This window comes from Misgurnus anguillicaudatus, chromosome 21, assembly GCF_027580225.2.
Source record: "Misgurnus anguillicaudatus chromosome 21, ASM2758022v2, whole genome shotgun sequence".
Taxonomy (NCBI): domain Eukaryota; kingdom Metazoa; phylum Chordata; class Actinopteri; order Cypriniformes; family Cobitidae; genus Misgurnus; species Misgurnus anguillicaudatus.
The window spans coordinates 44,692,649-44,836,827 of NC_073357.2; the positions used below are offsets into that span (position 1 = coordinate 44,692,649).

At 38.3% G+C, this 144,179-nt stretch overlaps 2 protein-coding genes across 8 annotated transcripts in view; both read right to left on the minus strand.

Annotated features, from left to right (window-relative positions):
• Window positions 1-44,165: 44,165 nt before the first annotated feature.
• Window positions 44,166-116,283, minus strand: mtss1lb (MTSS I-BAR domain containing 2b). Of its 6 annotated transcripts, none has more exons than XM_055208595.2 (15): window positions 115,778-116,283; window positions 102,600-102,661; window positions 102,413-102,486; window positions 67,352-67,436; window positions 66,491-66,582; window positions 65,519-65,593; window positions 63,203-63,360; window positions 60,692-60,799; window positions 60,522-60,619; window positions 57,660-57,876; window positions 52,219-52,293; window positions 51,808-51,957; window positions 50,458-50,634; window positions 48,848-49,013; window positions 44,166-48,681 (listed from the first exon to the last, which is right to left on the minus strand). In XM_055208595.2, the coding sequence occupies exons 1-15, from the start codon at window positions 115,859-115,861 to the stop codon at window positions 47,897-47,899; spliced, it is 2,406 nt and encodes an 801-aa protein (XP_055064570.2). In that variant the 5' UTR covers window positions 115,862-116,283; the 3' UTR covers window positions 44,166-47,896. The 6 variants fall into 6 exon arrangements, with proteins under 6 accessions (XP_055064570.2, XP_055064588.2, XP_055064563.2 ...); XM_055208613.2 differs by having other exon boundaries at window positions 57,660-57,792; window positions 115,778-116,282; XM_055208588.2 differs by having other exon boundaries at window positions 57,660-57,879; window positions 115,778-116,282.
• Window positions 116,284-139,708: 23,425 nt separating this feature from the next.
• The window catches only part of cpeb1b (cytoplasmic polyadenylation element binding protein 1b), a 12,635-nt gene continuing 8,164 nt past the window's right edge, over window positions 139,709-144,179 (minus strand). For both annotated transcript variants that reach the window (XM_055208655.2, XM_055208647.2), the window contains exons 9-12: window positions 141,424-141,622; window positions 141,227-141,321; window positions 141,058-141,138; window positions 139,709-140,968 (exon numbers count right to left, since the gene is read on the minus strand). In XM_055208655.2, the coding sequence (XP_055064630.2) occupies window positions 140,858-140,968; window positions 141,058-141,138; window positions 141,227-141,321; window positions 141,424-141,622 (486 nt within the window). In that variant the 3' untranslated portion in view covers window positions 139,709-140,857. The remainder of the gene's footprint in view (window positions 140,969-141,057; window positions 141,139-141,226; window positions 141,322-141,423; window positions 141,623-144,179) is intronic.

Here is a 144,179-nt window from a genome sequence, read left to right on the forward strand (position 1 = left end):
CCTTGCCTCTTGCTGCAAGCAGATCGCTCCCGTCTCGTGTGTACAGCCATGCCTTGTTCACAAACAGCTTTACTAAATGATGGCGGGATCACGTGAATTAAGCAGCCAGTACAACAGCGCGACGGGCTTATGTCTCGCGGTGCACTGTCCGTGCAAAGATTAGGCTCATTTCATGTGATTAATGAGTGATGATGAGTTTTGTTTGCGTGACAGAGAGAGAAGAGCCGCGCGCACGCTTTCTGTCTCCCTGCTTTTATTACTCAAAATAAAACTGACACGATGGCGAAAGATCGGAAGACCAAATCATATCCACCGAGGAAATGTTTTTCGTGTTGTTACAGTAACACTTTGTTTACAGTTTTGCGCTGCTCAGCCTGGATTACAACACAGCGCGTCCGATTCGCGAACTGACTCCTTTGAACGGATTTGTTTGAATGAACGGTTGAAACAAAAGATCTGTCCCAACACTAAACTCACAAGAGCAATATTTGTAGTAATATAATTACAACTTATTTGTGTTTCATTTTGTGAAACCCTGCTATGCATATGAAGTAACCGTTTTATAAACGCAATAAACCCCCGCGAAGCAGTGGGGTTACAGTGCATTTTATAACAGCTAAGGGGTGTTGTTAGGCACGACGCGAAGCAGAGATAATTCCATTAGATAATTCCATTTTTGTGAAGAACTTTTGTAAGAGATCAGATTCAGAGCCATCAAAACTCACACGTTATGCTAAATCCACCACAACGCTGTTGTGTTGAGTAAATGCGTCAGTGTTTAAGTTGGATAAGATTGCCATCTAGTGGACAATAGCGGAAATATCCATTTAAGACAAAAACAACCCAGAGAACGTTTTCTCTTTATTGACGAAATGACTCAACAATATCTATGACATTTATCTGGATATCGCCATAATTGTGCAAATGTAAAATTTTTTAAATATGATTAAAGTGTGTTTATTTTCATAAATCAGTACGCAGCAACAGTGGCGCAGTGATACTTGTGATGCGGTCTGAACCGTGATAAATTTTGAGCTTTGTTTTTTATTTCTATTTTGTCATCATACCTAAATATAACAATATTCATTAATTTCTTAATTTTTATGTTCTGACTTTCATTTGTAATGTTTCTACTTGCATCTTTAGTGATTTTGCTACTGTTTACTATGTCTTATTCAAAGGACTGTTTTTTTAGAAGTGGAGGCTTTGCCAAAAAACTTGCAAAAGGGTTTTACAACTAAGGACCAGTATTTTCACACCGCCAACTGCGAGATAGTCAAAAAATGATCTGGCTGCCCTGCCAACAATGCTGTAGACGTATAGTGTAGTGGACGCTCTGACGCTCAAATGCGTTTTCTGGAATCCTCTCAAGCGGAGGTTTCCACTTTCCGATTGGTTGTCGCAGAACGTTTCCCGCTTCTGATTGGTTGCCGCAGAACCGCGTTATAGCTCATTACCATGAAGTAATGCCAGCTCGCTGCCAGCTCTCATTGAAAATGTATGACTTCCGGTCACTTCGACGCTCTCACCAGTAAAAATAAGGCATTTGAATTACTGACCAACAGCCTGTCCTATTCAAAGCATTAAAGTCAAATTTACTTAGATAGTTTTGCATTTGAACTCCTCATACAGTATATTTAAAATCTATACACATTTAAGTCAGCTTTGTTGTTGTTTTATTCATGAAAACAGCCAAAATCCCTGGTTGACAATTATACTTCACCCCACATTGCAATTAAAACAAAGTAGACCAAACATGAAAACAACAGACTTGAATGATACCCTCTCTGAATATCATTTTTTCCCTTAACACTATAACCTTGTGTTTTCTGCAGAATTAATCTTTATGTTGACAAACTGCTAAAACAAACACTTATTTCTCAGCTTGTGTTTCACAGCCACTGACACAGGTGAAAAGTCTCAAGTCTAATTTACAAACCAAATGATATGGTGCAACACCTGAACTTCACTGAAATGTCAAGCTAAACATTTGCATTTTTGCACAGGCCACTCCAATAGGCACTAATGCTATTTTCATCTAATCCTGTTCTCACAGATTTTCACAAAATCACCAGCTTACATTTATCCTATTACACCTGTGAAGACAGGTCCTGCTGTTCCTTACAAGTTTCCACCTTGTATCATGTTAATTAAACACATTTGCGATCTTAACAGATGCAGCACAATGCAATCACTCCTAAAATGGCTGCCAGGGCCAGTCAGTCAATCATGCTGCGGAGACAGACGAAAACTGGAAAGTTAAACATATCAAGCAATAAAGGCACCACACAGAGGCCTATTATGCCTGCTACTTCTCAGTCTCTCCACAAGCATCTTCAGGGTATCGCCGGTAGCGAATGCTGTCACAAGCTCAAACAACAACTCTTTAACTTCCACTAATGACCAAAGTCAAGGGAAACACTTTGCTCTTCTTTAGCTACTTGTATTGTCTGGATTTTTATCTCTGTCACTGTGGTTGTGTAAGGAAAGAGTGATTTGGCTAGTGTGTTTGCAGCGGATAAGCATGTGATAAATCTGACATGGCGGGCCAATAAGACAAAGGCATACATTTCTCATTTGATTGTAATTCAGGAGAATGGGTAACATTTATCACTACGTACCCATAATTCTGTTGGAGGCGGAATATAGATCTTGAACATGTCAGTGTTGCTTTAAACATCCCCAGGTTTAAAATTAAGCAAAAGCTATTTGTGAAAGTTTGAAGGCTTTGGATTCAGAAATCTTTAAGATATTGGTATTCCTTCAATGAGTTGAGACAGGAAATCTGTGTGTAAACTGAGGGATCATTCCAAGACATTATTTAAGGGTTATAATATTCTGGATCTTTATTTTACCATGTCTCTAAATAAAATCTGAACCCAACTGTGGAGAAAAGACAGAGGTGCCCGTCGGTTCACCGCACATATATTAAACCTATAGTGAGTGACCATAAGGTATAGTGGGACTTTTATTCAAGTTGATCTTTGCTGAGATTTCTAGCAGACATGGCTGTCAGACAAGCTTTAAAAGTGAAATACTGAGATGAATAATGATTGTGACTAGTATTTCAAAGCTATTACATGACTCAGACTTGGAGTATAACCTATGTGTTGGTTGTAAAAATAGTTACGATGGTGCCCCAACCACATCCACTTTTATTGTACGAAAGAGAACAGTGTGAACAGTCTTCAGATATTTCGTGTTTCACGGTCATTCAGGATTGCGATGACAAGAAGGTGAGAAAATGATGCCATAATGTTCATTTTGAAGTTGATCTCTCGCTTTTATAGACTGAAAAGCAATAAATGATGTAGCAGATGTCTCTCCAATTTCCTAAATGACATTGAACCATGATGAGAGGGTACAGCAAAGCCCTCATCATGTCACATGCACTACAACTACTTGTTGGAGGTGAAATGAAGGTTTTGCACGACAGCGGCATTAGAATAGGACATAAAATGCTTGGTTTCAGACAGTTTTGGACACAAAATATCTGAGGGTGACTTTCTCTGGTGAATATGTATTGTGAGTTATTAGCCAATTAGCCAAGCACTGAGACTATTAGCATTCTGAAGCTTTCTCTCCTGTCAGATCCCTGGGCTACCTCACCCTCTCCTCGCTGCCACCCTGCTGTAACTCGGAGCCTGAGGCCATCATTACCCATGCCACCCCAAAACATCTACTGACAAGCCTGTTTAAGGTTGTGCGTTTACCATCGCTGTACCGCTGTATTCTGAATGGATTCCTTTCTTTCATGTCTCTCCATTAAAACTTGCTGTCAGTCACTGCTTCTTTAGCAAGTTTGACATCATCAATCACCATTGTGATCTCTCATAATTGTTCCCATGCAGTACTCAATCCACTATATATCTGTCTCCTTGATGAAATATCAACTCATACCAGCATGAATTAGGCTTGCTAGTGCTTGTTTAGCTGATGGACCAGCATAACCTAAACTTTGATGCTGAAGCTGGTCTACCAGTATCTTACTAGTCTGATAATAACCTTGTGATGCGGTGTCTCCTACCTTGGGTATTTGGATGGATTTTTTGTCTCTTTCTCCGGCAAACTTTAGATCTGCAGGTGACACATTAAAGCCCACTTCACTAGCATCCCAGCAAATGATTGAAAATATTGAGGAATTATTTGTGCTATTTATATCTCTCCATTGACAAATCTGTCTGGATCAAACCGGTAGAAGGGTGCATCATCTTGACAGAAGCCTTTATTAATGCACAGCTTGTCTTTCGTTGCTGCTTCGAATAAGCATAATTTGGGGTGGAATAAAAAGAGGTGTGATTTGCATGAAATAGAAAAACAATTTCAGTGCTCACCTACCATTAACAGCACAGCTCATCTGTAGGTAGGGGGTACAATCTACAAGTGATGCGGTGTGAGACAGTCTTTCTTACGCATGCAGGCTTGAAACAAACTCTGCAGTGGAGTGTGTGTGCTTGTGTCAGCAGCATCCCTTATCCAGTGTGATCAAAGTAGGTCCCTACTCTCAATCCCCATGGCCTCTTTAAAAGGATTTTGCACGCAACCTCCCACAGACAATACACATGGTCACATAAGCAGAGTTATACAGTATTAAGGGTGTCACGATTTCAGATTTAAATGGAAATCTATTGAAATTAAGGGGCTGTCCACACGGAGACGCATATCACTGTATACGTATAAATTTGTTATCGTATTGCCGGTTCGTCCACACGGATCCGGCATTTTGAGAGAGTGAAACCGCTATTTTTTGAAACCGGGTCCTAAAGTGGATAAATCTGAAATCGACACCCTTGCGGTTTCGTGTGTACAGCCAATCCGTATATTTTGTGAAGCAAAAACGTCATCACATCACATGTCGGAAGCGTCACACGTAACAGCAACAACAATAACGGCGGACTACGTGATTGTGTTCGTGCTACAGAAGCTACTAAAGCCTACTGGCTTTATTACAGCAAAATCTATTGCTTCTATGCAATTGTGGTGAGCAACAAGCGATAATGGACAACATCATAGGTTGGTTATGCGCATGCTCAAAGTATAGTGTATATCTGTGGCAGAATTACAGCGCCCCATACTGGTCCGGCATATATACTACACCGCTTTCAGTTGGTTTCAGTGGTTTCGTGTTTACGGATTATTTTTTTAGAACAAGGGAAAAAATGATCGGATAGGGAATGCACCGGCTTCGTGTGGACAAAGCCTAAGTCACAACCTCGAACTTCAAATTAAAAAATTAAATCGTTGATGCTGCCACACCCCCCATATAATTTCCGGTCAGCTTGCAAAGAGGGGGAAAAAAACTTGTGTTGAGTGCTGCGAGTCAACCTCCTCTAACTTAGCTTGCTACAGCCAGGGGCGTCGGACTGGGGGTAAAACCAGTACTGATTACCAAGGCCCCAAAGGAAGAGAGGGCCCTTGAAAAGTCTGGGATATATTATGGGGGTGGGGCATGGGGGCCCATCAGGACTGCCTATGCAAAGGGCCCGAGATCTTGTGCAGGTCATCTGAGAAATGTAATCCCATCTGGATGCAAATGTCTGTGTTTGCCCGCAATATCTTTTGAAAACGCGGTTCTTGTCGTGTTTTGGCCAACGTGATCTGCTGTAAGGTCTTACTAACGCGCATATTTTGTACTTCCTGAGTTCTGTTCATTCAAATATGGATGTTTTTTCAATTCAGCTAAATAAAATATTTCAATCAAGACGAGCTGAATATTAAACACTGTTAAGACTGGCCAATATTTGTATAAGGTAAACTCAACCTTTTTGTTTAACTCCGGAATGGAAATGTTAATTAAAAAAGATAAGAAATTGATATTAATCATTATTTCTTAATTTCTTTGGGTTTATTATAAGCAGCCAGTTATTTAAAATACCTAGGCTACTTTAGTAGGATTTGTATAAGTTCTTTTGATTTGTTAAAGTTAAATTGTTTAAAATGTTTAAAGCAAAATATCAAACATTACAAACACACGTATCCAGAGCACGTGATCTTCTGCAACGCCAAAACGCATGAAACAGACACTCCCATCTCTGGAATAGCCTGAAAATTTTAATCCCGTCCTAATCGGTACATAAAATCACAGATGTCGTGGGGGACATGTTGAAACTCAAACGTCATTTGGAAAACTAATCCCGTCCGAATAGTGCTTTATACACAACAAACAAACACACACTCACAATAGGGCTGCTCGATTACAAGAAAATTCAAAATCACGATTATTTTGGTAAAAATCAGAATCCTGGTTATTTAACACGATTACTCAATAACTTTGAAAACTTGAATTTATTTAACCTTTTTTAAAAGAGTTATTAAATGTGGATTTTCTTGAGAATTAATATAAATCACTTAATTTATGAAATTCGGGAAAGACTTTAAGACAAAAAAAATCTCTGTGTTTTTAAGAGGGAGCTATGCACATTGACGTGTTTTTTGTTTGATTTTACAGTGGATATGTAAATTTGCAGTCTATTTCTGTAATTTTACCATTTCAACTCTATTAAAAAACGTAAAATAAAATGGGAAAATTCTGTAAAATTACAGTTTTTTTACTTAATTCATTGCATTTGTATAGTATTTTTTGCAATAGGCTACACGTGTCAACGCTATGGTGCCTTAGAAGTGCTATACAAACACATCAGTCCAGTGTTTTATATCGCAAAATGAAATGACGGAAAACACACACACACACACACACACACACAGCACAAACGGAGCAGTGAGCAGCTATCTCTACAGCACCCGGGGAGCAATGGGGGACAGGTGGCTTGCTCAAGGGCACCTCAGTCGAAACCTGTTGGCCGAAAGACTCAAACCGGCAACTCTCGGGTTACAAGCCTGGCTCTTTAACCATAAGGCTACGTCTGCCCCAACTAGAGTCATTTGAATTACTATAACGATGTATGTATGTTCCTTTTTTGGAGCTCTGCAATGTTGACCCCCAAGAAGATAACATGATGGCATTTTATTATATAAAATTTGTTGTCTATGTTAAAAAAAGAAAACAGAAGTCATATCTATTATAAGGGTGAGTACATTTTATTTTCACATAAGTCACCAAAATGCCATTTGCAAAACCTCAGTAGATCAGCACGTCTCAAAGTCACAGTCTGGTTCTGTTAAGCCTGTGAATAATGGGAATGCAGCTACTTATATGGTGCTGTAATGAGACAATCAGTTTCTAATTTAACTATTTGCATCTCAGCAATTATTACACCAATTAGTCTTCTTGGAAAACACTTCCAGCAAACATTCCACGTCTATACCTACATCCCAGTTTTAATTAAGACCTTGTTGAGTTGTATCAAGCTTTCTGCGCATTAATCTGTCTGCATTACCATGTTTAACAAGAGTTTTGTGTCAGCAAATTACTCTGATTGGATCGGAGGATAACTGCACCAGCATACAATTTGATTCCCCTAAAGCAACGTTCAATGTGTCCCATTTATTTCTTTATTTGTTTCATTGCGGGCTAAATTGCACAAATTGTACTTTTTTGGCAACAATGAGGGGGACTGTATGCAGTAGCGCTGTAATTTGTCACAACAGACACTTAAATAATAAATCAATAAAATACAGTCTAATGTAGTTTGCTTAGTCAGTGTGTTCAAACAGGGTTAGACCGAGCCATTTCATTTTCTGTCTCTGCATTTTCGCTCTGTTTTAATTTCCGCTCTGCTTTCCGATTAGTCACTATTGATGCTTAGTAATTGTTTTCACAAACTGTTTTGAACTTCATAAGCCTATATTTTACGACTCACATCAACAAAATGTTAGCTGTTTGTGTAGCTGTTTTTTGCTGGTCATTAGTTGTATTTAAAGGACAAGTTCGGTATTTTACACTTAAAGCCCTGTTTTCAGATTGTTTATGATGAAATAGAACGGTTTTGACTGAAATTTCGACATATGTGCATGGCTGCCCCAAGAATTTTCGGGTGTTTGTGTTTCACCTCCCACTCCTACAATGGGTTTAAAGGTGCACTGGAACAATCCTTCCTAAAATGCATTAAAGTTTCGTTTACAAAGACGTGAAACTCACCGAGTGGTCAGCGGTGTTCACTGATATGCTCACACAAAAATCGCTGCAAAAGATGCTTTCCAACAGTTGTTTTAGCATTCGTTGTTAACTTGTGGACCCATTTTTCCAAACGCCTTACACCCGTACATTCTTCTGTTGAGAGCTTGAATAATAGACACTCCAGCCCAGGTGGTGGCGATAATCCGCCTTTGCCAATTGCAAGAATACAAACAACGTTCCCGGCGCGGAGTAATACCGTACCTCACAGCACATCAAATACAAGTCAATGGAGTTGGCAAAAACTACGATAAAACCTGTTGGAATGCGTAATTTGCAGCGATAATTTGTGAGCATACCAGTGAACACCCCTGACCACTCGGTGAGTTTAACGTCTTTGTAAACGAAAGTTTAATGCATTTTAGGAAGGATTGTTCCAGTGCACCATTAAACCCATTGTAGGGGTGGGAGGTGAAACACAAACACCCGAAAACCCTCGGGGCAGCCGCATATGTTGAAATTTCAGTCAAAATCCTTCCACTTCATCACAAACAATCTGAAAACAGGGCTTTAAGTGTAAAATACCAATCTTGTCCTTTAACAACTCTAGGCCTGCTTCAATATTGCTGCATAAGAGCATAAGATTTTATGCATTTATAAGCCTCTACTTTTATGACTCAAACAACTGCGTCTCAAAATCAACTTTATTGCTGTCATACGACAGAAAATGAGACATCTTTTGTGTTTGCCAACCATTAGCCTTGGTCAGTTCACTGGCCCTATCATTGATATTTCTGGGCAATGTTGATCAGAACTAGGATGGAGAAACGTACTGTCATGGTGAAAGAATGAAATCGTTCAGGCGATGATTCATGTGCATTATTTTATACGGTAAGAGTCAGAGCTTGCTTGCCCTATTCCCTGATCTTAGGTCAGTGTGCACAGTCCAATAGATCGGTATTGTTTCAGCTCGGTTGCATCTGTACCGGCCAGATTACAACAGTAGCTCTTACAAGGTTCACTGGCGTGTCGACTCTCGTATTATCTTGCCCGGGGCAATGTGCACACATTCACATAGACGCAGGCATGCACACGTGTACAAAAAGAAGTAAACAAATGTTGATTTGGGTACAAAGGCAAACAGAGAGAAAAACAATGGGATGGCTCAAGTTCACATACAGCATTTTACAGGGCTTAAGGAGACGTGCGTAATCCTCATGGGCACAAACAATCTGCAGTGGTTTACTTTTCACAGATGAAGACACACACTCACACTCCCTCTCTTTCTCTCTCGGCCTGACTCCTCTAGTCTTCACTGTCTCATTAGTAAGTACAGTGGCCTCTGTGTTAGCTGCTCTGGCTGGCAGGCCTGGGTCCTTGTCATGTTATCCCTGCATAATCTTTAGCTATAGACATTTGCAGTTCCTTACTGATTAAAGCTGGCCAGCAGGAAACCGCTTCAATCCTCTTACTGCGCTCACTTTCACAAGGCCAAATCAGCAATGTTCTGAGCTAAACGACTCAAACCGGTCTTTCATTTGAAAAATCTTTCTTTCGCTGTCTCTCGCTGCTTTGGTGTTTTAAAGTCAGTTTTAGAAAGAAGGGCTTTGGGTTTGTCACAGAGAATATGAGGAACTGAGATCTCCCCACAGTACCATAAAACACTTTATTAAGTGTTTGGACTGGAACACAAAAACCAGCTGTGCATCCTAATGTCAACTGGATCTGAATCATCACTATATTCCTCAACGTACACAACAGCAGCTACAATTAAAGGGATAGTTCACCCAAAAATGAAAATAATGTCATTAATGACTCACCCTCATGTCGTTCCAAACTCATAAGACCTCTGTTCATCTTCTGAACACAGTTTAAGATGTTTTATATTTAGTCCGAGAGCTTGTTGACCCTTTATTTAAAATCTGCGTACGGTATACTGTCCATGTCCAGAAAGGTAATGAAAACATCATTAAAGTAGCTCATGTGACATCAGTGGGTCAGTTAGAATGTGTTAAAGCATCAAAAACACATTTTGGTCTAAAAATGACAACTTTATTCACCATTGTCTTCTCTTCTGCGTCTGTTGTGAAGCGCATGCACGAGACGAAAGTCATGTGACTGCAGTGGATGACATACGATGTGGCTGACGTGTTATCTGGTGCACCCCAGCTGTTTTTTGTTTTGTGCACCTGGGCTTCTTTTACAGTCTGAGGGAGACGCACGCTGTAAGTTTGAAAAAAAAAAACCTTTGCAAACATGTCTGAGAATAACACGTCATCTGCGTCACTGCAGTCACGTGACTTTAGTCTTACGCGTGTGCTTTACAATAGACGCGGAAGAGAAGACAATGCTGAATGGGGTCGTAATTTTTGTTATTTTTGGACCAAGGTGTATTTTTGATGCTTCAACACATTCTAGCTGGCCCGCTGATGTCACATGGACTACTTTGATGATGGTTTTGTTGCCTTTCTGGACGTGGACAGTGTACCGTGCGTAGATTTTCAATGAAGGGTCAGCAAGCTCTCGGACCAAATATAAAAAATCTTTAACTGTGTTCCTAAGATGAACGGAGGTCTTACGAGTTTGGAATGACATGAGGGTGAGGGATTATTTTCATTTTTGGGCGAACTATCCCTTTAAGAAATGAATGAAGCAATGAGTCTGTTGAACTAGTAGCAGTGTTTTGGTAGCCGCTGTCTTGCTAGTATAGGACGGTCCAAGAGGGTGTCTTTACATTGATCTGTGCCAGCTCAAAATTCAGTGTTAGGACGGGATGCTACAAAATGATGCTTCTCAACCACCTTAGTACCCCGTGTAAAAGGCAGTTCTGATGCAGTTTTGGTTCTTTGTAAACAAAATGAGAACATAAAATTTTGTTCGCGTTAAAGCTTATATGTCATTATTTAGTTTAATATTTCTATCCTGATTATTGAGGGGGTGGTCTGTGGGCGAGTCTCTCTGCTTTTGTTTAAACATGAGCAGGAGAAATGACGGGTTTAAAATGACGCGAACTGCACAGAACTTTCTCTGATAATTTAGAGCAATTAATGAAATAAGCTCTTTATATTTACACACTTGCAAAGTGAAACAAATAAAAGATGCGCAGAGCAGCCACTTTAGTTTTACCAATGAAAGCCCAAAGGTTGCGCTGTACACTGTGTTCATGCTAAAAGTCATGTCTGATGTAAAAATGTTGTGCTCGTACATCACATTAGATCAAAAGGTGGATACTATTAGGTGGTCTTTTGTTGCCTACATTCGACCAAAAAACATTTTACACCACATTTCCACCTGTATTTAGCGTCATCCACTTGTGATCCGATTGACCAAAACGCATCTTAAAGGGCCCATATTTCGTGGCTAAAAGCACATTACTTTGTGTATTTTGTGTAATACAATGTGTTTGTGTGGTTTAGAAGCATTTTATTCCACATATATTTTTGGAGCACCTCCAAGTCCCGCCCATTTGTAACAGGTCGTTTTGTACAAAGCTCATCGTTCTGAGAAAGCGCGGTGTGAACCGATTGGCCAGCTAATACCTCAATTACATAAACGTCAGTAGGAAAACAAAATCGAACATTTGGGCTGTACGGTTCTGAAATAGTGTTGTAAGTAAAACCTAACTCCTGGTTTCTTAATGTTTACTCCATGGGAAGGCCAAACAAAGTAGTTTTGCAACGAAACACAGCGTCTGCTTGATATGGCGGAAACATCAATACTACAGCATGATTGAAAGTTACACCCTCTATCTTTGCGTACATATTAGGGTGGTGAAAATGTTCAAACCAGTATTACTTCTAACTGCATAAGCGTGTTTGAACGAGCCATTTTAGGTAGGGGTGGATGAGGCTTCACTTTTAAAAAGAAGATCTCTTTGGATTTAAAACTTACATTTTGCAACTTTACAGATCTTTTATGAGCGCACAGACATCTTTTAACACTCTAAAAACAAAGGAAAACATGAAATCGGGTCATATGTCTCTTTTAATACCAGGTGTAAAGAGCCTCTTAGATCCACTAGAAACCTCGTTTCAAAACACAGCTACCAGCTTAAGCTGTTCCAGCAGGGAAAACTCCATGGATCTGTTTCTATTAAGATCAGATTAATCTGATTTCTTCATTGTGAATGTTCCTTTAGCTTGACGCCTGGAAGCCAAAACCTCACTTCGAGTAAAGCATTAAGACAAAAATCTCTAAACCTTTTTAATAAAACAGCACAGCTGATGAATCTCTGCACATCAGTGACCCACAAAGGCAGTTGTGTATTCTTTGACGCAGGTTCTCTCCGAGTGTGAAATATTAAACCGTGAAGCATATACAGTCATCTCAAACACAGAAACTGCCGATTCACACGAGAGGCAAACAGAACAAAGAGTCTTTTACTGCAAAGGGACTGCAATTCACAAGCTTCTAACAAGTGTAAAGAGTTGTTGCGAATCAATGGATTATGGATTGCGAGTATATGAGGACTACGGCAGTATATCGATATGAAGTGCTTCATTTTCCTTATGGCTCTACATATATTTGCAACATCAAAGGAAGAAAACAAGCCATCAAGAGTAATGTGGACCAACAGACTGTGAAACAGAGCAAAACATCAAAATCTGAGTAAAGATGAAAGTTTAAGGAAAATATAAAACCATCGTGAAAACACAAACCCAAGATGATGAAAAAAATGCATTACATTTTCCTTCCAATTTTCAAAAAATCTTTTATTGACTTGGAGAGGGACTGACTTGAGAGAGAGAGAGAGAGAGAGAGAATGCTAAAAATGTTCCCAGAAAGCCACTTCTTATTGCACTATTGCATTGTGCTACATTGCAATATTTCCATTAATGGTCCATCTAGTGTCCTATTCGGACAGGACTCGATTTTCCTGAGGTGGTCAGATAAGTGTTTACAGACATACTTGATTGTCATGCATCCCTATACAAATCAAATTTATCTGTGTGTTTTATTATACAAACTCCTAAAAATTTTAGGAAACAAATCACCTTCTGTTTCACATCTAACTCCACTGAGAAATCCTATCCGAGGAAACAATGTCAGAAAATGTTGTGTATTGTAATGTAATATTTTTCACAATAGGGGACTATAACGCTGATATGTAGTACTTCCACTTCCAGGGATCTTTGTGCACGTCCACTTCCGGTGAATTGTAATGCCAGTTCTGCTGGTCCAGATTGAACAGAAAAGTTGTTGAGAAAGATACGTAAAGGAACGATGGTGTTATAGATATGTAGTAAATTAAAAGTACAGATAATTTGTTGTAAAATGTAACAAAGTAAAAGTCAAAAGTATGCACTATAGATTCTACTTAAGTATAAAAACGTGGAAAAGCTGTTACAGTAACAAAGTATTTGTACTAGGGTTGCCGCGGTGACAGAATTTTCTCACCGGTTAATCGGCGCGTCACAACCCCGGTGATCCCGGTTTCACCGGGTGGGAGGGGCTTATAAATGCGCATGCAGACGTGCACATTTTACTTTCACTTTTGAATTACGCAACTGTTTAAATGCAGTGCTTGCGTAATCTGCGTTAAATCGCGTATGAATTTGCGTGCAATGCGAGTGCAACAGCTGGTTTATTTAAGTGCTTACGTTAATGTGCCCAGGTAATTCGCACAGAACCCGCCAGTCCCAAGCAGAGCAACCGGCTACTTCTCCATAAAGCGCTGCTTGAATGATCAATGATGGGTTTATTATTTTTCTTGATGAAAAACACAAGAACAAAACGATCTCGGTTATATTAAGCATCATATATGTATATTATAACAAAAACGAGTAACCACGCGGCTTCTGCCTTCGTCTGGTCAGTCAGCTTGCCTTGCACACTCTGACAGGAATAAATGAAATCTGACACCTGCAGCTGCTCTGTGACGTGACGCGCGTTCAGCTCCGCTAAATTCAGTCTGCAGACACATTCAGTTGTAAGTGTTTGCTCTCTCTAATGAAACTAAATGATTTAATTACACGAAAATATCAAAACGACGGTGAAAGACGGTGTCGCGGTGGGCAAGTGATCTAACCGGTGAGAGGCTAAAGCACCGGTTATCACCGTTTCACCGACCATCGCGGCAAGCCTAATTTGTACTTTGTTAAAGGTAGGGTATCTAATTTTGAAGAATGCTAACGGTAGCCAACTAGCAATGAAATGATCCCACCCTCCATTCAAATCGCCATCCAAAGTAGGGCTGTGCGATTTAGGGAAAATATCTAATTGCGCCTTTTCTGCAAGGAATTGCGACTGCGATTCGATTTGCGATAAAATTTTGAATGTAATGTGCAATGTGCATCTGCCTATTTAGATGGTTAGAACTTACTGATACTGCTTATGGGTCTGGTGATTTAACTGCATTCTTGTATTTTTTTTTTTGTGAAAATAAGGAAACAAAAACAAAGAAATTAAGAATATAATTAAGAATATAATTAACACTTCTTATTGTATGAAATACAATAGTCTTTAGCTTGGACTAACACTGTAACAGTATTTAAATAAGTGGGTTCATTATAGCTGCAACTTTAACAACAAGTTAAAATATTTAAATGGGTGACTGAGTTTTACTGGAAAGATTTGTATGCATGTTTGTTTTTTGTAAACAAAGAACTGTAATACTCAACTTCATAACTTTCAAAAATATTAAATAGAATATAAATGTATAAATGAATATAAAATCCAAATGCATTCAATGTCATGTCATTTCATTTAAAGTGTATGTTGCAGGTTAACCACCACTGTCGATTAATGGGTACATAAATCACTCAAGATATGTGTATAATTTTTAAAATGTCTCAAAAATGGTCTTAAAGACCACTTTTTTTTACGTTTTTGGTATTTGGTTTTTTTAACGCAATTCTGCGATGACGTCACGTTGGGGAGAAGTGGAGAAAGACTCAGCCAGAGCCATAGAGATAGATGAGACATTTATTGCTGTTTAATACTTACGTATATAATTTGGAAATCATATATACATCGTAGGAAATATATAATGTGTTATACTGCAAAGTTACCTTGCTAATTATTATTTATGATATATGTGGAGATAAATAAAACTTCGCAAATCTGCTGATTTGATCCATTCATGTCCTGACCACCAGGCTAGAGATTTTTAAACATCCTTAATCCACACTTACTAGTCTATCAAATAATATCTCAAATATATTGTTTTGTGAAATAAAAGGATGCTTTGTTATATTGTTTATGCGATTATAACGAATCACACGATCATTTTATACGCAGCAGCAGTCAGCAGCTGCAGCACACTCGGATCCGACCGCATACATACTGTAATAAACAGGCGTTCGGCGGCTTTTTACATCACGACAGGCTAAGCCATTTGAGGAGGAACCGCTCATTGATCACCGTATTTTTATAAATCCTGTACATGTTTGGACCTGCCGAACAGGTTGAGCACTTTTATATACTTTATTGAGCAGAGAGGCTGCCTGCACAGTTTGACCAGAGGGCTGCGGGAACCGGCCGCACATCACGCCGCCAGACGGTGTTGCTAATATAACTCGAAATGTATAACTATTATCAGATCGGCCCGGGAAAGTCCCGACTCTCTCGATTGCCATTCCGCTACTGGCTGTAAGAAAGTGAGTGCGTTTGGGTCGCTGGTCCTCGCGAACAGACGTGACGTGCTTCACTCACCTTCCAGGATTAGAGACATGCTGCCAAAACCGTTTGTGCTGAAGATCGCATAAAGTTACACCCATTTCAGGCAGGATCATGGACCCCCTCAAGCCAGCATGCACGAGTATGTTAATTGTTTGTTTACTTTCTACACGAAGATATGCTAACCTTATGCTATCTGGCTGTCTGCCTATCTCTCTATACTAGCCTATCCATCTGTCTGTCTGTCTATCTATCTGTCTATCTATCTTATCTATCTATCTATGTATCTATCTATCTATGTATCTATCTATCTATCTATGTATGTATGTATGTATGTATTATCTGCGCTATCAGAACTGTACTTCACTCGTCTTTCTATAGTCATTCTCAATGCTCTCAAGGCGGCTTTGGTCAATTCTCTCCCCAGCGTGACGTCATACAGTGCGTTGTGAGGGAAAGGAGAATCATTGCAAATTGCTGTACTTTTTCATACTTTTTCGGGTTTTGTGATACCCAACAACATAAAATACAATGGATAACAGTTTAAATGTTTATTATCAACAAGCAAATTGCACAAATTCGTTGAAAAATGTTACCTGCAAAACGCCCTTTAAGTGACATTAGCAACCCAGTTAAATGGTATTGTAGTTTGTTTTAAATAAGGAGCCGGGCTTGTTGTTGGGCGTGTGTGTGTAACGCATCATCCGTTTTGGGAGACGCAGGCGTGAAGTCTTGCGATGCGGACTTGTGGAGACAGGAGTGAGTATTTAATAAGCATAGAGGGACAGGCTGCGCATGTGCGTCAAGTTTAAACACCTTGTCTGTTGTGGATGACGCGCGCGAAAAGTCTTGCGATGCGGAACCAGGCACGAGCAGAGGTGGAAAGTAACGAATTACATTTACTCACGTTACTGTAATTGAGTAGTTTTTTTGTGTATTTTTACTTTTTTGAGTAGTTTTTAAAATCTGTACTTTTACTTTTACTTAAGTATGTTTTATTTAAAGTATTGTACTTCGCTACATTTTAAATCATATCCGTTACGAGTAAAAAAATATTTCAAAAAGCAAGGTGATAAAGACGCGCAACGGATGTAAATGGGCGGGGCACGGGGGAACGCGCAAAAAGAACCCTGGAGACGGACGAGACAGGCGCGCGCTAATGCAGACCCGCCTCAGTTCAAATCTTATGAAAGAAACGCCTGGTCCTATTTAAGCGACCACTTTCAACTGACGCGAAGCGAGTGTTTCATTTCTATGAAAGGTAGGATTCATGCTCTTAAGTACGAAATTGCACGACGCGTTTTTAATACCATGCGCATTATCTTCCGAAGTCTAGCAGCTTCGCGTCAAGTCAAACACAACTTCAAAACATCCTCGAGAATGCGCAGGTCATTAGACATTGCAGAGAGAGAGAGAGAGAGAGGGAGAGAGAGGTCCCCAGGTCAGGGAAGTAAGAAGATAATAAACGTCTCAAATGTATATAGACATGGCACTCATCTCATTATATGCTCATTTAAACTATATATAGTTTAATAAAATAATGTATGTTACCAGCAATACATCAATTACAACCTTACTATAGTGATTGTATTTACAAGCTGCTGACAACCTTCAAAAGTGCATAACTCACATGTAAAAATCATCATTAAACAATTCCATAAATGTTTCTTACTTTAAAAAAGCTTTATTAACTTTTTGTTATTGCACTTTCATTGTAAAGATGTTCCTACAATTAAACACAACTATGAGATGTATATTCCCTTGTCGTTTTTGAACTATACTAGAATCCTCCACCTCTTCCCGCTGTAAAAAAAGTAACTTTTACTCTGAGTAAAGTTAAAATGACTTACTTTTTACTTTTACTTGAGTGGATTTTTAGACAAGTAACTTTACTTTTACTTAAGTAAAAAATGATTAAAGTAACTTTACTTTTACTTGAGTACAATCTTTTATTACTTTTTCCACCTCTGGGCATGAGTATTTAACAAGCATTGAGAGACACAGGATGCGCGTATGCTTTAAATTGAAACCCCTCGTCAGTTTAGGAGAAGCGCTGTTTTGGTTGACGTGCCTCTCACGGAGAAAGCACAGCCATACTTGCGCTCGCTCAATTGGTAAGACTATCACAAAGCCTCTCTGCATATTTCTCAAATTGCATCATATCGCATCCTTTCGCATTTGCTAATCGCAACGTTTCACATCGCGATTGCGGTTCGATTTCGATTAATCGCCCAGCCCTAATCCAAAGTCACGGATCTTTCAAAACACATGAACACAGATCAGATGTCCACATCTCATGTCTCATTCACCGGTGAGAAAATGAATAACATTACCAAAATAACCAACAACAAATGGTTTACATCAGAATAAGTTAAAGCACACTATCATTACACTAATCTGTAAACGAACACAAATTTCATAAGCAACACAATGTTTCATCAAAGTAGAATATCTTGAATCCATCTTAATAAAAAACATATCGCTACCTACCTTACCAAAATAAAGTGCAACAACCCTTTCAGACCCTTTGCCTCCTGCACTTGTTTGCATCTCGTGGTAAAGCAATAAAGTTACAGATGTTTTTGTGTTTTTTTGCTCTTTGCTGATCCAGGCAGTTTTGGCTGTTGTTGATTTAAAAGATGTCTTTCGTTTTGTGGCTCCTGTGTAGGTTGTCAATTCAGCAGGAAAGTTTGCCATTCTCCCTCTGTTTACAGATGGGAGGTGAGCACACGTGAATGCGACAATGACGTATGGTGTTTGAGTGAACAGGCTGCGCGATGGCATTCAAATTATGCTTACGAATGAGGGACAACGTCCCTCGGACCGACATCTATGATTGGTTGAGATTTTTTTGGTCCTACTCCTTTCACAGATTACATAAATTTCTACAAACACATTTAAACAACTTAACATAGTAATTGCTATCAGGATCTGCCTAACAGGATGTTAGATACCTAACCTAACTGCGATGGAAGTGGACATGCACAAAGTTGACAAGTCCCACCCACAAAACCCAGAAACGTGGTAGTCCCCTATGAGACTTTTTGAGGTTGTGATATTCGTTAAACATATTTATGCATTTGTAAAACATGTTAATCTAAACTATCATAGACTGCATTCAAGGTATATAATTTACTATAAGCTACATTTCTATATTATACTGTACATTTGGTCTTTTGCAAACTTCTGGGTGAAATAACAGTTGTTAGTGCAAATGCTGCTTGCATTTTTTTGTAAAAATACCTATAATGCCGGTTTCACCCCGCACGCGTTAGCACCGTGTGAGGAGAGCATTTACCGCTAGTGACCATTGTGCTTTCACACTGGCTGCGTTTGCAGTGCGTACTGTGCAGCTTACCACCAGTGCAAAAATCTCAAGTTCACATTACTTTATTTTACATATATGAGCAACACCTCTTCAAGATGCATTTTAACTGTCAGTGTAATTTATATAACTACTGTGATTTGTTTAATCCATATTGTTTTCGTGCTGTTCTGGTCCGTGTAATCACAGATATTGACATATTTACACAACACAATTATATACATAAAAAGCCAATGGCACATTATCAAATCTGTTTCTCTGCAGTTCACAATAAAAGAAAAGGCTTTACTCAGTGATTGATAGCATGATCATGTTTCCTTTCAACAGTATAAGCATAAGATTTACAGATGTATCTGTTTCTCTGAAGGTTATTAAATAAGACGAGGATTCATTTAATGCTGGGCAGAGAGTGAATGACAGCGCAGTGTTCTTGCAGTGTTTTACATTTTTGATCGCTTTCTTTTAAACACTTTTTTGCACTCCTGCTATGCGAACACGCGCTGCTGACACGCGAAGTGTGCATGCTCTAACTTATTAACATGGGCGCTGTGTCCTAACTACAGCGAAGCCGGGACAAACAATAAAAGGTATGTCAATATGAGTTTTGGACCTAACCAACCATAATGTGTTGCCCGCTGAGCGACTGACATCCCCGCCTACACAGAAATCTCATTTAATGAAAGTTCTGTGCATAATGAATATTAATATTCAAACATGTAAGAGGAGAGACTAATTAGACATTTTAAAGAAATATATAACAAATTCCTCAAGTTGCACAAGGAAAGCCATAAAATGCAGATAAATGTATTCTGTATGTGTGTGTACTCTTCAGCTGCAGTGCAAGAGGGTGCACAAACAGAAAAAAAACTGTTATGATTGGCTCTGATTTGTGATTGATAGTGTCGTGCCACACCCCTTTATCATGTTCAGTATGGACAGACAAATTGCCTATAGCTGGAATCATATGGCAACGTGTCTGGTTAGGACATGATGTAAGTCTTGTTCAGTTAAAAACTGGTTGCATCACACACATGAGGAGAATCTTGACAGATTTTCTTTTTCTCTAAACTCAATGCTTTTTACAAACACCCAGCAGGTAAGTTTAAAAGAGGCAGTTTCCCTTCAGTTCTTGTGTCTGATGAAATGGTCACAATACTTTTTCACAGGCAGTGGTGTTGCTGGTACACTGCTCAAATGTTTAACAAAGTTTTGAAGTTTTACTGAGAAAAATAGTATTGTGCCAACATATTCATTTATTTACTACACAACAAAACTTTTATTCAGAAATGTTGTAAAAGCATTATTTGAACTAAATAATGAAGAAAACAAGCCAATGCCAAAAATCTATTTTAAAGGTTACTTTACAAAATAATAACGAGAAGTTATTGGAAACACAGTTTTAGGGATGGGACGATTACCGCTTTCGTGTTTAACCACGATAAAATGTCCTGACGGTTAGTATTATCGTTTAAAATGTAATCATCATTACAACCGTGTTTGATTACCGTGATTTTGAAAACTCACGGTAAATCCTGTCCAGACAGAATCAGTTTGACACAGAGCGCACATGCAACATAGTTTTTTGCACATGCAAGAAGGCATTTAAGGGATAATGTATTCTATTCAGTCACGGTAAACTTATTAGACAGATTTATTTATTTTTTTACCACAGAAATATTTTCAGGGACATGAAGTATTAAATTGTGATTTTCACAAATAAAACTTTAATGTTTTCAGTGTGTGTGTCAGTTCTTTTTAAACATTTCCATCTCATTTTAACAAAACCATGATAATATTGATAACCGTGATAACTTTGGTCCCTATAATCATGATATGAAATTTCCATACCGTCCCATCCCTACACAGTTTCCAAACTGGAAACAAACAGTTTAAAGAGCGCACACCACACGCGTACCTACAGTAGAGCTTACACGAGCAGTAGAGCTAGAAAAAAACAAATACATCTAGCTCCATTTGACTAATTCTAAACGGCAAGATAAACAAAATACATTATAGGATGGTCTTCCACTTTTTCTCTGTTCAGTGAGCGGCAGGGAAAAACAGCTAATTTAATTCACTGTACCGCATCTGTCAATAAATAACTGCAAATACTGTTTCTTAAACACTGTCATATAACTTTACCATTTTTTACTAGTAAACAGTAGTGCTGCCTCATGATTAGTCGCGACTAATCGTTTGCAGAATAAAAGTTTTTATTAACATAATAAATGTGTGTGTACTGTGTATAATAATTATGTATAAATAAATACACACGCATGTATATAATTAAGAAATATTTGCTTGTGTATATACTAGGGCTGTCAATAGATTAAAAAAATTAATCTAGATTAATCGCATGATTTCATGAGTTAACTGCGATTAATCGCAAATTAATCGCACATTTTTATCCATTCTAAATTTACCCTAATTTAACACTTTTCAGGTTTTTAATATTCTAATCATATATACATATATAGATGCTTTATGCAAATGTATGTTAACAACAGCCTGTTTACATTTTAACAGAATCACCAGCCATTGTTTTGTATATGAATTTTCCTTTCAGAAGATTTTTCTTTCTCCATTTTTGTTTGCTGCTGCATCATTTGTGACCCGTGCTGGCAAGTTGAGTCGGAATTAGCAAATTTTTAAAAAATAGTTGTTCATATTTTGACATTCTCTATTAAAACATAGAACAATGCATGATTTGTTAACAAAATATGACAGAACTACACGTGTTTGAATTTGAAAGAGTCAAATTACCACAAACATTTCCACATCCATACATTATATTACCACATCAATACCTTAAAATCACTGGTAAAACTAATAGATTTAGCACACACAAAGCAAAAACATCATCAATGTATGTTCAACTTTTTTTCCTTTTGTTTGATTGACATTGAGACAGACTGCTTAAAATCTAAGTGATCTAATATAATGTTACACATCAGATAGTTTTACCCAACAGTTAACCAAACATTTACTTAAAACATAACAGATTATAGAGCCTACCTGCGTGAATTCTTATCAAAACAGATATTTGTAAAACTGTAATTTTGTGTAGATGTCTATATATCCAGGTCGCGCACTCGCGCGTCTGTGTGCACGCGCTTCAGATATCAGTCAGTCAGCGTGAGGGGATCGCTTTTGAGTCTTGTCGCTCTTAATAACTCTTTAACATTAATCAGGTACCGAACTTTATCTCTCTTAATGACTCTTTTAACATCAAGCAAGTCCTGCAGTCTATTTTTTAAGTCATGCATAAAAGCGAAACCAAAATGAATTGAGACGCATTTTTGTATTAGATTAAGCATTAGGAGGACGGTAACGTTACACCTCTCAGACGTATAAATAAAGATCATATCAGATGTCCAACGAGCATTTAGAGCATTGGATTTGGTAGACAATTTGCTTAATGTTCTTATTTCTATGAAAACCTTTTACTCATTTAGAGAGAGTCACATTTGTCTGCGTCTCTGTTCATTCAACTATGGGCTGGACCAAGGGTCAAAAAGAAATTGCGCGTTGCGTTAATCTCCGTTAATAAAATTAGTGGCGTTAAAATGAATTTGCGTTAACGCGTTATTAACGCGTTAATTTTGACAGCCCTAGTATATACATGTTTATATTTATATATAATCTATATTATATATAGGGGCGCAACCAGACAATTTAGGGGCACACACCATAAATCAACATACTGACCAAATATTCACATTTCTACTAATTTCAACTGTATTACTAATAAATACTCTAATGATAGATGCAGAAAGTACAATGTGCTGTTTTCAAATTCTGTATCAGATTACAAAAATAAAGGTCAAATTTACTTGTCGCAGACGTGCGACTGGAGGTAAAATTCAGTGGCACACTCTCAAATTTTGGTGGCCCTGGAGCCCTGTAAACATAATTATTATATACAGTACACACACATATATTATGGAAACAAAAACTTTTATTCTGCTATAGTCACGACTAATCGTGAGGCAGCACTAGTAAACAGGACGTAAATGTAAATGAGAATTAGACAGTTCAGACTCAAAGACATGTAGCAAAAACGCCAACATTAGTCTGACTTTGACCGTAAATGCATCACAAAATATGCTAATTAGTACACTGCGAATAGTTCTAATATTGAATCGGGACCCCAAGAATCGACTCTGAATTGAATCATAAGGGTCCAAACGATTCACACCCTAAAATTATGTACAGGGTGTAGTGCATGAATGTTTCTGATAATTTAGTTTACTATTCTGAACTTTTACCAACAGTTGTTGCTTTGAGATAAAACGTGCTTCTATTCCTTTGAAAGCTGACACACTTTTGCACTACAATGTCTGCTGGTCAAACCACTTGAGGACTCTGGCTCCAGGGCAAAGAAGATGGCAAATGCCTTTCATTATGATTGGAAACTAGATTTATAAAGTGGGGCTCCAGATGCCTCTCTGTTATTTTCAGGCCCTCTGGCTCCAGCTTCCAAAGGCTGGAACATATTCAATTATATTCATAAATGTAAGATCATCACACAGTTGACAAATATAGAACAGATTTGTATTATTTAAATGCAACCTGGGAGAAGAAAAAAGACAGCGAGCGAATAAAATTACAGAGAATATATGCAAATTGTGTAAGAAGATTAAGAGGATGAGCAGAGGGCTTATGACGGGAGAGGAGAGAAGATCAGAAAAACCTAAGGAAAGGTGAAGGAGAAAAAAGAGAAATATGGGGAAAAAGACAGGCTTGGAAGTAAATGAGAAGTGATGGGGCCAGGATGCTAAAGAACTAATAAAAAGGGGCATAAATGAACCAAAAAGTAAAATTAACAAACAAAACAAAGTGGTGATAATGGGAGATAAAGAGCCGATGGAAATGAAGACTTAAAAGGTGCTTTGAGATGAAGATAAAAACAATTCCTTTAAAACATATTCTGCAGTTGCTCTCATAATAAAACTCCTCTTCAAATCTTTTTAATTAACTGCAATTAATTATGCTCTCTCAATATGTAGCTTTCTGAGGAAAAATGTAACACAATTTTAACAAAAGCACTTTACTGCTTCCACTTTATCTTTTATATGGAATCACTCCATAAATGATCTGTTTCTCTTATTGTTCAAGTTTGGTTAATAAATAAATACCAGCTTGTAAGGCAATGTCTCATTGAAGAAGCTATCTTCTATGTCAGAACAAAGCATTTGTTTTAGGAATACAATTTTATTACAATTACAATAGCATTTCAGACTTATAACTGTAACAGATCGGATGGGATGATAGCAGTTCAAAGGAGCTGTTGGGAACAAATAAGAAAAGAGGATAATCTGTAATGCACACAGGCTGTACAAATATTTCTGATTTAGACAATTTGGTTAAGTCTTTGTGACTTATTTATTATGCTTAATTTATAAAGAAGTTTTTTTAACAGTTTTCCTACCAAGCAGGAATGCCAGGTAGGCAAAGTATTTTTAAACATTTGGAATAATGCCCAACGCACTCACTGTTAAGTACTAAAATATCAAAATTTTTATTGCTCTTTTAAAGGGGCTGTAAAAGATTTAATGTCATGCGTAAAATTTTTCCACTATAGCTGACAGATATTACCAAATCAGGTGTTCTGAGATCTGACAGCCCATGACAAAATGAGACAGGAGAGCAACTTCACAACCAGAATCACAGAAATAAGAAAAAAGCCAATTAAAAAATGCTCTCTGCTTGTTATTTATTTTGCACATTTGAGTTTGTTGACATAAGGTTTGTTAACATGACCTTAATAAATGTGCTAATATGTCAGGGATTTGGAGAGTGTGTGGTTTTGAAGTTAGCAAAGTCATGAAAGTCAATTATCTCAAAATAAATTAAAAGAGAGCACGAAATTATCTAATTATGTTATATAAAGAAATGTACGCCCTGGACTATTAAAAAATATATATCATTAAGATTGTTGCATTATTTTCATGATAAACTAAACACTCAATTTTATTACTGTATTGCAAGAAAAAAAATATAAATTTAAAATGATATTAACAGTAACACACTGTGTAGCATTAATTACTGTAATAATAGACTATTTTTTAAAAGTCATGTCTAATTAGGATAATCACCATTTATTACTGTATTTTATTGTTACTATTATTTGTAAAACTAACTTTTGAGAATACAGTAAAAACCATCTAAAAGACGACATGTGCAAAGCTTGTGTAAATAAAGAGCATTTTACCCCAGGTGAACATGTTTCCCAGTGTGACCTTAAGCAAAGCAGTGACCTAAGCAAATTAAAAAGTGACAATGTACAAAATCACAATACATGGGCTGTTTGGAAAAACCTTTGATATTACTGTAACAGACTAGAGTTTGTCTCAGCAAAAGTATAATATAATGGAAAGAAACATGCTGCCTCTTGAGTGTATTTTATATTCCAGTTTTATTAGTCTCTGTGGTAATATATTATTGACTATAGCGTAAAACTGGATGCTGCAGGTCATGGCCTGTTGGTTGATCAAAGAGATATCTTTAGACCCAGCAGAGTTTTCACATGTCAGTCATGCATGTGTTTTCTCTTTCTAAATGTCTTCGATAAACATCAATGAAATTAGTTTTAAATGCAAATGAAGAGCTCCCCCATAACTGATTCACTCTAGTCATATAAAGTGGTTACTGTTTTATTAAACGTCATTCTGGCAGCTTTTTTGGCATAGCTTTAGAAGAAGATACAGCAAGTTCAAAGCAAATTTCTTAAAATGATATTACTGTTAGCATCTTATCCAAATTGGATGCTTTACAAAAAAAGTAAGATATTTATCTATATCATTTGCTTTGGTGTTTAATGAGACTCGAACCAGCAAACTTTGAGTTACAAGACCAACTCTCTAAACATTAGGGCTGCACGATGTGAGGAAAAGTTGCGATGTGTGATGACATTGTTTAATGTTGCGATGACGATGTGAGTTGCGATAAATATTTTATTATTTTTTTCATGTTTTATTCACATGTGTGGCGCCTAAAAACGCATGGACGCATGGACGCTAGACACGTAGGTTATTGTCACATGACCTGCATGCTGCGCTTGTGTCCTTCTGAAAAGTAAAAATGTTTTTGAAAAGCCTGGAAAAAACGAGCACGTCGCACCACATGCGAGTCGCGACGGCGGCACTTCCAGAGCACACATACTGCGCGCCTACAGCATCACAACGCATCGATTACCCTTAAAAGGCCTTTATTTATCCACTGGAGCCGTGTGGATTACTTTTGCGAAGGATGGATGCACAATCTTTGCACTTCAAAGAGCAGACTGCATATTCATCTATTATAAAGATTGGAAGAGCTCTGTCTCCATAAGAGATATGTCTTCATATTGAAAATGTTCGACATATGTATTCGAGTGGCTTTAGTGTGAGTAAATCATGGGTTAATTTTCATTTTAGTCCAATTTATCCCTTTAAAAAGCTATGATAAAACAATGACATAGAACCTCACGTAACCTTAAGATATCAGCACTTTTTGTCAGAAAGACAGTATAATGGTTAAAAAGGAGTCTGGTCCTAAAGACAATGGAAAACAGACTTTGCCAGCCTGATGTGCCAAGTTGTAATTTCCACAAGCTGTTCCTAATTTTTCTCTTATAAAATGTTTACTGCTTATTATTGTTTGTTTTATCTTATTATTATTATTATTAGTCACTACATTTACTAATCAAAAAAAGTACTAGTCCTAATCAACTAAGAGCCAAACAATCAGAAGATATGTCTGTAATACCAGGATTTTAATAAAAGATTATGATTAATTAAATTAATGTATTAACTTTGTTTATATGACAAAAACCAACAGTCTACCCCAACACAATCATTCAATAGTTCCTGCATACAAAGTAGTTGCCTCTTTCATTTATGTTTGTTTTCATGGATATGCATCATAAATCTTTGAACTAAGCACTTGCAACTGAGTGGGTTTGCCCTGTGGGCTTGTTGTGACTTTATTTTGCCTTTAAAGAGCTCTTTTAAGTATTATTATTTTTGCAAAACAGTGAATATTTTGTGTATTTATCTCTTACAAATAGCAAATTTTTCATGGCTTATCTTGGAGCTTACAATTAGTATAATAACATGACCTCCTTAAAAATGAAACGACCCCTAAATAAAATGTTGTTTAGTATACAAAATGATACAATTTAATCTTGGATGACTTGTAATTAAAGTAGTCAATTAATTATTTTTATTGTTCACTCTTTTATTGAGCGAGGTGGAAAAACTCAGAATGAGTTGTTAAATATTCTGCCAGATCCATCAAATACACCATCCTTTAAAACATGACAGGGATTCAGTCTTTCAAGATAGCTACTAAGTAAATCCCATGTTGGCATGCCATCCTAGGAATGTTTAAACATAAGTCTTTGATGAATAAATACACTGATGAAAAGGTCATGTCACTCCGAGTGTCATAGGAATGCATTCCTTGTTTTTCTCAGAGCTGTCAAATCCTCTTTTCTGTATTGCCAAGAGTTGAAAAGTATTAGGTTCTGTCTGTTTCAAGTGGCACTTTTGATGTGCACTTGACTGCATAGGCTACTGGACTAAATAAAAAATTGTAACCCAAGTAATCTGAGATAAGAATAACAAGTGGATCATAGTAACTGATTCAAAATTGAGATGGATACAAATTGACGCCTAATATATCAGTTAGGCTTTTAGATACAAATGCAAAACAAACTGAAGAAAACGAATCCGTAAAACACAAGCACATGTGTAGCCTACCTCTAGTGTCAAAATAATAAAATGTGATTATTCTAACAACAGGTCCAAACAACATAATGTATCCTGATGCACATGAACAATACAAGCAAAAACAAAGTTACGCAGAATAAATCTCTCAGGCCAGGTCACTAATCTAATAAAATTCCAATAACGTTACAAAACACAGACACGAAATCATACAATATCGATAAACAACAGCAAGTTGCCATAACAACCACCACACTGTCCACGCGTCAAATACAGTAACGCTAGCAATAACACAAGAAAGATAAAAAAAACACTTACTTGTTCTTGAGCTGCTGTACCTGCGAAATAATGAAGGGCTTCTCTCCCTGGTCAGTGTGAGTTTTTTAATGTCATGTTTTACACGTCAACATCGCTGATGTACGTTACTGGAAAGTACTAGAAAAGTACAACTGACTCGCGCACAGGCTGTAACAGCTAATTGCCTGACACAGATGTCAATCAAACACGCGCATTACCAAATACCAATTTTGTTATTGCTATGTTTGTAATTATAGTAAAATCAGGTATGAATGATGTAAAAAATTATTTAAAATAAAACTATAATAACTCCTGTGCCTATTTATCCTAGTGGGCGGACCTATTTCCGTCATGCGCGCCTATTGGCTACGCTGGTGATGACAATTCTTTCTAAACATCAATCGTTCTGCTGAGGCCGTGAGAACCGACAATCAATTGACCTCAAAGTAGCGCGAGAGCGATTCGAGAATTCATACTCGAGGAGGCTATTTCGAATCGCTCTCGCGCTATTATGATGTCATCGTTTTGTCAATCTGCGCAGGGTCGCCTGAAGGCATTTAGTAACTTGACGTAGTTCATTGGGAGAAGTGGCAACAACCAGGCGTATTTGCAATTCAATTTGGGACACTATAAACCACCCCATTAGCTTTAAATGTTTGATAGAGTATCGGTTTCAAATGATATCTTGGAGGGCATTTATACGCTTGGTCTTTTTTATGATCAGCAAAAATACACGATTGTGACAAAGTAACTGCCCCCTCATTAAATAGAAACAATTAACAAACCTCACATTTAGCAATCCTCCTAACCAAAATTGTGACTCTGGAATAAATCACTGAGCTCCTCTTTGAGAAAGTGTGCCATTGTCGGTGGCATAGTATTGATAATGGGAATCTACAATACAAAACCCACATTGATTTCCATTTTCCATTTAAACAGAGAGAATAGAGTAGAAAAATGCAGCTATGCAGATTCTTTCTGCTATCACGGTTGCATGCCATAAAGAAAAAGAATGTTATTAAAATGAGACAGAGAGACTCTAGATGTGGTTTCAAGAGGGATGATTATTTAATTAGTGATGTTTTCTGTAAGGTATCAACCATATGCTTTTTCTTCTGCTGAAGATGAGACTGTTATGTCCATGCTCAGAAAGAGCAGACATGGAGGGTGTATTGATATGCTAATGTTGCTCCTCATTAGCTGCTATTAATTAGAACTGGCCGACTGAGCACTGGTGTGTTACTGTGCCATGCTGTTTATCTGAAAATAAGATGCGATGCACTGCACCGTAATGTACAAAAGAGCATGAGAATGAGAGCGAGGAGATTATGAGAGCAAAAGAAATACCAGGGCACCAGACTTTGATGAGGTGTCACATTATGACACCATTAGAAAACAAAAGAGGTGAAAGGTTTTGTTTGAAGAGGGAGAGTGAAAGTAGAGTTTTAGAGAGATGGAGGAGAGCTTAGGTTACATTTACATGAGAACATTATCGTAAAAACCAAGTTTGTCCTTTGCGTTTTTGAAAAATTTCACATACACTCCACAAAACCATTCGCATTTATTTTACACGGGTCTGTGAAAAGCGCTGTATTACACCTGCCAAGCCAGTAGATGGCGATGTTACTTAGTAAAGAACACCTGTGCCAATACTCATTCTCCAAAGAGCACTAAATACAATCAAGAAAATTAAAGCATTCAGAAATTTTGTTTACAAGTAGGGAAAAACCGGGGCAAAAGTAACGCGGGATGAAAGTAACAAAGCGATTTTCTCAGAGCCCTGATAACATATGCATCCCAAACTACGACAGAATCTTATGCTGGGTACACACCAAAAGATTTTTTACATCTTTTAAGATTTAAAAAATTTGATAGACCACGAACATGAGGATAAAAAATAGATTTAACTGTTTTGCTCCTATAGTGTGTGGTGGGCCATTATTTGTCAAAGACAGCACACCACACACAAACAGATTTTTAATCAGAGTCTCGACTGTGAACACAGGAAATCCCCAAAAAACTCGCGAGACTTCAGAATAAGCATGCAAAGATATGCAGGAAGACATTTCAATGATAGTGCTTGGAATAATTTTTACAAAACACGTTGTATAAACATTTGTGCTGTTGCCACAAATTAACAAGCTGATCCTTCATCTCTGCTGTCCACATCAACTTCACTTTGGCCGTTTCTCAATCCGAAGGCTGTAGCCTGTGGAAGTTGCATATGCAGGCTGCATACGTCATGAAACCTGGTTTATTCAAGTTAACTGAGCGTTACATTCACAAGTCATAAGTATATTACAACAATATACGATAAACTAGGAATAATAGTCAATCTTATAACTGTTGATATTTTTAAATAAGACAGTCTTGATGACGTATATGCAGCCTGGAAAGCGACCTACGGATTTAGAAGCGGCCTTTATGTTGCGCCATGACTGCTTCCGTCTTCCCTCATCTCGCTTTCTGATTGGATATGGTTTCGTTTCACGTGATAATCTCAATAGCATGCTCGCGTTTGTCCTCAGGATTTACCACACACAGCAGGGCTGCGTTCAGCCACGACAAAAACGTTGCACAACGTTTATAAAAAAGAAACAGTGATTGTAGAAACTAAATGCTAAATATATGGACTTTCCCAAACACCCCTATCGTTTCATCAGAAATGGACTGTTCCAAAAGTTCGCACTGGGGTTGCTAGGTTACGGAGCGGGAGAGAGAACCGTATAGCGGAGTTGGCTGCACGTTGTAGATAGTTTATAGACCGAAACAGGTGGATTAAGTGCCAAATTATTGAAGTGTTTATTGATTATGTATACGTGTGCGTGCATCACGATGTAAGTAATTAGATATATATATATAAGTAACTTTATAGGACGTTTACATATTATAGTTATTATTGGTGTGATAACATGTAGATGTTTACACTCTAACTATGATTCGATGATATCCAATCAACTATTACTTCATCCGGTTAGCATTCTTGTTATGTGTATATGTTTATATTTATTCATTTAAAATCATAAATGCTTCTTTACATGTTAACAACGCACATGCGCTCTAAGTTTTGCGTAATAGCAGCGCCATTGCACGTGCACGGCAGAGACGAGCACGTGAACTGTGCATGCACATAAATAACACACTTTCTACGTGTTTGTGTTTAAGTTTATAATATAAGTTGTTGTAATTATAGTATAAATGCAGAGTTGTAGTGTATTAGTTGTTATTCATTATTAATCTGTTTACTAGTGGATTATTTAACCGTTGTAATATTTACATATTCATGTTTGTACTTTATTAATCTGTTTCAGAACCACACATTTCTTATTCAATAAACAAACCTACATTTCTTGAGATATCGTTGTCTTGACCAGCAACCTGTAGCCTTCAGCAATCCAACCAGTGGTTTTAAAGAGATTTTACATGGTCCTTCGAGCCGGATGCTGACTGGCTACAGAGATGTCTCAACCAAGGAAAGAAGCACCTGTTGTACGTCCACGACGACAAGTTAAACCCCCAGCTCATTTGGTAGATTACGAGCTTGGTGATCCATTACAACATCTACAGTCACTCCCTGTGACAGGGCGAAGCAGAGTACAGCCCCCAAGCAATGCAGATAATTCCAGATCGACTTCGCCTATTAGTCAGGTGGCAGAGTATGAGAAATGGAAATTAGAAGATGAGTGGTATGCGTCTGATGAACAAGGAGAAGATGAGCTTAAAGCTATGTTACGTACAGTGCAGAATGATAGCGCTGATTTACGTCGTCAAACTAGTCAGCTGCCATTGATTATGTCGGCATTACAGGAGATGCGAATGCAGAATGCCATGTTACATCAGGAGCTACAAAGCCTGAAAGCAGAACAGAGAGCTCAGTCAGTAATACCACCACCCGCATCCTTTGTTCCAGTGGCTAGTCCAGAGACCTCATACTCATATCATCCAGTGCCAGCTCCACGGACAAGAGCGCCACCACCTGCTTCCATGAGAGCCCTGCACCCAGTTCAAAAGGACGAGTACACTGACCTAACTGAGGACTTCAGGAATTTAGACATTTCTCCCTTTGCTCACGAAAGAGTACAATCGCGAGTACGACACAGCAGCCCGTTTCAACCCAGATATCCCCCATCTTCTCAGCACATCTCATCTCATCAGTCAAAGTTTGAGACTCCAGTACATGAGCAAATGCCACCTGCTCATCCAAATAAGACTCAAGATGTCAGCCAGCCTTCATTTACACAGGAGAAAACATACAAGGGTCCTGCTCCAACCATACCCTTTCTAACATCTGCTGATCCTAGACAATTCTCTAGACTAAGAATAGCCCTTGAGAACATTCTGCCTGAGGATGCAACCGAGCATTTTAAATTTCAGATACTTACTGACCACCTGAAGTTGGAGGAGGCACTTCTTGTGTCAGATTCATACAGTAATTCAAGGTTTCCTTTTACTAATACCATGAGAGCACTAAACAAAATGTACGGTCAACCCCACCAGTTAGCCTTACAACGCATCGCAGATCTGATGGATGGACCAAACATTCGTAGCGGTGATGTGAAAGCTTTTCGGCTGTTTGGACTCCATGTACGCTCATTGGTTAGTATGTTGGAACAACTTGGCCAGAATGGAATGACTGAGCTGGAGTGTGGATCACATGTTTCCAGACTTATGAGCAAACTACCACATGACCTCAGGTCCAGTTTTAAGAGGTACATACATCCTCTGGGAATTACCATTCCTACATTACTGGACTTTGCCGAATGGCTTGAGTACGAGCTGCAGGTTCAGGAAGACCACACTGATTACAGCCCGCAACTCAAACAAGTGTCATCGGTTCAGAGAAAGGAAATGAGGAAAGAGTATAGGCAAAACCGCAAACCCACTGCCATTTTCCTTGGAACAGAGAAACCAAAGGCTGCTTCAGTATCACCAGCTGATCAACAGAGACCCACTGCTGCTAAGAGAGAACGGGTGAATGCTTACTGTGCATACTGTGATAACAACAGACATTACCTGAATAACTGTGAGAGCTTTAAGTTACTCAGCAAAGAACAGAAAGTGACATGGATTAGGAGCCAGAATAGATGCTGGCGCTGTGGACGCGGTCACCAAGCAGCTTACTGCACTCTGAAAGTTCTCTGTCAAACCTGTAACAGAAAGCACTTGGTTGCACTACATGATGTAAATGAGAAAGGTAGAGAAACAGAAGAATCTGTTCCGACCAGTGCAGTATTATATGTTGATCGTCCCACCTGTGACAACAAGATTCTATTAAAAGTGACCAAAGTTTTGCTCAGAAATGGCAACAAAGCTATGGAGGCTTATGCTGTACTTGATGATGGGTCAGAGCGAACCATTATCCTAAATGATGCAGTACAGAAGCTAAAACTGAAGGGACAGCCAGAGGACTTAGCCCTTCGCACAGTCAGGCAAGAGACACAGACCATTCATGGGGCGGCTGTAACATTCACAGTGTCTTCAATGGATAACCCTCGTAAGGTTTTCAGGATTCGGAGTGCCTTTACAGCTTACAGCCTGGGACTAGCAGAGCACACCCACCCAGTCAAGGTACTTCAGAAAAGATACAAACACCTTGCAGGTCTGCCGCTTCAGCATTTTCACAATGTGAAACCTGTGATTCTTATTGGTTCTGACTGCCCTCACCTCATAACACCCATAGAACCAGTCAGACTAGGCCCACCGGGTGGCCCTGCTGCTGTGAGAACACGCTTGGGATGGACATTACAGGGTCCAGCACAAGATATAACAACCAGATTTTCCCCACAGCATTGTCTCTTCACTAGCCTGCGACCCATTGACAGCCTGTATGCTGATGTGGAGAAACTGTGGAAAATGGACATCCTCCCATTTCAGAGTGAGAAAGTACTAACAAGGTCACGACAAGACCAGGAGTCCATACAGCTACTCCAAGACAAAACAGTGAGAGTAGACGTTGATGGAGTCCAGCGATATGTAACCCCTCTGCTACGTGTTAAGAACATGCCATTCCTTCATGCACCCGAAGAAGCTGTACTGCCACAATTACGGGGAATTGAAAATCGGTTGGAAAGAAAACCTGATCAAGCAGCAGCATACCAGGAAGAGATAGTCAGGTTACAGAAAGCCGGCTACATCATGAAACTCAACCCTGAACAGGTGAAACAGTCCAAGGAAACTTGGTACATACCACACCATATGGTAGAGCATAATGGAAAGAACAGGGTCGTATTCAACTGTTCATTCACATACAAAGGCCAAAATTTAAATGAGTTCTTGCTACCTGGTCCAACACTCAGTCCATCTCTCCTGGCAGTTCTACTACGTTTCAGAGAACATTCCATTGCAGTTAGCAGCGACATTCGTGGTATGTTCCATCAGGTGCGCCTTCTGCCTGAAGACAAGCCGCTGCTGCAATCCCTATGGAGAGATTTACAGAAAGATAAACCGCCAGAGGTATATGAATGGCAAGTGCTTCCCTTTGGAACTACATGCAGTCCCTGCTGTGTTACATTTGCTTTACAGAAGCATGTTCAGGATCACAGTGAGTCCATAGAGACACAGGTTTCCGTAGAGAAATCTTTTTATGTTGACAACTGCCTTCAAAGCTTCGTCTCCAGTGAAATGGCCAAAGACCTAGTAGACAGACTCCGCAGCCTCTTAAGCTCGGGAGGCTTTGATTTAAGGCAGTGGGCGAGCAATGATCCATCAGTCATCAGTCACTTACCAACTGACGTTCAATCCCAAAGCAGCATTCAGTGGCTTAGTGAAGGTCATCAGAACGCACAGGAGTCAACTCTTGGTTTGCACTGGCACTGTTTATCAGACACCTTGTCATATAAACCTCGCAACCTTGACCACTCCCCACCTACAATGCGGAGCATCTACCATGTTCTAGCCAGCCAGTATGACCCCATTGGCTACATTGTGCCATTTACTACACGAGCCAAAGTAATTGTGCAGAGATTATGGGATAAGAAAAGAGAGTGGGATGACCCTAGATTGCCTGAGGAACTGTTAAGCTCATGGAAAGCCTGGGTGAACGAGCTGGACGAATTACAGAACATCAACTGGCCAAGGTGTTACTGTAGCAAAGAGCTCGATCATCATACTAGTGTAAGGCAGATTCATATTTTCTGTGATGCTTCAGAGCAAGCTTACGGCTCCGTAGCATACCTGCGGACGGAAGACCAGGGTAGAGTGGAAGTAGCCTTTGTCACCGCCCGATCCCGTGTAGCTCCTAAGAAACAGCAAACCATTCCTCGCTTGGAGCTATGCGCAGCTCTGACTGGCGCACAACTTGCAAAAGTTTTGAGAACAGAGCTAACTTTGCCTATCCAAAGCATTACTCTGTGGTCTGATTCCACAACTGTGCTTAACTGGCTTCTGTCACAATCTTGCAGATTCAAAGTGTTTGTAGGCACCAGAGTGGCTGAAATACAGGAGCTCACGGAGTCTGATACCTGGAGGTATGTGCCTTCACAGGACAACCCTGCAGATGACATCACGAAAGGTAGATCTATTCGTGACATAGGCCGTGAAAGCAGATGGTACAGTGGTCCCAAATTTCTTAGCCAAACATCTCATAGCTGGCCCAAGATGCTGCCGCTAACCACCACTAATCATGACAACGAACTGAGAAAGTCAGCCTTTTGTGGTTTAACAACTTCCACTGTGCCTACCCCAGACCTGCAGCAGTACTCAACCTATACAGATTTGCTGAAAGCCTATATTCAACATGACAATACACCAACAGCAGATGACTATAAAGGAGCAGAGCTGGCAGCTCTTCGTAAGATTCAAACTGACTCCTTCGCAGAGGAACTGTCATGCTTAAGAGCAAACAAACCCTTGCCAAAACATAGTCGATTGTTATGCTTAGCTCCTGAATTCGATGATGTCATAGAACTTATACGTGTTGGTGGCCGCCTCCGTCAATACAGCCAACTGAAAGAAGATGCTATTCATCCTATCGTCCTTGACTCATCCACCCAATTACCAAACTAATAATCAAAGAATATGACAATCAATTGCATCACCCAGGGCCAGACAGGGTGTTTGCTGAGCTTCGTAGAAAGTACTGGGTGTTACGTGGACGAGCAGCAGTCAAAAGTCACCAACGGCAATGCACAGAGTGTCAAAGATGGCGGGGACAACCACACCCTCCCAAAATGGCAGATCTTCCTCAGGCCAGATTAAGGATCCATCAACCAGTATTTTATTCCACGGGTGTAGACTGTTTCGGACCTTACATATTGAACACCCTGTTGTGATGAAGCAAGAGTTGCAACTACGGTAGCTGAGAGGCCATTCTTTGTGTTCTTTTTTAAATGTTTCTGAAGCCTGATGAAATCGTTATAAATGTGTGTTTAATACTGTAATATACCCTCGATGTTACCGTCACTGACCTTGCAGTCCAGAATGAAAGACAACATTCCAACTTGAACCCATTAAGCGAGCTGTCTCTTTACTACCGCGTGGTTTTATACATCTTGCCGCTGATTGGGCCGATGTTTCTGACACACCCACCAAACAAGAGAAAATGCATCTAAAACCTGTTGCACGCCATTGCACACAGTTTCCAGGAAACATGTTGTTCAACCCGGAAACCTTAGCAAAACGTTGTGCACCGGTGTGAGCTTGAACGTGCCCCAGGATTTCTGATTCGCGATCGGAGCGCTCCGTCGTTCTTCCGAGCAAGTTCGGACACTCTTAATACACCTCACACGAAGGGACAATCTGATAAAGTAATCTGTAGAATCATCGCGATACTTGGGACATAGCTAGGATTCTCGGAAGGCAGGAAATCGGTCCAAAATCAGCCCAATTATCTTTTGGTGTGTACCCAGCATAAGGCACACAACCCCTGACAGAGCTGACAAATATCCCGTTATTTCCTCACCGTTTTTCGCGTGTAGATCCATAAAGATGTTTTCAACCATGATAAGTAAATTCATTTTTTTTTCTTATAACGCGTTGTGTTTTTCACCGTTTTCGCACGCATTTTGACATGACTTATGATGCACATGGTTTACATGACGCAACAAACACATATTTTGACATGACGAGCCACACACGACATTCCAAACACATATTTTGAATTCGCCGCACTCGGAAGAGAAGTCACCGGCCGCCACTGCTTAAGACATTTATTGAATTGCATTTTTGTAGGTTATTTGTAAATGATAATGTCGTCGTTTTCAAAAACTTGCAAACTTTAGAGAATGTTTACAAAAATCTTTTAATCTTCTGTGCACAACACAATTTAGGTTACTTTACATTTTAGCATATAAGATTCCACAATTCCTATCTTTTCTTGATTTTGGAGAACATCTAAGAAAGGAGAGCAGTTTGCCCAAGATACTGTACTATCACATCTTACACTGGACTGACACGGACCTACATTGCATTGAAAAGAACAAAATTAACATAAGTAACCAGAAACTGGTGCAAAAAGACTTTGTTTGTCATTAATCAATATAATATCACTGTCAACAGGTATAGCATTTGTCACAGGAAACAAATTTCCTACAAAATTGTGCGAGATTCATATCTCCGAAAACACTTTGTTGTCTTTTAATTTCACATTTAAACCTGAACCCAAATCAATATTTTATGTCCATTTATTTATTTGCTTATAATGATCGTCTGATTGTGCCTTTCTTGTTATTCCGCATCAGCCGGAGATTGATTTCTATGCCAAGTTTAATTTCTACATATCTTATGTCGAAACCCCAAAGCTGGTGTGTAAAGAGCAAGATTGAGATTGCTGAGTCATGAAGCTGATCTCAGAGCAGAGAGATGCAAGTGATGATGACAGAGGCTGTCAAAGCAACAAATTCCATGACTGCAGACTGGCAGCCACACCCCAAGGGCTTCCTCTGCCGACTATCTGTGCACTCTTCCTCTCTCACGCTTTATCATCTTCACATTCCTCTCTCATTCGATTATTTTCATTCTTCACACTTCTCTACAATGTGCCATCACATCTCTTCCTATCATTGGTGCAGGTTTCTCAAGCACGAAAGGTTGATAGTCACCTGGCATCTTCTGCCATCTTTTTAAATGTCCACATCAAAGGTTGCCTTTGATGTCAATTTTACCCTGTCTGCACAAAATGTATACATTTATTCAAAGCTTATGGTGTGCCTTTTGAATATGTCAAATTCCAGCATATCATGATGATAATCAGACTCTGCAGTCACCCGCGGACCCCTGCATCCCTGTAATTGGAATTTGTGTTATCAAAAATGTCAAATGTCTATAAGAGTACCTGTCTATAAAGCCATATAACAACCTATATAAACTGTCATTCAAAAGTTTAGGGTCACTTAAAGACACATTTGACTGTTTGATTGGGGCAAATTTGAACAGATCCATAGGTTTAAATAGTTTTTTTATAGGTTGGGTTTGCCTTTGTGACACAATCATGTGTTGACCCAACATGTTTTAGAGTGAATGCTTTCATTAATTTCTTTATTAGAAATGAATGACTTGGACCAAATAATAAATAGCAGCCAATAAAAGCATCACAGGATGAGATCTCAGAAAGATAAACTGTAAAAAAAAATCCGTAGAAATTACAGTGTTACTTGCAGCTGGTTAACTTACCATAGATTTAAATTTATGTTATTTACTGGCAATATTTTGTTCAAAGTTAAATGAACATTAAACATTGATAAGTCTTTGTCTTTACAGAGTAAAACTAAAATAACAGCATCAAGCAAAGTATTCTCAAAGAAGCAAAAAATCAGAAAAAAGGTTGATGAGGATTTCTGGTTCCCAGAATGCTTTGCATGAGGCTGTTATTTTATAGTTTTATTCTGTAAAGATAAAGACTTTTTAATATTTAACATTTATTTAACTTTGAACAAATTCTTGTTAGTAAATAACATATATTTAAATCTACGGTAAGTTACCGGCAACCAGCTGCAAGTAACACTAATTTCTACTGATTTTTTTTACAGTATATTTTGTAAATTTTAGGATAAAGATACTATTGAAGATGCATGAATATATAAGTTTAGACTTATTTTTTATTTTATTATTGGCAGAAAATTTGTATTTTTCCATAATTTTGCAAAATGGAAAAAATAAAAGATGTAAGGAATAAGACCATACATTTTTAAAAGACTGATCTCATGGAAAGTCTTGTTATAGTCACACAAAATGTGATTAATTTATTCGTGTCCATGGCATGAAATTCAGCTTTTTTTGTGCCTTGAGCACGCATGTCTTTTTCGTGTCAGTTGCATGAATTTCTACAAATAGTTTTTGTGTCTGTTGTACGACGTTTTGTTTCATTTTATGTATTGTTTTCTCATTGTTTTTTTCCTATTTTCTTACCATTGTCACTTGGGGTTGGGGTTAGAATCACTTTATGTTACATTTTTAGACATCCTAGCCCAAACCCCAACTCTAACCCCAACTCCAGGCAAGAATAGTTTTAAAAGCAGAAGAAACACATGTACATACCAATACATAAAATTACATCCTAACACGAACCCCAAATCTAACCCCAAGCGAAAACGATTTAAAGATACAGTATGTAGGATTGTGGTCAAAACTGGTACTGTACTGCAATCACAAAACTTGTGGCTAAAACTGGTACTGCAATCTCACAACTGGTGGCCAATACACAACATGACAACATAAACATCAGTTGAGGGCTGCAACTCCACTTTTTAAATAACAATATTCTGGCCAGACCACTGTTGTCAGTGATATAAGTATTTGAAATGGAAATTATTTCCTAATGTCTAGTGACATATCAGGGTCATTTCATGATTAATTGATATACATACTGTTCCTTTAAAACTAGGGGAAAATAAAGAGAAAACAATACATAAAATGACACGAAAAAGAAAGTCGTGCCACGGACACGGAAAAACTATTTGTAGAAATTTGTGTGGGTGACACGAAAAAGACATTCGTGCTCAAGGCACATAAAAGCTAAATTTCGTGCCATGGACAAATCAAATTTTTCGTGACTGTAACACGACTTTCCATGAGATCATGTTAATTTTTAAATATAGTACACAGATGTTTGTGACAGACAAATCTTTAGTCTGTTCTTTGTAAAAAGCATTGACACATGCTGAGTCACATATTCAGAAGTTCATTTCTTTTGTTAATTTCCTTCCTGCACCACATTCATTTATTTCTTCACTTTTAGAGAGACATTCAGGGAGTTTTATCAGGAACACATCTTATCCTCTCTTATCTAGTTTAATAATTTTGTATTGCCACCAACTAAATGAATCACTTTAATGAAATAAATAAATGTTAAAGTATCATTCCAGACACACAAAGCAAAATAGGCTGTATGATGTTGACACTCATTTATATAAACTAGGCTATAACTGTAATTCTATGCTATAATGCAAAGATTATTGGGACAATGGATAACAACCATTGGATTGCAATCCTGTTAAAACTGCATTTACAACCTGGAGCAACACTATTGTTACTTAATGGGATTTCACTTATGAAACAACATATTGTACAGTTAAAAATCATGTCTTGTAATATAAACATTTAAATGGCCAGTGGGAGTAATATACAGGAAGGTCACAATGGTCCAGCTGGCCAAGTCATAATTTTGACTTTTCAATAGTCACATTTTAATGTGAAATGTGTTTCTCATTATGTCTAGTTACCCATAAAGGCAATTTACTGATTAACACTCAGCATTAATGGTCAATAAAGAACAAAATGGCAAAGTTAATATAAAAGATAAACCTACAAGTACGTGCTTTGCTAAACGACAAACATGATTGAAATTTACACTTTGTACTTAAAACCTACAGTAGCCTACCATAGGAATTTTAATTGATAAAATACCACCGAAAACGAATAACCTTTCAGTAAATCAAAGAAAAATATTAGAAATAGAAAAATTGCAGTAAACGAATAAAGTTCCAAAGATTTTGAAAAACAAAGGTTCAGGCGCTCTTTACTAGAGGGCAGTTTTTGCAGTTAAACACAGGCAACTTAAACAATCAACAAGGTTAAAGGAAACAAAATTACGTTCCTCATCTTGGTTTCTTCCTTTAAATCGTTCTGGATTGTGTAGGCGGAAGAAGCGTAAAAAATCCCCCCCTCGAGTCCTGCGGCAGCTCACTGAATTTCCTTGATAAGTGGGAGGATAATAAGGCGCCGAGTGGACACGGATTTCATTTCACATTTTATTGAACACGTCTATACACGTGTGGGAGAAGGGTGCAAGGCGATAGGCATAGATTTATTACAGGCAATAAGATCGGTCAAGGGGTGTGAGGGGCAGATTAGTGGTCCTCTTGTCATGGTGGGTGAACTCAAACCTTCAAAGAACTCGGTTATCTGAAGTGATGGGATCAAGTCTGGAAGGTTCCCTCTCAGCCTGGGTTTACTGAAATTTCAGTAGTCCTAAAAGGAATGTGTAAAAAACAGGAATCTTTTCCTTGTATTTTGTAAGACCCATGTTAAAAAAGACAGAAGCAATAAGCTCGGAGGCGGATCCGTACCAGGTCCGCTTCGAAGCCTCCAGCTCCGGTCTGGATCCGTTTGATCGTTGATCCGAGCCTATTGCTATCTGGGAAATTATGTTTCAGTTGCTGCTTAACAAGCAAGACAAGGTAAATTTAAGGGGGTCGCACACCGGACGTGTAGCTCAGCGCCGCGTCGAGTTGCCTCTAGAACAACTCGGAGGTATCGTACAGAGGAAGTGCACATTAAATAGCGCAAGCTTATTCAAATAGCTTCTACTTCAAAATGCTAAATATATGTAGCAGCCAATGTTAATCTTTAATGATTTGGGACAAATATGATGTTATTTAATTGTAAACTATGTGAGTGACGCTCTGTGGCGCGACAGGGATTTGAGCAACTTCCTGATCGTAGCTTGGAAGTCTTTACTTAAACAATCAAACATCACTTAATTTTTTCTGTTTTTAGGCCAAAGCTTAAAAAGTTTAGTTGATTTATCTTTTAAGCTTACAAAATCCATTAAACTAAAACATTCAAGTAAAATGAACTTAAAATTATTAGTTCATGTTATGAGGAATACCCATAATCCTTTGCGCCTCAATATTTTGATTATTTTCTGCTTTTTCACAGAATAAAAACTGCTAAGAACTTTCACTACTCAAATATTTGTTAATAACATGTCATATAGGTTCAATCTCTTATATTATTGATGATGTTTTGTTGTAAATTATAATTTTGTGAAGTCTGCTGGTCTAAAATGCTGTTTTGAACACTGTAAAACAACATTTTTATACAACTTTTTTAGTTAAAGAGTAGCTAAAAACACATTATTTTATGTATCTGGTATAATACAATTTGTTTGAGTGGTTTATGGTAAAAAAAAACATTATTTTCCACATACCATACATTACTTTTGCTCCAGATATCCCGGTTTGAGCAAGACGTAACAGATTGGCAATTTAAAGATACTTACATTAAAACCATGTCTGCATTTGTGATGATCGTACTCAGATAAATCGTGAGTCATGGTTTAGTCAGTAGTAAATTCTTTAAATATAAAAACATACTTACAGGCTGTATTTCAGAAACGGGCAGAATTTATGATAATGACCGTCGTGTTCACGTCAACCGGCCCTGGAAGTAAACTGTTGCCTACAATATGTGTGTTTGTTGTAGTCCAAGAAAAGATTTGTGTTAGAAATGATAACTTGCGTCATCGTTTACTTTGGGATTTGTATTTTGTGCATATCGTTAACATGTACTAATACACATACACCCCAAAGGAAATGTAAAATCATGAATCAAATAATTGGTGTTTAAGTTGAATTACTGTAACTCAAATTTTTGAGGCAGCTTGAACACTTACTGCTTTAAGTTGAACCAACAAATAGTTGTTGTTGTTGTTTTTTTACAGTGAACAGGGATATCGAGACATCTGTTCTTCATACAGGGCTTATAGACACAAATGACCCGATATGATCCTTTAAATACTTGTTGGTTGGTAAATTGAGCATACGGTATTTAAATACCAATTTCTTGTTCTAAACCCCCTAATGCCCGTTATCGTCCCGCTGAATTTCATTGTTAGGATTTCTTAAATTAATCGTGGCCTACTTATTTTTAATTAAAGTTGCATTTGTGTGGTTAAAGAACACACCAGAGACACGAGTCCTAAGAAGACGTGCTAATTAAGTCGTGTGTTTTATATAGATGAAGTGACTTGAATCACATTGAAGACACACACACGAGCTCTGAGCAGTCCAGTGTGCAACTGGGACTGCTTTATACATCTTCAGGGGCTTCCACTGCAAATAACACTAAGCTGATAGTAGCAATGAAGGCTAAATTGCGAAGCGTTGTTGAGTTCTTACAGAGCTGACTGGTGCTTGGAGATTTGCTCACTCGATTTTTGTATTATTTGTTTTTGGGTGTGAAAGACATGAACTGTTTGTTTTGCAACCTTTATACCCTAACTTGAGCTTTAAGAATCAAAAACAAACTTGACGAGTAATAAAACATCTTTGGCGCCCCCTGGCGTTTAAGAGCAACCTTACACAAACACACACTAAATGGGAAGATTCAACATGGATGTGTTTTTCTCTTTCTTTCATGATAGTTTAGCCAGTGTTTTCAATAAAGCTCATTTTATAGCAATTCTAATAAATGTTCTGTTAAAATATATAAACAACAATAGCGTATATTTATTAAATATAAATATATATATTCATCTGGGGCCTGTACCATTTCAAGTTGGCAAAACCAGACCAACGTGATCAGGCCTTGTTGGTACAAGCTATTTTCATAGTACCCAAAACCCAGGATTTGCACAAAATAATCCTAAACTTACCTGGCTAGACAACTAAACTGGCTTTATGGTATAGTCCCCCGGTTGTTGTTTTTGTGGTGTTAAAATGTCTTCATATAATGTTTTAAATAATGTTTCTGTACACTGAAAAAAATGATTCATTGAACTTAATAAATCTTCAAGGTAAGTGGTTGCAATCGGTTTGTTTGAGCTACATTTAAACAAAAGTTTTATATTTTATTTTACTTTACTAATCTTTTTTTGTTTGAATGTGGCTTAGGTGGATTGATTGCAACCACTTGCCTTTAAAAAATGATTAAATTCAATGAATCATTTTTTTCCAGTGTATAATGTTTTATATATGTTCAGTACTGTACATTACCTGAGACAGAAGCAGCTTTTAAATCACGCCAATGAACAAACTTCACCTCACACAGTTTAAGTACAACTTTTATTAATACTGGAATCATCACAGTGTGTTTTGTTACATTAGCTGTGACTAAACTTAACGAAATTAGGATAAATATTACAAAAAAGGAAATTATGTTATCAGCAACAGTGGCAAAATTAGCCTCGGGAAAACAGCACAATAAATTAAAGCGGAAGCTTAAGAGAGGAGGCAAAAACAAAGACAACAACACCTGTAGCGTTACTTAAATCAGTCAGAGGAAGGGCTGGGGTGTACAAAAAACAAATGCACATATATCTTTAACATGTGAATGAAATGAAGAAACATAATAAAGTACACTGGCTAAATGTGTTGAGCTATTATGCTTGCTAATTCGGGTCCGTAATGAATTTAGTGGAAATAAGGGCATGTGCGATGCCACTTGTGTGTGGGGGGAGCAATGAAAAGACTGCGTTCAGCTCAGTATTCATGGTTGCCAAGTCCTCCCTTCGTGAGGGCACGGCTGAGACAGCAGAGGGGGCAGATTGTAGCGTCGTGGCTGAACTGAGCGTGGGAGACAGATGTCTTTTAGGGCATCTTCGAGAATCGGAGCGTGAGCGGGTGAGGAAGTCCAAATTAGCATTGGTGGCACCACATGCCCATGTATTGTCCACAGCCATCTATAGGTGTGGTGCATGATTAAAAATGAAAATGGTGAGGGGGTTGTAGCAACCATCCATCCATTCTCCAAACCCGCTTACCCTCTGCAGGGTCACGGAGGGCTGGAGATGCCAGCATCTCGGAGCAGATACACCCTGGGTAGACAGCCAGTCCATCGCAGGGGGTTACAGAACGTGAATGTCAAAAAAGGCATGAAGTTTCATAAGGCTGACGTTATATTTATTGATTGTACGCTAACTCTATACACGATCGGTTGTTACTTAATGTAAACAACCGGGGGTTGGCCAAATTCAATATTTTGGCATTTGTTTGGCTCAATAAATTAGACGTAAAGGCAAAACTTGCGTGTGTCTATGTGCATGTAGGGGTGGTATTAGGGTCCAAATAACCCTACAAAGCAAGCAGTAAGAACAATATCTGTCATTCTGTAGTACTGTCAAAATATTGCCCTCAAAATGAAATGTACAAACCACCGAAGCACATCTAAACCACATCTTCCACCCAGAGTTACTTTAAATAACCAGGGCTGCTCTAGAGACAATCTGTGAATCCTGAGCTTTAGAAAATTTTAAAATCTAATTTTCACAGCTGAACTGTGAGGTCTAACATACGAACGCCGACTTATAGCTAAACGTGACGTACAGCAGGAGACGCGAGTTAAACGTGACTGCACAAACGCATGTATATCACCTGAGAACCAAAAGACTCAATGCTGCTGCATGGGGCAAGTATGGAGACGAGACGCTGACGGCAGAGCTTAAAAGCAATATTTTTTTCAATCCTCGCTTCCTCCGGGAAGCTTTTAAGTGTCACCTTGCTTCCTGACCTCGGGAACAGAGACTGGTGTTACAATAAAGTGAGCCAACTACCAGTGATCAAACTCTTTTCTATTTTATTTCCCATTCACTTCACTCCTTACTGTATCTCTCACCAATTACTGTACACCGGCCTTGCCTTTCTTCACCTCATACTACTCTTTCATTACTTTCCCATTCAAAACTCCTTCACTTGCGCTGAACTCTGCATTGAAAACCGGTAAAATGAAGTTCTGCATGCAAACTCTGTTGACACGTATTGGATATGTAACTAAAGATATGATACTTCATACCAGTTCACTTTATTGCTGCCATAGCCTGTGCATTTGATTCTTTACCCATCCCTAGACCACCACCATCACCAAACAACATTGTGTGGGAATATATTTATTCATGAATATGTACAAAGTTACGATGACCTGCTCTTTTATTGTTGGCCTCGATTATGTTAACCCTGTTCTTTCATTTCGGCTTGCTCTATGTTGGTCCCAGCGTTCCAGAACAGTGCTATTTTCAGCAGAAGTTCAGACACATCCGTACTTACTGTCGCAAAGCAGAGGTACATTTTTTCCTTTTTTTTTAATGCTACAGGCATTCCTACAACAGAGTGCTCTATTTATGCAAAATAAATAAAAACAAAAGTCGGAAAAGTACGGCGTTAAAGGAATACGTGTCTGGCATTCATTGTGCAACAACACTATTTATGACCGCAGGGGTGATAGGGAATCTTGGGAGAACAGAAAGTCACTCACAGACAGACACTACATGACTAAAACTACGTTTTGACCTACTACATCACCAGCCACATCCAGTATCATCACAGAGCATTGCATTCTTCCCGTCAGGTGATAACAGGGAATCACCATTCCGGTTACAGTATCGTGGTTATAAAGACGCCAGGAACCGGCGTAACCGGCAAGCTTTTTTCTAGGCATTTATTCCTATATTATCTATGACAGGCAGTGGAATGCTTTTATCATAAACAACTGGATGAGTTTTCTTCCTAGAGTTCATTCTCTCCTTTTTTCATCCCTTCTTCCCTCCGCAGATCCGTACTGTAATTCCCCAAAAATGGCAGCCAGGTGTGTGCCTTCATCTAAGCTCTTCTCCCTGTCTACGGATATATTAGGGGTTTGAGGCATCCTAGCAAAAAGTTGAAAAATTAAATGTTCCTGAAACGTACAAACTCGAATTGGAAATTAAATATATCAGTCAGCTTCCCTTCAAAATCATTCTTCTGATTCACATCCTGTCTCTCTCTCTCTTTCTTATCTTCCTACATTATCACATCGCTATACGCACTCATCTCCCTGTGTAGCAGGGAAAGCAACCGCGTCCTCTCACAGCATTTGCCACACACAGTGTGGCCACAGTGACAACTAGTGGTCAAAACTTCACCTTAAAAGTGCTCTTCCTTATTTATTTCAATAAGCCGTAATCAGACTTATTAACAGACTTCAAAAGCGCATGCTTTTGAAGACACCTGAACATCAAAAACGAACAGCTTCGCTAAAAGCTGGTCTTCAAAATCTTCCCCATAAAAGAAATTATTGCTCCACATTATCATGGTGGTTTCTCACCTGTCAAAAATCCATATACCTGACTACTCCTAGTAGATAACTTTTCGGTAAATAAAGCAAACCGGAATAAACAAGACAGAAGTGTACAAACGAAATATAGATCCCGTCCCTCTTCTCCAACCACAAGCTGACCTGCAGCAAAGCCCTGCTCACCTCCATCCCGACTACTAATAGGCCAGACACCAACACACGATAGCATGATACCATTAACGCTTTCAAATTGCAACGTCAAATTTACTGGAGGTGAGAACGGGGGGAGTGTTGCGAAGGGTAGGGATTTGTAAAAAGCCCCTGCATACCCCTGAAATTAAGTTGAGCTTCTCCAGCACTGATTCCTGGGGTCCATAGTTTGGGGAGGCTGTTATTTTAGGGGGACCGTGAAGTAGGAGGACAACACAAAAATCCTCCAACATCCTGGTCCCTGGTTCTTTCAGTAGTTTATTGTCTCACTACAGTTCAACTATCCCGCCGTGGTGATGGGCGTGTTAATAAGACAAACATGCGTTCAGACACGCTAAGAGTTATATTGGCCTCGGCCTGCTGTTACATATCATTAACTTTTTTCATTATTGTTATTCATTATTTCATCACGTATTTTCTCTAATGACTTTAAACATTTAATTTTTTATCCTCTTTATCATAGCTCGTTTTCTAAAGAGTCAATGCAAAGTTTTCTTCTGGGGTTAATTCTGCGAGCCATCACAAAATCCGAGGGGCGGAACGATCATTAGAGACGGTTTTGCGCAGTCGGACCCCTCGACGGATAGACACCAGCATGTCCTGACCCTCCTGTGGCTCATCTGTGTCGAGCTGAGACTCTGGGCCTGGTGGAGGCTGGTTCGGATGTGAGGGGAAAGGGTACTGGCCCTCACCTAAGGCATGAGCGCTGGCCACCAGCTCTCCGATCTTCTCCACCAGACTGTGGCGGTTGGCGGCCAGTAAATGATCTTCTTCCCCCGCTTGGCCGTACACGCTCATCTCTAAACCGCCCACTCCCCCCGCGCCCCAGGCTGTGTTGGGAAGGCTCAAACGCTTCGGAGAGGCCTTCACATATTCCAGCGCCCCCGGGGAGGCATCGTCCGGCACATAAAAGACACATTCTTCGCTGCCCACACGGGCGGGTGGGCCTGCGTATCCTCCGGGTGAGTCAGGCACAGTGGGGGTCTTGACTGGCACAATGGGTGGGCGTATAGGAATAGGGCCAGCGTTGGAGAGGGTGCGTCTCACCCCGGGTTTGGTCGATGGCGTTCGGCGGATGGTGGCGGTGCCAGCCATACCACCCCCACCGCCTCCGCCAGGTGGTCCACCCAGAGCGCCGACTCCGCTGGGCAGGCCTGCTGTGCTGGCAGGACGCTTAGTCTGTATCATGCGCCGGTAGTTCTGGGCGATATTACTGTGACGGGGAATTGTGGAGGATTTATCGAATTCGGCCTGTCCATCAGCCTCTGTGTCTCCATTCACCGAATAGCCATCATAATCAGAGCCTGACAAAAAGCATCACACAACCATATATAAAATTATTAAAGCATCTCCGCCGAACTCCCCATCCATTTGACTTTTAACATATGCTAATAATATTGACTGAAAGCTATTGAATAAATCTGGAAGTATGCGAGTACATGTGGGTGTTTTTAAGTGTGTATGGGTTACCCTGTGAGGGAATAGTATCTTCCGAACAGGATGGTGTGGTGGTTTGTGTGCTGTATCCACTGGAATACTGAAGGGAATCTCGGCTGCTCTTCTGCTGCTCCATGCTGAGGCCTCGTGTCAGCACCATAGCCAGATCACTAGCAGCTGGAGAGACCTCCTCCCCATGCTGACACATAACACAATATACCAGGTTATAATGATAACTATAATGTTTACACTTTAAAATTAGACCCATGAACGTTTGTTTACATCCACTTATAGATTTTCAACATTTTACCTTACTGCTATAATACATACAGAGCATTGCCTCTCTCCCTCTCTCTCAAAATACAATACTGGTCATTGCCTGTTGGTAACCTTGACAATTAAGCAGTATTAAGGACAGAACACCAGTACTGGTGAGCACACAGTTGGCAGTACCAATTGACTTCCATAATATTCGTTTTTCCTACTATGGAACTGTGTGCTTACCATGATTGATCAAAATATGAAGAGTTTGGTTCCAAAACGCAATAAATCCATTTTGAATAGTTTCGGTAAAAATGTGTTTTCTATACCAAGAAAGTGACAAGATGAAAACCACTATTTTCTGTTACAAACTTTTACATGGCATTTTAGGTTATAATAACATTAAAAATTCAAATCCATAATTAGATTTTCAAAGATTTATTATAAAAACTGATTATTTTTTCCACAAAATGCAATAAATCCAATTAATTTTTTAAAAATGCTATAAATCTAATAAATCAATATATAAATGTGCATTTATATTTGCCATGTTATATTCATTTAGTTGACTAGTGGTATACACTGATTAAAAAAAGAAACATTAATGGCATTAATCAAAACACTTACTTTGTCATATTAACAACACTGTCATTGCTGCTGTCGTACTTGGGATGTTGTCGCTGAACTTTTTTGACAGCGATCAGCTGTAAAATATTTTGGTCCTGCTGGATTTTCATTGGCTTCGGGTAAAATAATGGAAAGTTTTTCCTAATATTCCCTGGGGTCAATGTGTTAGCATGACAGAAGCTTTATGCTGTCGGGAGAACCAGCAACAGCCGGCATTTTTCCGTCTCCTGAGAGACTCTCGCGTAAATTATTCGATTTTGATGGCTTGCGTTTCTTTCCTGTCGCAGAAAACCACCACAGGTTTATCAATGCCATCAAAGTATTATAGTGTTTTTGTTTGTTTGTTGATCACGAAGTACAAAGTAGATGAGGAAAACTAGGATTCTGTGTGTATTCAACGTGCCGCCATTGTTGTTTACACTGCGTGGTATGGTGCGCTGTGATTTGTTGAGCAGATTTATTGCATTCTGCAGAAAATGAGAAGTGGCGTTTATTGCGTTTTGGGAAAAATGGAGAAAAGATGACAGAATAACAGGGCGGATATTGGATTTTGTGTAAAATTAAGAATTTACTTTTTAATACTGACCTGATATAATACTGATTTTGGCCGTAATTCTTTTTTTTAAATGGCATTTATCGCGTTTTGGAACCAAACTCTTCATATCTTATTTTGTGATTAACAGAATAAAGAAACTCATACAGGTTTAGAAAATGTTTTTGGTTGAACTATCCCTTTAAGCTTTGATCAAACTTGCCTTGGCAGCTATGCTGGCTGGGGTCATCCTTGGTCTCTGTTGGTCTTCTGAATGCATTCCAGAATAGCCCTGGGATTGGGGAGATGTTTCTGCCTCCCTCAGCCTATCCAGGGGCTCTTTTCTTCTCTGAAGAGTGTTGGCCAATGGTTGTTCATTGGAACTTACCTTGGACCAATCCTGAAGAAGTAAGAGTGGTTAGTTCGGGTCTGTGAAAATCTGCATTGTGGTCTCAGGTGTAAGAGAGATGACCGTCCCACTATCCAGCAGTTTGAGTGTCCTTTAAATGGGGTTTGATGGGGTCGTATGTGTTTTAGAAAAATCCCAATTCATTGTGTTTGCATCACATTGTAAGTGAACTCAAGGGTACCTTCCGTGGCCTGCTCGGTTTAGCAAATCTCACAGGCAGAGATTTGAAACCAGGATCAAATAGCCAACATTAAAGCTGTGTGTCAAAAAGCAAAATGAGGTAATGAATGAGGTTAAGCAGAATGAAACCAAAACAGAAATTTGTCAATAAGCATTATTCAGGAGCCCCTGCTGAAAAGATGAGCTTTCATTCTGGTCCAAGCTGGTTTATGATGTTTGGTGCTGGTTTAGTGCTAGACTGACGGCGCATTCACACGGGGCGTAAGCGTTAATGCTTCCCATTCACTTTTAATGGGTGACATCATGCGTTGCCGAACTGAATTGTGGATCCGTCTGCGCCGCGTCAGTGCTGTTGTTTGCGGCAGAAGTTGAACATTTCTTAACTTTTCAAGCAGCAACGTGTGCGTCAGCCAATCAGATCACCTTATGCAAATAACCTAGGCAGAGCCAGCCAATTAAGTTTATGGAAGACCGGAGCATAGGTTGCGGCCACTGTGATTGGCCGTTGGCCACGCTTCAGACAAGCCTTCCAATAAGCGTTAACGCTTACGCCAGGTGTGAATGTACCGTAAATGGGCCAATATAGGTTTGCAACCTGCAAGGTCTTTCCGGTAACTGACATTTCATTAAAAAATTAAATAGAAATATAACAATTCATATTTAATTTGTCTAATCTTGATATTTTAACAGATGTACTGCGTTATGTAGAGCTAAAAATGTTTTAAACCATGTAAAACCGCACTTTCTCGCTAATCTCAAACTATTGCAGTACCCTTGTTTGCCAGTAGGTGCCCCCCTCAAGCACAAACGTGAAACTGCGCCTATGTCGGGAAGGCCCAACATGCTATGGACCAGCATCCCAAACACAACATATCCTGGTGACCAGCATTGCTAGTCTTTTCGACAGGGAAGCAAATATTCAACATACAAGCATGCACATGGTAAAAAAGAAAACTGCAATGAAAAGTGCCAATGGAGACAAACCTTCCAGCAAGAAACCTTTGATGTGGGAGAGGGTGTGTTGGATCCAGGGGAGTGGTTATAGGGTGGGGACGCAGGAAGTATGACAGAGAAAGGCCTGATGGAGCCAGTGTGAGAGAGAGCAGGGCGGAAGGTAGCGAAGGACGAGCCAAACTGCCAAACGATAGAGATAAGATAGAGACCGTCAGAATAGCAAGAGAATCGGGAGGCGTTGTGTGCGGCCATCGCTTTGCAAATGCATGCTGAGAGTGGAAGATGACATTTGATGAGAGCAAAAGGCTGAAACCAGCATGGGAGTGAAGAACCCAGACTGTTATTCAGCATCACAGCCCACACAGGTCACATATACAGAATATCAACTACAGTTGGAGACTTTTTACTGTATGTGATATGGACAGAGCAATCTGTACTTACTGTAGTTGGAGAGCTACACTCACTAACTGACTGACAAGTCTCAGATGCCTCTGATGATGCTGAACTCGATGATTTCTGTAAGAGAGATGGTTAAAGACAGAAATCATTGTTTTGGAAATCTAAGGATTCCTTTGGCCTGCAAAACTTTTAATAAGACAAGAAAATTAAAAAGGGGATATTAAGTTAATAAGAATGTTGCTTTCAAAAAAGATATGGACATTTTTTATTATTTAATGAGTATGATTAAAAAGAGTTTAAATGGTCTCTGAGTTACCCACGCTACCTTAAAGGGATAGTTCAGCCAAAAAGGATATTAAACCCACAATTTACTCACCCCCAGGATGTCTGAGATGTCCATCATTTTCCAAACAAACACGCCCTCAGCCATTTCAGAAAATGTTTTAGATCTTTCAATTAATCAAATGTAAAGTTACGGGGTCCACTCATTCAAGTCCAAAAAATGTGCATCCATACTTTACAAAATAAATCCAAATGGCTCCAGGATGATAAACAAAGGCCTTCTGAGGGTAATCCGTGCCGTTTTGTTGTAGAAATATTAGGGCTGGGTATTGTTAGGAATTTCACAATTCGATTCTATTTCGATTCTTGAGGCTTCGATTCGATTCGATTCGATATTGATTTACTTGCTTCGGTGTCGATTCAATAATAAGTAAATACACAAGCAATTAAGTACCTGAGTATATTTTTAAATAATGTGTGTAGTATTACTAATGTTTGATCACGTTGATGTGCAGGCTTGAAAGAAGTGCTGCTGTTTGCCATCTTTGATCTTTCTGTTTTGATAAAGCACGTCTTTACGCTGAACGCTCTCACTAGAGTGTTGCCCACAGCGCTGCCACTGGCCGGGGAGCTGAATCGATTCATAGGATTTGATGAATCGATATTGAATTGAGAAACAAATAATTGCAATGCATTGATGAATCGATATTTTACCCAGCCCTAAGAAATATCCACATTTTAAGTCTTATAAATTAAAATAACCAGCTTCCGCATTCACTAAGAAAAGTGCGTACACTTCGCTGATACTCTCTCCTGAATACAAAGGAATCTAAGATGGCGGCGTTACCGGAAGCTAGTTATTTTCGTTTATAAAGTTTTAAATATGGATATTTCTACAACAAAACGGCACAGATTACCCTCAGAAGGCCTTTGTTAATCATCATGGAGCCGTTTGGATTTATTTTGTAAAGGATGGATGCACCTTTTTTGGACTTAAAAGTATGTGGACCCCGTAACTTTACATTTCATTAACTGAAAGACATTTTCTAAAATAACTGAAAATGGGTTCGTCTGAAAAACGGTGGACATCTGCATCTCGGACAGCTTGGGGGTGAGTAAATCATGGGATTAATATAATTTTTGGCCGAACTATCCCTTTAAAAAAGGTGTTAATAAACCAGGAAAAGTGTGACCCAGTCTGTCACAATCCAGCTAAAGTCATTTTATTTGTGATGCATTTCTACATAAAATCATCCTACATAACAAAGAAGATTGTGTGAAAATATGACATTGACACCATTATTATTGACTAAGACCATGTCAAAGATTGAAATCAATGTGAAGTCAAAATTTGAATTTGAGCTTGGATTTCACAGACAGGTTCACATATACAGTAGGTAGTAAACTTTCAGATAAATGGTACAAAAGCTATCACTGGGGTGGTACCCTTTCAAAAAGTACACTTAAATGGTGAATATTGAAACCTCAAACGTATTATGTACCTAAGTTACACCACTTGTACCTTTCTTCTGAGAGTGTAGACTAACAGCCAAACTAAACCTCTTTTCCTCCAGTCAGAACAAAAAAAAAACATTTTGGCTGAGAGACAAATGCATTTCTCCAGAATTACTCCACTGTAAATGCTTTTTTTGTACTATAAGCAAATGTTCTGCATACAATGCCTCACAAGCACATTTCATGCATGCTCTTCTTCCGCAATATTTCATAGTGCAATTTTTCCAATATAATGTAATAAAACGACATAGTGGTGCTTTTATAGCCTTGTCCACAAGAGGGCTTTGTAATACAAATGCACACAGGGATTCTGTCTTTCTTCTTCATGCGATTCCAGCATATGGCTATATTTATGGCAAGAACTGGTTAATCCATATACAAGATGATCCACACAAGTTAATCCATACACATGTTGGGAGAGGGGCAATTTATTTTGGCATCTCCAATTCACCTGAATGTGACATTCAACATGTTTTTGGCCTGTGGGAGAAAACCCCAAGTAAACCCACGTGCTACCTACACAGGAATTCTTGCTGCCTGCTAGACATACTGTAGCAATACAGATGTCTGATAAACTTGTGGCGTCTTCTTTATACTCAGATTGTATCACCTCTTCATTTCTGCAGACTCACTGTAATGCCAGTAGCAGAGGATTTAACTCTAGTAATGAGAGATGAAACCTTACACTTAAAGAGAGAAATCTGAGTAACTCATACTGATAAGTTAGGCCACTACAGCTAATATTTACACATTGTGGAAAAATACAGTATTTATGTGTCGCCATATTTGAATTTAGTGCTTGGATGTGCTTAACTTAAGTTACCCACCAGCATTTTTTGTGAATTTTCTTCTGTAATTATACATTACTGTGCAAAAGTCTTAGCCCACCACCACCAGACTTGTTGTTTTAGAAGTTTTATTTTCAATATATTTTATTAAGATACAAACAGAAAAAAACAGTAAATATGGACAAAAAAAATTAAATGTTCAGGACTAAATGTCTTCTTTAGAAATCGTCAGTGTTCAGTGTGGCCTCTTGGCACTAAACACATCTTAAGCATTTTTGAGCAGAATGAAGTAAAAATACTAATTTCTTTAAAATTAGAAATTAGGATTTAATGAAAACTTGACACATCAGATTACATTTTTATACAGTTTTTAATACAAAATACACATTTCCTGTATTTTCTGGATGTATTCTATTAAAGAGACTCAGAAACAATTATATATGATCAATATAATTGCAAAAACAACAATTGTGGCATGACGGCCTAAGACTTTTGCACAGTACTGTTCACTGTCAAAAATAAAGGTACAAGCCGTCACTGGGGCAGTACCCTTTAAAAAAAGGTCCTAATATGTACCATTTAGGTACAAATATGTATCTTTCAACTGCCAATATTTAACTTGGAAGTACTAATATGCACTCTTTGCGTACAAAGGTACCTTTTTGAAAGGGTACTGTCCCAGCGACAACTTTTGTACCTTTATTTCTGAGAGTATAAACATAAAAATATATCAAATGAAAGAACAGACCCCCTCCTTTCAAACAAACAAACAAAACAGAAACAAGTTTCATCCTATCTTCATTTTTATTATCTCTTAAATATGGGGAGGTGTCTTCAAAAATACCACATTTTGAGCAAAAAGCTTAAATAATTGCATTTTTGTAAAGTCATTTTGTTAGAGATCAGATTTAGAATGATTATTAAAACATACACAGAGTTTAAAATTAATCAAATTAGTTTTTGTTTCAGTTTTTTTATAAATTGGGTACAAGCGCCATCTAGTGGATACTAATGGAATTACAGATTACCGTAAAAACTCTTCAGGAAAGCGTCATTGGCAGTAGGGATGGGACGGTATGAAAATTCCATATCATGATTATCGTGACGACGGTTATCAATATTATCATGGTTTTGTTAAAATGAGATGGAAAACATTTGAACAAGTTTTATTTTTGAAAATCACAATTTAATATTTCATGTCCCTGAAATTATTTCTGTGGTAAAAATAAATAAATAAATCTGTCTAATAAGTTTACTGTGAATAAATACAATAGATTATCCCTTAAATGCCTTCTTGTGCAAAAAACTATGTTGCATGTGCACATCTGCGTGCACGCCTGGACAGGATTTACTGCAAGTTTTCAAAATAACGGTAATCAAACACGGTTGTAATGATAATTAAATTGTAAACGATAATACTAACCATCAGGACATTTTATCCTGGTTAATCGTGAAACCGGTAATCATCCCATCCCTAATTTGCAGGGAAATGTTTTCTCTTAGAGTTAAGTGGTTTGGGACCTAAATATTTGCATTAAGTGATGGATGTTTTTATACAAAAACTTCAACTTCACCTGAAAATCATATATATTTGGGATAGCATCTGGGTAATTATTATTTATCTCTTATCCAAATCAACACTGACACCAAAGACAGTCAGGGCTCGAAATTGCGACCATTTTGGTCGCATATGCGACCGAAATTTAATCTGTGCGACCTTAAAATATATTTGGGAGCATTTGTGCGACTGCCCATTTTGTTGTGACGCGAGTTGATTGTGATCCTGCGTGCTGGCGCTGTCCCAGGTTCAGTGTTCTCTCCAACGATACATAACCAATCAAATTTCACCATTAAGTTCTTGCGTTTAATGAAGACCGCAGATTGGCTAATATGAGCGTCAGTCATTCCTTGTTGCCGTGAAGCGCGGAAATGTGAAAAGACGAACGCGTCGCGAGCATGACGAGAGCGAGCCGATTACAGCCAAGGTTATTACTGTATTTTTTGACGACGATCCGGATTCAAATGTAACTCCACCACCGGAAAATACGAGTTGACGTTAAACCTTTCAGAGAGAGTGGCTTAAAGATTTCGAGTGTCTCCGCTTTGAAAATGTAACTTACTGTGTTTACTGTAAATCCTGTAAAACGGCGTTAATGGCGGAATCAAAACATTTTAAGCGCCAGACGTACCTTGCTTAAACATGGTGAAAGTGCCAAAAACACAAGACGTGCCATGACAAATGTGTTTATTATTGATGGAGACACCGACCTGTCTGTCAAAGTGTGTTTGATGGTGTATGTGCGCATGCGCTGGTGAATGGACATTCGACAAACATCCTTGTGGTCCATGTTGCTGTGAAATACGACAATGCTGATGGTATGTTTTTGTTGTATTTTTTAAAACATTGCCTATTTAGTAGTAATAGCATCTTGGTAATGCAGTTATCAATACCAATATATATTAGCCTTCTATATTAGGGTCACTTTTGTAATGTCACAATTAATCAGTGTTTTACGTGTTTGCTAGATTTTCTATGTAATCTTAATCATTTTACCTGTAATTGTTAAATTATTATTGCTGCTATACTATTTCAACAGCATTTGGGTATTAATTTAGGAATTTATGCAGCAAAAAATAAAATAAAATAGAAGACCAACTTTTAAATGCTGGTCATAGGATGTGTAAAGCCTGGTGTTTTATTTTAAATAAAATAAATCTATTAACATTTACAATGTAGTTGTGGTGCTTTTTAATTTTTGGATGGATGCGCCTAAATTTTTGCTGGTGCTCCTAACTCTTTAAAGTTGGGAGCACCAGTGCTACCAAATAAAAAAGTTAATTTTGAGCCCTGCACCAAAAACAGTACTATACATTGAACAAACCCTCAGAAATACATACCTGGCTGGTTATATCAGAGGGCATGGGTGACGGGGGTTTGGAGTAAACGTTGGCGTCCTGCGAGATGAAGCCGGAGTCATGTGAGGAGACGCTGCTGAGGCGGTGCACGGCCGTCGTCAGCGGCTGGGCCAGGCTGCGATAGCGACAGGACGAACCAGGTGAGTGAGTCTGAGAGCCACCAGAGGACCGAGAGGCGCTACTGTGGGCGCTGTTTACACTGCTGCAGGGGTGAGGGAGGGTGTGACAGGGCAGAGGACCAGGGTATAAGATGTAGTAGTGTTTATGTCAAGTTGGGAGAGGAAGGAAGGGGAAATGCAGGTATGAACCACAAGAGTTACAGGATGACATGATTGACAAATAAGGTACACAATTCGATTGAATAAAAACAGTTGTGTAAATAAAGTGTGTGTAAGATGTCATGATGAATAACAAATTCAAAAATGGTGGAAATAAGAGAGTAAAGATGGAATAAGTGATTCAAGAGTTTTTGTGACAAAATGGTACATGGTAATAGGGGATGGACAGATAAAAGTCTCGAGCAGTGAGGAAGTTGATAGGTGGAGATGAAGGTTAGGGTGAGGGGGGGGCAGAGGGAGAAAACATGTAAGACAAAATTGGTGACAGGTGTGACACAGGGGGCCTTGTATGATGTTATTTGCATCTGATTCCATACAAGGCGATACACACAAACAAACACAGACAGGTACTGCATGACACAACTATAAACCAAAGCTTTAATTGGCCCTGGAGCTAATGGTGTACTCAAAGCCCACATGGGACTGGTTACATAAAACTGACTAAAGTATAATTGTTATATAATTCAAAAGAGTATTCCGGGTTAAAAACAACATATGAATATTAGACAAATGCTGTTGATGGAGTTGAAGCTGTTTTTAACCTGGAATATTTCATTTAGGAGAGCACAGCGCTAAAATATCAGTGAGCCAATTAGATTCCTTATCCAGCCACTCGATTGGTAACAAATTGCTAATGGATAGGAACAACAAAATAAACAAATACATTTAGTCTAGTTGTGTTAATGCTAATCACTACATTTAACTATTGACTTAATCCCGGAGAACCAATGGCTGAACAAAACAAAATATACATTACACCTTGGCTGTTGAAAGCAACATTTTAATGACCACAGTATGTGCTTTGTGACTGTACTGTGGTTTCTGATGTAATCTGGGGGTTACAGATGTGATGTTAACACACGGTGAAGCAGCAGCGGCCATAGTAGACCTCTCTCTTTCTTGCATTCACAATGTTACTTCACAAAATATCAATAGACTGCCACCTTGCGATTTATGATTGCAATAAATAAAGGTACTGTACTTTACAACACAATATGCCTGCTTGGCAGCAAACAGCGACTTTTGTTATTCTAGTAAAATATTGTCAATGTATCAGTGGTGGCCGGTGACTTCTTTTCTCGAGGGCGCACGATGTGAAGCGTCACAACATGTATGATAATTGCCTGCTGTAGACACGTCCAAAGGGTTTATGATAAAAAACATGCTTGTGTTGCCAGATACTCGCATAAACTCATGCGTAATCAAAGTTTAGTGTTAAAGGAATATTCCATTTTCCTAAAAGAAAAATCCAGATAATTTACTCACCACCATGCCACCCAAAATGTTGATGTCTTTCTTTGTTCAGTCGAGAAGAAATTATGTTTTTTGAGGAAAACATTCCAGGATTTTTCTCATTTTAATGGACATTAATAGAGCCCAACATTTTATACTTAACTCAACAGTTTTTTTCAACGGAGTTTCAAAGGTCTATAAACGATCCCAAACGAGGCATAAGGGTCTTGTCTAGCGGAACGATTGTCATTTTTGACAAGAAAAATAAAAAATATGCTCTTTTAAACCACAACTTTTCGTCTAGGTCCGGTCCAGCGCGACCTAACGTAAATGCGTAGTGAGGTCACGTGTTACATATATAAAACGCACATTTGCGGACCGTTGTAAACAATAAACTGACACACAGACATTAATTAGTATCAGTTGACATACAACAACGTCGGAACGGTCCTCTTTCTCAACACTTGTAAACACTGGGACGTAGTTTCGCGTTCGTCCTCTGTGACCTTTTGACGTCATGACGTATTGCGTGGGGTCACGCTGGTGCATCACGACCGGATCTAGACGAGAACCTGTGCTTCAAAAGTGGACATTTGTCATCTTTATTGTCAAAAATGACAATCGCTTCGCCAGACAAGACCCTTATGCCTCGTTTGGGATTGTTCATAGTCCTTTGAAACTCCGTTGAAAAAAACTGTTAAGTGTTGAGTTAAGTATTAAATGTTGGGCTCTATCAAAGTCCATCAAAATGAGAAAAATCCCGAAATGTCCCCCTCAAAAAACACAATCTCCTCTCGACTGAACAAAGAAAGACAATAACATTTTGGATGTCGTGGTGGTGGGTAAATTATCTGGATTTTTCTTTTAGGAAAATGGAATAAACCTTTAAGGGAGTGTCTTGCGTGTATTTTGTGAACGTGAGCGGCTCTTTTATCATAAATGGTTTTGAACGGGTGTGCAGCAGGCACCCATTCTGACAAAACACGTGATGCACATTCACATAATGCAACAAACACACACCTTGAAAACACAAGCAACACCCATGACACACCGCACACATACCCTGTATTTGCGCCCCTCGGAAGAGCAGTCACCAGCCGCCACTGCAATGTATCAAATTGAATTGAATAAAAGCCAAACACAGATTATACAACACAAGCCAAAATAAAACATTTAATAAAAAATATTAATTTGATAAGCATGCCGAAATATAACACCATCAGCTTATAAAGCCTCTTCCCCAATTCTCTGTTTTCCTCTCTCATTCTCTCACCTGCACATGCTGCTTTTCCTAGAGCCAGAGCTACTGGGAGAGGAGGGGGGAGTCTGGTAGGACCAAGAGTAATCAGACCCCTTAAGATCTTTTATTACCTAACAAAGACACAGTGTTAGCTTTAGTCTCAGTTTGTTGTGTGCATGCATGTGATGTGTGTGTCTATGTACCTGCTCACTGGCTGGAGGCAGTTTGTGAGGATCAGAGGTTAAAACAGTGAGGTCATCAATAATAGCCTGGAGGTGAGTGATTTCTCCCAACATGGCAATCTCTCCATTCTAACACAAAAAAAAACATCCCACAGACTCCATCACATCACATTATTTTAATATCAGCTATGTCATGTTAAAGAGTAACTAAACCCCTGGTCAGAGCCTGACTCCATCCACTGGCAATATTTGAAAAATGCAAGAAAAGTGGGCAGACCCCAACAGAGATAGAGGGGATGAACTGATCTCGTACCAAGGGTGTGGTGAGCTTGAACCTGCTTACGTAAGATCGTACCACTTACATCACGTGGTACCGCAACATCCAACACGAAAAATTCAACTGCAGTAGCCACCGTTCAACCTGAAGAGGGCAGCACTCAGACGTTTTACCCCATATATTGTAGCATTGAAAAACACTTTATATCCAAATGTCAAAAAAGTTACTCAAATCAATGAACAGCACTAATAAATCCCATTCTTACAGATCATTAACTAAAAAAAGTTGGTTTGGGGTTTAGTTACTCTTTAATTTAAACCAATATTGCCTACTTAGTATACCGGTGTCTGGGCGATATTGACCAAAATTCATATCTTGGTAATTTCTGGATGGATGTTGATATACAATAAATGGAAAAGTGGAATACATGTATGGAGGGTATGCATTGACGTCACTTTTCCACGTGAACTCGCCCTGTTGAGTGGCAAATGTTCAACAAAATGGCTGGTTTTCATAGCGGCTGCTGCAAAAATGTTAGTAAAACTGACTATTATCAGCTTAAATTCAATTTAGTTGGACTTGATAGGAGAGGTGGACAATACTTACTTACATTTATTACATTTTCCAAGCATCTGTGCTTTATTAGGGTGTTTGTATTGGGTAAAATTTTACTTCACTACATTCTAAAGCATATAATCATAATGTGTATTCTTTAATATTGCATATTACCAATTATTTAATACCTAATTACAAAAAAATGTGTACTTTCACTTGAGTAAAAGTATGTTAATGTTCTTAAATATTAAAAGTAAAACAAAAATTTGTATTTATGAAATGTAATAGAGTAAAAATTATGATAATATGCTTTGGGATCTATGTTTTCCAAAGAAAAACACGGATGAAATACAAATACTTGAAAAATACTTTTAAGTAGAAAGTAAAACCTCTGCTTGATAGTGACCCTAGCAACTTGTCAACCCACCTGTGGTCTGTGGATATTGGCATGAACAATCTATTTACTTCTCCTTTCTGTGTTTTTTGGCAGTCTGTAAAACGATAGCTCCGAATTCTTGTTAAATCTGTTAGTACAGTCTATCGCACAACAGCTTTTTACCATTTAGACGTGATTTTCCCGTGTTTTCGCTGATTTCACACTGTACACAAATTCTGCCGCTCTGTCTTTTGCCACTTAGTGGGCGTAACCGCAGTCACTTTCGCCGAAGGTGACGTCACGTGCATACGTATCCTCTATTCATGCAAATCAAAGCCTCGTGTGAAATGTCACAATCACTTTTATTAAAACATGAGGAAAATAAACTTTATAGACAGGATTTCCATCCTGTTTGTAAATACTGGGGAGTCAGCTGACACTGGCTTAACTTAGCACCCTCTTCTATACGTTACATTATTACTACGCTCGCTAGTACAGATTAAAGGGACACTTCACCCATTTGCATTAAGCTTTGTATAGTTAGAACCCCAGTCATGCTTTTGAATGGTCGTGCATAATTTCCTCAGTTTCCGCTGAGACAGGAGAAATACAGATTTCAGTGTTGCACTTCCTTCTTTCAATGATGTAAAAATCATCATTTTGCATCATTGAAAGAAGGAAGTCCAATATCTTTGTTGTGGGGGTGAGACTACAAACACCCCTTTTCTCGGTCAAATAGGCACAAAATTCTAAATGTGTGTTACATTTCACTACAAATTTGATGCACTTTCAATAAAGATTTATGTTACTACGGGTGAAATGCTCCTTTAATCTTAGCCGCTGTATTCTGCTGCTTACGTTGTCCATCGATTTTTCTGTGTTTTCTCCTGCATCTATTAATGTTAAACTGCTTTGAAACAATTAAACAATTGTGAAAAGCGCTATATAAATAAAACTGAATTAAAAATATACAGCTGCACAACATGCAGAGTGAACAGCAAAGGTAGCAAACAAATGGCCTGCATTTATGGAAAGTATTAAGTATAAAGACTGTAAGCATCACAGGTGCAAGGACCTCACAAAGCGTGCAAATTGTTAATATTACGTGTGTGTGTGTGCTTAGCTTTTGAGTGGTACTGAATGTTTAATAAAAAATATATAATATTTTAGTAGCCTGTGGTTATCATTCACTGTCTGCCTCATCAGGGATCATTCATTTTTTTACTCATACATTATCCTGTGTAATGCTCTTTTCATCAAAGTTTACTATACGCAGTTAAAATGTATATGTGCTCTCAAATAAGAAGAGAGGTGGGCTTTATACCACGACAGGCTGCAGAAAGCTGATGAAGGTACAGAAGCGTCCTCTCTCCTCCACTAGGGCACGTCTCACTGCCTGCTTCTCCGTCTCCTCCATCAACAGGTACATGTCATTTACGTCCTGCATCGCACTGTCCAACTGAGGCTGCAGATCTCCCCGACCTGACGGGGGCGACAGAGAGCACAACAGAAAAGAGGAAAGGGGAGGAAAAGAGGAGCAGGTATGAAACCATGTGGGTGAAGAACAGACAGAATGATAAAATGGCCAGAATTAATCAAATTATGTGATGAGAAAGAGAAAGAGAGAAAGAGAGAGAGAGAGAGAGAGAGAGAGAGAGAGAGAGAGATGGAAAATCAAAGAAAAAAACATGGCACAAGTCAATCATTAGCATTTGGAAAATGATGATGATCATTCTGTCCTCCATCTACCAACAATATGGATACAACACAGAACATAATGAACATAATGAACTACTCCGTCTAGCATCTACACAACAGATGACGACAGATGCCTTTGAACTCAGCGGTAAAATCTCTTCTACTCTTAATGAAATGTCCCAGAAGAAGTTAATGGTAAGGGGTTAACTCATGCAGACTAGATTGTTGGAGATGGTTGTTTTCCGAAGTAGAAGCGTTTGCAGGAACACAGGCAGCATGCATGCTGGAACAGAATAAGCAAAATTATGCAAACTGAAGAGTTGAGACAGGCTTTAAAACTGAAATTAAATCTGTATGCTGTCAAGCCAAAATGTCATGTGGAGGTTGAATGTTATGGTACAGAACTGTCTGGAGATGTGTTTGAGGGGCCGTGTTACTGTACAGCGAGTTGGGACCTGGTTAAAGAATCATGCAGAGAAACAATGAGAAGAATCTAAGTGAGCCACAGCTTTTCGTGGAAAAACATACTTACCCTGTAGCTCTAGAGAGGGAAAGAGTAAAGAGAGTAAAGACGAGAGAGAGAGAGACAGCCAAAGAGAGAGAGGGGGGGAAGCAAAGCACTGTGTTAGGGTTAGTATTAGGAAGCAATTCAGCTCATTTCATGGCCAAATTGTTTCAGGAAAGTCAAAGCCAAAACATCAGAGCATCCAAATCAAACCCCCTAAAAACAAAACAAAACCCCCAGGAGCAAAAATCTTAGTCTTGAAACTCTAATGGTCTTATAGAAAATGGGGTAGCTCACTTTTACACTTTTTTTTATAATTTACCCTACAGTTAAAATTGTATCATCATTTAATAACGTGTTTTGAAAACCAGAATGACTGCCATCAACACAAAAGGAGTTATTTATGTGGCAAAACTAGTGAATAATCTCTTCAGGAGACTTATATGAAACTACACTTAAGACGTTTGGCCATGGTGCTACTTGTCCTTTTTGGAGACTGACAGCCTTTAGTCCCCATCCACTTTCATGACATTGAATTGACATGATATGTTCCACCGATGCATGAAAATCATACACTGAAAAAAAATGATTCATTCAATTTACTCAATTCCCTAAGGTAAGTGGTCGCAATCAACCCATTTAAGCTACATTTAAACAAAAAAAAACAAAAAAAAACTTTTGATTAGATTAAATGTAGCTTAAACAAACTGATCGCAACCACCCACCCCAAAAAATCTAGCAAATTGAATGAATCATTTTTCCAGTGTATATTTGCTAAACTATGACACCAAATAAAATCTTACAGGATTATCTTTTTTGAATGATCTATCACTTTAACACAATAAAAAGTACGCTTTTCATTTAACGGTTGAGTCTTCCTAGTAACACAGAGAATTGTCATCCTATCTTCAAGAGCAAAAACCATTGGTTGCTGGGATGAGAACAGAAACCGCTTAGCAAATGAAATGAGGGATGCATGTCTGCTTTTTAGCCAGCAGAGGGAGTCACTTCCATTGCAGATAATGTTTATACTCTCATATAAACGGATCAGTAATCAGATACAACTAGTACATTGATAACTCACTCATTTTACTGTCTATGCTGTTATAAAACACATCGATTACTTCAAGGACCGTACATCTTCGAAGACAGGTGTCACTGAATACTGCATATTTGACACTGATGTCAACCATACAACAGGTTGTTTAAAGCCTAATAAAATGGTCAGCTTTGACCTTGAAAAAATGTCCTTGACATTCTCACAACCTCTCTGCTTTGTAATAGTGTGATGTAATGTAATAGTGATTCATCAGGTTTACCCACAGCCGTGCAGTATGTTGTCCATTGTCAATAAATAACTGTTGTGCTTGAGTTTCTTGAGCAGTCTATGGTATATGTGTGGAAGTATATGTACTGTTTCTGAGTGTAAATGTTTACCTTTCCTGGCTTTCTTCTGTAATTTCATTGTGTCTGAAGATTTCTTCTTTATTTCATGACGAGAACGTTTGTATTCTGCCAACATAGAAAAAAAATGTACAATCTAAACAATGTTGGGTAATTTTAACCCATGATCGGGTCAAATATGATCAAACCAAACAGTTGGGTTATAAATAATCCTATATTCTGGGTTGTTATTACCCAACCATAGGTTGAAACAACCCAGCATTTGGGTTGAATGATGGGCAAAGATTAATCGCGATTAATCGCATACAAAATAAAAGTGATTTTTGCATAATATTTGTGTGCGTACTGTGTGTAATTATTATGTATATTTAACCACACACACATACATATATTTTTTTATCCTTTATTTTACCAGGAATAATCCCATTGGATAAAAAAATCTCTTCAACCAGGGAGTCCTGGCCAAAATGGCAGCACACAGAGTTTCACACAAAAAAATATATCAAGACAAACAATACAAAAAAGTCCTGTCCAGCACTCAGAACTAAAATTCTTAATAATGAAATATATAAATGTTAAGTAAAACAAGAACATATTCATATATGTTATAACTAAGTAATATACACAATATATTCATTTCAGAATTTTTTATTTATATTTAATTGTATATTTAAATTTATATTTAAGATTTTACTTATCATATAGAATATATACAAATATAAATAAATATATATATACAAATGTAAATGTTTCTTAAATACATATATGAATGTGTGTGTATTTATATATACATAATAATTCAATAATTACACAAAGCACACACTCATATATTATGCAAAAAATCACTTTTATTTTGTATGCGATTAATCTTTGCCCAGCACTAGTTCCATTATAACTGTTGGATTTGTCCATATTTAACCCAATCATGGATTGAAATAACATATTTTAAGTGTAATGACACTATATGATATTTTGCATATTGAAATAGACAAACTGCTTAATCACCTTTGGCATGATCCTTGTCCAGTTGATTGGCTGTTTTTTTCCAGTCTTCAATGCGGTCCTGTAGAGGAGTTATTAGGCTCTCCATCAAAGCACTGAAAAGAGAGAGAGAGAGAGAGAGAGAGAGAGAGAGAGACTATGAGTTGACTATGACTGTGTGTGTTTATGTTTATTCTCATGTCACGCTACATATTGCAGAGCTTGTGTTCATTCACCAGGACCACAAACACATGATTTTACAATTTGAAAACAAAATCATTGTGTTTATGGTCCTGCTGAACAGCCGTATATATACACAGATATGTTGTATCTGCTGCAACATGATCTCACAAAGTTCCGTGGGATAGTCATTTTTCCGTGGCATTCTCACGGATCTCCGCATTTTTCCGTGGCCCTGCCACGGACTGTCTTTTTCCGTGGCATTCTCACGGATTGGTTACTCAACTGCTTTTTCCTATTTTCAAACCATTTTTGCTTCGGTTTAGGGTTAGATTTGGTGTTTGCGTTAGTATGTCACTTTAACTATTGGTTTATACTATTTTTTCTGATTTATTCTTTTATATTTTCTAAACTTTAAACAATTGTTGCCTGGCGTTGGGGTTAGAGTTGGGTTTGGGTAGGGATGTCATTTCATGTAAATCTAACCCTAAACCGAAGCGAAAATGGTAAGAAAATAGGACAAAACAGTTGAGTAACCAATCCGTGAGAATGCCACGGAAAAATGCAGAGATCCGTGAGAATGCCACGGAAAAATAAGCACAAAATTCCGTGACTATGCCACGGAAATTCGTGAGATCAGGTTGATCTGCTATGACTATGACACTATGACACAAAAAATGGATGACCTGAGATATATTATCATACTTAGTAAAATAGCGAAGTTTCGCCTCGATGCTACGATGCCTCATACACATCCGGGTCAGTGCTGATCCAATATCCCTCGTGGCACCTATAGGACACATAATCGACATATAAACACTATTAAACATTTACATTTGTAAGAAATAATACACAGTAACAACAAAGGCTGTAGCGGTCCTTCAAATACAGTATGTATCAATGACACAGAGTACTCTATATGCACAAGTCAAACTCTGGACATGAGGCAGTTATGTTTAAAGCACTACTTAATGTGTGAGTCTAACCTTTAGCCACAGTATAAATTAGGTTATTTTTAGTAGCGGGTGAACATTTGGAAAATCCTGACCTCATTATTTATAAAAGCCAGTCTGCTTTCTTCCAAAGAAGGGGGTCTGGAAAACGATAATTTTCCTGAAGTGTTTACATGTCAAACTAAACTGTTAAACAGAGAAGTCAGACCAGCACCCTTTAAAGTTAAACTGTACCATGATTTTCAGTCTAAGACACAAAGCTCCTAAAAAAAGCTGTCAGAACTATGAAAACAAGCATAATAAACACAACCTCAAAACATACCACAATTGTAAAAGTAAGCATTTTATGGAGGTGCCCGCACATCCAGCTTTTTCTCTGGGTAAAACCATACATTCCAACATAAAATCTGGACCTAAACTGACCTCAGATCTCCCAACACCAGACGACACAATGACATTTAGACAGATTATAGTAGTTCGGTAATCTAGGTTTCATAGGGTTAATCTAGACAATGCCAACACCATATAGTCACCCACTCTGACCCCCAAATTCTGCCCTGTGCCCAAAAAGGCAATCTGTCTCCTGGACACTGTGTTAGTGTGTGAGGCCTAAAAAAAAATTTTGTTTGGTTCCGGTTTCCGACCGACCCTGCCAATTTATGTGCGACCCAAATTTATTTTATGAGCTTGGGGAAGAAATAATACACATTAAATAAATACACAAATAAAAAAATTTTGAGGCGAACTATAATTTACCTTTTAGTACAGCACCGTTTTTGTAAAGCACGCGTCCTCCAGCAACAAACGAAGCAGCTACACAGTCGTTAACACAATAGTTCACAGATCGTTGTCGCCACTTACAAAAGCACTGGTAAAGTGGTAATTTTTGGTGTGCATTCGAGATGCTGTTCGTGCACAGCAACGTGATCTTTTGCCCCGCCGAAAGTTGTAAATTACAGACAAAAAAAGACGAGCTGAACAACGATATGCAAGTGGGCTTTTCTCTTCCAGAGAGCACAAACCAAGGCTCATTTTTGCTGGCAGTAAGTGAATTATAATATTTGAATTTATGGTATTATGACCAGGGCTTGACATTAACACCGCCAAACGAGGGTAAGATTTCGGCCGTAAGGCGGGTCTGTTTTCTTAAAAGTTATCCGAAATGATAAACAATACGCAATGCGACACTGGGAAACTACAACTTCCATGAGCATTCTGCACTCAGAGCAGCGCACAGAGATCTGTTGAGAGACGCGCACGCGATCAGCGGGGCGTTGCGGACCAAAGCGTCACCTTCCAGAGAGCGCGCGAGAGCTGATGGATTTGCGAATGCACAAGAGGACGCAGTCTGAGCGCATACACACTTCGGGAAAGATAAAACAATTGCATGGAAGTGATTGATTAGATATAAATTGCGTGCAAACTCTCAGTGCAAGAGCGAAGAGAAATTCAGCGCATCTGAATGCACACGAAATCAAAAGAAACCCGCCATCGAGAGGTTCGCGCATCATTTTAATGTAACAATAATGCCCTCCCGACATTTGTCATTAAAAGTCTTAAATCACTTTTATCAGAAACCATTTAGCTTATAAAATACATCTGCATGACAGTAAAATTAATGTACATATCTTGACAGTATTTACTGCTGTTGTTAATAAATATTTAAAGTGGTTATCGATGGGTTTTGTGTTTATCTTTTCAGTTTAGAATTAGTGTTTCTTCTACACCCCTGTTCTACTTTTAATATATTCATTCAAAGTTAATCTATTTATGCCTTAATTAATAGCATGTTTTTCATGCATCTTATATGATCTATACTGATATACCAGCTATATACCAGCTAAATGTTGTCTTAATTCGGGTAGTCAGACTGCATTTGAAATTCAGTCTGCATCTAATTTAGCAAGTAAATTTGCTCGAATTAAAGTAATTTTAGGATGCCAAAGTCAAATTTAATCATATACAATTTAACTTTGGCTAGTACCTTTGAAAAACAACTAGCCACTTTGGCTGGTGAGCAAAAAAGTTAATGTCAAGCCCTGATTATGCTACAAAGAGTTCCACTTTTATACTTTAGCCACAGGCTCACGTAAGATATTTTTCATATCATACAGACAGATTCAACACCGGCCTCCACATATTGCGTTTCGGTATTTATTTATTTTTTTACTTTAAAACACGCAGTGTATTCGTTCAGCTGCATTTACTGCTCTCTCTCTCTCTCTCTCTCTCTCTCTCTCTCTCTCTCTCACACACACACACACACACACACAATTAAAAAGAGATAATCCGTGGAGATCCGTGGCTCTGCGCTGCGTGAGACAAACACGCAATATGGCCAAAGTCACCTCAAATATATCCGCTATTCAATTTAAATATTTAACAATTTCCTAGATGAACACAAAACATGGCCTACACTTATTTACTACAACTGTTAACAAATGTTTGAGCAAAGTGACATCTAATACAATTTGATCAGTTCTGGGCAAAGATTAATTGCGATTAATCGCAACAAAATAAAAGAGACTTTTTGCATAAATATATGTTCACATTTAAATGTTTCTTTAATACATACATGAATTTGTGTGTATTTATATATACATAATAATTACACACAACACACTCATATATTATGCCTAAAATCACTTTTATTTAGTATGCGATTAATCGCGATTAATCTTTACCCAACACTACTCTTTATACTGAGACCACTTTGAATACATTTACATTTATGTATTTGACAGAAACTCTTATTCAAAGCAACTTCAAGCTATACATTTATTTTTATATGTAAACTCATGAAATTCCTCAGCTGAGACACAAACATGAGATCATTAAAAGGTAAAAATAAAATATTAAAGTATAAAATAAAGAGGGCTTAGAACAAAAAAAGTGACATCATCTTTTTAGGAACATACAAATGAAAAGCATTGACATTACTGACTCCTGTGGATATATTACCCATAATGCAATAGCGGTGTTCACTTGACTGACATTTTCAGCATGGCTGCTCTCACTTTGGGTTAAACATGCATGCATGCATGCAGACAAACGCACACACATGTATTGCATGCAGAAGAGCTCAGAGAAGCACACATGCAAATGAACACCGAGAGTCTGAAGTACGCATGAGAGAAGCTCCATTCATAATGAACGCATTCCTCCTCATGCCTCCTGTTCTACCCAGCAACCATTCATTATTCCACAAACACCCAACACACTCACAGCGGAGTGAGGCGACACATGCTTGACAGTGTCTAATGTCAAAGCGCCTTAACACCTTAAAACTGTGAGTGAAAATTTTCGAAAAACTGTCACGAGAAAAGACAACTAGAAAACGTGTAAATAGAGATAAAGCGTGAGTGTTCTTCACATTTTTATTGCTTTTAAATTAGATGTCTCTTAGCCTGTGCCTGTGTCTGCCTGCAGTGGCATTTCAAGTTTTTCTTGGTTATTACTTTCTTTAAAAACCAAACAAACAAAATCCGGTGACTCCTAACATCTAGGTTACATTCATTTTTCTTTATATGCATGCACCAGTGCATCTTCAATACATTCAATGCATTATTAATATATTGATAACTATCAATATTTGTATGTAAACTTTGTCTCTGCACATCTGAGCACAGTATGATACTGCTGGAGCCTATTTGAGATATTGAAGAGATCTAATTTGTGATTTTGAAATACTTCAATGAAATGTCCAGTTTAGTGTGTACTGTTGTTACTGCAGTGATCTGTACTGAGTGGCAGTATTCAAACAGTGCTGTCGCCTCCATCTGTTACAGCAGCCTGTGTTTACTGTTGCCCCCTTACTGCCACGATAGCCCCCACATATTGATTTTTCTCATGACATTTGGTCACCACAAGCATGACTATATAAGGCAACCAAAAAACAATGAGGTAAAACACAGAGCACAAGATGACAATACATTTAAAATGTGTCCCTCATACTTTACAAAGGCATCATTAATACATGAATATATCAAGCAGATCAATTTAATGCAACATACAGACAAAAGCATCCAGCCTTGTAAACTTGTGTGATTATATTCTGTCTCTAAGACAAAAATGGATGATCTGTCCATTGGGAAATCCTTTTGTGGCATCAAAACTTAATTGAATAAAGTAGCAAGATAAACATGGACATTTACTTGGCCAGCAACGAGACGAAAGACATGCAAAGCATTTATGCAGGACAGACAGAGAGAGAAAGGGAGAGAAAGTGAGTAAGAGAAAGGCAGATCTATAATGTTGACTGGCAAGATATTGACGGAAGTGTAGGAAATAGCTAGCACAAGGGTATCATTAACCCTTAATCTGTGTTGCTAGAGTGTTTTATTACACAGAAGAAAATTTGATAATGGCAGTGAAAACATCTTAATGAAAACCATACAATATGAGTAGCACAAATATCAAAAAGGACCAATTAAAAATGAGACAAGAAATGTTTACTCTTCTGCTAATGTTCAATTAATGTTCATTTACTGATGGGCTGTTTTTTACTGGCTAGTTTGTAAGTGTCCAGCCCCTTTGCTGTTTCCAGGGCAACAGATGGTGGATGAGACATGTGGAGCAGTGAAGGTCTCAGGACGGACAGTACACTGAGTGGTGCAAAAATCAATCAGTCTGTGCCGAATGTCAGGACAGTAGTTGCTGTGCCAGTGCACTGCGCTAGCCTCCACTAATTCAACTATTGGTATACTGCCTTGACTTAAATGATTTTTACCATCAGGTCTGAAGGATCATCTCAATAAAGGCTTCTTTAGATTCTCTGTGCCAACTAAAATAAATAATGTATTGCATGCTTATTAAAGTAAATGTATAAATGTTTTAAATATATGATTATTGATTTAGTAGGGGAAACTCGGGTTAGACCAAGAGGCAAATCAAATTAGCGGTAAATGGAAAAAATCTAACCAATGTTGAATGAAACAAAAATTTGTTAAAAAAAGTTTTTTCTCAGCTTTACAGAACAAAGCCATGGCAGAAATGGTAATCATACATTAGGTACATTATACAATCATTGTACCATATGATGATACTGTAATACCACAGGATTGTACCAGTAAATTTGTAAAGGCCTAAATGAAAAATAGAAAAGATACTTTTGCAGTGTTTTTAATGTTGGATAATGTTCATTATATTTTATACTGATTCATTTTGAGTTTTTTTTTTTCAGTTTTTGCATACACTGGCATGAACAATAGTTTTTAAGATCAATCTATAGGAAGATTATTAAATACTGTACAAATTATTGTCAGTTCATGACACGTAATGCATTAACCAATGCAAAAAAAAAACTTTTTACTATTGTATAGTATACCACTGATCTATATAAATGACTGGATTGCGCATGACGTCACAATTGTTAAGCCACCGCGCCGCCATATTGGTATGCCTAAACATTATATTAAATGTATAAAAGTTTTGAGATTTTAATGATAAAACACCCTGTTTATTATTACAACGCAAACATCATAAGCATGTACATAGTTATTTATTTGAAGTTGTATATTTGACACGTATTTTGAAACAGTTAAGATAACGTTTTAAAACGTGGTTAAACTAACATTTAATCCAGCAATATAAAAGCAACACCCAAATTCGATGCCACTGTGCTTATATGTTTAAGAATATACGTGTTTATCATAGACTGTAAAAAAAGATGGATGACGCGACATCGTCTCATTCCATTGTATTGAATTCAAGCTAAAAATGTCCGACCCTGGTTGCCGCCATGTTACGTAAAAACGTCAGTTTGGAGCCAAGGCATATGTGCAGAAGGAATCTTCCATGGAGCCAGAGGCGGAGCTGCGGTATCAAACGTCCGCCCAAACACTCGCACGCCCAATTCAGCCACGTCAATCATAACGACATGCCCCGTTTCTATAGCATCAAATTACTAGCTAAAACAAAACTTATCACAAAAATGAATAATTGAACATATATCAGCGTGATAACAACTCCCTTAAAGAACCAAAACCATCTTTTGGGAAATCTCTTATCCTGTCCGATTTTAACATAAACATTGCAAATAACATCAGAAGTAACAATTAATTTATGTACACATATCCTGAAATATAATCTTGTGTGACTGATACGCTGTAAATCTGTGAATTTAAAACATGATTTTGAATGTAAGTCAATGACAACCTCTACCGGTTGGGCATAGCAAGATGGCCGCTCAAACTCTGCGATGGCTTCATCTCTCGCTGTTACGTTAAGCGTTCTATGCGCAATCCAGTTATTTATATAGATCAGTGAGTGTTACCAAAATCTTTACAAAATCTAAAATATTCCTCCACTGTCTGGACCCACCCTTATTTTCTCCTCTCAGATGTTTCTCCTCATTTTAATCTCCACATTGCTCTGCTCAACCCCACACTTCCCTTTCAGTTTCTTAGCGGTAATTCAGAGATCCCTTTTATCAGCGTCACCAGAGCTGATGATGTGTGGCACATGTTCCCTCATGACTCTCTGTTGAGCTGCTCAACATGAAAATGTGTTAGTGAAGCTTCAGCCTGCAGGGCCTCAAACCCCCACCCAGACCAGCCTCTGTCTCTGCAGAACGTTCTGCCTCAAACCTGCATTCATTTAACACAAACCAAGCCTTATTTCACCAGACCTCAATAATCTACCATTTAGTATTATCCAGTATAATGTATAGCTGTGTTAGCCATTGGTTTACATTACAGATCACCTGTAAAGGAATCTAAATCATTAAGCCCTCAAATTGAACATAAACATATTTTTGATTAGGTTGCCTGGATTATGCCAAAACTGTAAGACATGTTCCTGTATGAATATCTGGTGCTTGAATGGTAAACCAGCTACTAACCCAGTCTTAGAGCTAACACTGACCCTAAATCTAAGCATGCGATCTAATTGGTTGATCCAAAACAGTAATTAGGTGTACTATGCATAAAATACTGTATACTGTATATACTATATACAGTATACAGTATTTTATGCAAAGACATAGTAGTAGTGTCCATCTTTCAGACCCTATGATTTGCTGTTTTCTCAGTTGAAGAAGACATACAGTGTAGAAAAGTTTCCAAGCGCTTTCCTAAACCACAAGGATCATGTCAGATTAAGCCTCGCCCATCTCAACCCCCAGTTAAACTACATCTTTCTTGAGATCTTCGTCATGAACATATACAAAATGTGCACATCCATAGACACGTACAATATAGACACAGCTGACAGAACAAGTCAACAGTCACTGTCACCCTTAAAATAATTCAGTGATTTTATTTATAAAAAAAATAGTTTTTTATAATATCTACATCATTAACCTCTAAAAGTTTCAGCAAGGTTAATGGTGACATCATTTCCACGTTCTCTCTCTCTCATACTCAAGTGTTTCCTTTCCTCTGCTCCTACGGCTTTTGCCCTTCTTGCTCCTACTTTGCCATAGCAACAGAAGATATGAAATCCGCTGAAAGATTTGTTCCCGCCCCTTTTCTCCTCACTGCACCATTCAGATAATGCTCACACAAATTCGCACAAACAGACATGAGACTGCAATGTTTCACAACTGCTCTGTAGGTAATATCAACACAAAATCTGTATGTGCTTTCCAATGGACCGTGCATTGTTTCTGTAAATCTATAAGAGGAACCGAAATACAAGCAAGCTACAGTTTCACTAGTAAGACAGTATTACAGCACACAGACTGCACATCAAATAACCAATAAAATTGACAGTATGATGCAGCAATTCCTATTATGCTATAAAATATAAAACTAATGTGGTTCTGTGTGGGCTTCACACACTGAGCAATGAACCGAAGACATATGACAGACCCTTCACACACTTTACTTTTGTCTGCAAATGTATAGGAAAAAATAAGTTTTTAATGCTAGCGCCTAGCGCCATAAATACCTTGTGTTTTTAACCTTCATTTTAACGGCAGTTTAAGTCCATGCAAATTGTTATTTACAGGCAATTAAGGATTAGAGATTATGAGGAAATGGCTCCCTAGACTCACACTGTGGTTACTTGTGTACGTATGTGTGTGTCTGTGTGTGTAAACCCCCGAAGTAGAGTAAACCACAAAACATGGCATAGTTCCCAGGACACATTATATTCACATGCATCAGACATTAGTGGCCATTAAGAGTGTCCTGTTTAAATACTACTTATGAAGAGCTCATACTGTATGCAAACGCCCGCTAAACCTCACCTCTGTCAAAAATAAGATAATGATATTGACCGAATGCTCTGGGGATGTATTATACAGTATGTTCATCAAATACTTTCACTTAAATGAGCTTAAACCTAGCTTCAGGCCATTCAGAAATAGCATTTCATTGGCACTGGCAGAATGCGTTAAATGCCACAACTATTTTTCAGCAAAGTCCTCTAAGTGAAAAAGTAACTGGATTAATGTCAAGCTGCAAAAGTTTTTTACCCGGTTACAGAAGGTTTACTAAGTATATGATATATAAATATAATTTCTTTTATCCTTTCACCTCTATTTAGAAAGGACTGGAAAGAGTAACTGGAAACTCTTTTAGTAGTCAGATTTGTTAAATATTAATGAAATAACTTGACATTTGTGAAAATAAGGCATTTCAATTACTGACTAATAACCTTTTTTGTCATTTAAGTGAAATTACTTAATCTTAAAATAATGCCACAGTACAAATCATCCCACAAATCCGAGTGTATGGAGTCTAAATTTTATAAACAAACTTTATATCAAAGCCAATCATGAACCTTTTTTTTTACACCACAACTGGAGAACATTTTCATCCTTAGACAGCACTGCCAAAATCAAAGAGGACAAGCCATTCATCTAACCAATAGGGCTGGGTATTGGCAAGGGCCTCCCGATACGATACGCATCACGATTCATGGGTCATGAATCATGATACAATACGTATCACGATACAATACAATGCTACATGTTGTGATACATTGCAATACTTTTTCTTTTTTATATAAAAAATGTACAAAAAATAGAGCTAAACACCTGCAGCTCTTTGAAAGCTGCAAGTGTTTTTAAATTTTCTGCCATTTTCTCACTCCCGCTAACGTCTGAGACATTGGCCGAATGGCTGTATATGGCAGACAACTGGACAGTGACAACTACAGCAGTGGCAGAGGAGGTCGTTTGACGCACACAGAGGAATTTGATGGTTTTTAAAATATCGATAGTAGAGATCGAAATATTGATACACTATCGATACGAACAAAAAGCTGAGATAAATGCATTTTTGTAAATTAATTTTGTTATAGATGAGATTCAGAACAATTATCAAAACATACATGCAGTTTAAAATGAATTAAATTCGTTTTTGCTTCAGCATTTTATAAATTGGGTAAGATAAGATTTAGTGGATAATAGCGGAATTATAGATTACCGTTAAGACAGACCAGGAAAGCGTCATTGGCAGGGAAATGTTAGCAGTAGCATTAGCTAAGTGTAGTTTTTGAACCGCTTTAAACTGGTAATCTACTTGTTGTTTATTTTATCAGAAATAAACTACTCTAAAATGCCTTTGTTGTTATTGATTCTTTGTGGAGTTTACCAGAAGTTATGTTTGTTCCATGAAAGCCATTTGTGTGGTTAGAGAGACTTGATTGTAATGTAGAGGTTGTTGGTTTGATTCCCACATAGTTGGCAGGAAATGATTGAAGTGTTTGGGTGTTGCAGTAATAGTTGCCCAGTATTTGTGTTCATGACTTGCAGTGGATGGGCAAAATGTGAGACAATCATATCTTTCCCTTTTTCTTTTATTGGTCACTTGGTGTTTTATCATAATAATCTGGGGAAAATCCGGCGAAATAACAGTATTTGGCTGCAGAAATTTTAAGGAAAAAATCTGTAAAATTATTTATTTTGTTTTTAGAATTTAGAAATTTTACTTTGATTTTGCGTTTTTTTTTTTTTTTTGGAAACCGCTTCTGTCAGTCATTTTTCGTTTTTTTTATGAAATAATTTTTTACAGTGCAGCAAGAAATTCATTATACGATTTGAAATGTAGCTCATCTACACTGTAAAAAGTCATTCTGCAGGCTTGTAGATTTTATGAAATTTAATATGTAAACTTTATTTAATAAAATTAATTTCATGTAGTTTGTCATTTTTTGTGTGTTCAAATTCTTTAAAAATGACTGGAATAAAAACAACTTATTGTTTTTGTGAAGGATTTAGCTATTCTTATTGTGTATCTGCGCATGTAGCGAATACTGAATAAATCCAACGTAATATTAATCAGCAGTTTTAAATCAAAAACCATTCCGGGTTGTATTGCAGGTCGTGAGCGCTGAGCAGACGGATTTAGGAAATATTTCTGTTATTGTGCCAAAATTCAAAGTTTTGAAAGCATTTCAGTCGAGAATGTATGTTTTTTAAACAAGAATCTGCAGTAGGTTAATAAAGATATCGCCTATTTAAACATTTCCTTCGAGTTTTGTGGCGATGGGAGCTCCAGATAATCAGCGGGCGCTCCGCGCGTAAATATACCGGTCAACGGCGCCTCACCTCGGCCAGTGTCGCTGAAAATCTCAGCTGGCTGTGACGTCAATGTAGTGTTTAAACTGTGGATAAAATTCATTTCGGGTAAATTTAACGGGCAATCTTTAGTCTTAAAAGTCTATAAGCAGGGTTTCTTTGTATAATTTGTTTGTAATTTGTAAATATTAATTACAATAAGGATTAATATGAACTGGGTTTGGACTTAACTTCAGCTTTAGGACCCAGGAGGTCGCATATCTAGGATGCATTCGTCGATTCGCATGCTGCGATTGGTGGTCCAGATGCAACTCTTTTTGAGTGACAGAAAAACTGACCAATCATACTGTTCCTCTGAATGGGTGGGTTCTCTTATCACTAACTCTCATAGATATGTATTATGTATGTATCTATTATGACAAATTCTGCTCGCTCGCTCGCTCGGTTCGTGTTTTAAAGATAAATGTGACTTTACTGCGGTCTTTTTCGGTTTATTTAGTTTTGTGTTAACTATATTCACAAAGTATTCGAATAAATTGGTAATGTAAAACTATTCTTCGCTGTAAATTAATTGTGTGCTCAATTGCGACGCCCTGTGTTGAATTTTCCCGCGAGTACAGTATCATTACTGAGGGGAAATATAACATTATTCATTTAATTCCACAAAAGGTGAGTCAGATATTAAATGTATAAGTTGTCTTTTTAAAATGTTTAAGCTTTCTACACAATGTAAATTGAACATTCACTATTATTATTATTAATTTCGCGACCTATTATCTAAATTGTGTGTTCATGAAGGCCTGTGACGTACTGCAGCTTCCTGCAGGCAACGTGAAACATTGCTGAGGGAGAACTTTATTCACAACAAAAGGTGAGGAATATTATTAAATAAATATATTGTACATATTATATTGTGTATATAGTGTATGTGTGTGTATATACACATGTGAGTAACTTGGTTAACAAATAAATATGGGACTGTCGTGTGACAGAAAAAAATGTAGGGAAAAGATTTGCCCTAATTATAAATATAGATTATATATCTTTTCAAACATTTTTTGATATTATTTGTAATTCCAATGAGAATTTTTTTTTATCAGTTTTCAATATTATTGCACATTTCAAACATACCTAATAAGCCACAAACTCAGATGAACTCCATTGCACATATCTTCCAGTTTTCTTTAAAACATTTTAATATACAAGTTTAATGTGTGGATTATTTCAATATTCAAGCTGTATACATTTATAAAGGTTTTAAGACATATTTGCTGTTTAATGTTGCAGGATAAAGATGAAGAGGAGGGACTTGAGCAGCTTGTGATGGCTGTAATTGTAAAGAATGGATCTTCTAGGAGTGGAAGCTCAAAGGATGCTGGAATTATTATTGAGGCCTTAAAGGTGTTCACGGGGCATGCTTTATCCTCATTGGATCTATGCATTGGATCTCCAGTATCCCAGGCATCTTTTCAGGTGTTTCAGAAACTTTTCTTGGAGCTGGATTCTTCAAAGTTTATGAACTGATTACAGTACAGTAAGTCTAAACTGCTGTCTGATTTTCTGGGTGTGAATCAATGTAACAGAACACAAACATGGAACCTTTCGTCGGGAAATGTGTACGGTTTTCTTTAAAGACTGTAAAATACTTTTTGAAGTTTACACTGTTACAAATACATCATTAAAATGAGATGCTTTCCTGTTCTTTTTACTGCAATAAAATAAGAATTGATTAATCTTTGTCTGTCATTCTGAAATCAGATATAATACTCATTACTAATAAAAATATTAATGGATGATGTTAAATTAAAATAGTATAATTGAATAGAATTTATTTTATAGTGCTAGGTCTTTGTCCTGTATACCCAATATTTTGTTTAAATTTAAATTAATTTCTAATTGCAAATTGCAGATTACCATTTTTGAATGGGTTACTATTAAGGAGTTTATGGAGTGATTCTAACACAATTTTTATTTGTTGAATTTAATTAATGATATTGCTTGTAATCTGTTGCCACACTTTTATTGAGTAGATATGGCATAATATTTTTTATTGTATAGTGCTAGATCTTTGTCTAGTATACACAATATTTTTGTTTAAATTTTAATAAAAATTTTAATTGCAAATTGCAGTTTGGCTTTTTGAATATGTAAATTTTAAGGAGTTTATAGAGTAAATCTAAATCAATTTTGATTTGTTAAATGTAATTAATGATATTGCTTGTAATCTGTTGCCACAATTTTATTGAGTAGATGGGGCATGTTATTTTTTACAGTGTAGTCGGAATTCCAGGTCAGATCTATCGATTTCATAACGAGGCATAAATATTATCTTTATATCACTATATCTTTAACAAAGTGCAAGATTCACAAGTGTACTGGATTAGGCAGCAGCAGTACCGTTGTACACAATGCATAGCAGAGCTAACAGGAAGAAAGAGAAAGAATGAGACAACAAACACAGATCGCAGCAGCACATGAAATAGAATAATTTATGCAAGCCTTGATTCCCCTCACAGCATGTGTTCATACTTCAGAGCATCTGCCCCCCCCCCAAAAAAAACGCTTCTGATTTAGACTGAGATGCTTGCAAAATACAGCAGAAAAAAATCACTAATAGTTTGTGTCAGGTCTGACACTGTCTGAATATAATCAAACAACCACACAGAAACATGCTTACAAAATATGAACTAAAAACAATAATACTAAACACTAAATCCCTTATCACTTATGAGTCTTATGGACTACTTGTATGAAATATTTAGGGTGTTATTTGACATTTTGGGGATTGAGAGCACCAGTCCTCATTTACTTTTATTTATATAAAATGGATCAGTAATATACATTTCACCATTACATACCAAACACATGGCACATAGCATGGCGAAGAATTGGTCATTGGCTTAACAGAAATTACAGACAATGACTAGTAAGGTCAGGTGAGTGGTTGTGCTGAGTCAGAGCATATGTATCACTTTGCATTACAGCAATAGGGCTGACTATGAGCTGTAAACTTACATCATGGTCAATGACAGGCCCAGCTTACTCAGACCTTAAGCTGATGGCATATGGGTTTAATCTTTAATGAGGTTTACACATTAAGATTCCGAGAATGAGATTTGGACTATCGAGTCTCTAAAGATCTACAACTGATCATAAAACAGATCATTTTCCAGCAAAGTTTATATTGGGAGAATTGTAAATAGCACTAACATGCTAGGACATGTAGATAGTACAGTACGTCTCACTGGCCGAAGCTGTCCTCGCTTTTCTTATTGGCTGTGAAAAACAACACTGACACATCTGGAATAGCTCACACTTATTCTCTGAGGCACTTAAGATCTACAACACTGATACGGTCCAGAACAGAAAGATCCACAAAGCTCCTTGCCATCTACAGTACATACTGTATGTGCACTTATTACAGTCCACAAAGGTTTCACTGTCTCAGTACTCCACACAGAAATACACTGCACCTTTGAGAAATGAAAATATGTGAGAGTTATATATTGATAAATGTTCCAGATTTATTTTGGACAAGTTAAGATCCGAGAAGGTTTTGAGAGATGCCATATGAGGAGCTCAGATGCATTAGCCGCTAAACGCCACCTTCGGCAAAAATGAGATAATGGTATTAACCGAATGCTCTCGGCACGTATAATACATTCATCAAATACTATGCTTCAAATCTGCTTAATTCAATCCTCAGGGGCCAGTTGTTCAGAAATAATGGATTGTTGGCAGAATCCATTAAGAGTCTAATAAAAAATGCTAATTTACAAAAAAACATGTCAGATGCACTTAGAGGGTTTTGCATCTGAGCTCTTCATATCTCTTCTTCATTATATAAACTCATACTGTCTATTAACACACATTACCAAAGTAGAAAAGTAGGTCTGCAATGTCCCTCTGATTGAGGCCACAAAACCCTCAGGGACGCCCAATCAAGATATAAAATTTTTGAACAGAAAAGTTACAACGCTAAATTCGGATCATCCAGAACCTCTGGCATCACCACACAACACTAGGTCACTATGCTCCTCTCATAACCTTCTGATCTCACTGACCTGGTCTCTGCTTCATTCAATGTGTCAAAAAAGCTCAATACAAACAGCGGTCACCATCCCAGGCCCCCCCAAAATCCCTAGCCAGTTTCTAAAGATAAAGCAATGATTACCCTGGTTATTCAGTGACCTGAAGATGAACAAAGCATCTTTAATTGCTTAGTTGAGTGTGCGAGATTAAATCAGTTATGTCTATGTGAGCATTCATTTTTCCTTTACTTCTCATGCATAACCCACATTAACACATTGAGGTTTATCAACATCAACACTCATCATTGGCAGGCTTGACAGGAAGAATTCCCAACTCTAAACCATCTTAAGGATCTGACTTGATGCTTTACAGTTGGTTATAGAAAAACTTAACACAAACATCAAGGAATCTCTACATTGGCAAAAATAAAGGTAAAAAAGACCTTGACTTTACAGTTGGTTATAGAAAAACTTAACACAAACATCAAGGAATCTCTACATTGGCAAAAATAAAGGTAAAAAAGACCTTGACTTTACAGTTGGTTATAGAAAAACTTAACACAAACATCAAGGAATCTCTACATTGGCAGAAATAAAGGTAAAAAAGACCTTGAATGTAAAATGTATAATTTAGGTGCAGATATGTACCTCTGAGGTAACAATATGCACCCTTTAGGTAAAATGGTGTACTTTCTTAAAGACCATAAATATATACACTTGATGTTGCCTTGGCTACGTCAGTTCATTGGACCGAATGCATAGAGCCACCATCTTGAAACAGGGGAATCCCGCATCAGCATCATTGTAGGCAGTGGTATAAAGGAAATAAAATCACCATAAAACCGTCATGAATGCGATTTTCTTGGTTTTCTTTTGGTTCGTTTCAGCAGTCAGACATGTATTTAGCATTGAGTCTAGAAAAAAATTTAAGTTTTAATATTATGAAAATCTACTTTTCCTAACTATAATGCATAGTGCTAGTAGCCCTAACATCCATACGCAGCACAAAAGTCCGGCATTGTCCATGAATTCGAGGTACAGGCGGAGATAGCAGCTTTACCTAGATACTTCCTATGACAAGACCCCTGCTCTAAGATGGCGGCGGTTTTGACGCATGCTTAGAAGCCCAAGGCGACATCTAGTGTACATATCTATGCTTAAAGACTACCACACATTTTTTGACAGTGTACCGAAAACCAATGAGAGCTTAAAGTGGTACTACAGGAACCTTTTTAAAGGTACACTCCACATTTTTTGAAAATATTCTCATTTTCCTACTCCTCTAGAGTAAAACATTTGATTTTTACCATTTTGAAATAAATTTAGCCGACCTGTGGGTCTGACTGTACCACTTTTAGCATAGCTTAGCATAATCCATTAAATCCAATTAGACCATTAGCATCGCCCTCAAAAATAAACAAAGAATTTTGATATTATTTAAAACTTGACTCTTCTGTAGTTACATTGTGTACTAAGACTGACTGAAAATTAAAAGTTGCTATTTTCTAAGCTGATATGACTAGGAACTATACTCTCATTCTGGCGTAATAATCAAAAACTTTGCTGCAGTACCATGGCTGCCGCAGGCACAATGATATTAAGCAGCACCCGAAAATCTTTTTGGTAACTTTTAATTTTAGGGGACTATTTTCGGGCACTGCGTTATGTCATTAATAAAATATTAGAACTCTTTGGTCATTTTTAAGCGATGCTAATGGTCAAAACAGATGCAATGGATTATGCTAAGCTATGCTAATAGTGGTACCGCCAGACCCAGAGATCAGCTGAATGGATTCCAAAATGGTAAAAATCAAATGTTTAACTCTATGGGAGCTGCAAAATGAGCCTATTTTCAAAAAAAGTGGAATGTCCCTTTAAGTTGACTGCTGGGTGAACTAATTCATTAGATGGGCCAGTAGCTTTACCATATAATGCAGATAACCAGGAATGCTGGCTTAGTTTATGGCAAACACTTCAAAGCTTCTGATCACCTGCTTTAACATGAACCGAAACAGATGATTGGCCCTAAGGTCCAAGACGAAAGCAAGTGGACCAATCAGCACAGCTGTTAACTATGGTGGTGTAATGGAGGATGAGTGGAATCAGCTGGGCTTCAGGCCATGACCGGTACTGGATCTGATTAGCAGGCAGTTACCAAACCCTCCTGAGGTCGAAGACATTGGGCAAGAAATATTTACTCTAAAAGGAAGTTTTTGGCTAAGGGATACTGCTGTGGCTAAAAATACGCCAACTTCACTGCTTAAACCAGATGTCCTTTTCATCAAGTATAAAAAAGTATAAGGGAAAACAAGGAAAAAATAGACCTTGTTTTACTAAGACAAGCATTACATAGCAAAGCCTCGCCCCTGTCTGCTTCAGCTGGTCTTTTTATCTCACGCTTTGGTTTGTTATTAACCCCTAAATGGTATAACTTCTCTTTATTCTCTCACTTTGTCTCTTTCTTTTGGATATTTGCCACAGATTTTCAGGAAACACAATGATTCAATCGCTGGCGTGTTAGGATCCATATACAGTTGGTGGTAAAGACAGCACTCGCAGGACATGAGCTCACCAGCATAAAACAATATGTACGCTCACTCACTTTGAACTCTTGAACTTTCTCTGTTTTTAACCCATTCCCACAGTCTTCTGAGGTGTGGACAGTAATGTCAATGTAGACACTATATTCATATGGACTATTTAGAGATAGATGACATGTCATGTTATGGCTCATGTTCTTATGCTAATAGTGATGTGTGACATTGTGTGTCTGCTAGCTGTCATGCTAGCATTGTCCTTTGACATACAGTAGTATATAATTTACCTCTTTCAGGCACAATTCTCCACAATTTTTACTTTTCCAATCTTTCAAATCTGATGACACCTCAGTTCCTAATGAGACTACAAAGTATCAAGTTTTTGAACAGCTATGATGCAGTATGTCATCTGGACGTTGTTTATCCATCTGGATATTCAGCTTATTTTACATATTTTTGCAAACTGTATTTAGATGCAGGAAATATTATTGTCTATGATTTTCTGCATTTGGCAGATGCTTTTATACAAAAACACTTAGAGGACATTTAAAGCATACATTTCATTTAATCGCTTTGTCTGTTTGCTGGGAATAAACCTAATAAAACTTGTACCTCTAACGCAATGCTCTACCAATAAAGCAACAAGAACACCATCTTTTAGACAGTCATGTTGTTGTGGTGGACAGATCAGATTCTCCATCATTAGTAATCGGTCTACTCTACACCTAATACATTCCTTTCAGCCATCACTTAAGCGTTTGTACAGTCACTGTACTCTACTCTAGGGTTATACCACTTACATTACATTCACACGGGGCGAAAGCGTTAAGGCTTGACGGAAGGCTTGTCTGAAGCGTGGCCAACAGCCAATCACAGTGGCCGTAACACATGCTCCGGTCTTCCATAAATGTAATTGGCTGGCACTGCCTAGGTTATTTGAATAAGGCGATCTGATTGGCTGACACACATGTTGTGGCTTGAAAAGTTGAAAAATGTTCAACTTCTGCAGCCAGCAATGGCACTGACCCGGCGCAGACGGATCCATAATTCAGTTCGGCAACGCATGACATCACACATTAAAAGTGAATGGGAAGCGTTAAAGATGCCAAAGAATGCATTGAAATAATATGTTAAATGTTTTTCTGATACCTACATGGAAGGTACGTGGCTTTATTAAGTGCAAAAATGATCCATGGTCTATTATGACCTTATTTGAAATAGTCATGAATAATAATGTTGAGCTCTGCTCTGATTGGCTGTTTCTCAGAGCAGTTCAGTTCAGTAGCTCTGTGTGTGTAAACAGACCATATGTTTGAGTCTGTATTAGATGAAAATACAGATTTTGAGGAATAATCAATTATTTCGAAGATTAGAAATGGACGTGATAAGTTAGTGTACGCAACTGTAACGCCAATAGCAGAACTTCAGCCTAAACGCTAGCATATATCGCTAACTCAGCAGTCACAACTTTGTTTTTAGCATTGTAACAACATTGTTATTAATTGTAATTTAATGTTGGGGCGTACATGACGACTGTAACGTCACAGTTGGTGTTATTGAGATTGGCCTGTTTTCCAGTGGTCTTTTGCATGCACGAGGTTTACATAAGAAGTAGGAAACAATCATGTTTAAGGCTCACGATATTTCATTACCATGTACAGAGCTTTTATTATTCATCTATGCCCACAGTAGATTAATACAGTTTTACATTCTACAGCATGTTTAAAAACCTCCACAGCTATAAATGCATTCTGTTCAATTTCCCAATTAAAACTGGTTTCCTGTTTTCATTGTGGTCGTAAAGCATTCCAGAAATTGAACATTTTTGATTGAAATGTCCATGGAAAATATGTAAAGCATTCTTCAGATAAAGAATTAATAGGAGATCTCACCCAATCTCTAGGGGAGAAAAACCATCAAATAAGATGTGGCCTCATGATGTTTCATGTCCAGCAGATTATTTCCTGATCACCACAGATAATGAGTAGGGAACGGCATTTCCAGAGGGTGTGGATGTGAATAAAATAAAAATACACTACATACTGTAGTGTATACTCTCTTGACACTATACACAACACTATACAATGTTGCTGTCTCCTTTTGTACTATTAGGTATACATGTAAATGCACGTGGTTACAAACACATGCCTCTTTTACATCACACGTGTCCTGACTACCTCTGAACTACATTAAAAGCCTGATGGTTACAATAATTACTCAACCATCTGATGAACTTTGCCCTCATGCCCACAGATGTATGTAAGTAAAGGCATTTTAGGTCTCATAATAACTTGGCGTGTGTTACACTGACAAAGAGGATTACACACACAAGGCCATGCGTGCACATGGAAACTCATGCCATAGTGCTGTAATATCTACTAACCTTTAGCACACTACCTACACTACAATGATCTAATTTACAGTAAAATTAGCACATATTTTACTTACCCTCAAGCCATCCTATGTGTATACAAATCTTTACCTTTTACCAAACACAGTCAGAGTTACAATATATTAAATAATTAAGCTCTTTTCAGCTTTATAATGGTGTTGGATATTGCCCCATTTTTTCAAAGCTACAAAAAAAAGTTTTTTAGTAATCAACCCTAACCCTAACTTTCTTGTATCGCCATGGTTTGGTTCATGAAACCCATTGGTTCACCTCAGAAAACATTTAATAACTGTATGGATTAGTTTTTGATGGATGGATGCGCTTGATGAGAGCAGAAATAGGGGCTGCTCTCCAATGACATTATAAAGCTAAAAGATCCAGTATATTATTTAATATAACCAAACTGTGATTGGCTGAAAAAAGAAAGTCATATAAACCTAGGATGGTGTTAGGGTGAGTAAAATATGAACTTATTTTTATTTTGGGGTTAAGTATCCTGTTAAGTACTGTACACATACAAACAATATACTGATTCTGCACTAGCAAGTTAACAATAAGTAAAATACATTCACCCAAAACACATCATCACTCTTATTGGAGATCTAAACATCACCTCTTTATGACTTCCTGTTGGGGTTAAAGCTACAATGTAATCTCCATAAGCTTATTTAATTGTTCAGATGGATTAAATTTAACTAGAGTTATTAAAGCAATTATGTGGTTTAATATCATATACACTAAAGTAAACAAAAAGTTGCTGTGAGCAAGACAACGCAGCATTCTGGGTATTTCAAACAATCCAAACACTCCCAGGGTTTTAAAGGTTTCCTGAAACTTTTTGTTTTAAAAACACTAGAGTTTGCAAAGCCAAGTACAACCATAAAAACGTTTTCCAAGGTAATCTCATCCACAAAAAAGTTTAATTAAATATATGAAGTAAAAAACATTGTGTGGTATAACTATATGAACATACTGTAACTACATTAGATTACACCAACAAAATCAATTCTTAAGGGTCAGACAAGATATAAATAGTTTTTACAACTGCACACTTTCAGTATTTAGAACATAGGAACCTTTGCTCAGGTGTGAACTACTGTAAGATACACTCACCTAAAGGATTATAAGGAACAACTGTTTAATTTCTCAATAATGCAATTATCTAATCAACCAATCACATGGCAGTTGCTTCAATGCATTTAGGGGTGTGGTCCTAGTCAAGACAATCTCCTGAACTCCAAACTGAATGTCAGAATGGTAAAGAAAGGTGATTTAAGCAATTTTCTGCTCAGTTACTGGGATTTTCACGCACAACCATTTCTCGGGTTTACAAAGAATGGTGTGAAAAGGGAAAACATACAGTATGCGGCAGTCCTGTGGGTGAAAATGCCTTGTTGATGCTAGAGGTCAGAGGAGAATGGGCCGACTGATCCAAGCTGATAAAAGAGCAACTTTGACTGAAATATCCACTCGTTACAACCGAGGTATGCAGCAAACCATTTGTGAAGCCACAACATGCACAAACTTGAGGCGGATGGGCTACAACAGCAGGAGACCCCACCGGGTACCACTCATCTTCACTACAAATAGAAAAAAGAGGCTACAATTTGCACAAGCTCACCAAAATTGGACAGTTGAAGACTGGAAAAATGTTGCCTGCTCTGATGAGTCTCGAGACATTCAGATGAGAGTCAGAATGAGAACATTAATCCATCATGCTTTGTTACCACTGTGCAGGCTGTTGGTGGTGGTGTTATGGTGTGGGGGATGTTTTCTTGGCACAGTTTAGGCCCCTTAGTGCCAATTGGGCATCGTTTAAATGCCACGGCCTACCTGAGCATTGTTTCTGACCATGTCCATCCCTTTATGACCACCATGTACCATCCTCTGATGGCTACTTCCAGCAGGATAATGCACCATGTCACGAAGCTCGAATCATTTCTAATTGGTTTCTTGAACTTGACAATGAGTTCACTGTACTAAAATGGCCCCCACAGTCACCAGATCTCAACCTAATAGAGTCCTGGATGTGCATCCCACAAATCTCCATCAACTGCAAGATGCTATCCTATCAATATGGGCCTACATTTCTAAAGAATGCTTTCAGCACCTTGTTGAATCAATGCCACATAGAATTAAGGCAGTTAGGAAGGCGAAAGGGGGTCAAACACAGTATTAGTATGGTGTTCCTAATAATCCTTTAGGTGAGTGTATAGGAGTAAAACGGTTCCCTACATATCAACAAGGGTTGACAGGAAGGACATAGTGTGAAAGAATGCAATAAGAAACTGAAAAGGCAGAGGAAATGGAAGTAGAGGTCAATGGTGAAAAAATCAAGATGTTTCTCTGTTTTAGTATAAATTTTGCACCATTACAGTGTCTACAAAGCAGTGTTTCCCTTCTGTCACTGGTCCAGATTCTCTACTGCACTAAGTGGAAGGCTCCCTGAGAAAGGCCCTGCTAACAGCAATCCCATTTGGCCGAGCTCCAGCTCTCCTTAGTTTACGGGCTGTGGGAAAAAGTGTCCTGCACTGCAGAGCCCTGAAATCATTTCATCAGGGCTGAAAACCCACAGCCCTTGCTGACCTTTCCGTGTCCAGAGTTACAAGCATGACAAGACAATGGTAACAAACCAGACAAACAACACCAATGGCCAAGAAGGCCGTTCACATGAAACTTAAGCAGGCAAAATCTGCACCCTAGTGCACTCCATGGATCCTAGTACCTCCAAAAGAACACCTTAGAGATTCCACACAAGCCCTGCAGAGGCGGGGGTAAAAGAGTGGTGTTTGAGAAAAACTGCCAGCCCCGCTACTGGAAGATAATGTCAAATAATTCATATTTGTGAACAAACCTCCCCCACCCACACTTATAGATTGCTCCAACACCACTGGCCAAACCCCAACCCCACACCATGCATGTCTCTGGGCTTAAAATGTATGTTTTCATACAGTATATATACACATGTGAAATATCAGTCCTATAGTGTCTATAAGAGCAATGCCTATTTCTAGACATAAACACATGCAAAGACACAAAAGGAACAAATCCAAGCAAAACAAAAATATGGGTGTACACGGGACACGTAAAGACATCAAAACCTAAATCAGGATCATGAATTGCAGGGGCGATTGCCATGCCAACACACCCAAAGGACCAACAACACAGCTGTGTGTGAAAACAAGAGAAAGAAGAGTGATAGAGAAACGGACGTCATGGTAAGAGCAGGTGACATTATATAAAGAAGTTATAAACACATTAAAAAAGAAAGGAAGATAGATGCACTATAAATGAGTTCCTTCCACTGGGAACAAGCAGAAAAAGAGGCCAGAAGATAAACTTTAATCGTAAAAGATGAGGAATGTTGGAGATGAAATTATGAGAGCAGAAAATAGGATAACGGTAAAGCCACTTCAAATACCTATAAATCCGTCAAAGTCGATACATTTCGTCTCCATTCATGTTCTAATAATCTCGTCATGCATTACAGATCTGTGCAATCTATATTCATTCTGTGACCCTGTCAGCTCTCAGTCCCATGGTGCAACACTGCTGATATGGTGTGTGGACTCATGTGGGTTTCATGTCTGCGCAGTAGGACTTGACTGCGGCAGTTTATAGCTTTTCCAGACATTTAAAGGCAGCACACACCCCTAAAAGACATTCTCTGGGGTAGCATGGAACATGATTGGCCCCACTTGTGTGCTCCAGTGGGACATAGGCAGAGATTTAAAAGTATATTACACACAGGAACACAAATAGATAGTTAGACAGACATGTGTGATGATAAGAGCAGCTGAGCCAGCAGTAGTGCCTGTAGAAACAGATCACGCCTGGTTGCTAATGCTTAATAGTAAGGATTACACTTAGTCTGGCCTGGGCTCACCCAATGATAACCCTCATCCACTCTTACTCCATACAAAAACACAAATGAAAACATATTCATTCATGCATTCATTATCAGTAGACCTATACCGATGCATGCTCACGTACACAAGTTGCTCCAGACAGCTTGAACCTGTAGTCAGGTCCAGTGAAACTAATATCTATTTTAATTTTAAGATTAATTTTATTTAATTATTTTAAATGGTCAACCAATGGCAGACATGTTAAAAGTTGTCATTCTTCTGCAGTTTTGTTTAGTAAATTTGTAACAAAAGTATCAAATATAAAACTGCATACAAAATATACTTAATATTCCCTCAACTGCACTATAAAAGTTTTTAAAAGCCTCTCGAGCAAATCCGTTTTGTATCATCTCCATTTTCCTATACTGAGAACTCCTCTCTGTTTCCATTGCATCCTCTTGAGTGGGAAACTAGGCCATATCCACCTCCCTAAGTCAGCCATTTGTTTTAGAGAATGTGCTACAAAAACAACATTATTGTCTTTAATTAAGCTGCATTCACAATGCTCATCTATTTGCCTCTCTTCCTCTCTCCCCAGCTCTCTGTGAGGACACTTCCTTGTGTCACAGGCTCTCTTTGTGCCTGCGGCCAGCAGTACGTACGTGGGAAGCAGCAGAAACCAAACCTCTCTGCCAAGGCAAGTCTCCCATCTTCTTAATGAGAGCAGCGGGTGTATGTGCATGTATCTATGTGTGAGACAGAGTTTCTTAGGACACGAGATACATCCTCTTTCTCTCTGTTAACCCAAAAATCCTGGTTTAGTTTCATCTACATTTGACAGACACCTATTAAAATCGAATTCAGGATCCATTTGTGTCTGCCCTGGTTGGGAATGTGGTGTTGCTATCACCAGACTCTACCAGTTGAAATATAGGAACATGCAGAGCTTTAATGTGTGAGTCTACAACGCATTAAACGCATTCAATAAACGCAGATGCTTTGAAAAACGACTCTTAATGTAGCCTACCATCTTACTCGTTGCTATTCTGCAAACACCATAAACGATTGCAACTTTGTCTCAGTTTCCTAGCAACACTACAAGCAACAGGGGTACCTCTGTCTCTGTTGCTAAGCAACACTGCAGCTCTCACCCTCTGCCTGCGATGAGATGGCTGGCAGTGGGTACAGACTCTACCTGTGTTGCAGGCCACTGCCGCATCCAGATGATCTTGTGATTAACTCTGAGAACAACACTACACAACCTCTAGTAAATGCCCCCTGCAACACATATGCAGTCATCCAGATGAATTTGTCTATTATGATGAGCCCATATTTAGCTGTCACAACCAATCAGAATGCTGGAGTTAGACAGAATCTTTAAAAAAGATGATACAGATGATTTAGGCCTCGTACACACTGCAAACTTTCGGGGGTGACAACCCCATTTAAACGGGAAGTGAATCCCCTAAATGTTTATTTTTTGTCTGTACGGAACAAGACTCACTCACAGCTTTGACCAAAATAATTTAACAGCATTATGTTTTGCACTAAACCCCCGTTTTGGCACTATGTATTGTACACATTTGTGAAGCTTCTCCACAGCGCACTGTCTTGCAGTGTTGCCAGGTCCTCGTCTTTTTTGTACCTACATACAGTAACTGTTTATGCGATCAAGTTTTTAGTGTGAAGATTCCGGTACACATATTTTGATCTTTGTGGTAAAGCATTTGGATTTATTTCGGTTTACTATTGGATTTTTCTGGTTCGCTGTTTTATTTCGTGCAAGATCTGGCAACACTTGTCAGCAAACGCCCGTGCCTTTGTCATTTCCTGCACCGCGCATACAGAAGACTTATCCCCTTCTAGACATTTATTTTTTCAGAAGAGAGACCTGTCATGTCCATGATGCATGTTTAAACACTTTATTAAAGGCGGAGTCAACGATGTTTGAAAGCCAATGTTGATATTTGTAAATCACCTAAACAAACACACCCCTACCCCAATAGAATCTGGACCTTCTGTTGATAGACCCGCCCCACACATACGCAACCCGACAAGGAGGTCGGTTAGTAGACATGCTCCTTACTGCTGATTGGCTATAAGTGTGTTTTGGCAGTCGGCCCGTCTCCCCCTCCAAAGCGCCTATCAAACATCGTGCACTCCGCCTTTAACTACTAGTTGTTCAGTTCGGTTATGTACACTACACACTGTGCAGAGTTTCTGTAAATGCAGTTGTCGCTACCTGCATTTTGGGGAAGTTAATTCGGTTGTAGAATTTGGTTGTCGGTCCCGTAAATGACTGAAATGTGTGTGTACAGAACAGGATTAAGTCTTAAAACGTGAAGTGGCAACCGAATTAATATGCAGTGTGTACAGGACCTTAGATGGTGCTGTGATCAATGGGACTGGCGAATTTATGAGGTAGGAAAATCAGTTTTTGACATCTCTGCCAGTTTCTGTACAGCTTCATGTTTTGAACATCATAATGTGATATTCATACCACTTAAAATATTCCATTAACAATATATCAAAAGCAAGAACTACAGAGCCTCCATTTTCATAATGCACTTACACGGTTTCATGGGTTGTTCATGTACCGATGTAAGAAATGCACAGTGTAAAATCTTGAAACAATAAATGTTTTAACTTTACCTTTATAAATTTGCTAACCATTTTAATAAGCACAATAAAAAAGATTATGTCAGGTCACCTAAAAATGTGCATTATTTACATCTACATTGCGTAAATCAAATTTTGTATTGGTCAGAATACATGACTGCATTAGATTACAACATCAAGTCATTTTAAGGCTCAGATCAAGTAGAAATGTTTACTATACTTTACAACTAAACAGCAAACTAGAGTGGTGCAAAATGATGTGAGAAATCACATCCACTAGGTCATGTTACCCTACAAACTGTAATGCTTGCAACATGCCTGCAAACCTGAAGCCCACAAAAAAAATGAGAGTTGTTCTAAGCTGGTGGTCTTTCTTATGAGGAAATAATTTCACCTCAAAGACAGGAACAACCTTCAAACATCCTGTCTCGTGTTAATAGTGTTCCTTGATAATATGGTGTTAAAGTTATAGGTGTTGTTTGGAAAGGTCTAGTAGTGCTGAGCTGCACAAGTCTCTCTCAGTGAGAACAGGTGTTCCCAAGAGGAGGTCAAAAGTGTGCGTGTGTGTTTGGGAAGTTATTCTGGAAAAGCTGAGTCAGGCTCGTCCTGCTAGCGGGGAGTCCTGCACCATCAAACCGCCCTGTAGAATTAAAGAGCAGTCATTTACTTCTAATGAAAGAGTGCTGATAGGAAGCGTATAGCCATGGATGGTATATAATAAGGGATTCTTTCTTCTTATCTTTTGTATGCTTTTTCTGCTTTATGAAAAGTCCAGCACAATTACATGAATACAGCACATTATATTAGTAAACAGAGCCTGTTCAAAAATCTCTTTAGTACCAAAATCAGCTTTACTTGAAGAATGCTGTACTGTAGTTGTGAATGGTTGTACTGAGACAGATCAGTTCACACAAGGTCACTGGTTGCAAACTTGGCTAGGGACAGCAATATTGGGATTTTGTACACAGTTGGACTTCATGTGACACTCTGTCATTAAAAAATGCATTTTTAGACGACTACTTTGGTAACAAAGAAATAGAAGGCATATTTGAGTTACGCAATAATTATAAATATGTGACCCAGTACTGTATGTGAAATCCAAGGTAAAGTCTCATAATCTAATTATGTGAGATTGGGAGCAACAAAGTTTAATTTAGATTGTAATGAATTGAAGCCAAAAATGTCCGACCATGGTTGCCGCCATGTTACGTAAAAAGGCAGTTTGGATCCAAAGCATGCGCAGAAGGAATCTTCCATGGAGCCAGAGGCGGAGCCGCGGTATCAAATTTCCGCCCAAACGCTTGCGCGACCATTTCAACCACGGCAATCATAATGACATGTTGTGTCGTAAATAATTTTGTGTAAATAATTTTTTTTATTTAGAGCAGAGTCCCATTCGTTTGAATGGAGAGGGTGGGGTTTATGACTTGTACTGCTTCCAGCCACCAGGGGGCGATCAAAGAGCCAGCGGCTTCACTTTTCAAGACTTATGAGGCACACCCAGGCCTTACTCATCCAATGTTAAAGACATCAAGGTTATATTTTGCATTTCTTTACATTGTGTTGTATGTAGAAAATAGTAAATCACAAAAAAAATTACTTAAGATGGGTTGTCAAAGACTGGGTTACATATCGTCGCTGTCCGATGAAAACCACGTATGTCCATTGTGCAGATTTTGAGATTTTTCGACGGATTTAATGTCCAGGTTCATTTCCGTATACGGTATGCTTCACATATCTAAATGGCCAATGAAAAGTTGTGAAATCATGTCATCTGATTTTCACGTATATCCATTTGGTGACAAAACTGTCAATCTCGGCGCGTATCTCCCGCCCTGTGAAAGCATCTCGCCAGTCTCGTGAAGTTTCATCGAAGTTCAGCACTGGATAGCCGAATAAACATAGCCTGGTGAGACAATGACTTTCCTTCATCGAGGTAAACGTTTCCCCCCTGACGCCAGATGTACGTCTAGGAGTGACAAAATTACGGTAGGACTGTGCAAACAAATTATCTGTCTAGCATTACCATGTCAGTGTATTGATTCATTGTCCCTTCATAGTTTGCAAGAGACATTTAATAAATGTATAATTAATATTAAATTAATTAAGCATATTTAATAAACTAAGACGTAGGCTATTTAATAAACTGAGCGTATTCATCTGTCAATATGAAACGTTACTTGGCCATTCTAATTAATGATCGGAAGAACGCGTATCGACCACCGTTACTGTAAAACATGCACGTATGTCCATTTAAACTCAATTTTGGTAAAATGTGGATTATATCATTACACTGGCAAGAATATGGTTACATGTAAAGATGTCGTACCAAGTATGACAACGCTACATTCAACTGCTTTTGAAATACAGTGTTTTTTTCACTTCCTGAAAAGTAACCATTTTGGACATACGTGAGTTTCATCGGGCAGCGACCATATGTACTTTCATAACATCTCGGATTTTAATTAAAGAGCACCTATTATCCGATTCAAGTTTTTACATTTCCTTTGGTGTGTAAGTTTGTATCAATACATGTTAACGATATGCAAAAGGTACAAACCCCAAAGTAAACAATGATGCGAGCTATCGTCTCCAACGTAAATATCTTTTCTTTGACAACATCAAACACACGGATTGTATGCAACAGTTTACTTCCTGGGATTGGTGAAGTAGAGAAGGCCGACATTATCATAATTCCTCCTGTTTCGGACTTACAGCCTGCAAGTTAACTCCTGTTAGCATTGCATCGTGCAATCTTTCAAACATGGTAAGGAGCGTCACATTTCCCGCTGACGTCAGAGGTATTCAGGCCAATCACAACGTACAGATTAGCTGGCCGATCAGGGACACAGAGCTTTTCAAATCTGTGCGTTTCAGGAAGAGAGTAAAAATCTAAAGCTATAAAAATGTACGGTATGTGAAAAATATTGTGTTTTTTAACCATAAACCAAGCAAACAAATTATATTATACCAAATACACAAAATAACGTTTTTAGCAACGAAATAGGTGCATTTTAAGTATTGTCAAACTTGGCATTCAATAATCGGTATAATGATTGCACCTGCTTGCTTTCATGTTGACGTGCATGCATGCTTGAAGTTCATTAACCAGGTGGAGAGAAACGAGAAATGCTAATCAAATTTAGATATGCAACAGAGAGTGGATCCACAAAATATATGGGGAAAGAATTATAGCAAGAATAATAAAAATATTATTCAAGTGACTCCTCTCAACTGCGCTCAACAATCTGCACACCAGAAAGTGTACGCATACAATTAGCAGGATATACTAACTAGCATACATACTATAGTGAAAACCAACACTAGGTTTACAGATAGAGAGAGAGATCTGTCTGAATCAGAAATAGAAGTGTTAAGGCCACTGAGAATGTTCCACTCACACTAGTGTTTACTCACATAGTTGTGTGAATGGTAACACCCTACTGCCTACACCAAGTGTACGTCAAACATCTGGGGAGACAGAAATACTAACTCCCCCCACACACAAACACACTCGGGCTGATCCTCCAAATAGCCTGATGGTTGCTGAGCTGGCAGACATTTCTTCATGTTCCTCGTGACTATGAGGGAAAGCCATTTTGCCCCCCGGTGCATGAATCAGATTTATGATGTTCATTATGGTTGCTACTATACCGCTCATGCAAGCCGGGCAGTAAAACAGCCCCACAAAGCGCCGGGCGAGCCCACCGCACACACATCTGTGGACCATCCTTTTTTTTACGAGTGCCCCTGTGCCAGGCTTCCAAAACAGAATGTAATCCATCAATATTCACTCTCGCCACAGCCAAAAGAGAACAGAGTGGGAAAGAGAGTCTCTGTGAGAGAAAAGAGGGAGATGGAGAAGACAAGCAAAAGCATTTATTGTTTTGATTCTGGCTCATGAATTAGGGTTTTCACACACACAGCCGGACTCCCTCCTCTGAATCTATCCACACAGAACGAGATTATTATCTAAGCCTCCTGACGCTGTGTTCTTTCCCCGGCACTTATTATACACATTTGAAAAACACCAAATCTTGGCTAAAGCCCTGATTTTCCTTGAAGGAGAGAGTCTGAGAGCAAAATCTCTAATTCGATGTGAGTGATGCCTGTGATGAAGACTGTATAGGTACTCCATGTCGGCAATGGGAGAAAGAGTGTAAGCGTAGTGGAAGAGTAGTAAAGACAGTAAATGAGAAGCAGATTATAGGCAGTTACTCTCAGGAAACATTAGTTTCCTTCCTCGCTATGGTTGCAGACCCCCGCTGAGAGGATGAAGGCCTGGTGTGTGTTTGTGTTTGCTTCCGTTTCGTTATAGTTCACTGACGTCCCCTCCTTTGCTCCGTGGCAGTTTGTGCCGCTGTGATGGGAGGGGGTCTCCTAACATAAACTGTACCAGCTGACACAAATAAATGTCCTGGACTCAATTTAGATTTTTGATAGAAGAAATGGATACTATTAGCAAAATAATGCTGTGCAGTATTGTGCAAAAGTCTTAGGTCACTATGCCGCCATTAGATTTGTTGTATTAGAAATAGTACAGTGACCATATATAGTTATTTCTCAGTCTCATTATTAGACCAAAAATACAGGCAATTTGTATCCAATATAAAAAACAGAAATTAAATAAGAAAATAGCTTCTTAAAGGAATATTACATTTTCTTAAAAGAAAAATTCAGATAATTTACTCACCACCATGTCATCCAAAATGTTGATGTCTTTCTTTGTTCAGTTCAGTTTGAGGAAAACATTGCAGGATTTTTCTCATTTTAATGGACTTTAAAAGACACCAACAATTAACACTTAACTCAACACGTAACAGTTTTTTTCAGTTTCAAAGGACTATAAATGATCCCAAACGAGGCATAAGGGTCTTATCTAGCAAAATGATTGTTATTTTTGACAAGAAAAATAACAAATATACACTTTTAAAGCACAACTTCTCGTCTAGATCCAGTCGTGATGCGCCAGCGTGACCCCACGCAATACGTCATGACGTCAAGAGGTCACAGAAGACGACCGCGAAACTCCGCCCCAGTGTTTACAAGTGTGGAGAAAGAGGACCGTTCCTACTTTGTTGTATGTCAACTGATACTAATTAATGTCTTTGTGTCAATTTATTGTTTACAATGGTCCGCAAATGTGCGTTTTATATATGTAACACGTGACCTCCCTACGTCACTACGCATTTACGTTAGGTCGCGCTGGACCGGATCTAGACGAGAAGTTGAGCTTTAAAAGTGTATATTTCTTATTTTTCTTGTCAAAAATGACAATTGTTTTGCTAGATAAGACCCTTATGCCTCGTTTGGGATTGTTTATAGTCCTTTGAAACTCTGTTGAAAAAAACTGTTACGTGTTGAGTTAAGTGTTAATTGTTGGTGTCTATTAAAGTCCATTAAAAGGAGAAAAATCCTGCAATGTTTTCCTCAAAAATCATGGTTTCTTCTCGACTGAACAAAGAAAGACATCAACATTTTGGATGACATGGTGATGAGTAAATTATCTGGATTTTTCTTTTAAGAAAATGGAATATTCCTTTAAGGCTAAAGCGCCAAGTATTTAGTATATGACCCCCCCCCCCCCCCCTACAATTTGGGAATAGCAGGAGTCTGGCTCTCTTGAACCTTAATTCTAATCTAATGACTTCGGGACTTCAATCTCCCCAAAAGAGTTCAAGATGTGTTTACTGCTAAGGGAGGTCAAACTAAATACTTACCTTTGCCCGAAAAAGTCCAAAATTTTTGATTTTCTGTCTGTATCTTAATAAATAAACTGAGAAATACTTATGGATAGTCATTGAAACTTTGCTACAACAAAGCTGAGAGACTTTTGCATAGAACTGTACATATATCGATATAGACTGCCATTACTAAAATTCACATGACCACTTTTTCTTAAAGGTCACATTCTTTCTGATCCCATTTTTTAAACCCTAGTTGGTGTGTAATGTTGCTATAATAGCATAAATAATACCTGTAAAATGATAAAGCTCAAAGTTCACTGCCAGGCGATATATATTTTTTTAACAGAAGTCTCCTTTCAAAGCCTACAGCGAACGGCCGGTTTGTACTACAGCCCTCTACTTCCTGCTTTAATGACGTCACTAGAACAGTTTCTGACTAAACTCCGCCCACAGGAATACGTCAGTCGCCAGCTAAGCTAACGGCAAGCTAAGCTAACGGCAAGCTAAGCTAACAGCAAGCTAAGCTAACGGCAAGCTAAGCTGCTATCAAATCACAACACACTAAACAAGCTACACAATCAGAACTCGTTACGTATTTCTGAAGGAGGGACTTAATAGAACAAGGAAGACATCAGCCCGTTTTGAGGACAGTGAAAACAGCGCTATACACTATACAGATAAGTAAATTGTGTCAAAAATACCACATTTTTTATTGTGCACTGTAAACACAACCAAAGCTTCAAAAACACAGAAAGAAGGGGACCTTTAATAAATAAACTGAAAAATATTTATGGATAGTCATTAAAACTTTGCGAAAGACTTTTGCACAGTACTGTACATATATCGATATAGACTGCCATAACTAAAATTCCCATGACCAAATATTTTAATGTTGGCTCCATTACTCCTGTGCCCTAGGGCATCATCACAGGAAAACATTTCTAGGCCCTGCTAAGCTGAAACCTTCTAAAAATGGATGCGGTGTATTATGTTATGATATACATACCATTTAGATTTAAACTTGACCTCATCCTATTACACTACACCCTAACCATGACATTAAATCTTCAACATTTCATACTCTCTCTGATGTCTAACATGAACACATTTGGCTTTTTTCTCTTTTAGCAGACCTGTGGTCCATCAGTCTATGCTGTTTGATCCATTCTCTCTCTCTCTCTTTCTCTCTCTCTTTCTCTCTCTCTCTTTGATGTTGTTCCAGGGCATGTATGTGAGATGTTTTGAAACCTTGATAGCTGCCCTCCTTTGGCATTCAGCAACTGTATCCGTCAGGTCACATGATCACTGAGCAATAGTTGACCTCACATGAGAGTCCATACTTGAGCTGAATGCCTAGTTTATCTACTCATGTTGGCTGTGATGGTATATAAAATGTTTTCATGTTATTCTGAAATGTAAAACTGTGAAATCTTGAATCAATGTGTCAAGACTATATAAAAGACACAAACATCTGATGTACACGCAGGACAAACTATGATATATACTGTACGTTCTTTTCATGAAATGCTCTCAATCTTTCTAAGCTGTTTGTTCTTTGTACCTCAACCTCCTCCATGTAAAACAGCTCCCTACGGGTCACGATGGGGCAGGGGGGTGAGTCGGATGCAATTTTCTATGCTTTTACAAGACATTCAGGAAAGCTCCCAGCTCCGTCAGCTCATTAAAAACACAACATACACACAAACACAAACCATCAACCTCCATCAAACATACTCTTTACCTCAGGCCACAGTAAACGACAAGATAAAATCAAAGAAAAGTCAAATCCCATAGAAAAAATTGTCCAATGCCGTAATGTAGTTATAATATACATGCAAATAGGGAAAGCATGATGCTAGCTACATCAAGGTCATGGGTTCCAATCTCTTGTAATCTCTATTTACTTTGAATGAGAGTGCCAGATAATCTAAGAGATATATATCAAGCTGGTTGTTCTAACTGTAAGTTAAAGTTATATTAAAATACTTTAAAGGATTAGTCAATTTTCTTTAAAAAAAAATCCAAATAATTTACTCATCACCATCTCATCCAAAATGTTGATGTCTTTCTTTGTTCAGTCGAGAAGAAATTATGTTTTTGGAGGAAAACATTCCAGGATTTTTCTCATTTTAATGGATTTTAATGGACCCCAATACTTTTAATGGAGTTTCAAAGGCCTCTAAACGATCTCAAACGAGACATAAGGGTCTTATCTAGTGAAACCATTGTCATTTTTGGCAAGAAAAATAAAAAATATGCACTTTTAAACCACAACTTCTCGTCTTCCTCAAGAGGTCACGGATGACGTATCGAAACTATGCCCCAGTGTTTACAAGTGTGGATAAAGAGGACCGTTCCGACGTTGTTGTATGTCAACTGATACTAATTAATGTCTTTGTGTCAGTTTATTATTTTAAATGGTCCGCAAATGTGCATTTCATATAACACATGACCTTTCGACGTCATTACGCAATTAGGTGAGGTCGCGCTGACGCGTCACACAGCCGGAGGAAGAAGAGAAGTTGTGGTTTAAAAGTGCATTTTTTTCTTGCCAAAAATGACAATTGTTTCACTAGATAAGACCCTTATGCCTCGTTTGAGATCGTTTAGAGTCCTTTGAAACTGCAATTTTAAACTGCATTAACTGTTAAGTATTGGGGTCCATTAAAGTCCATTAAAATGAGAAAAATCCTGGAAGGTTTTCCTCAAAAAACATAATTTCTTCTCGACTGAAGAAAGACATCAACAGTTTGGATGACATGGTGGTGAGTAAATTATCTGGATTTTTTTTAAGAAAATGGACTAATCCTTTAATGTATCTGTCATTTGTAAGTCTACATAAACATTTTGTATGCGTGTTTATTTCATTTTTTGTCTTTTGTGATTATGAATATGTACTTTCAGCTCTATTTAACATGTTTTACCTAAAACGTCAGCAGATGTCTGGACCCCCAGCCATAACTGGGTACACATACACGCACACACACACAAATGTGCACATTAACACAGGCATCACATTTGCTTTGCCAAATGAGGGCATTAAATCTAGAGTCTGGCTCTTTACAGTGCATATAATCCTCAGTTTCAGACACTCAGGGTATATCTCTCCCTCACCAGTACAGTTTCCTGCTGTGCATAACCTCATACTGGGATTACAGCTGTGTGCTGAACAGACAGCATACATGGTCACACCCACAAACACACAATCACAAGTATTCCTCATATCCTCACCTCTTGTGTTGGTTGCCATGTCCGCCACTTTCTGAAAAGCATCCAGAAAGGCCACAGCTGCCAGCACAGTGGTTCTGAAAAGCACAAAACCAACATGATAAATGGATGGCACCGTCTTTTCTCAGTATTCAGTAAAAACTTCCTTTCATAACGACAGGTGCGGATGTGAGTCCGACAGAAAATTTACCGGAGTTGAGAGTGCAGCTTGGTGGCCTTGGCACTGAAGTCTTCCCATACAGGATATGAGCACTGCAAAAAAAATAACAAAAACAAAAGGTAAGCTAAAAGCGTGTCCTTTAATTTTCAATTTAGCGAATTTCACTTCTTTTGCAACTGTATATCAGACAATGCACGTACATTTCTTTAAAAGCACCATAAGTAATAACTCAAATAAAGGTCAAGGTAAACATTTTCAGTAGAGTACAGTATGTGCAGTAATTGCAGAGTATGGATAAATAATAATAGGCTTTTACATATATATTGGATGTGTATGTTTATATGGATGTGATAAGTTGGAGGGAGTGGCTTGCCCTAAGGCAGAAGTAGGAATGTCGTCCAGAGATAAGGGGACAAGCCCTGTTCAGCTCGCTGACTTGTTGCCATGGTAACGCAGACGGCAAAGCTTCTGTGTGAAGTCTATATAAAACCGCAGGCTAAACAGAATATCACAGAAGCTGAGCAGCAACTAAAAAGCATGACTACTAATACACACAATCTTATGACTGTCATCTTGAGCTGTAATGCTGTTTTTGCTCACATCGAAGATGTTTCAACACTAGAAAATAAACAAATATACATACACTGACTGTATAGAGTAGACCCTGTCTGTGTAATAAAAAAAGGAGCATCAAAGTTTGATTTCATTGATTTCACACTGACTTCAATCACCGACCTGACCTTACTCAATCGATATTAAAGGAAAACACCACCGTTTTTCAATATTTTGCTGTATTCTTACCTCAACTTAGAGGAATTAATACATACCTATCTTTTTCAATGCGTGCACTTCATCTTTGTACAGCGCGTCGTGAATGTGCCAGCATCTAGCCCAGCCCCATTCATTCCCTAGGATCCAAACAGGGATGAATATTGAAGCCACCAAACACTTCCATGTTTTCCCTATTTAAAGACTGTTACATGAGTAGTTACACGAGTAGGTATGGTGGAACAAAATAAAACGTGGTGATTTTTATGCGGATAAAAATGAGAACTATATTGTATGGTGGAAGAGCAAGTTTGCAGCACTTTGACCTCGGGTGCAGTAATATTGATGGAAGTTTGAGCGAGAGGGGGAGTAGTGAATAGTAGGGATGGGACGGTATGAAAATTTCATATCATGATTATAGTGACCAAAGTGATCACGGTTATCAATATTATCATGGTTTTGTTAAAATGAGATGGAAATGTTCAAAAAGAATTGATACACACTGAAAACATTTGAACAAGTTTTATTTTTGAAAATCACAATTTAATATTTCATGTCCCTGAAATTATTTCTGTGGTAAAAAATAAATAATTCTGTCTAATAAGTTTACAGTGAATGAATACAATACATTATCCCTTAAATGCCTTCTCGTGCAAAAAACTATGTTGCATGTGCGCGCCTGCGTCAAACTGATTCTGGCTGGAGAGGATTTACAGCGAGTTTTCAAAATCACGGTAATCAAACACGGTTGTAATGATAATTACATTTTAAACGATGATACTAACTGGCAGGACATTTTATCGTGGTTAATCGTAAAACCGGTAATCGTCCCATCCCTAGTCAGGAGTGATGATGTTACTGCACGCCCAGGTCGAAGCGCTCTTCCGCCATACAATATAGTTCTCATTTTTATCCTGTTAAAAAATCACCACGTTTTATTTTGTGCCACCATATTTACTCGTGTAACTACTCATGTAACAGTCTTTAAAGGCGGAGTGCACAATGTTTGAAAGCCATTGTTGATATTTGATAAATCACCTAAACAAACACGCCCCTACCCCAATAGAATCTGGACATTCTTTTAAAAGACCCGCCCCACACATACGCAACCCGGCAAGGATGTCGGTTAGTAAACACGCTCCTTACTGCTGATTGGCTATAAGTGTGTTTTGGTAGTTGGCCTGTCTCCTTTTCCAAAGCGTTTTTCAAACATTGTGCACTTCGCCCCTAAATAGGGAAAACATGGAAGTGTTTGGTGGCTTCTAAATTCATCCCTGTTTGGATCCTAAGGAATGAATGGGGCCAGGCCAAACGCCAGCACATTCACGACGAGCTGCACAAAGACCAGGTTCACACCGAAAAAAGATAGGGATGTATTACCCCTACGAAAAACAACCATGGTTTTATTGTGGTAATAGTGTAGCAACCATGGTTTTTTAGTGTATTGATTACTATCAGCAAAACCATGGTTTTACTACATAACCACGGTTTATATGGTTTTTGAAAACCATGGTTCTCAAAACCATGGTTATTTTGTGGTTACCATGGTTTTACTACAGTAACCATGGTTTTTTGGTTTTAACTGTAGTAAAACCATGGTTAATTTTCGTAGGGGTAATTCATCCATTTGAGGCAAAAACACAGCAAAAACGGTGGTGCCTTCCCTTAAAGATATCACGGTTCATTACATCTTTACACTACATTTGATGTAGAAAACAGTAAATCAGAAAAATGACTTTAGTTGGGGTCAAATTCCAAACTAAACATGAGACTTAAACTTTTCATGAACATGATAACTGAATCTTACCAACAAATTCTAACAAAATGATACCACAGTGTTTTTGGACTTCTGTCAAAGAATTATCATGTCAAATGGTTATTTTCATATAGAGATCTTCAAGTTGTTTCCATGTTTCAAAATTTTGATTTCAAGAGCTGGTTTCTAGGCATACTGCACGATTATCAGATGGTATATGTATTAAAAACAGCTTATGTCCCCAAACTTTTATGTACTTTTTAAGCTTCTGTTAAAGAAATCTGAACATGTTTCTGCCAGTTATCAGAGGCTGTAAAGTTTATTGGCAAAGCACTCTGTTCAGCCACAGCTGTCTCAAGAATACTGCGCTCGATCTGGCTTTGAGCTGAGCAGGTTCATGCTGCTGTGTGTCAAGGGGTGAAATCAGCCGTACTTGAGAGCATAGCTGGGGGTCAGGCTTGTGCTCTGCAACTGAAAGAAAATCCCTCCCCTTTCTAATATACCCACACATTATCCCCAAACCCCCTGTGTCATGTCTCACCTCAGACAAGAAAAAACAAGCATGATTCTGAGACAAAGAAATAATGGACTGACACATGAAGACTAGAAGAAAATGGCCTAGAAAGAAAGAAAGAAATGATGGTGAATGAGTGCAGAGTCACTGGTGACACTATAAAAGCCACCAATACACTGGTAAAAATGAAAAGCGCCTCCACTTTGATCCAGCGTCTCGTCCTGCTTGTTTGATGTCTGCTAATTTACTGTGAAATCTCATCGCGTTGTTCCCCGGGGACTCCTGCCCTGTCTGAAGTGCTCTGATCTGCTGCACAAGACTGAGGTTCATCATTTTAGGGGGGCTTGTGCAAAAGTGATAAGGCCGTTGACATGCCTCTTTAATCCATTCCTGGACATTAGCATATTTGCGGGGCCAATCCAGTACTAGAGCTGCAATGACTATAAATAACTATATCAATGTGACCCACTCTGTGAAAACCCAGATAAAGTCATTGTTTTGTAATTTGTTAAATTCCTATATAAAGAACATTATGTTAAAAATATCCTTGATATCTTAAATACTGACTTGAGTATGATCATGTCAACGAATGAAATTATTGTGAAATCAATGACAGAGATTAAATTTCTTAATATTAGATAATAAGACTTTAGCTTGGATTAGGGATGTTCACATTGACCGTTTAACCGTTAACCGAAGGTAAGAATTTATGACCGATTAACGTTATCAGTTAAAAGAAAAAAATATTTGTTAATGCATGGTTCATGTCGTCATGAGCCGACAGACATTTCGCCACTTTTCTATATTTAATTTGTGAATGTCCTGTAAATGACACAAATTATTGCTGCCCTGACGGTCTGATAAAGTAATCACTTGTATGAGAAATCATTTGTATGCGTGTTTGGAAGCTGAACGGAGAAGCACGCATGTCCGCGCAAGATGACGTGGTCCGTCTCGGTCTCGCGCACATCCGGACAGACGTTCGCTGATGGCCTCTGACCCTGACCATAAACATCTCTCTTTTTGCACAAATGGAGAAACACGACGCAAAAGCAAAACTTTCTGAAAAGCGTCCTGCTTTATGACCACTGTGGTAGATGAAACAGAGACAATCTGCCCTCTTTTGATATTAATCCTCTGGACTGATCGCGTGCTTTTTAATAAGGTAATGTTGCGTGAATATCTGATAATGTATGAATCCTGGTTCGGTTGTTGATCTATCGCTGCTGTTTGCACGTTCAAATTAAATGTTTTGTTTTTACTAGTTCAGACAACCGTCAACTGTATTTTTACTCAATGACAATTTCATATTAAAATCTTATAAGTTAACGGTTAATGTTCGGTTTAGAAGCTACGGTTGTCGGTCGGGAAAATTAACTGATATGAGCATCCCTAGCTTGGATTTCATACCAAATGCTTTCCATCCCTTCTTAATTTGTTCATCTTTTGACCTCGCCAAGTGATCCACAAACAATTGGATAAGTACTTCCAAAACATGCTCAGTCCTGTAAACCAAGCAGGCCATTTTCCGTTTTGCCAAACCAAGTGGAAGACTGCATGAAAGGTAGAATTTAACAAGGCCAAAATCCATGCCTTACATTCAATAATCTACAGCGAGATACTGCAAGGTTTGTAACCGTTACCACAAACTAGCAAATGTCGGAGAATTGTACACCTACATAAACACAGTTAGTGCGCACAAAGCAGGTCTAGACACTTCAATTCAATCACTGCAATGTTAAACATCATTATTAAGGACCTGTAGGAAGAAGCTTATTTCACATGACAAGTGAATCAACTGCACGATGAAGTATTGATCAGCCACTGCACTGTTTACTCTTATTGGCTCTACTCAGTTTCTGTCAGCTGTTACCCAATTTGGTTTTAAAGGTCTCTAGAGCAAACAAACCCTGTGCCTTGATAGTGTGGTAGGGATTAAATTCAATTGATTATGATGATGGCACTTGTCAAGGTCAGCTCGATTATTTCTGCAAAAACACTCCTTGGTCAATTTAAGCTCCATTATTGTCAACTAACCAAATGCACTGATTTCTTAAACATATAAATTCCATTAGATATACAGTACAGTACATGCATGCGTTTGAAAAGAGACAGGTTTGTAGGGACATTTTGTCACTATGTGCATTATGTGCGTATTACATTATGTAATCAAACCCATGACCTTGGCATTGCTAGCAGCATTCTTTACCAGGCTACAGGAACTCTTGTTTCTGCTATCTATCTACACCAAAAGGTGACATAATGCACGACTAAAAGACAAAGCCTGGCTACATATGTCCACAGATGTCTAGAAGACTGTAAGCAGAAAAATCTGATTTTCCCGCTACTGATATGGCTTAACAGAAAGAAGCACTCTTTCATTCTTCTTGCTAATGGAATACCATTGAACAGCCACTGCCTCGGAGCTTAAAGGGACACTTTCTGTCAAAGTTCAAGTGACTCATTTTTATATTATGCTCCTAAAATGAAAAGCTCATTGCTGGCTTAATATCTAGTTTCTTCCCCACTGCTTTCACTGGTGACTTCGGGAGACAAAAGTGCATTAGTCTAATACCATTTCTACAACTGAATCAATTCAAACAAAGACTCTAACTATAAATCATAGTGGGGTTTTATATTGTAATTCATAGACTTGAAGCAAAATGTTACTGGATGTGTCTCAAGCCAAAGCTTTTGTCAAGAATATCAATTTAGTCACTTACGTCAGCAGCTTTTTTGACTACAGAAGTTTAATGTGTTTACTTGAACTGTGTGCTGTTTCTGTAAGTTCTCGGGTCAAAATAATGTACGTGAACACAACCACCCTAAAAGAAGAAAATCTACCCACTCCTTCTTTCTCCATCCCCATTAAACCAAAGCAGTCTCATTAGACATGCCATTTTGATTATCTTGTTAATGTGAAGTCACACTGATAAAACCCCGCCCACGGCCACTGCCTAACAGTCCTGCATTTTGGAAAGAAAGCATAAACTCTTGATGGAAGGCTTGTCTGAAGCGTGGCCAACAGCCAATCACAGTGGCCGCAACGCGTAAAACGTAATTGGCTGGCTCGCACTAGGTTATTTGCATAAGGCGATCTGATTGGCTGAGGCATGCGTTGGCGCTTGAAAAGTTGAGAAATGTTTAACTTCTGCCACGAGCAACAGCAGTGGCGGATCCACAATTCAATTCGGCAACGCATGATGTCACCCATGAAAAGTAAATGAGAAGTGTTAACGTTTACACCCTGAGTAAATATACACTCCAAAAACAAACGGTGCTATATATCACCAAAAGTGGTTCTTTGTTCGTAATCATAAAAGAACCGTTTTAATGCCATATAGCACCCGTGAAGCACCTGTGTAGAACCACATAGTGCTATGTAGAACCGTATGTGGTGCTACAGTAGTGCTATATGGCCCCAAATATGGTTCTTCACTGGTGCTATATGGCACTAAAAACGGTTCTTCTATGATTACGAGCAAAGAACCACTTTTGGTGCTATATAGCACCGTTTTTTTTAGGGTGTACCGTTACTGAAGTTTCCACCCTCAGTAGGGCTGCACGATTTGGGTAATTTTTCCCATTGCGGTTATTGGTGCTAATATTGCGATGTGCGATTGCGATTATAATTAATGGTATCATGAGTCAACTTGATGGGTTTTAAGGAAAATCCACACACATTTTAGTGATAATGCTAAAATGTGAATTTGTAAAACTAGAAATGTTTTCGTATTGCCACGTGATGTAGCAACTGCTCAGTGTCAGTAATCCTAAATCCAAAATACCGCCATACAACAGACGTAGAGTTTTTTTTAGCTACCAGATCACTGTCAACCTCCTCTGCATCCATCTTCGCTCTGGTATTTCCGCGCTGCGCACACACAAGTGACGACGCACACCACACATGTGCACTGCCTTTTTTGTTCGTTTTTCTTTCTTTTTTTAAACAGCAAGGAAAATCATCAAACTGTTATCAGAAAGTTTGTGTTAACAAGTCCACACATTTATTTATTTAATATAATTGCAACATTTTGCTGTCATATAATTGCACAGGCTGACATTGCGATTGCGATGCGATTAATTGTGCAGCACTAACCCTCAGTGAGTTGTACACTGTCCGTCATATCTCATAAGTAAGATACTATGGTCTCATATTGTGTTCAAAGGAATCAGATCTATTTAAACTAAAAGTGTTACTGTCTCTTTTGGTAAGGGAGGAGGAGAAGAGGAGCAGAAGCTCATTTGCATTTAAAGGTACACACAAAAAATAGTAAATTTTTGCTCTCGCCCAAACAGGGGCATTTTGGACATACTATAATAAAAGATCTGTGGGGTATTTTGAGTTGAAACTTCAGAGACACATTCTGGGCACACTGACTTATATTACATCTTGTAAAAATTGGCATAATAGGTGTCCTTTAATATGAAATTATTGAAGTTAAGAAAGAAACTCCTATGTATCTGGAATGAGGGTGAGAAAATTGAGATAATTTTCATATTTAGATAAATTATTACTTAAATAAGAATACATTACAGTCTATCTGTACTATAGACATTTATACTTTTCCACTCATAGATGCTGACTAAAGTAGAAGTTAGACATTGTAAAATGTTAACAATACAAATATGCTCATCTTTGAACAACAACGAATACCAGATTAAATATAACATACAATCAGTGTCTCACTATGGAACAAACACGTTTCCAATGTTTGACTTCCAGAATAAAACACATTACTGCACAACAGATTTCCTAAACACTGTCTGGCAAATCACCAAGCTTGAATTACAGTTGCAGACATGCAGTAAACTGTTGTAAGATGAAATAGTGACATTGCATGCTTTATAATTAATGAGAAAAGCAGCTTGCTTCTTAAACACACAGTACCCAGTAAAAACAAATTATACATTTTAGTTGCCCATAGCTGCAGAACACATTCAAATTCATTGTGTGAAATAATTTTTATGAATATGAATTTTTGCGGCAGTACCATTTAAAAAGCTCCCAATTTGTACCATTTAGGTACAGATATGTATACATTTGTTATCAAAATGCACCTTTAAGCTACTAATAGGTATAACGCCCCAATACAGCTAGAGACCATTTTATGACGCTGATATGCTCTTGATAAGTCAATCTCTCTTCCTCTATAACCCTCCTCCACCGGTTAGATGCATGAGGAATGAAGGCATGCACATATTTCGATGGGCAGACATCGAGGGGCTAGTTGAAACCGTGAGACATGATTGGCTGTTCTGCTTCCGCTGGGCTCCTTTGAAGCGGCACTGATTGGCTTTGTGCCTTTGTGGCCAGAGGACAGAAACTGCCAGTGTGTTCAAAGCTGTCAGGCCCTTAATACAGTACACAGAAGTCTTTGGTGCTGATGAATGAATGAATGAAAAAGGCAGATGATCTCTATTTCTGACATTTACCACAGGAGTCTAAAGCCGTGCCCTAATGAATAATGGAAATCACTTAACATGAGCGCCATGTCTGCTCTCCTTGTCTCTCTCTATATATCTCTCGCTCATCCCTTCTGTAATAAAAACGTGTTTTGCTTTGAGCGGCTGCTTTTCATTTCCTTATTCCATGCATGTGCTTCCTTTTCTTGTCTAATATGCAACCATCAGTAGTTTCCTTTCCTCTGATTACAACAAGACACACCAACATATGAATGGGAGCTGCTATTTACTAACAAACTGATTTGAACATCTCTTGTGCTTTCGCTATCTAACACCCCCTCCCCTTAAACCTGCTGTTGTCTTACTGCATCACAGTCAATATACAAGAAGGGTACTTAGTCTGATTGAAAGGTATATGACAGAAAACACTCAGAGATACTAGATGCTGTATATCCCCAAGCAGTATGTAACTGGGAAGGACAGAAGTTAGTGTGATGGACTACCATTCAAAAAAATGGTGTACCTTTAATGGCAGGGGTGTCATCAGGCTGAAAGGACAGGTGCCCTTATACACAGCAATATTCATCTTGCTCTAGCTTTCTTAAGTGAAAAACACAATAATTTATGTCTAGACTTTCTTGGAATTCAATAGCTGCCATTTAAAAAGACAATTTCTGTTCAAAACATTTAAAGTATACAAACATCAAGAAAGGCCGTAAGGATTAACCTTGCTTAATGGCACGGTGGTGACATTAGGATTATGCTCTCAATGCTTCTCCTGGGACCCCCGTAATTGGGACTGAATTTGTAATTTCTCCCTCCACTGTGTGGAAAAGATGGGCTTTAAAATGAAATGCAGCTTAGGTTGATACATATTCTGCTGTAGGCTCAGCTCAGCTTATAAAGCAACCCAGATGGGGCTCACACTCAAAATCCAAACTCTGAAATACCCTACGCAAGAGGCTACTGAGTGTACGTGACAGTATTTCCAAATGCTTTTAAACCTAAAACATTAATTTGACACAAATTTTAGTGCTTATCCATACTCGTCACTCTTTGGAAGATTTTACTCATGTCAGCAGACACAAGAGATGAGATACGTTTGACAGGCCAAACAAAGAAGCGCTGAGGTGCTGGCCCGTCGCCAAGAAAACTCCTTCATTCAGAATGAGTTGATTCATCTTTAACAAGCGTTACAAGAGGTCGGCGGAAACACATGCTCATTTAGATGCTGCAAACCTTACAACATTGTTTCTCCGGGGGGTCTGCCAAATTAATAAAGAAACATAAATAATGAGTGGACTTGAGGTGGTTGGACACAAGAACTCAGGAAACAGGAAGACAAATAAATAGTGACACGTGTCAAGTATTTGGCAAGAATAGTAAGTGAAACTGAGCTATCAGCTGATCATATAATGCAATACAATGGGGAATAAAACAAAAAGGGTGCTATAAGCAGAGATTTGGAGAATCAAGTTGGATTTCAGTCACTAATTTCGCACAAATTTCAATCTTTTACACTATCTCAGACAATATTTAAGATATCAAGGTTATATTTTCACAGAATGTTCTTTACATTATGTTGTATGTTTTTATATAGAAAACCGTAAATGGCAAAAAAAAGACTCAAAAAAGCCTCAACTTCTTACTGTGGGTTTACACCAAACGCGAAGCGTGCAATGGCATCGCGTTGCTCGCTCTAGATTACTCGCGGGATTTAACTTTGTGCCATGCGAATTTTTCGCTCGAGTTGAATATTTTCAACTTGGGCGAAGACGCGTTTGAGGCGAATAGCGCGCTTTTTCACGGCAAACGCGCCGCCCATATCACCTCATTCGCATTGCCCCACACGAGGAAGCGTCTGATCGCGTCTTTGCATTGACTTTGCATTGACAATCTTTTACACTTCCTCAGACAATATTTAAGATATCAAGGTTATATTTTCACAGAATGTTCTTTACATTTTGTTGTATGTTTTTATATAGAAAACCGTAAATGGCAAAAAAAAGACTCAAAAAAGCCTCAACTTCTTACTGTGGGTTTACACCAAACGCGAAGCGTGCAATGGCATCGTGTTGCTCGCTCTAGATTACTCGTGGGATTTAACTTCGTGTCATGCGAATTTTTCGCTCAAGTTGAATATTTTCAACTTGGGCAAAGACGCGTTTGAGGCGAATAGCGCGTTTTCATGGCAAACGCGCCGCCCATATCACGTCATTCGCATCGTTCCACGCCAGGACGCGTCTGATGGCGTCTTTGCATTGACTTTGTATGTAATCTACTCGCGCAAATCGTTGAATTCGCATCTGGTGTAAACACACAGTTAGGCAGGGTTACATTTGACCTTTTTTATTTCTTGGGAATTCTATGGATTTTCCCCAAAATCTGCACAATAAATGCAAGTCCAATGTTAAAAGTAGACTAAAAGTGTGCTAATGCATGTGATCAACTCTCATCTACGAGCTGGTATGCTCATCTTAGGGTGAGGCATGCAAATGTAAACAGCAGTGACATACAGGTCTTGCTGTCAAAAAGACATCTGTGTGCTTGTGTCATCATCACTACTAATGCTAGCCTCTCTCTCTCTCTCCCTCTCTCTCTCTCTCTCTCTCTCTCTCTCTCTCTCTCGCTAGTCGGGCCCTTTCACCTAAACAGGATGGGGGGGGGGTAAAAATGTGGGCCTAAAAATGACAACCATCCCATTTCTCCCTGACCCTTTCAAATCCAGTCACCCCCCTGCACCATATTCCAGGGCCATACTCATAACAACCTTTTTATAACAATGCCCTCCCAAGACCCAACCCCAAGGGGGGACGCAGACACAAAAACATGCATACACTGAAATGGCTCTCCAGCAATAACTAACAAACCAGACAATGGTTTAACATGCAACTGATGTTACAGTATGCTTCTGCATTTCAAAATGTAGTTCTCAAAAAATCCTGTTTGTATTTGGCAGAAATGAAGTAATCATTCACATATGGTTCAATGTTTTCCCACAGGCTAGAATCAAAACAGCATTCTGCAGACACACACAGTATGATGCAGAGTGTGAATAAGACGGCTAGTATAACAGTGAGCTGAATCCATACTTCATTGATTCAAGTAGAGAATTGGGACCTTTCTTGAATCATGATTCCACTACTGGTGGGATTTCAGGGGCAGAACAAAGGAGATCTAGCTGACACTTTGGTGATGAGACACGTATGACAAGCAAGCTGGCATACCCAAAGGCTTCCTACGAACCCACAAACAAAGACACGTAAAGGCAGACAGAGAGCAGAGAGTGAAAGATTTTTAAATCTTGGCCCTTAAACAATTTCATCTCCAGTCACATTGTTAAAAATGCCTACACTGTACAAACATGAATATTATTAAAATCATTGATATATGAGATATCACTATGACATCAACTGTGTTGTAATCAATTGTGATATAATCCTTGTTTTAACATAGCAATATAAAAAAGAGTGTCTGCATTGCATCCACGCATCAATGAAGTCCAATCACAGTGCTAGAATGAGTGAGACCAGGAAGAGTGCAGCAACTCAATCAACCTACATCTTAAAGGTAAAGCCAGGATCCCTATTTGTCTGTCAGCATTCATATGTCAGAACTGCGCCAGAGCACCAGAAACAAAAATAAAGAGCTCCAAGGCAAAAATCTTCGACCCCTTGTGCCAACAGACATGCACTGGTATGATGTCTGACCCATATAAAAACATTTAATGCACTGGTGCAAATGGAACCAGTGTCCAGAAGCAAGCTGAATGAATCAGAATTGAATTATGAATGAGAAGAAAATATGTAGTAGCATGTCAAAAAGCAGAAGTGAGAACAGATAAAGATGTGCTGCTGTATCGGGACAGCTCAAAATATGTAGCCTACATTTATGCATTTTATTCAGAGCGACTTTGGCATTACTGATACATGTTTTATCAGTATGTGTGTTACATGGGATTTAAACCCATGACATTTGCCTTGCTCTACTCATGAGCTACGGGAACACAAAGTCACATAGGCTATATTTTGTAGCGTTATAGTGAAATGCTGTAGCTATTATTAACGAGCAGCCTGATAGAAAGCCATGTGGTCGCTGTTGCCCATAACGACTGCCCGAATTGTGTCAATGTCAGAATCATGCCTGTACCGACAATGCACGACACCCGGACAACACAGACAGGCAGGGCGAGGATGCGCTCTCTTTACGAGTGGTTAAAACATTACACTCGACAGAAAATCAATAAGAGGCTTTTTATTCTGGTATGAAAGAACGCTGCAAACCGTTAGCCAGACGCAACAAATCTCACAGAGCGTGACACGGAATGGCGCGCGGCCGCATCTGCTTATTCAGCAGCAGTTTCCCATTGTGTGATAAACCCCTCCATTTCTTCTCCACGCACAACATTCCCGTGTGGATACAGTGTATCCCACCTCATGCACGGTGTAATCATGCCATCCTGGTCTAATGTTCTGATGGCTGGATATTCATGGCAGCCGGTGCTGTCATTCACGCGAATATAAGACTGCAAGATATGTAGCTAAGAAGTTGACAGCTTCACCATCCAATTTGTCAGGTGCTTCCAAGTTATTATTTTTAATCAGTATGTGTATCCCCTGGTGTTCGAACCCATGATCTCTGCGTTGCTAACCCGGCGCTCGTACTAACTGAGATGGGGTATTACGAGGCCATCGGTATGCAGGTCACGCTCGTAAAGAATACGGTTACATATGTGCTTAGGCTAATAAAACATAAACGCCTCACCTTCATATCATTGACAATCGCTTGGAATAATCCACCGAGCGCTCCGCACTCTTTCTCCACCGACTCCACGTTTACGTTATCCATCTTCACCGTATATCGACAAAATCAATCCCTGTATCAAATCACTTCCACGATATCCCCACTAAACCCGTCTTGAATCCTGAAAAGCAATGATGTGTCGGTAGATATAGGCGAATATCGTTGCGTCTTTAGCTGTCTTCGGTTGATGCCCGGAGGACTGAGGCAGATGATGGGGAGAGAAGAAGAGAGAGGTGGGTTACTCTCTCTCCTCGGCTCCGGATCTACTCTCCGCGGTTGGAGGAGGTTAGGCTCACGGATGGCCTCGTAACAGTGACGGTCATTTTCGGACAGCGAGTCGAGGTCGGTGTGAACGGACGCGAGAAGCGCAGAGTGCGTGTGTGGAGCTATGGAGCGGCGCGCCACCCGCTCGTGAGAGACTGGAGTGAGTGAGCTGAGCAGCGGCGGTGCGGCGTAAGAGGGGCAGTAACTCGATCCATGGGAATCGTATTGGGCTGAACAGTTTGTCTTGTCACATGGAGGCCAATGGGAGGGGAGATGGGGGACACGCCGACACACACTGACTCTGACAGAAGCGAGTTATTTTCTGGGGACTCAAAAACGTTCCAAAAACTGAAAAGAATGAGAGATATAAGAGAGCTACATATTGGCATGCGTCATGCAGTCATATTAATAAAATAATTTTTCAATGCATTTAGAAAAGAATAAAGCACCATATTTGCTAATTGTATTTACCACATTCCACAAATAAAACTGGTATACGATCCATTGATGAAAAACCTTCATCGGACCCCTTTCCTAAAATTAATTTTTATATTTTGTATAAAGCATAAAACATTAAACTGTATTTAAAAAATAGTAATTGTAATATTATAATGACTGCAAATTGTTTACAAACTTAAATAATTTACTACACAGTAGACTTTTAGAATTTTTGCTTTGTCTTTTTTCTCTTTACATTTTCTGTGGACCCCTTAGGCTTAGAACCTTCTGGGGGGACCCCCGGACCCCAGTCTAAAAACCAACCAGAAACTTTGTGATGGAGGGGGCCAATACTATAAACTTCAATGTGAACAATAAGTCATATCAAAGAGTTCATGTTAAACTTTCTCAATGCATTACACACTGCTGGTGTAGGGGGTGGGCACCATTATAATTTTGTCCCTGGACACATACTGTGAATGGGTGGCCCTGGGGTATTAGCTGCCTTGATTTAAAAACACCTTGTACTGACATATCTTGCAACTTAACATATATCAGTGCAATTGTTTTGTCTCAAGATGCACAATATTGTTTTTTGTAAGAATTGTAAAAACACTTAAATGTCCAAATGTAACTAAGGCCTTTTCCTGGATTAATCTAAACTCTGTCCTGGAACCAATATTTCAACCTTCATACCTGTAATACTGGAAATTGTATCATACTGTAATGTATACCCAAGTTGTATATAATCATCTTTGCTATAAAATATTAACAAAAACCATTAATTTTTGCATAAAGGGCGGGATTCAATCTTCCAAATTCCATGACTTCATTAAACACAGTTATTAAATGATAAATGATAATGAGATTGAAATGAGATTTCATGATTACATTTCACTGCTGTGATAAACATCTGACCATCCTGTTCTGCAACCATGAGTGAGAAGCCCTCTTGCAAAACTCCAGAACCAAGGTCAAAGCCTGAGTAACATACTGTAAATAGCTTATGGTGTGGTTTCCCGGACAGGGATTAACCTAGGCCAGGACTAGGCCTTAGTTTAATTAGGAAATATAACTAGTTTTAACATTCATGCCTCACTAAAAACATCACTTGTGTGCATTTTGAGGCAAAACAAAGGGCGCTGGTGTATTTTAAAATATGTCAGTGCAAGTTGATTTCAGCTTGGACAGCTCATACATTTATTTTAGTCTAGGACTAGTCTAATCCCGGTCCGGGGAACCGCCCCTTAAGGTCTCTCCCTTTTAATGTTTTAAAATTCTTGTATATATAGCACTATTCACCCAGCTAACAATTTTACGTTATAAAAACGTTCCCGTAACGTCTTACGAAAGTTTGGAAAACGTTTATTTTTTAACGTTCTTAGAACGTTAAAAGCATCCAGTTTTTTAGACGTGGTATTAACGGTAATGTTTGGTTATAAGAACGTTATTTAAAACGTTTTAGAAAGGTTAAGTCTGTTGTTATATTAATGTTCTAATAATGTTTTTAAAAACGTTATTGAAACATTCTATTCACCATTATATTAATGTTCTCAGAACGTTTTTCTAATGTTTGTAACAGGTTATAAATACATTGCTTAAATGTTCTTAGAACGTTAAAAGTGTCCAGTTTTTAGAACGTTATTCGAAACGTTTTTAGAAAGGTTCAGTCTGTTGTTATATTAATGTTCTATGTTCTTAATGTTTTTAATGTTACCGTTTTAAGAATGTTTACACAATGGTAACGTTTTTAATGCTATGTGTAGAACGTTCTGCTAACAAAGTTTTCAATGTTACCGTTTTAAGAACGTTACATTACATACACAATTATAACGTTTTCTATGTTACCGTTTTAAGAATGTTACATTACATACACAATAGTAACGTTTTTAATACTAAGGTGTGTAGAACGTTCCACTAACAATACGATAATAACGTTTCTAATGCTAACGTTTTAAGGACGTTTATTAATTGCAGATAACGTTAGGGAAACATTCTTATCCGTTTTTGGATAACTTTAGGAGAACCTTTAGAGAACGTTAGCCAAAATTATGTGAACATTCCCTGTTAGCTGGGCAATTCTCTAAACTGAATGCCAGTATTTGTGCAAATTAGATCAAGACACTACACTGCAGCCAAAAGACAATGGCTCCATCACACTGAAAGATAAACAATTACCTCTGAATTGGCTTGCTATGAACAATACTCTTGGCTTTGAACAACATTCTTACTGAGATTGTGTATTCATTTGATGAAATCCAGAACTTTGCTGTTATCACACAATTTTCTTGGTGCTGGTTTTGGTAAGATTTTGCTTAGCCTGTGGATTTGGCTCTCAGCTGCCTGGTTACTGTCACTTATTTAGATTTTCAAATCAGTTGTTAAGAAAAGATTGGTCTGAAACATGAAGGTATTTTTTATTGTACTCTCTCACCCTGTGCTGATCTTTACTGGCTGTGCCAAACAAAGTTCTCCTCCATTTCATGCATTACTCAGCTAGACTGCCTGCATCAGCACCTAATTGTCCTGCCAACCATCAATGAGCACCTGCTTCAATCATCATTCATTCTGGCATCCATAATGTCTACCGTACTGCGGTGCAAATGTTTTTCCACTATCTTTTTTAAAAATGTAAAGCGTTCAGGGTTCAATATTTATTTTATATATGTGTAAGTGCTATACTGTCTATGAAAACTTGCCACCAATAACCTGGAGCCTAATGTTCAGGGACATTAAAGAGATGTTGTTGTTGTTGGAACTTGTTTTACAGATACTGAAGACAAAACTCTCTGGAGGAACCTAGTGTGAATTAAAATGTTACCTGAGAGAGAGAAAAAACAAGGTTTAAAAATGTAATCAAAAACAAATTACAGTGAGTGAAAATAAGGGTTTTCCACTGGAGGATAAGATGAGCAAGTAATGAGAGAAAAGATTATCCTTAAAATGGGTTTCAAAGAGATCTATTATTATGTAGCTAAACCTTTTGTCTTTCAATAGACATTAACAAAACAAGATAACAGACTTTGTGTTGTCTAGCATAGCAATTTGGGAGATTCATGTTCTTCATGTCCTAAAATGCTGATCAGATATGGTATAAAGTCTATGAGTTCACGGCTCTGCATTTAATGTAGTTTAGAAAAGGGCAATCCATTGCCTACTAAAAGTTTATTACAGTTTCTATTACAGTTTTAAAATACTATCCATTGGTTTGGAAACTAAAAAGAATTCCAATTTCCTTTGTGTAAAATGCTGATTTGTGTATTCCTTGAGAATTAAACTCCTGTCCTTTGCATTGCTTACGCAATGCTCTACCAGTTGAGCAACATGAACTCTGTACAAATTAGAGCACTTTTGTTTGTGCATTCAGTCACTTTTATGTAATTTATCAAATCAATATATATCTAGACTTAGACTACTGGCAACCTGCAATGTCAGTGAGCCATAAAAGCCAATGGAATGTGGGAATGGCAATACACACTTCAACCATCTCGCACCCAAAACCTGTAATTAGATTCTTGCTTTAAAGTTTGCTGTAGTCTCCACACATGCTGGTCTATTTTTGGGCAAAGTTTTCCATCCCCTTAAACTCGATAGCTTTAAAAGTGTCCCGTGTTCTTCTATTGTACAGTAAACACAGCTTATTGTTTGTGAGCAACAAGAGCAATTGTTAGGAAGCTCTCTGGTCCTGCACATATTAGTTAGTTCTTTAGTTAGTTAACAGTTGTGTACAACGTACCCTTGCCATGAATTGATTGATAGGTCATTAAGCAAAGTTGTGATTGGTGCATAGACATCATGTTTCTTAGCACTGGAGACACGGCTGATCTGTATTCTGAGGACTAAATTGCATTAAAGTCCCAAAAATCAGACAGTGGTTTTCATTGGCTTTAAAAATAGGAAATCTTTCCCAGAAATAGTTTGATGAATAGAATGACTTTTGTTCTCTCTCTCCATTTAAAGTATTAATAGTTTAAAGAACAGAGTTTGGGGGGAGTTTACGTTCCACTCGAATTGGATCTGATGTAATATACATGGAATTTGGTTAAGGCTGAAGCTGTGAGACTTCTTCTGTGTGGACGAAAAAGAGCAGGGGTGATCGGAATGCAAATCTATGCCCTGTGTGCAGCAAAAGTAAATATAATGTATTGCACTGATAATAAATGTATAGCTTGAATGCACTTGAAAGACATCTGCTAAAGGTGTTAATGTCATAGAAATCTAAACACATCATATTTTCATCTCTCAGATGAAGATGCACACAGCTAAATAGGTGCATATCGCTTTGGCTTTCCTCCTAAATGCATGGCTAGTTTTTGCTATAAGAACATTCATTGATTTTTGAGAACACATAAAACACACACACATTTCATTATCTATTCCTACACTGTCCATACTTACCCATCTTAGCATTTAAACTAGGTCAGAGTGAGTCATACAACCATCTCTCTCTCTCTCTCTCTCTCTCTCTCTCACTCTACTAGACAGTACAGAACCGCCTACAGTTCTCTTTCTCATGTTTGAAGTCTATCACACTCCTCTGACTAAATAGATGCTTTCTCAACGCAGACCTGACCAGCTGCCAACAGTCGTCCAGCAATGCCCCTCTGGGCAGTTTGGCGTCAGACTTCCTATTCTTCAACATCTTTTTGGGCAAACGTTTACATCTCTCTAAACCGTCATATGGAGATGTCTTGTCATATTCGCAGCCCTAAAGGAAATAAAGGCCTCTTTCACTGTACAGTCAAATGTAACCACAGCACTATGGGGTGACATATGTAGTCTTTTCCATTATTCATTTTATACATCTTGGTTTATCTGATCTTTCCAATAAGCCACGTCTTACAGCAGTGCCAAGCAGAGATTTCCATAAAGTGTGGTAGTGGGATAGAGATCATTAGACACCCTTGTCAATTCTCAAGAGTACAGCTTATATTGTAATAAATACACTTTTTTCTCCTCCTGCAAACCATGTTAAAGACACAACAGTATATCCAAAAACATACCCCTTTACAATGCTTCTTTCACTTGCCTAATTTACGCAAGAAATAGCATTTTTGAACGAGTAAGCACATTATACTTCCCTAACGAAAAACACAAAGCAATTATACATTTTTTGTGATATATATGAAAGCAGAGGGTAAACGTTGTTCAGCAGTTATTGACATAAATAATATTTTGACTGAGAAAAGAAAGTCACATAAACCTGTGATGGCTCGAGGGTGAGTAAAATATGGGCTTTTATTTTTGGGTGAACTTTTCCTTTAAAGTTGGCAACTAATAATAATACATTTTATTTGTATTGTGCCCTTCTTACACTAAAGGCACTAAAACAGTAAAAAAACACAACAAAAAAGAAACATAATTTTTTTTAGTAATTTTAAGTAATTTCTTAAAACAAATTCAAAAGTTGGAGCTTTCCTAATAGGAAAAGGCAAAGAATTCCACACACTGGAAGCAAGAGAGTTACCTCCCACCCAAAGTTTTGAGTTTATAGCAAGGCTGGTACAAAGTAAGAAAACCCACAGAGCGGAGAGACCAAGATTACAATTATAATTTGGGGCCAATCCATGTACTGCTTTATAGGTTAAAATAAGAACTTTAAAATGAATGCGTGATTGTACTGGATGCCAGTGTAGTTGAGAAAGCACAGGGGTAATATGACTGCATGATGATGTGTAAGTTAAAACACAAGCAGATGAATTTTGCATATTGCAGCATCTTAATGAAACTTGCAGGTAACCAAGCAAGTAGAGAATTGCAATAATCAAGCCTGGATGTTATAAAGGCGTGAATAATCCTTTCTGCATCAGGAATGGCAAGAGATTGTTTTTTTTCGTCCGATATTCCGAAAATGATAAAAAGCTACTTAAGTAACAATCTTAAATTGAGTGTTAAAGGGGACATATCATGAAAATCTGACTTTTTCCATGTTTAAATTTGGGACATTCCACTTTTTAAGAAAAAATATGCTCATTTTCCATCTCCAGAGTTAAACATTTGATTTTTACCGTTTTGGAATCCATTCAGCTGATCTCCGGATCTGGCGCTAGCACTTTTAGCATAGCTTAGCACAATCCATTGAATCTGATTAGACCATTAGCATCGCGCTAAAAGAGTTTTGATATTTTTCTTATTTAAAACTTGACTCTTCTGTAGTTAAATCGTGTACTAAGACCGACAAGCATAGTGATATTACGCACTGCCCGAAAATAGTCCCCTGCTATTGAAAGTAACCAAGGGGACTATTTTCGGGCAATGTGTAATATCACTACACCTGCCATGTTACATCAGCAAAGTCACTGATTAAATTTAATACACCAGTTTGAGAGTATAGTTCCTAGCCATATCTGCCTTTAATTTTCCATCGGTCTTAGTACACAATGTAAATACAGAAGAGTCGAGTTTTAAACAGGAAAAATGTGGGCTTTAATTAGGGCCCCCATTGCTTCCATCAACCTAGAAAATGTGAAAAAAGATCAACCCAGCAACTAAGTTTTGGTAAACCATTCTCTGCAAGCACGTCATTGAAAATTGGTTCCCCTTGTGATGTCAGAAGGGGATAATACTACCCCTTAATCTGCACTATCCAACCACGGCACTGCCATTTAGTGAAGAGATCAGCTCATTTGCATTTAAAAGGACACAACCAAAAATGGCACCTGTACAGAAACAAAATCAGGCACCCCCATCCACAGTAAGTTTAAAGTTAATACATCTATTTACAGCAGGACGTAGTATGGGATCTGCAACATGTGATAAGGATACAAGCTCAATTGATGAAAAACTGCATTTTGTTGGTGGAAATCATGCATGCCCATTTTTATACTGTATCAGGCAACATGTTTTAATTTGCATCAGTTACAGATCAGATGTGAAATAAAGCTTTATTCTGGAGTAAATGATGTAATGGATGTCATTGTATGCAGTGTGATCTTTAGAGGAAAAATATGTAACAGATTTCCTCCACACAGGGGCTCTCTCTCACACACACACCTGTGAATGGACATTGGGGAACCAGAGGAAGAGTCACCTTCATCCTTTATACTCCCTCTGGGCTAGGTAGCATCACACACTTCCTATTTTCCCTTATTTCCAATAGATCCACCCTCCTGTTACTTACTATGATAAATCCTTATAACACATTCCTCTCCTATCCTTACATCTTTGAGATGGCATAAATGCGTCATGAGCCATTTTTGGGGGTGAAGGCGTAGAAGTGAGGATGGAGATGTGGTGCCAATCTGCATGCATAATTCTCTCAGATATCAGCTAAGCAGATGGGGCAGATCCTGTCCCTGGTGATTGACCTATCTAAGCGATGTGTTTTTAATCGCATCTGTCATCCATTCCTCATTCCATTACCATTTAGAGATCTTTTTCTGGGTTTTTTGTATAGTAAACTGTTTTGTTGACATCTAGTGGGTAAGAAGTAAAACAGTGGACATTCTGATACTCTGTAAGCTTCCTCTTTCTTACTGCCTCCTTCCTGTGTCTGTGTGCTGAATGTAGGTCTTTACGCGCCTACAGCCATCAGCAGAAATCAGTTCTGCCCCAGTTACTGAGGCGTCACATAAGCACACATTCACAACACGCAGCATGCGACATGCAAAACATAGATTCATGCACACTCATGAATATACTCAAACATACACAATCAAACCAGAACCTCTAAACTAACTTTGATCTTTGTTAAGCTAAGCTATGTTTATTTGAATTGCATTGGACTGTAATGTGGAATAGCACCACAAACAAACATTTTTCCTATGAAATGCATGAAAGTTTCTTGAGTGCTTTATCTTCTTGGACAATTCTTCTGTGCTCTACAACTACAACCAACATGCTTTTCTCTGTATCTGTGGATTCTCATGTTTGTAGAGTGATTACATTTCTAAATAAAAAGAGATTGATATGGGCTGCTGGCAGCACATTGTTTCCATTACACAAACATGTTTATTTTCTTCACATTGTTGTAATGGACAAATCAAATGTGAAGCATTAGTGATTCAGTTCAAATGAAGCACTCAATACCTGTTTTGCCATTTCATCTTTATCTTCAAATCCCCAAACTTCCAAGTAATGGTTCTTTGCTTGTAAGGACCATTTGTACAAAATTCTTTGATGTATTTGTCAACTTAAAAGAACTTTGAGTAAAGATTATTAAAAGTTTCATCAGTGCAACTCGGAATTGCTGTTCTGTCATTTATTCCTGCAACTCTTTTAACCCAGAATGCACAGTTAACTCTACAAATCACTTTGATCAAAAAATCTTTGATCAAAAAGAAATCCGATTAAAGACACCATAGACTTTTCTGGAATGTTTGATGAAAAGCCACTTCATCTGAAAAAATCCAGCAAATAGGCTATCCATTGCAAAAACATCTTATATAATGCAGCTGTGACTCTCAAGTAAACATGTTCATGGTCCTTTATTTCTTTCCTCATTATATTAAAAGTTCTGTTAACCTCCTAAGACCTGGATGTCCGCATACATGGACATCACATTTTTTTGTTGTTTGCACCAAAATATCTGTGTAACTGGAACGTGTTGTACACAAACGTGGACAATAACACTGCTTTATGTTCAAAGAAAAATGTTTGGTTATTATATTTATTAGCTCTTCCTAACCCAAAAAATAGCTGAAAGAAATCTAAAAAAAAGACAAACCAAACACGGGTTTAGGAGGTTAAATATGAGAGTGATTTATAAATAATAACAAATTTAGAATGGGCTTAAAGTCATCAGAAGCCCACTGACTTTCATAGTATTATTGTCAATGGGGCTTCTGATCGATTTGGTTACAAACATTCCTGAAAATATTTTGTATTCATCGGAACAAATAAATTTATACAGGTTTGTAACAACATGAGGGCGAGCAAATAACGACAGAATTTTCATTTTTGGGTGAACTATCCCTTTATCTGATGTTTGATCATTTACAAATTTGAGTTGTTAAACGCATGATGGGAAAGCAACCAAGGTTTTTCTTTCTTGTTATCCCTGTGTTTGCATTTTGCCCTTTTAATAACATGACCTTAATTCAGATCCTCTGAGGGTCATGAGGGATCAATGTAAAGATAGAGAAGGGGTATACTGACAATTTGCCCCCTGTCCCTCAGGCTGATTCTTAACAGTCTCTCATGGGGGAAATTAAACAGGGGTCTCCTTCTGTGACACACACACACACACACACACACACACACACACACACACACACACACGTTCTGGTTTCCATGTTTTGTGGGCGTAATGCATTTTATACCGTACAAACTGTATATTCTATTCCCCTTACCTACCCCATTCCCTAACCCCAACCATCACAGAAACCCTTCTCCTACTTCACATTTTCAAAATAAATTTTTTTTATTTGATTTATAAGCTTGTCAAAATGTCCCCACAAGGTCACAAAAATACTGGTATTCCTATCTTTGTGGGGACAATTGGTCCCCACAACGTGATAATTACCAGGCACACACACACACACACACACACACACACACACACATTATGAGGAATCTATCACATGTGTCTGCATTAACAATCAAAATTTCCTCTTGATAAATAAATAATGGGCAGGGATCTTCAGTCTGCACATAACAAACACACATACTAGAATATCTCATTTGCATGAAATCCATGTTATTCTAATGAGGAAAAAATTACCTTTATACTCATATACAGTGTATACAATATAAGGTGTTGCTTGTAAAAATTACATTTAAAAAGATAAAATCAGTTCTAAAATCTTAAATGTCACTGTTTCAACTAAAAGCGTAATAAAAATTATTTTTTATTTTATCCATAATTGTTTAAAATGCTTTGTGCTTGTTTAATCAATCTTTGAAAATGGGTCATGTTATATCTACTGCAAGACTAGTGTATCTTAAAACTGACTCACTGGGGTAATGATTTTGGCTTTAGTAGTAGTTTGTCTTGAAATGAGTATTTAGGTATTTTAGGCAAGTGATTATCAATATAAATTTGTGAAATTCTGCCAGATGAAATAAACATACTAAAAGATATTTTATATAACTGATGTTACATCCTGGTAATTATAAGCCTCTGCAGAATTTTGAGTGTGGGGATTAGAAAGTAAATCCTACTTAGAAGAGCTATGATAACTCAATGTTTACATTACATAATGTTTCTTAAACCGCATGGCATGCAAGTCTTTAAACTGGTCCTTGTTATGCATTTATTGGCAGAATGAGACCGTTCAGTGATATAATCTCAAAAGTTTCTATGGCCTCATTTTCCCCAATTAATTTATAATTCTGTTTCTGAGTTTTTAGACTCCCAAGGTTCAGATAAAACTACAGGAGGTCCAGATAAAGCTCAAAATATGAATCTATAAGTGAAAACATATTTCACCACAGCTGTGCTCATGATACTAGTTGTATTTTTGCTCGCATTGTTTTGGTACAAATGAAGCTCAAACACAGCAGATGCCTTGATGTGTTGACTGCATGACCTAGATACAGAATCGTGACAGTGTATGAAGTCACTGAGATAAAGGGGAACAAGAAAAAGGGGGGTTCAATGAGAAGCAGGACAACAATAAAAAGAAAGAAAGAAATAAAGAAATGCCTTATAAAATAAAAGTCAATAGACACTTCTTACCTTTCGGCATTTTTCATTCTCTGCTGTCCTTTATTTTTAAATGCATCTCATCCTCTGCTAATGAGCTGCTCCATGTTCATTGTAATTGGACTTCAATACAAACCTCTCTTGGATGTCTTCCTCTTTCGCCCCTCAGCTCTGGCCTGTTCCTTTTATGGCCCCTGTGGTGTTAAGAACAATTAGGGAAGCATTTTAGCTTAGTTTCCTTTCATTCGCTTTCCAGTTTCTTATGTATTTAGAAAAAGAGAAATTGAGATTATATATGATCAAATACATCTGATCTACCTAGTGATGCACCGATGTATCGGCCGCCGATATTTATTGGCCGATTTTTGATGAATTTGAAACCATCGGCATATCGGCAATAGCACGAGAAAGGCAGATACTGATTGTTTATTAATTAACGGCATAAAGAAATCCATTATATGTAAAAAAAAAATGAGTTAATGTTGTTAATAAAATAAATGCTGAATAGCACAAACCACATTTGAAGGTTGTCATGCGGTCTTATTATATTTGTTTTAGCTTAATTTGTGCCTCTCTTATTATGTTGGTCAGTTGAATGTTAATAAGATCCAATCCATGTTCAGTAAAAATAATTTGATGCAGAAATAAACTAGCTAATAAACCAACTGTATAGTATTGTATACAAGTGTTTAATATCGGCATCGGCCAGAAGTTGTCTGTTTAAATCGGTATCGGCCCAAAAAAATCCCTAGATCTACCACTACTTTATTATGGTCTATACAGGTATATGCATTTCATCTGACTGAAATTTTTTTGTCATTGTCGTGTATATGTATTTTGTTGTTTGTTGTCATGTCTTTTATTTTGAAATCTCCATTTTGTATTATGTCACTTGTTGTAGTCCTGTCCATGCCCCATAGTGTATCCAGGGTGTTTACAATTATTTTAAAATTTGAGGAAAATACAAATAAATAAAAAACATTTTTGAATGGGAGTGATGTAGTATTAGGGTTGCTTATATAAAAAGCAGTTTAGCATGTCCTTGCAAAAACGGTTTGGAGGATCTCCGAAATTTTTACATTCTAATAAAACGCTCACATGCTCTCAGTGGAAAGCTCACTAAAAAGGGTTTAAATGAAGGTTTCTGGTACCTATGGCTGTAATTAAAACACTCATTAGAGACTTCAAATCCCCCATTTCACTGTGAATTCTTGATGAATAACCCGAGCCAGTACATGCTTTAAATATAGCTCTCTGAAGAAGCAAGGTGTTGCCTACTAGTGGAAACTTGGTAGGTCTGAACACCCAGGTTTTACTGCTTAATAACAGGATGAAATCTGTCCACTCCGATTCTTTTGTTCCCTTATTGGGAAGTAATTCATGTTTAGTCAGCCCTTGCTGAAAAGCAGCCCCAAACCATGATGCTTCCACTCCCAAACTTAACTGTTAATATGGTGTTCTTGGGGCGGTGGGTAGTGGCATTTCTTCTCCAAACATGGTGTGTTGAATGACTACCAAAAAGTTGACCATACTACAGTCTCCCATTAATCCACAGGCTTCTCCAAATGCTCTTTCGCAAACTTTAACCGAGCTTCAACATGCTTTTTGTTCGGCAATGGAGTCTTGCGTGATGAGCGTGCATGGATGCCATGGCGGTTCAGTGTATTGCTTATAGTTTTCTTTGAAACAACTTCCTGAAGTTCTGCTTGAGTGGTTCTTGGCTCTTGGAGAACTCTCCTGAATATTCTTTGGACTCCTCGGACAGGGATCTTACGCGGAACACCTGATCTTGGCCGGTTTATGGTGAAGTGATGCTCTTTCCATTTCCGGATAATGGCCCACATGTGCTCACAGGGACATTCAGCATTATGGAAAGGCGCCTATAACCATTCCCATCAAAATTCTTTTCAACTATAAGATTACGAAGATCTTGAGAGAGTTCTTTGCTTTTACCCATCATGAATTCTTTCCTGTGTGCCTCTGGGCAATGAGAAGCCTTTATAAGCCATCAGTTAGGACTAAAGCAGCTGATATCAATTAGTACTGATGGGGTAGGGTTTCTCTCTCAATACTGACATATTTCAGGTGATCTCCTGGCTTTCTATGCCATTTTGCACCTCGTTCTCTTCATGTGTTCAATACTTATTCCCTGTGTCATTTTACTTTATTTATTATGACTCAACTTGTATACTTAAATGTTCTGATTTCTTTGTATAAATTAAATATTTGGCTTGATGGCTACATCTGGTGGAAATGTTTGTGTCAATAGCCCACTTAGAAATCCCCTTACTGATAAAAATGCTGATGTGTCAAATACTTATTTTCCCCACTGTATAGTTATTTGGCCTGCAGGATTTCGGCCACAGAAATCAGGCTAACAGGTCAGACAAAAGGGATTTAGGGTTCAGTGTCACACTCAAAGTTGGTTGTTGGTTCCCAGCTGCTGCTGCTGCTTTGTGTTTCAACATTTCACCAAGCCAGGCGACTCAGGCGAGGTCAGCTGTAATACAATCAAAGCCACAAACCGTTCTGAGGTGAAAGCAAAGATCTCTGTTTTCTCCATTTAATCGGCATCATTCTTTCCTTTCAGCCCCCATCAAAAATTGGGAACTTTCCATGACACAGAAGCACCAAACATATGAGACTGTATAGCAATAATCACTGGTAACATTGTTCAACCCACGACTGCCACACACATCTCCTCCTTTTCCCTACAGAATTTGTACTGTATAATAAAAATATTAATATAGGAATGAAGGCCTCCATCTCAATCCTCATCCAGGTAATAGGAATCAACACCACTCAGAATTCCTCCGCTTGTAATGAGACCAGTATGGAAATTAATCATGTAGATTGTCCAGATAGTGACTCAAAAGACTGCCAGCTGGACATGGAAATAATGAATAGTTATCAAAACATTAAAACATTAAAGTCCAGCATTCTCATAACAATGTCACCATAATAATGGTTGATAACACTAACTCATTTATTTCATGAATCACATTTTGACTCAGATGTGTTCCTGGATCACAAAACCAGTCATAGGGAAAATAATAGTAATTGAGATTTATATATCATCTGAAAGGTGAAATAAGCTTTCTATTGATGTATGGTTTGTTATAATGGGACAATATTTGGCCGAGACACGACTATTTGAAAATCTTGAATCTGAGGTTGCAAAAAAATCTGAATTTTAAAAGCACACGTCACTTTTTTTGGAAAATATGCTCATTTTCCAGGTCCTCTTAAACATTTGATTCTTATCGTTTTGGAATCCATTCATCTGATCTCCGGGTATGGCGCTAGCACTTTTAGCATAGCTTAGCACAATCCATTGAATCTGATTAGATCATTAGCATCGCGCTAAAAATAACCAAAGATTTAAAACTTGACTCTTCTGTAGTTAAATCGTGTACTAAGACCGGCAGAAAATTAAAAGTTGCCATTTTCTAGGCAGATATGGCTAGGAACTATACTCTCATTCTGCCGTAATAATCAAGGACTTTGCTGCCATAACATGATATTATGCAGTGCCTGAAAATAGTCCCCTTAGTAACTTTCAATAGCAGGGGACTATTTTCGGGCACTGCGTAATATCATTGTCAAGCTATGCTAAAAGTGGTACCACCAGACACGGAGATCAGCTGAATGGATTCCCAAACGGTAAAAATCAAATATTAAACTCTAGGGCAGCTGGAAAATAATTATATTTTCAAAAAAAAGTGGAGTGTCCCTTTAAGAAAATGCATCCACTCACAAAAATAAAGCTTTGATATATTTACGTTAGGAAATTTCTAATATATCTTCATGGAACATGATCTTTACATAATATTATAATGATTTTGGCAAAAAAGACAGATCAATACTTTTGACCCATACTACTATGTATTTTTGTCTTTTGCTACAAATATAGCCATGCTACTTATGACTGTTTTGTAGTCCAGGGTCTCATATCTGAGTCTACTACTCCCTGCCACGACACAGTAGCAAAACTGCATGGTATTTAGTTGGTGTATAAGAATGCTGTTTAAGTCTCTTTCATTTTTGTTCATAAACATTTGTCATGTGTTTGCTGAGCTTTTCGAAAAAGGAGAAGCACAGTAATCTGTGAAAGGTGTCCAGTTACTCACATGTTTTGACTGTGGTCAGTTGCCGCTTAAGCAGCCATATTATGTTTTGGCTTTGTTGTGACTGTGGTTTCTTGTCCATGTTGGTTTGAACCTGATGGGCCTACAGTATCTGCTGTAAGCATTTTTTGGCATCTGTGAAAGATAGTAAACATTTGACCACATTTAATGAATACTTAATGAGTGTTTTGCTCTCCAACTATTCTGTGCAGTCAGATGTATTTTTTGTGGTTATTTTAAGGAGTTCATTGACATATTTCAGCGCTGATACACATGCACACAACCACACGCATATTTTCTCTTGCTGCTCACGAGGAACGTGACAAACCACAAGCAGCTCTAAATGAACTGACGATCACTGACACAGGAAAAGCCTTGTCCCATATCTCTCTCTTTTCCATTTATTTTCTTTCCATTTATGCGTTTGCTTAACTTACAATGCACAAAAGCTTTACATTTGATCAGTTTGTGTGCACTTCCTAGAAATCGAACCTATGATGATAGGTTGGGAACACCATGTTCTACCAACTAAAATATAACAACACTTACATTTTTCCCTGAGCGTAACTAAAGGAAGAGACATGATGGGTGTATTAGCCTCAATGATGATAATGAAAGGCCACAGCTGCACTGTGCTACAAATAGCTTTTATATAAGCCAACACAGCCACAGTTCGTCTTAAATAACAGCCAGTGCACAGTCAACAACCATTCCATGTTGTAACACTATCAATTCAAACTGTACTATATCACAATATATCACAATAACTTCCTGAAAAACACACGCAAACACTTTACACATCCTAACACAAATATCTCAAAGACCAGCCAGACCAATGAAGTAGTGCTGTCTCCATGACAACTGCCTAGAATGTGAAGATCTGCATCAGCATGCTTGTCCACATCTCTGCCCCTCTCTCTCTCTCTCTCTCTCTCTCTCTCTCTCTCTCTCTGACCATCTATTTCTCTCAGTCTGTCAATCTTTTCATCTCTCACAGGATGAAGATGTTACTTCTGGATCACTGTGCAGTGCAGCAGACATCAGAGAAATGGAGTGTTGGGATTAGAGGAAAAGCAGTAAAGATATTTTTAACAGTTACACGGTTCATGTGGATGGGGTATCGTTAACGTGAAATACAATATATTTTATCATATTTTAATAATATATATAAATTTACTCTATCCATGTGTGAGTCTGTATATGCAGTGAGGAAAATGGGTATTTGAACACCCTGCTGTTTTGCAAGTTCTCCCACTTGGAAATCATAGAGGGGGCTGAAATTGTCATCGTAGGTGCATGTTCACTGTGAGAGACATAATCTAAAAAAATCCAGAAATCACAATGTATGATTTTGGGATGGCACTCATCATTCTTCTTCCTCCAAACCCGTTTAGTGGAATTATAACCAAAAAGTTCTATTTTGGTCTCATCTGACCTCATGACTTTCTCCCATGACTCCTCTGGATCATCCAAAGTGTCATTGGCAAACTTAAGACGGGCCTGGACATGTGCTGGTTTAAGCAGGGGAACCTTCTGTTCCATGCATGATTTCAAACCATGATGTCTTAGTGTATTACCAACAGTCACCTTGGAAACGGTGGTCCCAGCTCTTTTCAGGTAATTGACCAGCTCCTCCCGTGTAGTTCTGGGCTGATTTCTCACCTTTCTTAGGATCATTGAGACCCCACGAAGTGAGATCTTGCATGGAGCCCCAGTACGAGGGAGATTGACAGTCATGTTTAGCTTCTTAAATTTCCTGATGATTGATCCAACAGTGGACCTTTTTTACCAAGCTGCTTGGCAATATCCCCGTAGCCCTTTCCAGCCTTGTGGAGGTGTACAATTTTGTCTCTAGTGTCTTTGGACAGCTCTTTAGTCTTGGCCATGTTATTAGTTGGATTCTTACTGATTGTATGGGGTGGACAGGTGTCTTTATGCAGCTAACGACCTCAAACAGGTGCATCTAATTTAGGATAATAAATGGAGTGGAGGTGGACATTTTAAAGGCAGACTAACAGGTCTTTGAGGGTCAAATTCTAGGCATTCAAATACTTATTTGCAGCTGTATCATACAAATAAATAGTTTTTAAAAAAATCATATATTGTGATTTCTGGATTTATTTATTTTTTTAGATTGTGTCTCTTACAGTGGACATGCACCTACAATGACAATTTCAGACCCCTCCATGATTTCTAAGTGGGAGAACCTGCAAAATAGCAGTGTGTTCAAATACTTATTTTCCTCACTGTATGTACAAATGTAAACACGCAAGTGCAAGATGGCATATTCCAGTAAATCCACACAAGGGAAACATCTACTACAAAACGTGCATCAGTTTTGTATACAGTATATTTATTGTTTGAAACAACTCTGTAATCAGATTCACACCTGTGCCTTTTAAGACTATCAGTGAGAAGTCAAGCAGTGAAAAGATAAAAACTGCTGCACCTGTGCTGTGAGACAGCTTGATTCACCAGCTGTTCACTGGGACCCTGGAAGGCAAAGAAAGCAGGGTCTTTAGTTTAGGACATAAAATGTAGTATGGATATGAACCTGTAAAATACGTTGAAGTTCAAGAACGTAAAATAATTCAATGCAAAGAAAAGTAAGAAAGGAATAGCACAAGCGTATACCTTACAAAGGTGTGCACAACTGCAAAACAAATACTCGATTTCAAATTATTTACTGTGTTCTTCGCAATGTCAGTTGCCAGGAGAGCTTGAACTAAATGTCTACAAAACTAAAAGTAGTCATAACATTTTTTAAATTAATAGGAATATTGGCAGTATCATTTTCTTATGACAGTAGACTGGTATAATTACATGTAAAATGTAGATCTCTAATTTCTGTATTTATTTTAGTTTAAGTTTTCGCCAACTATCTAAGCATTGTATTTTGTTGTCCAGATTTGCATGGTTTTACTCCTTGAAGCCCCTCCCCATTTCCCACGACAGTTTAGCAACCCACTGTTTCTCAGACACAGCTGAACTCTGACCCCATAACCCTCTCTTTCCTGCAAGTGCTTTAGTTTACAAACACAGGGGGATGGAGTGGGTGGAGGGAGACACTTCCACAACTCAGCTTTATTTCCGTTTCTTTCTCTCTCTCTCTTTCACAAGACCAGTTATACTGAGTTTAACAAAAAACACTACAAACAATTAAACTATGGCCATGCAATGCAAACCATGTCTAGCTTACAGGACGTATAAAACTCTGTTATAATACAAATTAATCCTTTAATAAATAGCCTAATCTTACAAATTTCCGTGGGATAGTCACAGAATTTTTTGCTAATTTTTCCATGGCATTCTCACGGATCTCCGCATTTTTCCGTGGCCCTGCTACGGACTGTCTTTTTCCGTGGCATTCTCACGGATTGGTTACTCAACTGTTTTGCCCTATTCTCTTACCATTTTCACTTAGGTTTAGGGTTAGATTTACATGAAATGACATTCCTACCCAAACCCAACTCTAACCCCAACACCAGGCGACAATTGTTTAAAGTTTAAAAAATATAAAAGAATAAATAAAAAAGTATAAACCAATAGTTAAAGTAACATACTAATGCAAAGACCAAATCTAACCCTAAACCGAAGCAAAAATGGTTTGAAAATAGGAAAAAGCAGTTGAGTAACCAATCCGTGAGAATGCCACGGAAAAAGACAGTCCGTAGCAGGGACATGGAAAAATGCGGAGATCCGTGAGAATGCCACGGAAAAATTAGCAAAAAATTCTGTGACTATCCCACGGAACTTTGTGAGATAAAAAACATACATCTAGACACTTTTCTCCAAAAACTACAAGGCTTAGTTAAAGTCAGGGCTAGGCCTTAGTTAAATTAAGATGCTTAAGGCAAGCATATTTTATAAACATGCCTTAGAAAGATGTTACTGGTGTGTATCTTGGGAAAAATTAAAGGCACTGGCTTGTTTTAAAAATTTGTCAATGCAAGTTGTTTTCTGTTGAGACAGCTCCAGCATGTGTCTTAACCTCATTCACACAGCACTTTGGTCCCAGAAAATACCCATAAAATTGGCAAACAGGCTTCTTTGTGAACGCAAACACATCCTGTATATAGGGATGTGATGATAAATGCTGATATACACTAATAATACCTGTCCGATAACTATTCTGAATTGCACAGCCGATATTATGCACAGCTATTTCATGAATTACGGCTTTTGATCAGTAACACGTCCTTATCGATCTGAAATCACTGTTAGTTTGAGTCGTTTATAACATGCATTTGAAAAAGCAACACTTGTTAAACATAATCATTATACATATTCTTTATTATCATGAAAATACCTGAAAAGGTTTGAAGAACAGAAATATAAGCCATTTTCTGGATCTGCGTATGTAATGGTTTTTCTTCTATGGCCCATATTGGGTTTCTGCTCGAGAGCGCCCTCTGGCTTTCGGATGTACCGGCATTTCACCGTAATTCATTGAGAAGCATAGCAAGCATCATCAGCTGATTTATCGGTGCACCCCTACCGGTAAATGTTCTGGGATCACTCCCAGAAAGAGTACCTAGTAACCGTAGTGAGGACACGCGTGTCATCGCAACAATGAAGTTATGGTTAAGCTCTTTAAAATGAGGGATTTACATGCAGATTAACATTTATGACGAGAAATGTCTGCAAAGAGATCATTACAGTCAGCACCGAAGTTAAGATCATTCAGCCGTATAAAAAAATAGTGCTTCACACACTCATAGCTTATAATAAACAAAAATGCCTGCACGTCATCGCAACAAGATATATTGTTCAGCTCTTTAAAACTAGGGTTTTAAATAAACATTAACAATTATCATGAGAAATGTCTGCAAACTGGAATGATATCCGAATATCCACTCTGAAGCTGATTATTCACCAGCATACTAGAACCAACCCAGTCTCACCCCCGACACTTGACCATTCGTCAATATGTGACGCGGAGGGTATACCTTTCGCGTCATTTTTTGACGAACTGGGGACTTCAATACTATTACGTCCGTTGCATTCTCTTCTCCTATTTTCTTACCATTTTCGCGTCGGTTTAGGGTTAGATTTACATAATGACATCCCTACCCAAACCTAACTCTAACCCCAACGCCAGGTGACAACTGTTTCTAACCCCAACGCCAGGTGACAACTGTTTAATTTCGCGTACACTGTTTAATTTCGCGTACACTGTTTAATTTTGCGTAATCTAACCCTAAACCGACGCGAAAATGGTAAGAAAATAGGAGAAGAGAATGCAACGGACGTAATAGTATTGAAGTCCCCAGTTCGTCAAAAAATGACGCGAAAGGTATACCCTCCGCGTCACATATTGACGAATGGTCAAGTGTCGTCAAATATTGACGACATGGGGTGAGACTGTGTTAACTAGAACAGTGCGTCACACGCTCATTTATAGTCTTATCATTAACAAAAATGCACGCAAGTGGTTTCTGAAGAGAGAAATAATGGATAAGCAGCAAACTTCAGACGCGGTGAAGAAAAAAACTGCACATACAGATTCTGGAAAATTAATAGCAGTGTGAATAAACCAAAAATCTAACAATCCCGAACAAATCCTGGATGCTTTGGTCTAGGACAAACCTTAAGAAGGATTCAGGCGGTTGAGATACTTACCTTTGAACCTAAAGATAAAGCGGTAGTGCTTCAACCTTTTGAACTAGCCAATAAAAAAATTACTTAAAGGGGTCATATGACATTGCTAAAAAGAACATTATTTTGTGTATTTGCAATTATGTGTAATGCAATGTGTTTATGCAGTTTAAGGTTCAAAAACACATTATTTACCACATACCATACATTATTGTTGCTCCTTTATGCACCGCCACTGAAATTTGTTGATTTTTAAAAAAGTATATTGTTCAGAATACCGTGGTGTGCTCTGATTGGCCAGCTATCCAGTGCATTGTTCAATTCAATTCAATTTTATTTATATAGCGCTTTTCACAATTGTTAATTGTTGCAAAGCAGCTTTACATGAGTAAAGAACACAGAAAATCAATAGATAATATAAGAAGTAGAATATAGCGGCTAAGGTTAAACCGTACAAGCAAGCGAATTAATAATGTAACATATACAGTGAAGTGCTAGTTAAGCCAAAGTTGGCTGACTCTCCCTGGAACGAAAAAGCCCCTAGGATAAAACCCGGTGGGAAAAAACTCCTAGAAGGACAAAAACCCTTGGGAGAAATTAATATATTCATATATGTAGAAACGGTAGGGATAGGAAGCGGGTAAGTGGATTAAACTGGTTCAGCCAGTGGTCGTTGGTCCGCATCGGCTAGGCATCACGTTGAAGGACAGCCAGTAGATCAGTGGTGCGATGACCTTCACAGCAACAGGAACTGGGTCTGTTTGTCTCATTGTCCTCGGGGTCGAGGACGAGACAGGGAGACAAAAACAGAGTTTTATTAGCGTAGGGGCCGTATCCATGTAATGCAAGTGTCATACATTATTGTGATTGGCTGAATACCTCAAGCAAGTGACGTAAATGTTACGCCCCTTATCATATTTGGAATATCAGCCCCAAAAGCACAGTGTCTCCACCACATGGCAGCAGCGGCAAAAATACTACAGCGAGAATAAAATTATGCCCTCTTTCTTTGCGTATACATTGGCAGTGTTATGTAAATTTTCCCCCACAGATATGTGGGGGCGATTTTGCTTGTTCAACTTCATGCGGCGCCGCAAGAACCGGAAAAAAATTCTGCGAGAGCGATTTAAAAACAGACTGCTCTCGCGGTACTTTGACATCATCCGGCTGTCGATTCTTGCGGCGCCGCATGATGTCGAACAAGCCTAGCATATCTCTGGGTTTGAGACTTTAATCTTTGCAACTTTACAAATCTTGAATATGTACATATATATCCAAAGACAAAGGAAAACATGAAATTGCATTAATCCTTTAAAAAAGTCATAGTAAACAAACATTGCCATTTCCTTTTCTGTGACAACTATATTTACAAATGTATATGCTGTTTTAGTTGATATGGTGCTTTCTACTTTTAATTTTACTAAACAACTTTAATATAGCTGAATTCCAGCATTAATTAGTCTTAGAAACTTTGGAAAAATATGTTATACATTGCTGGGAGTGCTGCAATTTTATTGGTGGCAGAAATCTGATTTCAGTAGACTTCACTGCAGGTGGAGGTTCTGTGTGGGCTTAATCATGAGTAACAGTCAATCTTTCATAACACCATAACACTTGAAGTTCACACCTATTATGTCAACATCATTTTAATGCAAATAATGCCATTTATAGATAGTGACAGATAGTGAACATCTTGAGGAAAACGTCATTTTAGGCTGCGTTACTATGCAAATTAGCCTGGTCTGATGTCAATCTCACATGAGACACAAACACGAAAGCTTTAAGGTGTGAAAAGGTGGGAGTTTCAGAATGTATTTTTGTATACAGTGGGATGTGGAAATGTATCATCCTTCATGCCTGTGATTCACGAGCGATTCAAAAGACTTTGATGATGGACTGAAAAACACACGAAGTTAAAACACGAATTACACTTAGTCTACTCCAAATTTTTTATTTTACTTGGTGGTTTTATTTGATTGTTCTTATGTTTCATCATACATAAAAGAAGCCAAGCTTATAGAAAAAAAAGGTAATAAATACTAAAATTGAGGTTATTAATTAATGGCATGTGCTTTGGTGGGCAACTCACAGACTCTGTACTGGCTTACATTATGTGCATAGATTTTAAAGGCTTCCATATGTTCAGACATTCCATAAAAAAAAAAACTAAAATCTACCACTCAAAATTGGAAAAAAAAATCAGTAACTATACAGCCAATTATATTAGGATATTAGGACTGCCCTATAAACACAAGCAAGTGGACACCAGGATGTCTCCACAGTTAATAACCAATAATAAGTAATGGCTTGACAAGTGTGATTTTTCCCAGTTCCATATGGCAGTAACTAACTTCCTTGTCCAGTTATCAAATTCCAAAATAAAGGATGCAAAACACCTTTGTACACCACATAGAGCATAAAACATTGAAATTGGTTAAAGTTTGGAAGATTTTTTTGCATTTTAAAACAGCACCTCCTTCTAATGTGTGTGAATATTAAAAAGTGCATGAAAAAAAAAATCTTGACCCCACTAATATGGCGGCACTGTTGACCTTTCCGCATCCAGAGCTTAAAGTCAATCAGCTGTGCTATAGATCCCATGTAACCAATTACTCAGCCTTAAAAAAAAAAACTAATGCAAATCACAGAAACGCACAGTATTACCAAATAACGATCTACTTCACCCACGTACATACAAGATCAAACAGATTACAAATCTTGATGTTAGAGCAAATACATACATTTAGACATGATGCATAGCAGTGCCACCTTGGGGACATGTAGAGTCACTGCATGCACATGATCATCACAACCATAAGTCTACATAAGTGGAGCAGTTCATTTGTATGGCCATTATAACAATAAGACACAAAGCCAGAGTAATGCTTAAACACCTTTATTGTGCCCAGTCAAAAATTGAACTTCACCTTTTAAGCAAACTTGGCAGACAACGAGGTAGAATGACAAAGGAGCTTTGGAAAGGGCTTTGCATGGAATGCACATGGTAAGAAGAGTACAATCTTCGCTCTGAAAGTATTGTTATCCATTCAGACATACAGCCCAGGATGGAATAAAGTGACATTTGCATCAAGTCTGCTAAGGCTCTTGGTACATTCAAAGGGAAGTCTATGGTTTTGAATTCAACAAGCAGCAATTTGGGTTCACACCCATAACACCTGCTGATATACAATACGAGTGATTAAAAACCTACCCCTTCACAAAGTGCAAATTAAAAAGTGCAATAAAACTACGTGCAGTCGATGGCCATTCTCATTTTGGATTAATACAAGTTGATTTGAAATCTGATTGAGAGCAGTAAAAGCAATGCCTAGTGGAGGCACGCACTGAAAAATGGTCTGGATTGGCAATTAGCAGGGTTATGCACAAACCTCGTTCTACCAAACAGAACATTGATAAGGCAAATATACTCCAAAACACGGAGGAGAAAAAAAACACGCAAAATTAAAAAGCCTTCAGGTAGATTGCTATTTAACCGTTTCCATGCCATACCTTAAAACTGTCATGTAAAAATCGGTGAAAACTAAAACGGCAAAAATGTCATGATGATAATAATCTTGCTTTGTAGTTGAGTTTCAAAAAAGTAAAAAACTTCGGCAAAAAGTGCCATGAAAAAGTAGCTAGTGTGGAGAGGGAAAACCAATTTAAAGGCACTGTATGGCTTCTATCTGTTAAACAATGAGACTTTAGAATGATGTTTACCAAAACAAATAGCAACCTATGTTAAAGGAAAAAAGAAAAAACCCTTCAACCATGGCCTGAATCTCAACCGAGTCAAAAACTCTGGGTTTTCCCATCCATGGGCCCCAGCTAACCCATCTCTCTGTGTACAGTGCCAAAGTGAACAAGCCAAACTGAAAAGAAAGTGCAACAGTGAACTTTCTACAGTGTTTCCCCAAGCCCCATCTCCTAAAAGGGCCATTTTGGGGGAGACCAACTCTAGAGCAGTACTCCTGGGGGAGCAGGCGCAATGGACGACCAGGCTGAGGCACAGTGCTGCCATGCGTGGCTTCAGTTGGTGTCCCGCTTCTTCTGGTTTCGCATCAGAGGGCGGTGATTGCTGAGGATGTCCATAGAATGCTGCCTATGCCAGCAGGAGCGACAGTAGTATTTAAAGCAGGTCTAGAAGAATGGGGGAAAAAAAAAAAAAAAGTTATGTATCACTTATTGCACTAGGAGAAAAACAGCCCCCCAAAAATAAAAAAGTGTACCTTGTCTCTGCAGAAGAATGGCCCAGGCTCACGACTGCATGATTGACAGATAGCATCCTCAAGGTACGGGTCAATCTGAACCTAAAAGTCAAAACCAGTTTGTCAATGAAGGGGGTATGCTTTCAAAAAGCCAGCATGTATCAAGCAGTATTTCTATAAAAGCACTTACCTTCTTTGTGAATTTGGGTGTCTTTATCTCAACGAAGGCAGCACTCACAGCTTTCAGGTAACTGCGCTGGTTGTTAAAAGTAACGCGTCCAGAGCCTAAAGAATGCGTAAAACGCATCACAGTAGCATATACAAAAATTGGCCATTTTTAACATAAGGAAAACAGAATGGTGTGGGCACGTTAAAGAAATAGCTCACCAATTGGGTACTTGTGCTTGTCTGTGTCAATGCCTGCATACACAACTCCTCCAAACAGATCATTCATAATGCTGGCCAGGGCCTCAGCATTGAGCATCCCATGCAAAGCCCCTACAAACACAGTGTTCCTAGGGTCCAGCCTCTGAGAGGGGCAACTCACAAAGTTACTGTCTGAAATCACCCAAGGTATCACCTGTGCCTGAGGACCAGAGAAATAAGTCAGTATAACCACAAAATTAAATGTGGCATTATATCTCCATGCATTACAGTGTTTAAAGATGCATCTTAAATACAAAAGATTAATAAACAATGTACAGACGTACATGACAAGGTTTCAGCAGTAACAAATGGCTTTTGGGAAAAATTTAACTTCTAGTAAACTTATGCAAAGAATCAGTAACAGTCATTTGAGTAGTTTATTTCTGATAATAACCAACACAAGCAGAAGCAAATCATAGCTAAAGTATATCAAAACTACACTGAGCTAAAAAGTTAAAGGAATATTCAATTTTCTTAAAAGAAAAATCCAGGTAATTTACTCACCACCATGTCATCCAAAATGCCGACGTCTCTGTTCAGTCGAGAAGTTTTTTGGGAAAATATTGCAGGATTTTTCTCATTTTAATGGACTTTAATAGACACCAACAATTAACACTTAACAGTTTTTTCAACAGAGTTTTTAAAGGACTACAAACAATCCCAAACGAGGCATAAGGGTCTTCTCTAGCAAAACAATTGTCATTTTTGACAAGAAAAACAACAAATATACACTCTCAAAGCAGAACTTCTCATCCAGATCCAGTCGTGATGCGCCAGCATGACCCCACGCAATACGTCATGACGTCAAGAGGTCACAGAAGACGAATGCGAAACTCCGCCCCAGTGTTTACAAGTGTGTTGAAAGAGGACCGTTCCTACGTTGTTGTATGTCAACTGATACTAATTAATGTCTTTGTGTCAGTTTATTGTTTACAATGGTCCGCAAATGTGCGTTTTATATATGTAACACGTGACCTCCCTACGTCACTACGCATTTACGTTAGGTCGCGCTGGACCGGACCTAGACGAAAAGTTGTGGTTTAAAAGAGCATATTTGTTATTTTTGTCAAAAATGACAATCGTTTCGCTAGATAAGACCCTTATGCCTCGTTTGGGATTGTTTATAGTCCTTTGAAACTCCATTGAAAAAACTGTTACGTGTTGAGTTAAGTGTTAATTGTTGGGCTCTAATAAAGTCCATCAAAATGAGAAAAATCCTGCAATGTTTTCCTCAAAAAACATAACTTCTCGACTGAACAAAGACAGACATCAACACCCCGGATGACATGGCGGTGAGCAAACCATCTGGATTCTTCTTTCAAGAAAATGGACTAATCCTTTAAGGTGGAAAATTAATGAATACTAAGGGTGTCACAATTTCGATTTCAAATCTAAATCAATCGAAATTAAGTCCGAACTTCGAATAAAAGGAAATCGTTGATGCGGCGACGTCCCCACGTCACATCGGCTTGCCAAGTGGGGGAAAAAAAGGTGTTGAGTGCTTCCCCTAACTTTGCTAGCTACAGCCAGTCAAAAGAGAGCATGGCAGATGCAGGAGACACCACGTGAGATGCTCTTTACATGGGAAAAAAAAGCCTCCCGCTGAACGCAATCAGAACAGAGCATGCACACGTGTACAGCAGAACGGCATCTGTGCCAGGACCGGTCATCTCTCTGAACTGAGATCCATTTAAGTTCCACAACTTATTTCAGTTGTTTAAGAGTTATGAAAACAGCATTTAATCATGACTTATTGGGGTATAGTCTCACAATCTTGTCTGACGGTAATAAAAGTGCATTTTTAAGGTGCAAAGTACTGACATGTGTTTATCTGGCAGGTAGTTTTATCAGGTATGTGCGTGTACCATATTTTTTCACTGGCAGCACAACTATGAGGCTGTTTACACTTGGTATTAAGATGTGTTTTCATCGATCGGATCACAAGTGGACGAGAGAGACACACATTACGTTTACACCTGGTATTTAAATCCGTCTCTTTTGTCCACTTTCGACCACTTCTGTGCTGAATGCTATGAGGGGGTGGTCTGTGAGACGGTGGGCGAGTCTCTCTGCTGTCATTCAAACCAGAGCGGGAGTAATTATGAGTTTATATGGACGCTAAACTAATATTATGTCGGAGTGCACTGCTTGTTTAGCAAGTAAACATGCTGCACAGTGTTTTGTACATGAGTATGTAAGAGCTTTCTTTGAATTGTCAGCGCAATTGATGAAAAAGGATCGCACAACTTTCACACGCTTTCAAAACGAAACTACGGAGATCAGCCGCTTAGTTTTATAAATGAAAGGCTAAAAATAGCGCTGTTCACCGAATGTTCACGCCAGAAGTCAAAAAAGACGTAAAACTTGTGTTTAATACCTCAGATTAGATAAATTGGCGGAGAGAAGGCGGTAGCGTGTGGCTGTTAGAACGAATTCAACCACATTTGCGTTCCGAAACTCCAAAGCGATCCGATCGAAAGTGGAATCGACCACCTCGGGATGTGGTTGAAAGTGGTCGAAAGTGGACGAGCTCAAAACGTTTTGAACACCGTTTACACCTGGCATTAACGTCGTCCACTTGTGATCCGATCGACGAGGACACATGTTGATGCCAGGTGTAAACAGCCTCTATCATGGCAGGGCATTTTCCGGGTTCAAGGTCAGATGACATATTTAATAAAAGTTTAGTCCAAAAATGGCATAGCATTTTTTGTGCT

What these genes read in the sequence shown, in the direction of transcription:
- mtss1lb (XM_055208588.2), bottom strand. Translation starts at nt 115,861, where the DNA reads ATGGATAACGTAAACGTGGAGTCGGTGGAGAAAGAGTGCGGAGCGCTC. An exon ending in AGGAAAAGCAGCATGTGCAG is followed by an intron (nt 57,880 to 60,521) that starts GTGAGAGAATGA and finishes TCACCCCTGCAG; the next exon opens with CAGTGTAAACAGCGCCCACA. An exon ending in CAGCCAGCATAGCTGCCAAG is followed by an intron (nt 49,014 to 50,457) that starts GCAAGTTTGATC and finishes GTTATGTGTCAG; the next exon opens with CATGGGGAGGAGGTCTCTCC.